The following is a 144,179-nucleotide window of genomic DNA, read 5'->3' on the forward strand; positions in this document are numbered from 1 at the left end:
CATTTATGTTCATCCAGGATATGAGCCTGTGCTTTTCTTTTCTTTAGTGTCTTTGTATAGCTTTGCTATCACTGTGATGCTGGCCTTCTTAAATGTTTCTATATGTCCCCCCTTTTGTTTTTTGGAAGAGTTTAAGAATGTTTGATAGAATTTACCCATGAAGTCCTCTGGTCCTGGACTTTTCTTTGTTGGGAGGTTTTTGACTACTGATTCAGTCTTCTTATTTGTTATTGGTCTGGTTAGGCTTCCTATTTCTTCTTGATTCTGCTTTAGTAGGTTGTATGTTTCTAGAAGTTTATTTTTTCCCAGGTTATCCAATTTGTTGATATATAATTGTTTATAATAGTCCCTTAAGATAATCTTTATTTCTGAAACATTCATTAGAATGTCTCTTATTTGTTTCTGATATTTTGAGTCTTCTCTCTTTTCTTCTCTCTTTTTTTCTTGTACAGGGGAAGCCATGGTGGAGGGGATTCCTCTTGGCATTGAGTTGTACTGGCAAGGGGGATGGAATGATGCAGGTAAAATCTTTCTACTCTTTCTGTGCTGTAAATGAATATCTGAGTATGTGATTCTTGCATTACCATCTGTAGAAGCTGTTCCACTATCTCTTAATTTTCAATGCAGCAGATTAAAATTTGAGATTACATTGATACCTGAAATTTCAATACTGAAGGGTATATACTAGTCTTTTCTGATTCATATGTTTAACTCTCTTTTCCAACAGTGGTAAAAATGGCTCTCATTATTTATGCATTTACTTAAGCAAGTATACACAGAGGTAGTTTCAGATTTGTGAATCCATAACGCTTCAGAAAGAAAATTTATTAACTTAGAATTCAATATTTCTTTTTTTAAATTAAATTTTTAATTGAATTATAGTTGCTGTACAATCTTATATAAGTTACAGGTATACAATATACTGATTCAAAGGGTCTACTCCATCTATAGTTATTATAGTTATTTATAGTTATTATAGTTATTTATAGTTATAGTTATTATTTATAGTTATTATAAAATATTTGCTCTGTTCCCCATGTGGTACAATATATCCTTGTAGCTTATTTTATGCCTAATAGTTTGTACCTCTTAATACCCTACCTCTATATTGCCCCTCCCCCTTTCCTTTCCACACTAGTAACTACAAGTTTGTTCTCTACATCTGTGGGTTTCCTTTTTTGTTATATTCACTAGTTTGTTGTATTTTTTAGATTCCACATATAAGTGATATCATAGTTATTTGTCTTTCTCTGTCTGACTTATTTCACTTAGCATAATACCCTCCAAGTCCATCCATGTTGCTGCAAATGACAAAATTTCATTCTTTTTTATGGCTGAGTATTATTCTATCGTGTGTATACACACACACACACACACCACATTTTTATCCATTCATCTGTTGATGGACACTTAGGTTGGTTTCACATCTTGGCAATTATAAATAATGCTTTTATGAACATCAGGGTGCATGTATGTTTTTGAATTAGTGTTTTTGTTTTTCTCAGCTATGTATCCAGGAGTGGAGTTGCTGGGTCATATGGTAGTTCTAGTTTTAGTTTTTTTGAGAAGCCTTCATACTGTTTTCCACAGTGGCTGCACCAATTTACGTTCCCACCAACAGTGTACAAGGATTCCCTTTTCTCCACATCCTGGCCAACGTTTGTTATTTGTGTTCTTTTTGATGATAGCCATTCTGACATGTGTGAGGTGATATCTCATTGTGCTTTTGTTTTGCATTTCCCTGATGATTAGCAATTTTGAGCATCTTTTCATTTGCCTGTTGGCCATCTGCATTTCCTCTTTGGAAAAACGTCTGTTCAGTTCTTCTCATTTTTTAATTGGGTTGTTTGTGGGTTTTTGATATTGACTTGTATGAGCTGTTTATATATATTGGATATTAACCCCTTATTGGTCATATCATTTGCAAATATTTTCTCCCTTTCATTAGGTTGTCTTTTTATTGATGGTTTCTTTTGCTGTGCAAAAGCTTTGAAGTTTAATTAGGTCCCATTTGTTTATTTTTGCTTGTATTTCCTTTGCTTTATGGGACAGATCTAAAAAATATTGCTATGATTTATGTCAAAGTGTGTTCTGCCTATGTTTTCTTCTAGGAGTTTTATGGTATCTGGTCTTGCATTTAGGTCTTTAATCCATTTTGAATTTATTTTTGTAAATGGTGTTAGAGAATGTTTTAATTTCATTCTTTTACAAGTAGCTGTCCAGTTTTTCCAGTACCAGTTATTGAAGAGGCTGTCTTTTCTCCATTGTATATTCTTGCCTCTTTTATCATATATTAATTCACCATAAGTGCATGGGTTTATTTCTGGACGCTCTATCCTCTTCCATTGATCTATGTGTGTGTTTTTGTGCCAGTACCATACTGTTTTGATGACTGTAGCTTTGTACTATAGTCTGAAGTCAGGGAGGGTGATTCCTCCAGCTCTGTTCTTCTTTCTCAAGATTGTTTTGGCTATTCAGGGTCTTTTGAGATTCCATACAAATTTTGACATTATTTTTTCTAGTTCTGTGAAAAATGCCCTTGGTATTTTGGTACAGATTCCTTTGAATCTGTAGATTGCAATTCAGTATTTTTTATACCCATTTAATAGATAAAATTACCATACAGTGAAATGTTCTCATTCTTAAAGTTCATTTTGATGAGATTGATATATGCTCCAGAAAGTTTCTTCATATCACTTCGCAGTTAATCTACTCCAGAGGAAATCTTGTTCTTTTTTTTTTTTTTTTTACCTTGGATTAATTTTACCTAATCTATAGTTTTAAATAAAATGAATGCTATACTATGAACTCTTTGTGTCTATTTCTGCTCAGCATGTTAGCAGGGAGATTCTTCCCCATTTATGTATCAACATTTTTCCTATGTATTGTCAAGTAGTATTCCACTATATGAATGTTACAATTTGTTTTTCCATTCTCCTGTTGAAGTATATTTGGATTTTGTCTCATTTTTAGCTATTTTGGATAAAACCTCTATGAATATTCTTGTACAAATCTTTTTAGGGAGATATTTTTACATATCTCTTTAGTAAAGTTTCATCTCGTATAAAAAATATAATCCTGATGGAATTATGATGGATATTATTTTGAAACAGTCTGCTCTATTCTGCTCTATTCTCAATCAGACTCTATTTTGATCCACTGACCTATTTATCTTTGTGCCACAACCACACTGTCTTAATTAGTGTTGTTGGAACATAAACTTAAATTCAAGCAGTTTGTCCTCAAAGTGTGTACTTATCTTTCAATATTGTTTTGGCCATTGTAACACTTTTGTATTTCTACATATAATTTAGAGTCAGGTTCCAGAGTAGATGTTTGGATATATTTTGATTTTTACTCTTAAATATTTTACATTATTCAAAATAGAATTTTAATTTCATTTTGTTTGCTGATAGTATGCAGAAATAGAATTTATGTTTTGTATTGACCTTATATTTTTGAATCTTATTAAATTAACTTATAACAGTAGCTTTTAATTTGTTTAGGAACTTATTACATAGAGAGTCATATTTTGTTCCACTAAAAGAACAGTTTTCTTTCATCCTTTTCAATATTTAGGCCTTTTATTTCTATTGTCTTATTGCAATGACTTGGATATCCAATACAGTGTTCAGTAGAAATGGTTAGAGCAGGAGGATCATAGTCCTTTTCTGGATCTTAAAGGGGAAGCATTCAAAATTTTATTATCATTATGTTAGCTCTAGGATTTTCATTGATACTTTTTTCAGATTAAATAATTTCCACTATATTCTTAGTTTGCTGAGAGTTTTTTATCATGGATGACTGTCAAATTTTGTAAAATAATTTTCCTGCATATATTGATATGATCATATGGTTTTTTTTTTTTCCACACACGCTGTATTTTATTTTTACAAGAGATAAATAGACTGACACCAAGCATTGTACATGGATGACCACAACAAAAGCAACAATGATTGCAATTACCAAACATGAAACACACTCATACTATGTCGTAATATTGACATTCAGTCCAGTAATCTTCCACTGTAACAGCTCCTTTACTTTGCAGTGAAAATTGATTTGTATATTCTTTGCCTCTGAGTCCTTGTGGGATTTTTTCTTTTTTTTAAATTCAAACAGAAAGTCACAAAAATTATACTCATCCTCATCAGTTCACTCAGTCCCATGTAATTAATTTTTTTTTTCATCTTGATCTTTTGTTAGCACTTTTATGAGCTCATCAGTTTTTCATTAGAGTTCTGAAAATGCTTGTTCATTCAGTTCAGCAGTACAGTCAGGTACTAGAAACCTGTACTTGTCAGAGTCTTTTCCATGAATTTCCTGAAGATGAAACCCTTTTATAGGAACATATTTACAAAAGCATCAGAGTACACCCAGAACTGTCTGTAAATGACAAAAGACTTAAAAATGACCACAGTTAAAGATTTGATGAAAGTTCATAATAATGCAGTTGACAAGAAAATTAGTTATTTCTGAGATATACATTTTAAAGTAATAACTAGGATTATGACTTATAACATTATACCAGAACATATACGATTTTTAGAAATTTCATGTAATGTCTGAAACATTTATATTAACATATTTCCATACAAATAACCCAATGAAAGTTTAGTATTAGTGGTTTTGTTTGTTTGTTTATACTGCAGGTTCTTATTAGTCATCAATTTTATACACATCAGTGTATACATGTCAATCCCAATCGCCCAATTCAGCACACCACCATCCCCACCCCACCGCAGTTTTCCCCCCTTGGTGTCCATATGTCTGTTCTCTACATCTGTGTCTCAACTTCTGCCCTGCAAACCGGCTCATCTGTACCATTTTTCTAGGTTCCACATACATGCGTTAATATACGATATTTGTTTTTCTCTTTCTGACTTACTTCACTCTGTATGACAGTCTCTAGATCCATCCACGTCTCAACAAATGACTCAATTTCGTTCCTTTTTATGGCTGAGTAATATTCCATTGTATATATGTACCACAACTTCTTTATCCATTCGCCTGTTGATGGGCATTTAGGTTGCTTCCATGACCTGGCTATTGTAAATAGTGCTGCAATGAACATTCGGGTGCATGTGTCTTTTTGAATTACGGTTTTCTCTGGGTATATGCCCAGTAGTGGGATTCCTGGGTCATATGGTAATTCTATTTTTACTTTTTTAAGGAACCTCCATATTGTTCTCCATAGTGGCCGTATCAATTTACATTCCCACCAACAGTGCAAGAGGGTTCCCTTTTCTCCACACCCTCTCCAGCATTTGTTGTTTGTAGATTTTCTGATGATGCCCATTCTAACTGGTGTGAGGTGATACCTCATTGTAGTTTTGATTTGCATTTCTCTAATAATTAGTGATGTTGAGCATCTTTTCATGTGCTTCGTGGCCATCTGTATGTCTTCTTTGGAGAAATGTCTATTTAGGTCTTCTGCCCATTTTTGGATTGGGGTGTTTGTTTCTTTAATATTGAGCTGAATGAGCTGTTTATATATTTTGGAGATTAATCCTTTGTCCGTTGATTCGTTTGCAAATATTTTCTCCCATTCTGAGGGTTGTCTTTTCGTCATGTTTATGGTTTCCTTTGCTGTGCAAAAGCTTTGAAGTTTCATTAGGTCCCATTTGTTTATTTTTGTTTTCATTTCCATTACTCTAGGAGGTGGATCAAAAAAGATCTTGCTGTGATTTATGTCAAAGAGTGTTCTTCCTATGTTTTCCTCTAAGAGATTTATAGTGTCTGGTCTTACATTTAGGTCTCGAATCCATTTTGAGTTTATTTTTGTGTATGGTGTTAGGGAGTATTCTAATTTCATTCTTTTACATGTAGCTGTCCAGTTTTCCCAGCACCACTTATTGAAGAGACTGTCTTTTCTCCATTGTATATCTTTGCCTCCTTTGTCATAGATTAGTTGACCATAGGTGCGTGGGTTTATCTCTGGGCTTTCTATCTTGTTCCATTGATCTATGTTTCTGTTTTTGTGCCAGTACCATATTGTCTTGATTACTGTAGCTTTGTAGTATAGTCTGAAGTCAGGGAGTCTGATTCCTCCAGCTCCGTTTTTTTCCCTCAAGACTGCTTTGGCTATTTGGGGTCTTTTGTGTCTCCATACAAATTTTAAGATGATTTGTTCTAGCTCCGTAAAAAATGCCATTGGTAATTTGATAGGGATTGTATTGAATCTGTAGATTGCTTTGGGTAGTATAGTCATTTTCACAATGTTGATTCTTCCAATCCAAGAACATGGTATATCTCTCCATCTGTTGGTATCATCTTTAATTTCTTTCATCAGTGTCTTATAGTTTTCTGCATACAGGTCTTTTGTCTCCCTAGGTAGGTTTATTCCTAGGTATTTTATTCTTTTTGTTGCAATGGTAAATGGGAGTGTTTCCATAATTTCTCTTTCAGATTTTTCATCATTAGTGTATAGGAATGCAAGAGATTTCTGTGCATTAATTTTGTATCCTGCAACTTTACCATATTCATTAATTAGCTCTAGCAGTTTTCTGGTGGCAGTTTTAGGATTCTCTATGTATAGTATCATGTCATCTGCAAACAGTGACAGTTTTACTTCTTCTTTTCCAATTTGGATTCCTTTTATTTCTTTTTCTTCTCTGATTGCCGTGGCTAGGACTTCCAGAACTATGTTGAATAATAGTGGTGAGAGTGGACATCCTTGTCTCGTTCCTGATCTTAGAGGAAATGCTTTCAGTTTTTCACTGTTGAGAATGATGTTTGCCGTGGGTTTGTCATATATGGCCTTTATTATGTTGAGGTAGGTTCCCTCTATGCCCACTTTCTGGAGAGTTTTTATCATAAATGGGTGTTGAATTTTGTCAAAAGCTTTTTCTGCATCTATTGAGATGATCATATGGTTTTTATTCTTCAATTTGTTAATATGGTGTATCACATTGATTGATTTGTGTATATTGAAGAATCCTTGCATCCCTGGGATAAATCCCACTTGATCGTGGTATATGATCCTTTTAATGTGTTGTTGGATTCTGTTTGCTAGTATTTTGTTGAGGATTTTTGCATCTATATTCATCAGTGATATTGGTCTGTAATTTTCTTTTTTTGTATTGTCTTTGTCTGGTTTTGGTATCAGGGTGATGGTGGCCTCATAGAATGAGTTTGGGAGTGTTCCTTCCTCTGCAATTTTTTGGAAGAGTTTCAGAAGGATAGGTGTTAGCTCTTCTCTAAATGTTTGATAGAATTCACCTGTGAAGCCATCTGGTCCTGGACTTTTGTTTGTTGGAAGATTTTTAATCACAGTTTCAATTTCATTACTTGTGATTGGTCTGTTCATATTTTCTGCTTCTTCCTGGTTCAGTCTTGGAAGGTTATACCTTTCTAAGAATTTGTCCATTTCTTCCAGGTTGTCCATTTTATTGGCATAAAGTTGCTTGTAGTAGTCTCTTAGGATGCTTTGTATTTCTGCGGTGTCTGTTGTAACTTCTCCTTTTTCATTTCTGATTTTATTGATTTGAGTCCTCTCCCTCTTTTTCTTGGTGAGTCTGGCTAATGGCTTATCAATTTTGTTTATCTTCTCAAAGAAGCAGCTTTTAGTTTTATTGATCTTTGCTATTGTTTTCTTTGTTTCTATTTCATTTATTTCCACTCTGATCTTTATGATTTCTTTCCTTCTGCTAACTTTGGGTTTTGTTTGTTCTTCTTTCTCTAGTTTCTTTAGGTGTAAGGTTAGATGGTTTACTTGAGATTTTTCTTGTTTCTTTAGGTAGGCTTGTATAGCTATAAACTTCCCTCTTAGAACTGCTTTTGCTGCATCCCATAGGTTTTGGGTTGTCGTGTTTTCATTGTCATTTGTCTCTAGGTATTTTTTGATTTCCTCTTTGATTTCTTCAGTGATCTCTTGATTATTTAGTAACGTATTGTTTAGCCTCCATGTGTTTGTGTTTTTTACGTTTTTTCCCCTGTAATTCATTTCTAATCTCATAGCGTTGTGGTCAGAAAAGATGCTTGATATGATTTCAATTTTCTTAAATTTACTGAGGCTTGATTTGTGACCCAAGATGTGATCTATCCTGGAGAATGTTCCATGTGCACTTGAGAAGAAAGTGTAATCTGCTGTTTTTGGATGGAATGTCCTATAAATATCAATTAAATCTATCTGGTCTATTGTGTCATTTAAAGCTTCTGTTTCCTTATTTATTTTCATTTTGGATGATCTGTCCATTGGTGTAAGTGAGGTGTTAAAGTCCCCCACTATTATTGTGTTACTGTCAATTTCCTCTTTTATGGCTATTAGCAGTTGCCTTATGTAATGAGGTGCTCCTATGTTGGGTGCATATATATTTATAATTGTTATATCTTCTTCTTGGATTGATCCCTTGATCATTATGTAGTGTCCTTCCTTGTCTCTTGTAACATTCTTTATTCTAAAGTCTATTTTATCTGATATGAGTATAGCTACTCCAGCTTTCTTTTGATTTCCATTTGCATGGAATATCTTTTTCCATCCCCTCACTTTCAGTCTGTATGTGTCCCTAGGTCTAAAGTGGGTCTCTTGTAGACAGCATATATATGGGTCTTGTTTTTGTATCCATTCAGCAAGCCTGTGTCTTTTGGCTGGAGCATTTAATCCATTCACGTTTAAGGTAATTATCGATATGTATGTTCCTATGACCATTTTCTTAATTGTTTTGGGTTTGTTTTTGTAGGTCTTTTTCTTCTCTTGTGTTTCCCACTTAGAGAAGTTCCTTTAACATTTGTTGTAGAGCTGGTTTGGTGGTGCTGAATTCTGTTAGCTTTTGCTTGTCTGTAAAGCTTTTGATTTCTCCATCAAATCTAAATGAGATCCTTGCCGGGTAGAGTAATCTTGGTTGTAGGTTCTTCCCTTTCATCACTTTAAGTATATCATGCCACTCCCTTCTGGCTTGTAGAGTTTCTGCTGAGAAATCAGCTGTTAACCTTATGGGAGTTCCCTTGTATGTTATTTGTCGTTTTTCTCTTGCTGCTTTCAATAAGTTTTCTTTGTCTTTTATTTTTGCCACTTTGATTACTATGTGTCTCGGCATGCTTCTCCTTGGGTTTATCATGTATGGGACTCTCTGCGCTTCCTGGACTTGGGTGGCTATTTCCTTTCCCATGTTAGGGAAGTTTTCTACTATAATCTCTTCAAATATTTTCTCTGGTCCTTTCTCTCTCTCTTCTCCTTCTGGGACCCCTGTAATGCGAATGTTGTTGCGTTTAATGTTGTCCCAGAGGTCTCTTAGGCTGTCTTCATTTCTTTTCATTCTTTTTTCTTTAGTCTGTTCCGCAGCAGTGAATTCCACCATTCTGTCTTCCAGGTCACTTATCCGTTCTTCTGCCTCAGTTATTCTACTATTGATTCCTTCTAGTGTAGTTTTCATTTCAGTTATTGTATTGGTCATCTCTGTTTGTTTGTTCTTTAATTCTTCTAGGTCTTTGTTAATCATTTCTTGCATCTTCTCAATCTTTGCCACCATTCTTATTCCAAGGTCCTGGATCATCTTCACTATCATTATTCTGAATTCTTTTTCTGGAAGGTTGCCTATCTCCACTTCACTTAGTTGTTTTTCTGGGGTTTTTTCTTGTTCCTTCATCTGGTACATAGCCCCCTGCCTTTTCATCTTGTCTATCTTTCTGTAAATGTGGTTTCTGTTCCACGGGCTGCAGGACTGTAGTTTTTCTTGCTCCTGCTGTCTGCCCTCTGGTGGTTGAGGCTATCTAAGAGGCTTGATGGGAGGCTCTGGAGGTGGGTAGAGCTGACTGTTGCTGTGGCAGTCAGAGCTCCGTAAAACTTTAATCCACTTGACTGTTGATGGGTGGGGCTGGGTTCCCTCCCTGTTGGTTGTTTTGCCTGAGGCAACCCAACACTGGAGCCTACCCGGGCTCTTTGGTGGGGCTAATGGCAGACTCTGGGAGGGCTCACACCAAGGAGTACTTCCCAGAACCTCCGCTGCCAGTGTCCTTGTCCCCACGGTGAAACAGAGCCAGCCCCCGCCTCTGCAGGAGACCCCCCAACACCAGCAGTTATGTCTGGTTCAGTCTCCCCCAGGGTCACTGCTCCTTCCCCTGGGTCCCGATACACACACTATTTTGTGTACGCCCTCCAAGAGTGGGGTCTCTGTTTCCCCCAGTCCTGTCGAAGTCCTGCAATCAATTCCCACTAGGCTTCAAAGTCTGATTCTCTATGAATTCCTCCTCCCGTTGCCGGACCCCCAGGTTGGGAAGCCTGACGTGGGGCTCAGAACGTTCACTCCAGTGGGTGGACTTCTGTGGTATAAGTGCTCGCCAGTCTGTGAGTCACCCACCCAGCAGTTATGGGATTTGATTTTACTCTGATTGCGCCCCTCCTACCGTCTCACTGTGGCTTCTCCTCTGTCCTTGGATGTGGGGTATCCTCCTTGGTGAAGTCCAGTGTCTTCCTGTCGATGATTGTCCAGCAGCCAGTTGTGATTCTGGTGCTCTCGCAAGAGGGAGTGAGAGCACGTCCTTCTACTCCGCCATCTTGGTTAATCCTGATCATATGGTTTTATCATTCATTCTGTTAGTGTGGTGAATGACATGGATAGATTTTCAAATGTGAAACCAACCTTGAATTCTTTGAGTAAACTCTACCTAGTAATGTTGTATAATCCTTTTGGCATATTACTAGATTCAATTTATTAATGCTTTGTTAAGTATTTTTTGTCATAGTTCATGAGGATATTGATCATTTGTTTTCTTTTTTTTTTTTTGTCCTAAAATAATGTCTTTATTATATATATCAGGTTCCTAGAGGCATTCCAAATGTTTTTTTCTGCTCAGGGGAAAGTTGACTAGTATGGTAGGATTGAAGCATTTATTCTTGGTTCTATGAGAACCCTTGATATCCACACAATATCATTACCTTGTTACTTTTTTTTTTCACACACACACACTATTTCATTTTTACAAGAGATAAGTAGACTGACACCAAGCATTGTAAATGGATGACCACAACAAAAGCAACAATGATTGCAATTACCAAACACGAAACGCACGCATACTATGTCATAATACTGACATTCAGTCCAGTAATCCTCCACTGTAACAGCTCCTTTACTTTGCAGTGAAAATTGATTTGTATATACTTTGCCTGTGAGTCCTTGTGGGATTTTTTTTTTAATTCAAACAGAAAGTCACAAAAATTGTAATCATCCTCATCAGTTCACTCAGTCCCGTGTAATTATTTATTTTTTTTCATCTTGATCTTTTGTTAGCACTTTTATGAGTTCATCAGTTTTTCTTTAGAATTCTGAAAATGCTTATTCATTCAGTTCAGCAGTACAGTTACCAGAAACTTGTACTTGTCAGAGTCTTTTCCATGAATTCCTTGAAGATGAAACCCTTTTATAGGAACATATTTGCAAAAGCATCAGAGTACACCCAGAACTGTCTGTAAATGACAAAAGACTTAAAAATGACCACGGTTAAAGATTTGATGAAAGTTCATAATAGTGCAATTGACAAGGAAATTTAGTTATCAATGAGATATACATTTTAAAGTAATAACTAGAATTATGACTTATAACATTATACCAGAACATATAAAATTTTTACAAAGTTCACGTAATGTCTGAAACATTTATGTTAACATATTTCCATACAAATAACCCAATGAAACCTTAGTATTAGTTGTTTTCTTTGTTTGTTTTTTTATAATGCAGGTTCTTATTAGTCATCAATTTTATACACATCAGTGTATACATGTCAATCCCAATCGCCCAAATCAGCACACCACCATCCCCACCCCACCGCAGTTTTCCCCCCTTGGTGTCCATACGTCTGTTCTCTACATCTGTATCTCAACTTCTGCCCTGCAAACCGGCTCATCTGTACCATTTTTCTACTTTCCACATACATGCGTTAATATACGATATTTCTTTTTCTCTTTTTGACTTACTTCACTCTGTATGACAGTCTCTAGATCCATCCACGTTTCAACAAATGACTCAATTTCGTTCCTTTTTATGGCTGAGTAATATTCCACTGTATATATGTACCACAACTTCTTTATCCATTTGTCTGTCGATGGGCATTTAGGTTGCTTCCATGACCTGGCTATTGTAAATAGTGCTGCAATGAACATTGGGGTGCATGTGTCTTTTTGAATTATGGTTTTCTCTGGGTATACGCCCAGTAGTGGGATTGCTGGATCATATGGTAAATCTATTCTTAGTTTTTTAAGGAACCTCCATACTGTTCTCCATAGTGGCTGTATCAATTTACATTCCCACCAACAGTGCAAGAGGGTTCCCTTTTCTCCACACCCTCTCCAGCATTTGTTGTTTGTAGATTTTCTGATGATGCCCATTCTAACTGGTGTGAGGTGATACCTCATTGTAGTTTTGATTTGCATTTCTCTAATAATTAGTGATGTTGAGCATCTTTTCATGTGCTTCTTAGCCATCTGTATGTCTTCTTTGGAGAAATGTCTATTTAGGTCTTCTGCCCATTTTTGGATTGGGTTGTTTGTTTCTTTAATATTGAGCTGAATGAGCTGTTTATATATTTTGGAGATTAATCCTTTGTCCGTTGATTCGTTTGCAAATATTTTCTCCCATTCTGAGGGTTGTCTTTTCGTCTTGTTTATGGTTTCCTTTGCTGTGCAAAAGCTTTGAAGTTTCATTAGGTCCCATTTGTTTATTTTTGTTTTTATTTCCATTACTCTAGGAGGTGGATCAAAAAGATCTTGCTGTGATTTATGTCAAAGAGTGTTCTTCCTATGTTTTCCTCTAAGAGTTTTATAGTGTCTGGTCTTACATTTAGGTCTCGAATCCATTTTGAGTTTATTTTTGTGTATGGTGTTAGGGAGTGTTCTAATTTCATTCTTTTACATGTAGCTGTCCAGTTTTCCCAGCACGACTTATTGAAGAGACTGTCTTTTCTCCATTGTATATCTTTGCCTCCTTTGTCATAGATTAGTTGACCATAGGTGCGTGGGTTTATCTCTGGGCTTTCTATCTTGTTCCATTGATCTATGTTTCTGTTTTTGTGCCAGTACCATATTGTCTTGATTACTGTAGCTTTGTAGTATAGTCTGAAGTCAGGGAGTCTGCTTCCTCCAGCTCCGTTTTTTTCCCTCAAGATTGCTTTGGCTATTTGGGGTCTTTTGTGTCTCCATACAAATTTTAAGATGATTTGTTCTAGTTCCGTAAAAAATGGCATTGGTAATTTGATAGGGATTGCATTGAATCTGTAGATTGCTTTGGGTGGTACAGTCATTTTCACAATATTGATTCTTCCAATCCAAGAACATGGTATATCTCTCCATCTGTTGGTATCATCTTTAATTTCTTTCATCAGTGTCTTATAGTTTTTTGCATGCAGGTCTTTTGTCTCCCTAGGTAGGTTTATTCCTAGGTATTTTATTCTTTTTGTTGCAATGGTAAATGTTTCCATAGTTTCTCTTTCAGATTTTTCATCATTAGTGTATAGGAATGCAAGAGATTTCTGTGCATTAATTTTGTATCCTGCAACTTTACCAAATGCATTCATTAGCTCTAGTAGTTTTCTGGTGGCATCTTTAGGATTCCTTATGTATAATATCATGTCATCTGCAAACAGTGACAGTTTTACTTCTTCTTTTCCAATTTGTATTCCTTTTATTTGTTTTCCTTCTCTGATTGCCGTGGCTAGGACTTCCAAAACTATGTTGAATAATAGTGGTGAGAGTGGACATCCTTTTCTCGTTCCTGATCTTAGAGGAAATGCTTCCAGTTTTTCACCGTTGAGAATGATGTTTACCATGGGTTTGTCGTATATGGCCTTTATTATGTTGAGGTAGGTTCCCTCTATGCCCACTTTCTGGAGAGTTTTTATCATAAATGGGTGTTGAATTTTGTCAAAAGCTTTTTCTGCATCTATTGAGATGATCATATGGTTTTTATTCTTCAATTTGTTAATATGGTGTATCACATTGATTTGCGTATATTGAAGAATCCTTGCATCCCTGGGATAAATCCCACTTGATCGTGGTGTATGATCCTTTTAATATGTTGTTGCATTCTGTTTGCTAGTATTTTGTTGAGGATTTTTGCATCTATATTCATCAGTGATATTGGTCTGTAATTTTCTTTTTCTGTAGTATCTTTGTCTGGTTTTGATATCAGGGTGATGGTGGCCTCATAGAATGAGTTTGGGAGTGTTCCTTCCTCTACAATTTTTTGGAAGAGTTTGCGAAGGGTGGGTGTTAGCTCTTCTCTAAATGTTTAATAGAATTCACCTGTGAAGCCACCTGGTCCTGGACTTCTGTTTGTTGGAAGATGTTTAATCACAGTTTCAATTTCATTACTTGTGATTGGTCTGTTCATATCTTCTGTTTCTTCCTGGTTCAGTCTTGGAAGGTTATACCTTTCTAAGAATTTGTCCATTTCTTCCAGGTTGTCCCTTTTATTGGCATAGAGTTGCTTGTACTAGTCTCTTAGGATGCTTTGTATTTCTGCAGTGTCTGTTGTAACTTCTCCTTTTTCATTTCTACTTTTATTGATTTGAGTCCTCTCCCTCTTTTTCTTGATGAGTCTGGCTAATGGCTTATCAATTTTGTTTATCTTCTCAAAGAACCAGCTTTTAGTTTTATTGATCTTTGCTATTGTTTTCTTTGTTTCTATTTCATTTATTTCCACTCTGATCTTTATGATTTCTTTCCTTCTGCTAACTTTGGGTTTTGTTTGTTCTTCTTTCTCTAGTTCCTTTAGGTGTAAGGTTAGATTGTTTACTTGAGATTTTTCTTGTTTCATTAGGTAGGCTTGTATAGCTATAAACTTCCCTCTTAGAACTGCTTTTGCTGCATCCCATAGGTTTTGGATCGTCGTGTTTTCATTGTCATTTGTCTCTAGGTATTTTTTGATTTCCTCTTTGATTTCTTCAGTGATCTCTTGGTTATTTAGTAACGTATTGTTTAGCCTCCATGTGTTTGTGTTTTTTACGTTTTTTTCCCCTGTAATTCATTTCTAATCTCATAGCGTTGTGGTCAGAAAAGATGCTTGATATGATTTCAGTTTTCTTAAATTTACTGAGGCTTGATTTGTGGCCCAAGATGTGATCTATCCTGGAGAATGTTCCGTGTGCACTTGAGAAGAACGTGTAATCTGCTGGTTTTGGATGGAATGTCCTATAAATATCAATTAAATCTATCTGGTCTATTGTGTCATTTAAAGCTTCTGTTTCCTTATTTATTTTCATTTTGGATGATCTGTCCATTGGTGTAAGTGAGGTGTTAAAGTCCCCCACTATTATTGTGTTACTGTCGATTTCCTCTTTTACAGCTGTTAGCAGTTGCCTTATGTAATGAGGTGCTCCTATGTTGGGTGCATATATATTTATAATTGTTATATCTTCCTCTTGGATTGATCCCTTGATCATTATGTAGTGTCCTTCCTTGTCTCTTGTAACATTCTTTATTTTAAAGTCTATTTTATCTGATATGAGTATAGCTTCTCCAGCTTTCTTTTGATTTCCATTTGCATGGAATATCTTTTTCCATTCCCTCACTTTCAGTCTGTATGTGTCCCTAGGTCTGAAGTGGGTCTCTTGTAGACAGCATATATATGGGTCTTGTCTTTGTATCCATTCAGCAAGCCTGTGTCTTTTGGTTGGAGCGTTTAATCCATTCACGTTTAAGGTAATTATCGATATGTATGTTCCTATGACCATTTTCTTAATTGTTTTGGGTTTGTTTTTGTAGGTCCTTTTCTTCTCTTGTGTTTCCCACTTAGAGAAGTTCCTTTAGCATTTGTTGTAGAGCTGGTTTGGTGGTGCTGAATTCTGTTAGCTTTTGCTTGTCTGTAAAGCTTTTGATTTCTCCATCAAATCTAAATGAGATCCTTGCCGGGTAGAGTAATCTTGGTTGTAGGTTCTTCCCTTTCATCACTTTAAGTATATCATGCCACTCCCTTCTGGCTTGTAGAGTTTCTGCTGAGAAATCAGCTGTTAACCTTATGGGAGTTCCCTTGTATGTTATTTGTCATTTTTCCCTTGCTGCTTTCAATCATTTTTCTTTGTCTTCAATTTTTGCCAATTTGATTACTATGTGTCTTGACGTGTTTCTCCTTAGGTTTATCCTGTATGGGACTCACTGTGCTTCCTGGACTTGGGTGGCTATTTCCTTTCCCATGTTAGGGAAGTTTTCGTCTATAATCTCTTCAAATATTTTCTCTGGTCCTTTCTCTCTCTCTTCTCCTTCTGGGACCCCTATAATGCGAATGTTGTTGCGTTTAATGTTGTCCCAGAGGTCTCTTAGGCTGTCTTCATTTCTTTTCATTCTTTTTTCTTTAGTCTGTTCTGCAGCAGTGAATTTCACCATTCTGTCTTCCAGGTCACTTATCCATTCTTCTGCCTCAGTTATTCTGCTTTTGATTCCCTCTAGTGTAGTTTTCATTTCAGTTATTGTATTGTTTGTTTGTTCCTTAATTCTTTTAGGTCTTTGTTAAATATTTCTTGCATCTTCTCGATCTTTTGCCTCCATTCTTATTCCGAGGTCCTGTATCATCTTCACCATCATTTTTCTGAATTCTTTTTCTGGAAGGTTGCCTTTCTCCACTTCATTTAGTTGTTTTTCTGGGGTTTTATCTTTTTCCTTCATCTGGTATATAGCCCTCTGCCTTTTCATCTTGTCTGTCTTTCTGTGAATGTGGTTTATGTTCCACAGGCTGCAGGATTATAGTTTTTCTTGCTTCTGCTGTCTGCCCTCTGGTAGTTGAGGCTATCTAAGAGGCTTGATGGGAGGCTCTGGTGGTGGGTAGAGCTGACTGTTGCTGTGGTGGTCAGAGCTCAGTTGATCATTTGTTTTCTTTTCTTGTAATGTATTTTTCTGATTTTGAGATCAAGATTATGTTGTCTCTTTTGGAAAGCACCTAAGGAGGGGGGTAGTTGTCACAGGAACCAACCTTGATTAGACGGTGGGAACTATCAGTCCCACCCACTGATTTTCAGGGAGGAGAGAAGGGCTAGAGGTTGAATCAGTCACCAATGGTCAATGAGTTAATCAATCTTGCTTGTACAATGAAGCCTCTATAAAAACCAAAAAGATGGGATTTGGAGGGCTTCTGGATATCATGAACATATAGAGGTGCTAGAAGAGTGGGGCACTCACAGAGGGCTTGGAAAATCTGTCCCCCCCTTCTCCATACCTTGCCCTCTGCTTCTAATACATTTGGTTATTCCTGAGTTATATCCACTTATAATAAACCAGCGATGTAGTAAAAAATAAAATAGAGTATGTAATCCTCATAAAATGAGTCAGGAAGTATTTCCTCCCCTATTTTCTAAAATAGTTTTGTAGGATTGGAATTATTTCTTATATACATGTTGGATACAATTCATGTGAAAACATCAAGGTCTTGTTTTCTTTGTTGGTAGATACTTAACTGATGATTTAATGCTTTTAATAAGTAAAGGGTTATTCAGTTTTCTATTTCTGCTTGGGTCCATTTGATAATTTGTGTCTTTAAAGGATTTTGTCCAATTTATCTAAATATTTGAATTTATTGGCTTACAATTGTTAATAATACCATTCATAATTTTAAAGCTTAAATGATTTGCACTAATATTCCCTCTTTTTTCCCCCGATACTGGAAATTTGGTGCTTCATTCATTGTTCTTATCTATCTAAGATTGCATCAATTTTATGGATCTTTTAAAAGGACCAACTGTGCTTTAATTGATTTTCTTCTTTGTCCATTTTCTATGTCATTGATTTCTGCTCTTATCTTTTTTATGTTCTTTCTTGTACTTTGGGCTCAATTTGTTCTTTTTGTACTTGTGTAAGGTAAAAACTTAGATCATTTACTTAAGGTAATTGTTGTTTTCTAATCTAAGCATTTAAAGCATAGCTTTTCACCTAAACACTGTTTTAGCTTTACTCATAGGTTATTTAGAAGTATGTTGTTTAATTTCCAAATAATTGTGAAATTTCTAGATATCTTTTATTGACGCTGGTTCCTAACTTAGTTTCCTTGAGTCAGAGGACATAGCCTGAAAAATTATAAAATTTGAAATTGATTGAGACTTGTTTTATGGCCCAATGTATGGTCTATGATGTTAAACATTACATGTTCACTTGAAAAGAATTTGTTTCATGTAGTTTTGGGGTTAGTGTTTAATATATGAAAGCTAGGTGAATATGTAGTTTTACTATCAATAACTGAGAGAGGAGTGCTATAATTTTGCAGTATGATGATGGATTTTATCTGTTTCTGCTGATTTTTGTCAGTTTTTATGCATTATTAGGCAAATTTAAACTATGGTTATATTTGTTTCTTCATGAAGTGACGGGTTTTGTTATTATGAAATATCTCTGAGGAAGTGCTCTTGTCTTGAGGTATTCTTTATCTGCTATTAGTATAACCCTTCGACCTTTCTTATCTTTGATTCTCACATTCATTAGCTTTCTTTTTTTTTTTCTTTTCTTGTATTTAACGTGAATTTCTTGTAGGCAGCATATATTTAGTCTTTTTTATCCAGACTGGCAATATCTGCCTTTTAAATGGAATGTTTAAACTACTGGCATTTAATCTAATTACCTGTATGGTTGGATTAAGTTTACTGTTTTGCTACTTTTTTATTTGTCCTGTATGTCAGTGTTCTTCTTGTCTTTCTTTACAATCTTTACTTTGGATTTTAAAAATATTTTTTAGTATTCCATTTTAATCCTTCTTGTGACCATTTAGGCACACATCTTTGCCTTAACTTTAAAGTTGCTGCTTAAAAAATTAAAATATACATTCTTTACTTATAGTATACTTAAAGTTAATATTGTTTCACTTCATGGTAAAATATAAAAACCTTGCAATAGTATAATTACATTTCATCCCTTGTTATCTGTGCAATTGTTGTCATATATATTTCATTTACATATTTTTAAACCATACAATGTAGTGTTATTATTTCTGTAAGAGAATTTTTCCCCCATTTTCATAATGAAAAAATGCCAAATAATCTATAAAATCATAACTCTTCTTGACACCACCGGAGAACTGAACTCACAAGGCGAATGCAAAAATCTTATTTCCCCAAAATGACAAGACTCTCTCAAGAGTCTTGTGACAAGAAACATAAACTATTTCATGGGAGGAAGAGGAAGCTGGCATAGACGTGCTTAAGAATAAAACAGCTGTAATTGTAACAAATTCTAAATGGTTGAGTGTGGACTAACATATCAGTTTGGAATAACCTGGAGCCCCCTACACAAGGGAAATGAGATTGACTTAACAGTCTTCTACATGGACCTCCACTGGTTACTCACAAGAAAGATTGGGGGCTGGACAGAAGACAAGAGTGAGAGTAATTGTTGGTGCAGGGGTACAGTCTCCAATGCCAGACCAGTAAAAACCCTATACTCTTTCTTGAATCCTTCTCTTGTGTGAAAAAATTGCCTTAAACCACTGGGGGAGGAAAAAACAAACTGTCTTTCCCCCAATACTCAGGCAAAGATTCAGTTCTTCTGAATGAGGGGTAGAACCACAACTCTTCTGACACAGGGTTCAGGTATAACCCCACATTTTGGGGGAAGGGCACAGGAAAGTCCCATCTACCCTTTGAGAAAGGGTAGGGAAACTTCTCTCTAGCCTGCACAATGCAGACAAAGATTCTCTGCTTCTGGAGGAGGGGGTAAAAGCAAAAGTCATCTGCCAGTGGGGGAGGGACATAAAAATGTCTCTCATAAAAGACCTTACCCAGCTGCAGGGCAGAGTTTGCTCACACAAGGTGAGAGGGATAGGCATGATTAGACCTTATCCACAAAGGCAAAGTGTGCAGGTCCTGCCTAAAACATGAGTTTTGACAAGAAAAACTGAGAATCTCTTTTGCCAGCTCTACAAGCCTAGCACCAAATAACAAACAAGAACACTCTGGGTGTGGCAAGAGTGCATAGGAAGACCTCTCTTGTGACACAAGTGGGAAGGCACTGCTGAAAGCTGAGCAGGAATGCTAAATATTACTCCTCAGTAACCAAGCCTCACACTAAGTACAGAGTGACCACTGCTTACCATGGAGAATAAAATGGAAGACTGCGTTATCCTGAATGTAGCAATACAACAACCCAACTCAATTACTGGCTACATTTACTCAACTCCCTCAACTAGTGGCCAGGCAAAAGAAGTGTAACCATTTGTGGCAACAAGTACCACTTGACTCAGTCTTTGTTGTTTTTCTAGATAGTAATTCTGGTACTCAACTAAAAGACACCTAGCAAATTCAGGAAAAAAACATTCATTTTTATGAGATAAAGCAATATATAGAAACAGACTCAGATGAGCCAGAATTTGGAACTATCAGGCAAGAATTTGAAAATAACTACCATGTGATAGATATGTCACTTAGCTTGATTGTAGTCATCATTTCACAATGTATGTGTATATCAAAACATATTGTGCATCTTAAATATATACAGTTTTATATGTCAGTTATACCTCAATAAAGCTGAAAAAATAAAACAACTACTGTTATATGTAAAAGGATCGAGTGGTAAATGTGGACAGCATGCATGAAGAGATGTGGAATTTTAGCAGAAAGATAGAAGCAATGCATGTGCTACAACAACAACAAACAGAATTTATAATCAAACTGCTCAATAACAAAGGTAAAAATAAATTTGGGGGAAGGCAGGTAGGGAAAGGAAACTCAATATAGAGAAACAACAAAAAAATTTTAACCTACTTCTCATGAGACACTTAGAAAACAAAAAGACAGCGGATTGAAATTGTTAAAATATGGAAGGAAAAAAGTCAGCCAAGAATTGTATACTTTTCAAAAATGAAGGTGAAATGAAACTTTTCCGGTGAAACAAAAGCTGATAGAATTTTTTTTTTTTAACCAGCTTGCCTGCTCTGTGAAAAATTAAAATCACACAAATTAAGTTCTCTTACCATAACAGAATTAAATAAGAAATCAATAACAGAAACAAATTTGAAAAATCCCCAAATATTTGGAAATTAAGCAATATACTCTTAAAAAAACTGATGATATTATATAATAATTTCTATACTCATACAACAAATTCTGTCTGTACATAATTACAATGGGCTGTTGAAACTATATACATGATTATGTTTCTGATACATGTATATATATATATACAGTATCTTAAAATATATTTGTAAGTATCTAAATATATTTTTGTTTAAATAAGTATATATATAAAACATATTTAATTGTATATTTATATAATTTCAACCAAATTTCTGTGAGTCCCATTTGTTTCTTTGTCAGATATGTCTGGTCATTCCTGATAATTTCTTATTGCTTGCTCATCTTTGTGACCCCAATCTTTACTTCTTTAAATGTTTCTTACATATTCTGTATCTAAATCTGTTGTTTATAGTTTCTGCTTATTCTCTATTATGGTGGTTTACCTCCTCATGGTCTTGTTGATCTTTGATTTTGAATTTTTGTCTACTTGGTTTCAATCTGTTGGGAGTCCTTCAGTTTCTAAATTTTGGACATTTTCCTCTAAACAGAATCTGTGTCTACTTCAGCCAGGTGTGAGGTAGAAATAAGTACTTTATTCTTCCTTGAGATTCCTAAATTAATCTAGATGTCTTAAATTTCAGCTTCTCCACCTTTTGATACATCAAGGTTTAGTGTCACAATAGCAGTGCTTCCGTTGGCATTTTCCATCATGGTAATCCAGTTTCCCCCTTCTTGCTAACTGATCACCCCCAGCTCAGATTTATTCTTGTGATTTTTACCTTTTTCAAAGCAGGGTAAATTGTTAGGTTTTTGGAGATCTACCTACATCTTGTAAATCCTGTGATATTTTACTAAGTATCTTCTTTCTAAGATAAAATCGTTTTATAGTAGAATTGTCTTCCAAATGATCTAATCTACCATACTACTGGAAACAGAAGTCTCCATCCTCACCCCTTTTAAAACTTTTGTTGAATATTTGCCTGATCTGTGATCTCTCTGTGATCCTTCGGACCAGTGTACCTTCAGTGTTAGACCTAGGGCTTAGATTAGAGTAATAAAGCAATATCAGTAAGGGCTAGAAGCTAGAGACTAGAAATACCTGCTAAGGTATGGCAGGCTGAGAGCCTGCCTGAGATATCAAGAAACAATTAGCCCAATCAGGTAAGTGTTGGGTCTTTGTCAACATGAAATTGATTGAAATCTTGTTAAGCAGATGGTTAGTGAGGCGGTTAAATGCCACCTGCAGTCATACTGGGGAAAGATAAAGGCAATCTATTTCCGTCAAGGAACTGCAGGAGGATTGGAACTCCTGGGGTACAGGCAGTTCATGACAAATGTTCCCTTTAATGATCCTTATCATTTGGTTTATGCTAATGCAACTACAGTTTCTGCTTTTTCCCTGCCAGACTACAAGCTCCATGAAGGCCAGGACCATATCTGCTTTATTCATTACTATTTTCTCATAAATATTTCCATATTTTTGAATGAATGAATAGTTATCAGAGCACTGACTATGTAGAATGCGTGACCAACAGCTATTTTGATAATATATCCAAAGTGACAGATAATATAATGTTCAAAGTCAATTAATATAGTAAGAAGTTTCTAGAAAATTCTTTATTTGAAGATATAATTCACTCTCTGAAATAGATTACTTATTGTAGAATGAGAAGAGGCCTCATATTTTGAATATTCTTTAAATAGCTCTTTAATTTAGAATAATAATAATAAATAATAAACTCAGTGAGATGGGGATATAATATCCATCCTGCTTACTTTTATTGCTGCTACATCTACAGTCCTACTGTGGTCAGGGAAGATGAATAAGAAATTGACCTACCTATACAGAGGAGGGAGATTTCAGAGGGAGGTATAGATTGGGAGGATCAATATAAGAAAGATCTTACTTGGAGAGTAGTCAGTACTCTAAGCCTCAGAAGCAAAGGTCTGAGTTGGAGAGAAGTCCAGTGTGAAAATTCAGAGAGACTAGATCATGTTTGCATGGGTTTTAAAGCATTGTTAGTTTTCTTCTTGAACTACCTAATCTCATCTATTTTATACCTCACTTCATAATTCGTCCATTGTCTCCCCATCACCAAACAGCAATAAATTTTACTATATCTAGGAACACATTCCTTTCATACAGACCTTGCTGCTTACTGTCATATGGAAGTGACTTGATACCAATTCTTAGGGTTGCTGGAAGAATTGAAAAAATAGATTTATGACTCAAATTTATATTAACTTCAAATTTGCTCAGAATTTGCAAGTACACAAAATATGTGTTGAACTTTATATAAATTAATCTAACCTGGTGTGAGGTGCAATATCTTTTTTTTTCTGGGGGACTATTATAGGCACAGTGTTCTAGTAATAAACAATATGTAGCAACAGTTAAATAAATAAATTATATATGTATATATGTGTGTGTGTATATATATATATATATATATATGATTTTAATATCTGTTAACAGTTGAGAAAACCATTTAATCCCAATTATCCCAAGTAAGAAATGCAAACATAGCTATTTTTCATTATACTTTATTTACTTACTAAACAAAACTACATCTTAATTTGCTCTGAACTTCCGAATCTCCAGTTGAAAAGGTTGAATCTTGGATCCAAAATTTTAATAGCAAAGATGGCTCACCTGAGGATTAACCAAGATGGCGGAGTAGAAGGACGTGCTCTCACTCCCTCTTGCGAGAGCACCAGAATCACAACTGGCTGCTGGACAATCATCGACAGGAAGACACTGGACTTCACCAAGGAAGATACCCCACGTCCAAGGACAGAGGAGAAGCCACAGTGAGACGGTAGGAGGGGCGCAATCAGAGTAAAATCAAATCCCATAACTGCTGGGTGGGTGACTCACAGACTGGCGAGCACTTATACCACAGAAGTCCACCCACTGGAGTGAACGTTCTGAGCCCCACGTCAGGCTTCCCAACATGGGGGTCCGGCAACGGGAGGAGGAATTCATAGAGAATCAGACTTTGAAGCCTAGTGGGAATTGATTGCAGGACTTCGACAGGACTGGGGGAAACAGAGACCCCACTCTTGGAGGGCGTACACAAAATAGTTTGTGCATCGGGACCCAGGGGAAGGAGCAGTGACCCTGGGGGAGACTGAACCAGACATAACTGCTGGTGTTGGGGGGTCTCCTGCAGAGGTGGGGGCTGGCTCTGTTTCACTGTGGGGACAAGGACACTGGCAGCGGAGGTTCTGGGAAGTACTCCTTGGCGTGAGCCCTCCCAGAGTCTGTCATTAGCCCCACCAAAGAGCCCGGGTAGGCTCCAGTGTTGGGTTGCCTCAGGGGAAACAACCAACAGGGAGGGAACCCAGCCCCACCCGTCAACAGTCAAGTGGATTAAAGTTTTACAGAGCTCTGACCGCCACAGCAACAGTCAGCTCTACCCACCTCCAGAGCCTCCCATCAAGCCTCTTAGATAGCCTCAACCATGAGAGGGCAGACAGCAGAAGCAAGAAAAACTACAGTCCTGCAGCCTGTGGAACAGAAACCACATTTACAGAAAGATAGACAAGATGAAAAGGCAGAGGGCTATATACCAGATGAAAGAACAAGAAAAAACCCCAGAAAAACAACTAAATGAAGTGGAGATAGGCAACCTTCCAGAAAAAGAATTCAGAATAATGATAGTGAAGATGATCCAGGACCTTGGAATAAGAATGGAGGCAAAGATTGAGAAGATGCAAGAAATGATTAACAAAGACCTAGAAGAATTAAAGAACAAACAAACAGAGATGACCAATACAATAACTGAAATGAAAACTACACTAGAAGGAATCAATAGTAGAATAACTGAGGCAGAAGAACGGATAAGTGACCTGGAAGACAGAATGGTGGAATTCACTGCTGCAGAACAGACTAAAGAAAAAAGAATGAAAAGAAATGAAGACAGCCTAAGAGACCTCTGGGACAACATTAAACGCAACAACATTCGCATTATAGGGGTCCCAGAAGGAGAAGAGAGAGATAAAGGACCAGAGAAAATATTTGAAGAGATATAGTCGAAAACTTCCCTAACATGGGAAAGGAAATAGCCACCCAAGTCCAGGAAGCGCAGAGAGTCCCATACAGGATAAACCCAAGGAGAAGCACGCCAAGACACATAGTAATCAAAGTGGCAAAAATTAAAGACAAAGAAAAATGATTGAAAGCAGCAAGGGAAAAATGAAAAATAACATACAAGGGAACTCCCATAAGGTTAACAGCTGATTTCTCAGCAGAAACTCTACAAGCCAGAAGGGAGTGGCATGATATACTTAAAGTGATGAAAGGGAAGAACCTACAACCAAGATTACCCTACCCGGCAAGGATCTCATTTAGATTTGATGGAGAAATCAAAAGCTTTACAGACAAGCAAAAGCTAAGCGAATTCAGCACCACCAAACCATCTCTACAACAAATGCTAAAGGAACTTCTCTAAGTGGGAAACACAAGAGAAGAAAAGGACCTACAAAAACAAACCCCAAACAATTAAGAAAATGGTCATAGGAACATACATATCGATAATTACCTTAAATGTGACTGGATTAAATGCTCCAACCAAAAGACACAGGCTTGCTGAATGGATACAAAAACAAGACCCATATATATGTTGTCTACAAGAGACCCACTTCAGACCTAGGGACACATATAGACTGAAAGTGAGGGGATGGAAAAAGATATTCCATGCAAATGGAAATCAAAAGAAAGCTGGAGTAGCTATACTCATATCAGATAAAATAGCCTTTAAAGTAAAGAATGTTACAAGAGACAAGGAAGGACACTACATAATGATGAAGGGATCAATCCAAGAGGAAGATAAAACAATTATAAATATATATGCACCCAACATAGGAGCACCTCATTACATAAGGCAACTGCTAACAGCTGTAAAAGAGGAAATTGACAGTAACACAATAATAGTGGGGGACTTTAAAACCTCACTTACACCAATGGACAGATCATCCAAAATGAAAATAAATAAGGAAACAGAAGCTTTAAATGACACAATAGACCAGATAGATTTAATTGATATTTATAGGACATTCCATCCAAAACCAGCAGATTACACGTTCTTCTCAAGTGCGCACAGAACATTCTCCAGGATAGATCACATCTTGGGTCACAAATCAAGCCTCAGTAAATTTAAGAAAATTGAAATCATATCAAGCATCTTTTCTGGCCACAACGATATGAGATTAGAAATGAATTACAGGGGAAAAAACGTAAAAAACACAAACACATGGAGGCTAAACAATACGTTACTAAATAACCAAGAGATCACTGAAGAAATCAAAGAGCAAATCAAAAAATACCTAGAGACAAATGACAATGAAAACACGACGATCCAAAACCTATGGGATGCAGCAAAAGCAGTTCTAAGAGGGAAGTTTATAGCTATACAAGCCTACCTAAAGAAACAAGAAAAATCTCAAGTAAACAATCTAACCTTACACCTAAAGAAACTAGAGAAAGAAGAACAAACAAAACCCAAAGTTAGCAGAAGGAAAGAAATCATAAAGATCAGAGCAGAAATAAATGAAATAGAAACAAAGAAAACAATAACAAAGATCAATAAAACTAAAAGCTGGTTCTTTGAGAAGATAAACAAAATTGATAAACCATTAGCCAGACTCATCAAGAAAAAGAGGGAGAGGACTCAAATCAATAAAAGTAGAAATGAAAAAGGAGAAGTTACAACAGACACTGCAGAAATACAAAGCATCCTAAGAGACTACTACAAGCAACTCCATGCCAATAAAATGGACAACCTGGAAGAAATGGACAAATTCTTAGAAAGGTGTAACCTTCCAAGACTGAACCAGGAAGAAGCAGAAAATATGAACAGACCAATCACAAGTAATGAAATTGAAACTGTGATTAAAAATCGTCCAACAAACAAAAGTCCAGGACCAGATGGCTTCACAGGTGAATTCTATCAAACATTTAGAGAAGAGCTAACACCTATCCTTCTCAAACTCTTCCAAAAAATTGCAGAGGAAGGAACACTGCCAAACTCATTCTATGAGGCCACCATCACCCTGATAGAAAACCAGACAAAGACACTACAAAAAAAGAAAATTACAGACCAATATCACTGGTGAATATAGATGCAAAAATCCTCAACAAAATACTAGCAAACAGAATCCAACAACACATTAAAAGGATCATACACCACGATCAAGTGGGATTTATCCCAGGGATGCAAGGATTCTTCAATATATGCAAATCAATCAATGTGATACACCATATTAACAAATTGAAGAATAAAAACCATATGATCATCTCAATAGATGCAGAAAAAGCTTTTGACAAAATTCAACACCCATTTATGATAAAAACTCTCCAGAAAGTGGGCATAGAGGGAACCTACCTCAACATAATAAAGGCCATATATGACAAACCCACAGCAAACATCATTCTCAATGGTGAAAAACTGAAAGCATTTCCACTAAGATCAGGAAGAAGACAAGGTTGCCCAGTCTCACTACTATTATTCAACATAGTTTTGGAAATTTTAGCCACAGCAGTCAGAGAAGAAAAAGAAATAAAAGGAATCCATATCGGAAAAGAAGAAGTAAAGCTGTCACTGTTTGCAGATGACATGATACTATACATAGAGAATCCTAAAACTGCCACCAGAAAACTGCTAGAGCTAATTAATGAATATGGTAAAGTTGCAGGATACAAAATTAATGCACAGAAATCTCTTGCATTCCTATACACTAATGATGAAAAATCTGAAAGAGAAATTATGGAAACACTCCCATTTACCATTGCTACAAAAAGAATAAAATACCTAGGAATAAACCTACCTAGGGAGACAAAAGACCTGTATGCAGAAAACTATAAGACACTGATGAAAGAAATTAAAGATGATACCAACAGATGGAGAGATATACCATGTTCTTGGATTGGAAGAATCAACATTGTGAAAATGACTATACTACCCAAAGCAATCTACAGATTCAATGCAATCCCTATCAAATTACCAATGGCATTTTTTACGGAACTAGAACAAATCATCTTAAAATTTGTATGGAGACACAAAAGACCCCAAATAGCCAAAGCAATCTTGAGGGAAAAAAACGGAGCTGGAGGAAGCAGACTCCCTGACTTCAGACTATACTACAAAGCTACAGTAATCAAGACAATATGGTACTGGCACAAAAACAGAAACATAGATCAATGGAACAAGATAGAAAGCCCAGAGATAAACCCACGCACCTATGGTCAACTAATCTATGACAAAGGAGGCAAAGATATACAATGGAGAAAAGACAGTCTCTTCAATAAGTCGTGCTGGGAAAACTGGACAGCTACATGTAAAAGAATGAAATTAGAACACTCCCTAACACCATACACAAAAATAAACTCAAAATGGATTAGAGACCTAAATGTAAGACTGGACACTATAAAACTCTTAGAGGCAAACATAGGAAGAACACTCTTTGACATAAATCACAGCAAGATCTTTTTTGATCCACCTCCTAGAGTAATGGAAATAAAAACAAAAATAAACAAATGGGACCTAATGAAACTTCAAAGCTTTTGCACAGCAAAGGAAACCATAAACAAGACGAAAAGACAACCCTCAGAATGGGAGAAAATATTTGCAAACGAATCAACGGACAAAGGATTAATCTCCAAAATATATAAACAGCTCATTCAGCTCAATATTAAAGAAACAAACACCCCAATCCAAAAATGGGCAGAAGACCTAAATAGACATTTCTCCAAAGAAGACATACAGACGGCTACGAAGCACATGAAAAGATGCTCAACATCACTAATTATTAGAGAAATGCAAATCAAAACTACAATGAGGTATCACCTCACACCAGTTAGAATGGGCATCATCAGAAAATCTACAAACAACAAATGCTGGAGAGGGTGTGGAGAAAAGGGAACCCTCTTGCACTGTTGGTGGGAATGTAAATTGATACAGCCACTATGGAGAACAATATGGAGGTTCCTTAAAAAACTAAAAATAGAATTACCATATGACCCAGCAATCCCACTACTGGGCATATACCCAGAGAAAACCATAATTCAAAAAGACACATGCACCCCAATATTCATTGCAGCACTATTTACAATAGCCAGGTCATGGAAGCAACCTAAATGCCCATCGACAGACGAATGGATAAAGAAGTTGTGGTACATATATACAATGGAATATTACTCAGCCATAAAAAGGAATGAAATTGAGTCATTTGTTGAGACGTGGATGGATCTAGAGACTGTCATACAGAGTGAAGTAAGTCAGAAAGAGAAAAACAAATATCGTATATTAATGCATGTATGTGGAAAGTAGAAAAATGGTACAGATGAGCCGGTTTGCAGGGCAGAAGTTGAGACACAGATGTAGAGAACAGACATATGGACACCAAGGGGGGAAAACTGCGGTGGGGTGGGGATGGTGGTGTGCTGAATTGGGCAATTGGGATTGACATGTATACACTGATGTGTATAAAATTGATGACTAATAAGAACCTGCAGTATAAACAAACAAACAAAACAACTAATACTAAACTTTCATTGGGTTATTTGTATGGAAATATGTTAATATAAATGTTTCAGACATTACATGAAATTTCTAAAAATCTTATGTGTTCTGGTATAATGTTATAAGTCATAATCCTAGTTATTACTTTAAAATGTATATCTCAGCAATTACTAATTTTCTTGTCAACTGCATTATTATGAACTTTCATCAAATCTTTAACCGTGGTCATTTTTAAGTCTTTTGTCATTTACAGACAGTTCTGGGTGTACTCTGATGCTTTTGTAAATATGTTCCTATAAAAGGGTTTCATCTTCAGGAAATTCATGGAAAAGACTCTGACAAGTACAGGTTTCTGGTACCGGACTGTACTGCTGAACTGAATGAATAAGCATTTTCAGAACTCTAATGAAAAACTGATGAGCTCATAAAAGTGCTAACAAAAGATCAAGATGAAAAAAAAAAATTAATTACATGGGACTGAGTGAACTGATGAGGATGAGTATAATTTTTGTGACTTTCTGTTCGAATTTAAAAAAAGAAAAAATCCCACAAGGACTCAGAGGCAAAGAATATACAAATCAATTTTCACTGCAAAGTAAAGGAGCTGTTACAGTGGAGGATTACTGGACTGAATGTCAATATTATGACATAGTATGAGTGTGTTTCATGTTTGTTAATTGCAATCATTGTTGCTTTTGTCGTGGTCATCCATGTACAATGCTTGGTGTCAGTCTATTTATCTCTTGTAAAAATAAAATACAGTGTGTGTGTGTGTGAAAAAATAAAAAAAATAAAAAATAAAAAAAAATAAAAAAAAAAAGATGGCTCACCTGTACAGACATGTATAGAGACCAGAGGAGAAGGATAAGACAAGTTGAGGTCATGGCATTCTTTTAAACTTAATTGCATATGAGAACTAGCCCCCAACTTCATCTCCTTCTTAAAGAACAAAGAGACTGACAGGGATAGCTCTCTAGGGTTATTTCCCAATTATCTTATTTATCAGAAATAAAACACAAGTAGAGAAAACTGCATATTTCCAAAACACAGATGGCAAAGACAGAGAATTTTGTAGAAGTACAGAATAAAGAATGGATATTTATTTCTGCCTTCCAAAGCACACATACAGATCATCCAAGATCTCTTTGCTTCAAATAAAAATTGCATAAAGGCTATTGTATTGTAAATAATGGATTAGGGATAAGGCTCACTGCTTTAAGGTTCATAATAACTTTAAAATAATTTTTAAATGAGTACATATACTTAGTAAGAGATAAACAATGTTAAAATCATCTGGAGATTATGCTCTACCAACCAAGGTAGAGCATAGGGCTGACAGGTTGCTTTCAAGAGAGTGGGAAATAATTATGTTTAGTTTTCATGGTGGAATAGTGGCCAAGGTATCTAGAAAACATAATCAAGACTGGGATTCTGAGTAGATGGTCTTGGTTTGGCTTTCAGAAACTGAAACTGGCTATGGTCAACAGATTTAGATGTGAATTATGTGTAGAGAGGGTGTGTGTGTGTGTGTGTGTGTGAAAGACAGAGGGGGACAGAAGAGAGAATTGGGGTTCAGTGGGGGTGGCAGTAGTCACAGTATACTGAGGTTGCAACCAAGAAGAAATTAGTTACAATAATTCATGATTGTTATCAGGATTCACGACTGTAACCTGGGCAGAAGGTATAGAGTTGAGTTAGGAACTATGGTTTAAGCCAGGCATAAAGATACAGGTAGGGGCAGTTTCAGATCAGGTGACTCAGGGACCAGGAAAGGAGGCATATAAATATATTTGCCAGTCATTATATGCCCACAAAGTTAAGCTCCATGAGGCCAGAACAGGAACCAGGTAGTACTTCACATTGTGGGTAATGTAGGGTGATTATAGCAGAGGATTAAGGCTATACCTGGGCCTTTTAAAGAGGAGTGGGTATTGTTCCTATCTTCATATTGGAAAAGGCCTAACATTCAAAATCATAAATTTTCTAACAATCTATGAGATAATGGTTCCCATCACACAAAGGATTTTTTTCTCTTTTCTTTACAAAATTTACCACAGGATTCATTTGAATATTATATATATTTTTTAGTTTGGCTAAGCAACTTTTCAGCAATAATCCTCTGTTTTGAACTTTGATAGAGCTTTGTAATTTTCTTGTAATACTTGCATTCTGATATGTAATAAAGTTACTTGTTTATCAATTTGGTCTACAAAAAAATTGTTATATGAGCTCCATGAGAATATTAATTTATTTAGTTATTGTAAATGAAATATGTTTGTAAACAGTATATATTAATAAATTTTCATAAAAATTGAGACAGTACTATAAATTAGTAACCATAAATAACTTCACCACCAAGAAAAAACAACTGAAATAAAGGAAGTCTTACATCTGTAGACTGAGATGTCTTACCATATACAAGGAAAAATTAAACAAGAATGATCCTTATATGTCAAAACCTGATGAATTTGTTGGACTACAAATGTAAATAATTCCACTGGCATCCAAAGAGAATAAAAAATAATTTACTAAGTGAGGAGAATCAAGAATATCCCCTAATTTGTATCTTTTGATTTTTTTTTCTCCTGGTTAGACTAGGGTCATTTGTTTCTGTTAGGACTACAGGGATAAGGTACCATTTTACCACATAATATCCAGGGAATTATACAGTCAGTATGACTTATTACTGTTGATGTTCACCTTGATCTCCAGGCTGAGGTAGTATTTGTCAGTTTTCTCCACTGTAAAATTACTCTTTTTCCCCTTTTCTACACTGTACTCTTTAGAAGTAAGTCACTATGTGTAGCCCACACTTAAAGAGGATGGGAGCATAACTATAAAAATTATTTGAAATTCTTCCACATGGGAGATTTATCTCTTCTCTCCAGTTTATTTGTTCAATCCTTGGTTTATATAAGTATGGACTCATGTATATTTATTTTATATTTGGGTTATAATTCTATACTACTTGTTATATTTTGTTGCTCAAATTGTTCCAGCTTGGCCAACTGAGCTCTTTCAGTTGAATCCTGATTCCCTTTAACATATTCACATCATTGTAGGCTTTTTATTTGTTTGTTTGTTTGTTTTTGTTTAGCACTTTCTAACTGTCTAGCACACAAGATATTCCAGATTTATCATGAGTATCTCCTGTCCTAGTCCTAGAGTCAGCTGTTTCTCTAAGGAGTCCTGGTTCCACTGTTGGAAAATAGTATAAGAAATTAAAATTTGGGTGCTAGTTGTGCTCATTACTGTTGTGATATCTAGGTCCTCTCAGCTGATAGAGCGAGGAAATACAAGTGCATTTAGTTACCTGTGTACTAATTACCCACTGTGTACTAGTATACACCTGTGTACTGATTACACTATTATGAATCTATAATATTTCTGTATGTAACTATCTGTTTATATATTAAGCTAAGCCTAAATTCATACCAATGTCTCCTACTCTAATCTATTACATGTAAATGATTCTAGCCTCCTCTCATTACAATATCATACAGAATAGATTCATCACCTTAAAAAATTCACCACATGTTATGACTTTATTAATGTTTGTTAAGTGGATCACAGAGTGCCAGATGATGAGCTGCAGTTCAACAATAGTCCATAAGAGAAATTGAAATAGAGAAGTATATTACTCACAGGTCACTCAGTTTTTGCTTGTCTGAGACAGTCTTTATTTCTCCTTAACATTTAAAGGATAATTTCACTGGACATAGAATTCTAGGTTGGTATGTTTTTTTTTTTTTCTTTCAACACTTTAAGTATTTCATGCCACTTACTCCTTGCTTGAGTGGTGTCTGAAGAGAGGTCAGTTGTAATTCCTATCCTTGTTCCTCTATAGTTATTGTCCCCATCCCCTGCTGTGACTTCTTGCATGATTTTGTCTTTGGTTTTGTGCAGTTTGAATATAATATACAATATGTTGGTCTTTATTCTACTTGTTTTTTTCTGAACTTCTGGATCTGTGGTTTGGTGTTTCTCATCAATTTTAGAAAATTATCAGTTATTATTACTTCAAGTATTTCCTTTCTCTATTTTTTCTTTTCCTTATTTTATTCCAAGTACACATATGTTACACATTTAAAAACTTATCCCACTGATCTTGGATGTTCTGTTCTTTTTTAAATTCTTTTTACTCTTCTTATTTTAGCTTGGGAAGTATCTATCGACCTATATTCAAGCTCACTGATTCCATCCTCAACTATGTCCAGTTTACAGATTAGCTCATCAAAGGAATTCTTCATTTCTGATACAGCGTTTGATTTCTAGCATTTTATTGTGTTTCTTTCCTAGAGTTTCCATCTTCTGCTTACATTACTTACCTGTTCCTGCATGCTGTCTACTTTTTCCTTTAGTGTCTTTAACATATTTATCATCATTAAGTTCCCTATCTGATAATTTAATCATCTGTGTCATATCTGAGCCTAGTTTGATGCTTACTTTATCTTTTCAGACTATATTTTTTCTTGCTCTTTGGAATGCCTTTCAGTTTTCTTGTTGAAAACTGAACATGTTGTATCAAGTAATAGGAATATGCTTTAGTATGAAAATTTATGTTAATCTGGCTAATTATTGGACTTTTTAATATTTTATGTTTAATGTTTTTTGTAGCTCTATGTGCCTAAGGCTTCAAATTCCTCTAGTGTTCTTGTTTTGGTCTCCCTTGTTTATTTTGGAATTCCCCAAGTACTCTTACTCACAGAGAGTCTGTTTGCAATCTTTCATCAGCAATCCCCTATTATTACACTGGAGCCCTCTTGGTGTGGTAAACTGTGAGAGAAGGGAAGTGTTTTGTAAACGTCAGTAATTTGTAGGCCCATGTCTCTGGACTCAAACTTTCAAACTTTCACAAGTGTTTCTTCACTGGTATTGCTTTCTCCCTTTTAGATAACACAGGAAAGTTACAGAGGGCTAGGGCAGGAGGAATGTGCTTTCCCCAACTGGGAAAAGGTTCTGGTAAAGTCTTTTTCCCTGAGAATAGGCATTTGTTACAGAGAAGGCTCTGGATGTATTTCATAATGATTAATCTTCCCCTCTCCATGCCAGAATCATGAGGGGATCTTTCTGGAATTTCACCGTGAGAACCTAGTAGGACTACTGGAAATAAAACCAATGAAACTGTGGGGCTCCTCCTTGAACTGTGGCCCCTGGGAGTTTCTCACTCACACATCAGTCAACTCTCAATTTCCAACAGTTTGTAAAAATTACCATTTAAGTGTTCCTACCAGTTTTGGCTCCAGCAGCTTCTGTGTCAAGCAAGCATATCTTGTTTGTGACTTTCTGGGTCTGCCTGACTCTCCAGATATCTGGATAGAGGTTTCTTCTGCCATTTCAGTTGAAAGTCCAAGATTTTAAGATTTTCAGCTTATTTTTGTAAGGATGAGATCACAACTTCTAAGCTCTATATATTGGCGCTAAAGCTAGGTTTTACCTTTATTTTTAATATAAATTAAATTGTAAGTTCATATAAATAAATGGTTTTTATCATTTGTGAATTTAAAATTATATATATATTATTAAAATATATGCATTTTAATTTTGTTAAAATTATATAATATATATGAATGACATGGAATTTACCATTGTAATCACTTTAAGTGTGCGATTCACTAACATTAATTACATTTACAGTGTTGTTATAACCATCACCACTATCTGAAAAAGTTTCCAAAACTTTTTCATCAACTCAAAGAGAAACTTTTTGTACCCATTAAGCAATAATTCCACATTCCCCCTCCTCCAGCTCCTGATAGCCTCTATTATAATTTCTGTCTTGATTAGTTTGCCTGCTCTAGATATTTAAAATAGGTGGAATCATACAATATTTTCCTTTTGTATCTGGTTTATTTCACATAGTGTATTATTTTTGAGTTTATCCAGACTGTAGCATATATCAAAAGTTCATTCCTTTTTACGGCCAGATAATATTCCAGTGTATGTATATAACAATGTATGTATATCCATTCATCTGTTGATGAACATTTGGATTGTTTTCATCTTTTGGCTATTGTAAACAATGCTGCAATGAACATTGGCGTACAGGTACCTGAATCCCTGTTTTCAGTTCTTTTGGGTATATACCTAGGAGTGGAATTGCTAGGTCTTATTGTAAGTACATGTTTAAGTTTTTTGAGGAAGTGCCAAATTCTTTTCCACAGTGGTTGAAACATTTTGTATTCCAACCAGCAATACATGAGGATTCCAAGTTTTAGGTATCCTTGTCAACACTTGTTATTTCCTGTTTTTTTTTTTTATCATAGCCATCATAGTGTGTGATAAATGTTGTATCATTGTGGTTTTGAATTGCATTTGCCTAGTGTCTAAGGCTGTTAAGAATCTTTTTATATGCTTATTGGCCATTTGTGTATCTCCTTTGGAGAAGTATCCACATCATTTTTCCATTTTTTAATTGTGTTGTGTTTTGTTGTGGAGTTGTAGGAGTTCTTTATATATTCTAGATATTAAACCCTTATAAGATACATGCTTTGAAAATATTTTCTCCCATTCTGTAAGTTGTCTTTTCAACATGGATTATGTTTTTTCCCTTTTGGCAATATGATATTGTTTCTCTTTGTGGATCCCTGAGTTTATCTTACTTGGAGTTTGCTGAGCTTCTTAGATATATAGATATATGTCTTTCATCACATTTGGAAATTTTTCATCCATTACACTTTCAAATATTTTTTCTGCTCCTTTTTCTCTCTCTCTTCTCCTTCTGGGACTCCTATAATGCATATGTTGTTCCATTTGATGATGTTCCATTGTTCTTTTAGGCTCTTTTCACTTTACTTCATTTTTTCTCTTTCTGCTCCTCAGACACAGTAATTTCAACTGCCCTGTCTTCAAGATTGCTGATTCTTTCTTCTGCCTGATTAAATATGCTGTAAACACCTCTAGTATTTTTTTTTTTTCACTTCAGTCATTGTACTTTTCAGCTCGAGAATTTGTTTGGTTACTTTTATAATTTGAATATCTACGGATTTTCCTATTTTGTTTTTACATCATTTTCCTGATTTCATTTAGTTTTTTTCTTTTCATTTGACTATTTGGACGTATTTAAAACAGTTTTTATAAAATCTTTTTCTAGTAATTCCAGTGTGTAGGTTTCCTCAGGGATGGTTTCTGTCAGTTTATTTTGTTCTGTTGAATTGGCTATGTGTTCTTGATTCTTTGTTTGCCTTGTTATTTTTTTGTTGAAAACTGGACATTTGAATATTATAATATGGTAATTCTGAAAATGAAATTCTTTCCCACCCCTCAGGTTCACTGTGTTCTTTAATTGTTGAAGATTGTAGTAGTCTAATTGATTAATAACTTTTCAAGATTATTTTTGAAAAGTCAGTATTCCTTTTTGTGTGTGATTACTGAAGTGTCTGTTCATTTTGGTTGTGTTCAGCTAGTAGTCATAGAAATTTCCTATGGAGCTAAAAAGAGAAAAAAAAGCACCTCGCTCATTCTTTGCAGACTGTCACTTTGAGTTCTCTAATAGTTATTCAGGCTTGTGCTGAGCCTAGGGATTAGCCTGAGGTAAAAGTCTAGGGTCTTCTAAGTTTTTAATGTATGCATGTGTCTTACCCTGTTCTTGCTTGTGGCTTTCTAAATTTCCCAATAAACATGGGTATTTTTGAATGACCTAATTTTTCAAAGAAATTCTCCCTAGCTTTTCCTTCCAGACTTTAGGTGGTCTGTTATATGTCTCAGCTTTAATCTTTCTTTGCAGGCTTCTGAGGGTTCTTTGTTCACCTTGCAAAGCTTTCAAGAAATGACTGCCGGTGTTCTGGCCTGTTAGTTCTGAGTTTGGTGAAACAGAGACAAATGCCTAGTATCAGTACTTCACATAACCCCTAGACAGGTCAAAGCCAACATAAACAATAATTTATGAGTAAGGCCTGATCTGTTCCTTCTGTAACTTGAGAGACGATGCCACACTGGGAATGCAGGCTGTCATCTTCAAGACTGCTGTCAAGCCAGGGAGGGATGGGGAGGAGCAAGTAACATGCTACAAAGATTTCCTACCATTGTTAAGTTGCTTTTTTCTTGATTCAGTGTTTGTTTGATTACTGTAAACCTTTAACTCTTTTCCAGGATTATGACAAAGTTGGCTCTGATGGTGCTTGTATTTTGGTCTTGCTGTGGAGGATGAGAGCTTGGAGCTGTCTACTCTGCCATTTTGCTAATGTAAGTCCTATATAATTTGATTTTAAGTAATGGGAATATGTTCACAAATTTCCTGAAAATTTACCATTAAATTCTCATGACCTGATTTGAACTAGCTCTAACACATTTTTGAGTTTAAATTCTTTTAAAGGTGTATTATCTGTACTTTGAATTACATCATGCTATCCAAGCAAAACCATGACTTTTGCCCTCAGAGAATTTCTACTCTGAAGAAAGTTACTCCAAGTAGGACAGTGTGATACATGCATTGAAGAGAGATTTCCAGGACATTTGGTCTGGTTTTGATATTTTCATAAACCAAAATTCTCATGATGATAGCATTCTGATCCCTGGTCCCATTATTTTATTTTTTATTTTGAAAGGTTTTTTAAAAAATTTATTTATTTTATTTATTTATTTTTGGCTGCGTTGGGTCTTAGTTGCTTTGTGCAGGCTTTCTCTATTTGCAGTGAGCGGGGGCTACTCTTTGTTGTGGTGCACAGACTTCTTATTGCAGTGGCTCCTCTTGTTGTGGAGCACAGGCTCTAGGCGCACAGGCTTCAGTAGTTGTGGCTCGTGGGCTCTAGAATGCAGGCTCAGTAGATGTGGCACATGGGCTTAGTTGCTCCACGGCATGTGGGATCTTCCCAGACCAGGGCTTGAACCCGTTTCCCCTGCAGGTGGATTCTTAACCACTGTGCCACCAGGGAAGCCCCCTGGTCCCATCTTTATTGTGTGTGTGTGTGTGTGTAATGGTTCTGTCATCTCTTCCTAATTATGGCTTTGTCTCTCCACTGTAGAGAATTTAAATGGTTCCCTGGGTTTTGCAATGCTTAGCTAGATGCTGCTAATCCTCTGGTCAAATAACACAATGCTTCTGAGCATAGCATTGAACTTTCTTTCAATTTTTGTACTCTTACTGAAATCCAGTAGCACTGCTTTTATATCATCTCTAAAATTAACCATTCTTAAATGGCTGAAATACACCCTACTGCAATTTTCAGTCAACAAAAAAGTTTAATAAAATCTGTTATATATTTTAAGAATTGCTGTCTCATTATACCAAAATACTAATTGCTCATAGTGGGGGATTTATAAAGTTAATTTATATATTGTTACATTGAAAAATAAGATCCTTTAATTTTTAAAATAAACACTTCCCATATGTTATATGAATTCCTCTGCAACTTACAGGAAAAAGCAAAGCTGTCCCTCCTGTACTGTTCACATTCCAGTGCTACAGTACAGATATGTTAAATAACAGGAGGAAATGATTCTAGAACTGAGTTTGAATCAGATGCAATCAATTATCCATTAAATATGTAAAGCTTGGCTATGTAATAATTTTGGTTTCCTAGTTAATTCGACATTACAATAGAAAAAAAATAAAAGATTATATAAGAGTAAAGCTACTTACCATAGAACCAAGTTTAGGTTCTCATATGATTTCAAAACTTAAATAGGTTGATTTATATAATACATATATAAAAGTCTAAAAATAACTTTAATTATTTCCTTCCATCCTCCAATGACTCCTGTCACTATTCTTTTGATTCAGAGACTTGCCAAAATTTATCCATTGGCACAAGCTTTATTTTTAGGTGTGTTCTTTCTCAACTAAAAGTCATTGATGCATAGAAATTTTGCATTTGTTCACTGATTTGAAAATAATAATACATAGTATTTAGTGGCATGTCAAAGGAGAATACAATGCAGTCATTCTCTAAGCTGTAATTGCAGGCAGTGGCTTAGTGTAAAGTAATTTGCTTTTAAATATGAGAGAACATATGGCCTGAGGAGAGAAAGTCAGTGCTAGAAGGTATTATTTCTATTATTTATTTTGGAATTTCTCCAAAATCTTCTCTATATTGCTTAAAACAAGCAAGACATTGACCACAAAGTTACCATAGATCAATATGTCCAAGTCGACAAGATCACCTCAAAATGCATTGGAAAATAAAAAATATAAAGGGTTTATGATATCAGGTGGTTGTAAAAACAAACACAGGAAGAATATTTTGGGTCATAGGAGCTTGAACACTTGCTCAAATGCCCAAGACACACATAACTACTCCTATTCAGAAATATCCCAAACGGAGGGGAGAACTTCAAGATGGCAGAAGAGTAAGACTTGGAGATCAGCTTCCTCACCACAAATACATCACAAATACATCTACATGTGGAACAACTCCTACAGAACACCTACTGAATGCTGGCAGAAGACCACAGACTTCCCAAAAGGCAAGAAACTCCCCACGTACCTGGGTAGGGCAAAAGAAAAAAGGAAAAACAGAGACTAAAGAATAGGGATGGCACCTGCACCTCTGGGAGAGAGCTGTGAAGGAAGAAAAGTTTCCACACACCAGGAAGCCCCTTCACTGGTGGAAACAGGGGGTGGGAGGGGGAAGCTTCAGAGCCATGGAGGAGAGCACAGCAACAGGAGTGCAGAGGGCAAAGCAGAGAGATTCCCACACAGAGGATCCATGCAACCAGCACTCACCAGCCTAAGACACTTGTCTGCTCACCCGCCGGGGTGGGTGGGGGCTGGGAGCTGAGGCTTGGGCTTCGGAGGTCAGATCCCAGGGAGAGGACTGGGGTTAGCTGTGTGAACACAGCCTGAAGGGGGCTAGTGTGCCACAGCTAGCCGGGAGGGAGTCTGGGAAAAAGTCTGGACCTGCCGAAGAGGCAAGAGACCATTGTATCAGGGTGCGCGAGGAGAGGGGATTCAGAACACCGCTTAAACGAACTCCAGAGATGGGCGTGAGTCGTGGCTATCAGCACGGACACCAGAGATGGGCATGAAATGCTAAGGCTGCTGCTGCAGCCACCAAGAAGCCTGTGTGCAAGCACAGGTCACACTGTCCACACCTCCCCTCCCAGGAGCCTGTGCAACCTGCCACTACCAGGGTCCTGTGATCCAGGGACAACTTCCTCCAGAGAACACACGGCACACCTCACACTGTTTCAATGTCATGCTGGCCTCTGCCGCCACAGGCTCGGCCCACATTCTGTTCCCCTCCCTCCCCCTGGCCTGAGTGAGCCAGAGCCCCCTAATCAGCTGCTTCTTTAACCGCCTCCTGTCTGGGTGAAGAACAGACGCCCTTAGGCAACCTAAATGCAGAGGTGGGTCCAAATCCAAAGCTGAACTGCAGGAACTGTGTGAACAAAGAAGAGAAAGAGAAATTTCTCCCAGCAGCCTCAGGAGCAGCAGATTAAATCTCCACAATCAACTTGATTTACCCTGCATCTCTAGAATACATGAAGAGACAACGAACCATCCCAAAAATGAGGCGGTGGACTTTGGGAGCAAAGATATATTTTTTTTTTCCTTTTTCTCTTTTTGTGAGTATGTATGTGTATGCTTTGTGTGATTTTGTCTGTATAGCTTTGCTTTTAGCACTTGTCCTAGGTTCAGTCTGTTTTTTTTTTTTTTTTTAGTATAGTTCTTAGCACTTGTTATCATTGGTGGATTTGTTTTTTGGTTTGGTTGCCCTCTTTTCTCTTTCTTTCTTTTTTTGTTTTTCTTTTCTTTCATACTTTTTAAATACTTTATTTTTAATAATTATTTTTTATTTTTTATTTTAATAACTTTATTTTATTTTTTTCTTTCTTTCTTTCTTTCTTTTCACTTTTCGTCTGAGCTCTGTGGCTGACAGGGTCTTGGGGCTGCGACTGGGTGTCAGACCTGTGCCTCTGAGGTGGGAGAGCCGAGTTCAGGACATTGGTCCACTAGAGACCTCCCAGCTCCATGTAATATCTAACAGCAAAAGCTCTCCCAGAGATCTCCATCTCAGCGCTAAGACCCAGCTCCACTCAACGACCAGCAATCTACAGTGCTGGACACCCTATGCCAAACAACTAGCCAGACAGGAAAACAAACCCGCCCATTAGCAGAGAGGCTGCATAAAATCATATTAAGGTCACAGACACCCAAAAACACACCGCCAGACGCGGACCTACACACCAGAAAGACAAGATCCAACATCGTCCACCAGAACACAGTCACTAGTCCCCTCCAATAGGAAGCCTACACAGCCCACTGAACCAACCTAAGCCACTGGGGGCAGACACCAAAAACAAGACGAATTACGAACCAGCAGCCTGCAAAAAGGAGACCCCAAACACAGTAAGTTAAGCAAAATGAGAAGACAGGGAAACACACAGCAGATGAAGGAGCAAGGTAAAAACCCACCAGACCAAACAAATGAAGAAGAAATAGGGAGTCTACCTGAAAAAGAATTCAGAGTAATGATTGTAAAGATGATCCAAAGTCTTGGAAATAGAATGGAGAAAATACAAGAAAAGTTTAACAAGGACCGAGAAGAATTAAAGAGAAAACAAACAAAGATGAACAACACAATAAATGAAATTAAAAATTCTCTAGAAGGAATCAATAGCAGAATAACTGAGGCAGAAGAAGAAATAAATGACCTGGAAGATAAAATAGTGGAAATAACTACCACAGAGCAGAATAAAGAAAAAAGAATGAAAAGAATCGAGGACAGTCTCAGAGACCTCTGTGACAACATTAAATGAAGCAACATTCAAATTATAGGGGTCCCAGAAGAAGAAGAGAAAAAGAAAGGGACTGAGAAAACACTTGAAGAGATTATAGTTGACAACTAACCTAATATGGGAAAGGAAATAGTTAATCAATTCCATGAAGTGCAGAGAGTCCCATACAGGATAAATGCAAGGAGAAACATGCCAAGACACATATTAATCAAACTATCAAAAATTAAATGCAAAGAAAAAATATTAAAAGCACCAAGGGAAAAGCAACAAATAACATACAAGGGAATCCGCATAAGGTTAACAACTGATCTTTCAGCAGAAACTCTGCAAGCTGGAAGGGAGTGGCAAGACATATTTAAAGTGATGAAAGGGAAAAACCTACAACCAAGATTACTCTACCCAGCAAGAAACTCATTCAGATTCGACAGAGAAATTAAAACCTTTACAGACAAGCAAAAGCTAAGAGAATTCAGTACCACCATCCAGCTTTGCAACAAATGCTAAAGGAACTTCTCTAGGCAGGAAACACAAGAGAAGGAAAAGAACTGCAATAACAAACACAAAACAATTAAGCAAATGGTAATAGGATCATACATATTGATAATTACCTTAAATGCAAACGGATTAAATGCTCCAACCAAAAGACAGAGACTGGCTGTATGGATACAAAAACATGACCCGTATATATGCTGTCTACAAGAGACCCACTTCAGACCTAGGGACACATACAGGCTGAAAGTGAGGGGATGGAAAAAGATTTTCCATGCAAATGGAAATCAAAAGGAAGCTGGAGTAGCAATTCTCATATCAGAAAAAATAGACTTTAAAATAAAGACCATTACAAGCGACAATGAAGGACACTACATAATGATCAAGGGATCAATCCAAGAAGAAGATATAACAATTGTTAATATTTATGCACCCAACATAGGAGCACCATAATACATAAGGCGAATGCCGATAGCCATAAAAGGGGAAATCAAAAAGGAATAAAATCATAGTAGGAGACTGTAACACCCCACTTTCACCAATGGACAGATCATCCAAAATGAAAATAAATAAGGAAACACAAGCTTTAAATGATACGTTAAACAAGATGGACTTAATATTTATAGGACGTTCCATCCAAAAACAACAGAATACAATTTCTTCTCAAGTGCTCATGGAACATTCTCCAGGATAGATCATATCTTGGGTCACAAATCAAGCCTTTGTAAATTTAAGAAAATTGAAATCATATCAAGTATCCTTTCTGACCCTTAACGCTATGAAATTAGATATCAATTACAGGAAAAAATCTGTGAAAACTACAAACACATGGAGGCTACACAATAAACTACTTAATATCGAGAGATCACTGAAGAAATCAAAGCGGAAACCAAAAAATACCTAGAAACAAAAGATAATGGAAACACGATGACCCAAAACCTATGGGATGCATCAAAAGCAGTTCTAAGAGGGAAGTTTATAGCAATACAATCCTATCTCCAGAAACAAGTAACATCTCAAATAAACAACCTAACCTTGCACCTAAAGCAATTAGAGAAGGAAGAACAAAAAAACCCAACTTTAGAAGAAGGAAAGAAATCATAAAGATCAGAACAGAAATAAATGAAAAAGAAATGAAGGAAACAATAGCAAAGATCAATGAAACTAGAAGCTGGTTCTTTGAGAAGATAAACAAAATTGATAAACGATTAGCCAGACTCAAGAAAAAAAGGGAGAAGACTCAAATCAAGGGAATTAGAAATGGAAAAGAAGTAACAACTGACACTGCAGAAATACAAAGGATCATGAGAGATTACTACAAGCAACTCTATGCCAATAAAATGGACAACCTGGAAGAAATGGACAAATTCTTAGAGAAACACAACCTTCCGAGAATGAACCAGGAAGAAATAGAAAATATAAACAGACTAATCACAAGCACTGAAATTGAGACTGGGATTAAAAATCTTCCAACAAACAAAAGCCCAGGACCAGATGGCTTCACAGGCGAATTCTATCAAACATTTAGAGAAGAGCTAACACCTATCCTTCTCAAACTCTTCCAAAATATAGCAGAGGGAGGAACACTCCCAAACTCATTCTACGAGGCCACCATCACCCTGATACCAAAACCAGGCAAAGATGTCACAAAAAAAGAAAACTATAGGCCAATATCACCGATGAACATAGATGCAAAAATCCTCAACAAAATACTAGCAAACAGAATCCAACAGCATATTAAAGGGATCATACACCATGATCAAATGGAGTTTATCCTAGGATTGCAAGGATTCTTCACTATATGCAAATCAATCAATGTGATAAACCATACTAACAAATTGAAGGAGAAAAACCATATGATCATCTCAATAGATGCAGAAAATGCTTTTGACAAAATTTAACACCCATTTATAATAAAAACCCTCCAGAAAGTAGGCATAGAGGGAACTTACCTCAACATAATAAAGGCCATATATGACAAACCCAGAGCCAACATCGTTCTCAGTGGTGAAGAACTGAAACCATTTCCACTCAGATCAGGAACAAGACAAGGTTGCCCACTCTCACCACTATTATTCAACATAGTTTTGGAAGTTTTAGCCACAGCAATCAGAGGATAAAAAGAAATAAAAGGAATCCAAATCCGAAAAGAAGAAGTAAAGCTGTCACTGTTTGCAGATGACATGATACTATATAGAGAGAATCCTAAAGATGCTACGAGAAAACTACTAGAGCTAATCAATGAATTCGGTGTAGTATCAGGAGACAAAATTAATGCACAGAAATCTCTTGCATTCCTATACGCTAATGATGATAAATGTGAAAAAGAAATTAAGGACACACTCCCATTGCCATTGCAACAAAAAGAATAACGTATCTAGGAATAAACCTACCTAAGGAGACAAAAGACCTGTATGCAGAATACTGTAAGACACTGATGAAAGAAACTGAAGATGATACAAACAGATGGAGAGATATACCATGTACTTGGACTGGAAGGATCAACATTGTGAAAATGACTATACTACCCAAAGCAATCTACAGATTCATTGCAATCCCTATCAAACTACCAATGGCATTTTTCACAGAACTAGAACAAAAAATTGCACAATTTGTATGGAAACACAAAAGACCCCGAATATCCAAAGTGATCTTGAGAAAGAAAAACGGAGCTGGTGGAATCAGGCTCCTGGATTTCATACTATACTACAAAGCTACAGTCATCAAGGCAGTATGGTCTGGCACAAAAACAGAAATATAGATCAATGGAACAGGATAGAAAGCCCAGAGATAAACCCACACACATATGGTCACCTTATGTTTTATAAAGGAGGCAAGAATATACAATGGAGAAAAGACAGCCTCTTCAAAAAGTGGTGCTGGGAAAACTGGACAGCTACATGTAAAAGAATGAAATTAGAACACTCCCTAACACCATATAGAAAAATAAACTCAAAATGGATTAAAGATCTAAATTTAAGACCAGACACTGTAAAACTCTTAGAGGAAAACATAGGCAGAACACTCTATGACGTAAATCACAGCAAGTTCCTTTTTGACCCACCTCCTACAGAAATGGAAATAAAACCAAAAATAAACAAATGGGACCTAATGAAACTTAAAAGCTTTTGCACAGCAAAGGAAACCACAAACAAGACGAAAAGACAACCCTCAGAATGGGAGAAAATATTTGCAAATGAAGCAACTGACAAAGGATTAATCTCCAAAATTTATAAGCAGCTCATGCAGCTCAATATCAAAAAAACAAACAACCCAATCCAAAAATGGGCAGAAGACGTAAATAGACGTTTCTACAAAGAACATATACAGATTGCCAACAAACACGTGAAAGGATGCTCAACATCAGTAATCATTAGAGAAATGCAAATCAAAACTACAATGAGGTATCACCTCACACCAGTCAGAATGGCCATCATCAGAAAAGCTACCGATAATAAATGTTGGAGAGGGTGTGGAGAAAAGGGAACCCTCTTGCACTGTTGGTGGGTATGTAAATTGATACAGACACTATGGAGAACAGTATGGAGGTTCCTTAATAAACTAAAAGTAGAAGTACCATACAACCCAGCAATCCCACTACTGGGCATATACCCTGATTAAACCATAATTCAAAAAGGGTCATGTATCACAATGTTCATTGCAGCTCTATTTACAACAGCCAGGACATGGAAGCAACCTAAGTGTCCATCGACAGATGAATGGATAAAGAAGATAAAAAAAAAAAAAAAGAAGAAGACGATGTGGCACATATATACAATGGAATATTACTCAGCCAGAAAAAGAAACGAAATTGAGTTATTTGTAGTGAGGTGGATGGACCTAGATTCTGTCATACAGAGTGAAGTAAGTCAGAATGAGAAAAACAAATACCGTATGCTACCATATATATGGAATCTAAAAAACAAAAATTGGTTATGAAGAACCTAGGGGCAGGACAGGAATAAAGACGCCGATGTAGAGAATGGTCTTGAGGACACGGGGAGGGGAAGGTTAAGCTGGGACTAAGTGATAGAGTGGCATGGACATATATACACTACCAAATGTAAAATAGATAGCTAGTGGGAAGCAGCCACATAACACAAGGAGATCAGCTTGGTGCTTTGTGACCACCTACAGGGGTGGGATAGGGAGGGTGGTAGGGAGATGCAACAGGGAGGAGATATGGGGATATATGTATATGTATAGCTGATTCACTCTGTTAGAAAGCAGAAACTAACACACCATTGTAAAGCAATTATACTCCAATAAAGATGTTAAGAAAAAAAAAGAGAAATCTCCCAAACGAAATTTGTTCAAAGCTGGAGTTGTCAATGTAATGGTCCTTTTTCCTTGTGGTCTGAGGTTTTATGCAATCATAGAGGATGATCAAGATAAGCCACAGACTATACATAGTCTTCAATTCCTATGGTTTAAAGTGAGTCTAGTAGAGTTTGGCGTAATTCCAGATAGCCAGTTACGTTATAGTCATGAAAATTTAGACCAAAGAGGACATATATGAGCAGTGACGTTTACCCTGTGTAAAGGAAATTTTTATCAAAGCATGTTTTATTTTAATGAGCAAAGAAATATTGACATTGCTTTTCTTTCTATCCCGGTAAGTTTTGGAGTTATCACTTAGATGTCTCCAGCGAAATGAGGAGCAGATTGGGCATACAAAATAATTTTCTGTGAAGAAATTTTCTAAAATAGTTTGTTAATGTCATCACATCTGTCTAACCAAGCTGGAGCTGCATATCTCTTTTTCAACTAGACTCAGAGTAAAACAGGAAGAATCATTTGACTCAAGTAATTAAATTATAAATATCACCCCATTGTGTGAAAATTATCAGATTGCCTGGCTGACTTAGTTTTTTTCTTTTTCTATCACTTGTTAAGCCGTATTAGTGACATTATACAAAACAAACTAGAAGACACGGGCCACAGTTACCCAAAGTGTTGTTTACATGATAGCAGCAAAATGCTTGGCAACTGAATTATTGATGAATTTGTAGTTCATTGGTGGATAGAAAGCCCAAAACATTGGCTCTGAAGATGGAGGTTTCCATAATACAAAAGCACAGGAATGAAAGAGTAGGCAATAAAACTGGCAAAAATAGTTTGATCTGCTGTTTAGAGAATCCTACCACAATGAGTTTGCCCACAGCTGTTGATCAATTCCCAGTATACTCTAAAGGGAATGAATTATGTGGGAATATGATGATGAATCTCAAGCACTCTCTATGTAACTAAAAGTACCTCTGCCTGAGAATGCTCCACTTATGATTTGATCCTAAACAACTAGTTTTCAAACTACAAATGAGCTCATCTATCAAATAGTGTCTTGTTCTTTAGCTTACCTTTCTTGTTACGTTATAGATGGAGGCAAAAATCTGTTTGAATCCTTCAGTTTGAATTGTGGCCTGTATATAGGCAGCTTTACTCTGAAAAGGGGCATTTTCCTCATTGTTAATAAGAAATGCCACAGTTCATACAACTGATGACTAGAAAGCACTTGACCTTTGCTATGATCACAGTTATGTATCTCCAAAGATCTCCCCTAAGGTGTCAAAAAAAATTAGCATTAAATTGCCTAACTTGCTTTCTTTTTCAGCTGGTGTGACATAACCTTTAAATAAAATGGTGTTTGTTTTAGAAATAAATTAATAAATATTTATTTCATTTCTTCACAAAATGCACAATGTTTTATATTTATCAAGCACTATGCTAAGTCCTTTCATATGCATAATGTCCTAATTCTCACAAAATCCTTTTTTAAAGAGGAAACAAAGACATAGAGAGGTTCTATAACCTAATTAAGGTCACATATCTAGTAAACAGGCAAAACAATTATATGACGTATTATCTAAATTTTTAAGTCTGAATATTTGCCACTGTTTTTTCCATTTTTCATCCAAATTTTCAAATTTATTTGCATACCATTATTCATAATAGTCTCTCATTCTATTGTATTACTATTTTATCATGAAAAAATTGCCACTATTTTTTATTATTTTCCTCATTATAAAAATCTATCCCAGTAAAATTACAATATTTTAAATATACTGTTAGTTATGAAGAAGTAAAAGTAATACAGAAACTTCTAAACCAGGGTCTCTCAACCTGGTCACTCTCAACATTTTGTACTAGATACTTTTTTGGCAAGGGAGCATCATCAGGGGAGGACTGTACTGTGCATTGTAAGACGTTTAGCAATATCCCTGGTTCTAACCATTTAGATGCCAGTGGCGAACACTACCTACTCCTAGTTGTGACAACCAAAAGTGTCTCCAGACAGTGTTAAATGTCCTGGTGGAAGGAGGGAAAATAACCCCTCCTTCTGTGAACTGCTGCCCTAGAGAAAACAATGTCATGTTTCCTCTTTCAGTCATTAAACTTATTATCTAGTTTTATAGTTTTTAATAGCCTTGTAGAATCAGAAGTCCATTAAAAAATAGATACACTTATTTTCTTTAATGTTATTTCCATGGAAACTAGGAGAAGGTCGACTGCTATTGCTGTAGTCTCTTGGCTGAAGTTTTAAGCTTAGTCCTGTGTAATTATAATAATTTTTTGAACAAGATAAATTTAATAACTTGTTATTGTGACAAATTCTAAGCTCCTTTTGAAAAAAGTAAATACTGCCATATTCTGGTAGGTTTTCAAGTGTGATCCTGGGCAACAGTTATCACACTGCTGAACTTTTCTTCAAAGGTGGGATCTGAAAGGAAGTCTGTAGAAATCTCAGGCTTTAGAGCATTCTTGAAGTTCATGATACAATCTAAAAGGTAATATTAAAACTCTGCTACATTTAATTTTTTATTCTACAAGCATCATAGTCTTGACTTAACCTTAAAAGATCTCAAATATTTATCTATAAATTATAATAGTATGGGGTTCCATGAGGTAACAATTCATACACATAGAGATATAAGTGAATGTGTATATAAAGAGCTACCTGGGTATTATAATTAGAATAGTTCCTTCTCCCTCAAAATGTGCATATTTCCTTTAGGCGTCGTCAACTGTTAACCTTATGCCAAATCCATAGCGTAGTTTAGCTATTTTCATTATGCACTATCCATTCTATCTTCACTTTGAAAGTTATTCCTTAGTCTCAACACTCATCAGATATCTCTCTGCCCCAAGGAGGTCAGTCTGCTCATGAGTCTCCCAAATGCCTTTATGAAAGCCCCAAAAGGTTTTGAAATGAAACAAATTTCTCGACAAATAACTAAGTGACCATCTCTGGTAAATTATAATATTTGGTATTTATTCAAAGACCACTTGCTCCATTTTTAGTGACATAAGCACAGTCCTAGTATTATGGTACCCAAGGCTGCTTCATTGCTTGGCTAACTTATACATTCAGAATTAAAAAAGGTACAAAGATTGTGTTTCTAAAATAAGATGCCATCAGTAAAACATATTTTTGAGCCATTAGTCTTGTCTAAAAAATTTTAATCTCTACTCAATCCAAATCTACTTCTGTTAACTACTTCTACATGGAAGAAGACTTGTTTATATTTTACAGTAAGAGAAATGTGAACCAAGGAAACTTTCTGGAAATATAAACTTGACCTATGTTTTATTTTTTTTTAATATATATTTTTTAGTTATTTCTGAGATATACATTTTAAAGTAATAACTAGAACTATGATTTATAACATTATACCAAAATATATAAGATTTTTAGAAATTTCATGTAATGTCTGAAACATTTATATTAACATATTTCCATACAAATAACCCAAAGAAAGTTTAGTATTAGTTGTTGTTTTGTTTCTTTGTTTGTTTGTTTATACTGCAGGCTCTTATTAGTCATCAATTCTATACACATTAGTGTATACATGTCAATCCCAATCGCCCAATTCACCACACCACCATCCCACCCCACCGTGATTTTCCCCCCTTGGTGTCCATACGTCTGTTCTCTACATCTGTGTCTCAAGTTCTGCCCTGCAAACCGATTCATCTGTACCATTTTTATAGGTTCCACATACATGCGTTAATATACGATATTTGTTTTTCTCTTTCTGACTTACTTCACTCTGTATGACAGTCTCTAGATCCATCCACGTCTCAACAAATGACTCAATTTCGTTCCTTTTTATGGCTGAGTAATATTCCATTGTATATATGTACCACAACCTCATTATCCATTTGTCTGTCGATGGGCATTTAGGTTGCTTCCATGATGTAAATAGTGCTGCAATGAACATTGGGGTGCATGTGTCTTTTTGAATTATGGTTTTCTCTGGGTATATGCCCAATAGTGGGATTGCTGGATCATATGGTAATTCTATTTTTTTGTTTTCTAAGGAACCTCCATACTATTCTCTGTAGTGGCTATATCAGTTTACATTCCCACCAACAGTGCAAGAGGGTTCCCTTTTCTCCACACCCTCTCCAGCATTTGTTGTTTGTAGATTTTCTGATGATGCCCATTCTAACTGGTGTGAGGTGATACCTCATTGTAGTTTTGATTTGCATTTCTCTAATAAATAATGATGTTGAGCAGCTTGTCATGTGCTTCTTGGCCATCTGTATGTCTTCTTTGTAGAAATGTCTATTTAGGTCTTCTGCCCATTTTTGGATTGGGGTGTTCCTTTAATATTGAGCTGCGTGAGCTCTTTATATATTTTGGAGATTAATCCTTTGTCCGTTGATTCGTTTGCAAATATTTTCTCCCATTCTGAGGGTTGTCTTTTCGTCTTGTTTATGGTTTCCTTTGCTGTGCAAAAGCTTTGAAGTTTCATTAGGACCCATTTGTTTATTTTTGTTTTTATTTCCATTACTCTAGGAGGTGGATCAAAAAAGATCTTGCTGTGATTTATGTCAAAGAGTGTTCTTCCTATGTTTGCCTCTAAGAGTTTTATAGTGTCCGGTCTTACACTTAAGTCTCAAATCCATTTTGAGTTTATTTTTGTGTATGGTGTTAGGGAGTGTTCTAATTTCATTCTTTTACATGTAGCTGTCCAGTTTTCCCAGCACCACTTATTGAAGAGACTGTCTTTTCTCCACTGTATATCTTTGCCTCCTTTGTCATAGATTAGTTGACCATAGGTGCATGGGTTTATCTCTGGGCTTTCTATCTTGTTCCATTGATCTATGTTTCTGTTTTTGTGCCAGTACCATATTGTCTTGATTACTGTAGCTTTGTAGTATAGTCTGAAGTCAGGGAGTCTGCTTCCTCCAGCTCAGTTTTTTTCCCTCAAGACTGCTTTGGCTATTCGGGGTCTTTTGTGTCTCCATACAAATTTTAAGATGATTTGTTCTAGTTCCGTAAAAAATGCCATTGGTAATTTGATAGGGATTGCATTGAACCTGTAGATTGCTTTGGGTAGTATAGTCATTTTCACAATATTGATTCTTCCAATCTAAGAACATGGTATATCTCTCCATCTGTTGGTATCATCTTTAATTTCTTTCATCAGTGTCTTATAGTTTTCTGCATACAGGTCTTTTGTCTACTTAGGTAGGTTTACTCCTAGGTATTTTGTTCTTTTTGTTGCAATGGTAAATGGGAGTGTTTCCATAATTTGTCTTTCAGATTTTTCATCATTAGTTTGTAGGAATGCAAGAGATTTCTGTGCATTAATTTTGTATCCTGCAACTTTACCAAATTCATTGATTAGCTCTGGTAGTTTTCTGGTGATATTTTTAGGATTCTCTATGTATAGTATTATGTCATCAGCAAACAGTGACAGTTTTACTTCTTCTTTTCCAATTTGTATTCCTTTTATTTCTTTTTCTTCTCTGATTGCCGTGGCTAGGATTTCCAAAACTATGTTGAATAACAGTGGTGAGAGTGGACATCCTTGTCTCGTTCATGATCTTAGAGGAAATGCTTTCAGTTTTTCACCATTGAGAATGATGTTTGCTGTGGGTTTGTCGTATATGGCCTTTATTATGTTGAGGTAGGTTCCCTCTATGCCCACTTTCTGGAGACTTTTTATCATAAATGGGTGTTGAATTTTGTCAAAAGCTTTTTCTGCCTCTATTGAGATGATCATATGGTTTTTATTCTTCAATTTGTTAATATGGTGTATCACATTGATTGATTTGCGTATATTGAAGAATCCTTGCATCTCTGGGATAAATCCCACTTGATCATGGTGTATGATCCTTTTAATGTGTTGTTGGATTCTTTTGCTAGTATTTTGTTATGGGTTTTTGCATCTATATTCATCAGTGATATTGGTCTGTAATTTTCTTCTTTTGCAGTATCTTTGTCTGGTTTTGGTATCAGGGTGATGGTGGCCTCATAGAATGAGTTTGGGAGTGTTCCTTCCTTTGCAAATTTTTGGAAGAGTTTGAGAAGGATGGGTGTTAGCTCTTCTCTAAATGTTTGATAGAATTCACCTGTGAAGCCATCTGGTCCTGGACTTTTGTTTGTTGGACGATTTTTAATCACAGTTTCAATTTCATTACTTGTGATTGGTCTGTTCATATTTTCTGTTTCTTCCTGGTTCAGTCTTGGAAGGTTATACCTTTCTAAGAATTTGTCCATTTCTTCCAGGTTGTCCCTTTTATTGGCATGGAGTTGCTTGTAGTAGTCTCTTAGGATGTTTTGTATTTCTGCAGTGTCTGTTGTAACTTCTCCTTTTTCATTTCTACTTTTATTGATTTGAGTCCTCTCCCTCTTTTTCTTGATGAGTCTGGCTAATGGTTTATCAATTTTGTTTATCTTCTCAAAGAACCAGCTTTTAGTTTTATTGATCTTTGCTATTGTTTTCTTTGTTTCTATTTCATTTATTTCCGCTCTGATCTTTATGATTTCTTTCCTTCTGCTAACTTTGGGTTTTGTTTGTTCTTCTTTCTCTAGTTCCTTTAGGTGTAAGGTTAGATTGTTTACTTGAGATTTTTCTTGTTTCTTTAGGTAGGCTTGTATAGCTATAAACTTCCCTCTTAGAACTGCTTTTGCTGCATCCCATAGGTTTTGGATCGTCATGTTTTCATTGTCATTTGTCTCTAGGTATTTTTTGATTTCCTCTTTGATATCTTCAGTGATCTCTTGGTTATTTAGAAACATATTGTTTAGCCTCCATGTGTTTGTGTTTTTACGTTTTTTTCCCTGCAATACATTTCTAATCTCATAGCATTGTGGTCAGAAAAGATGCTTGATATGATTTCAATTTTCTTAAATTTACTGAGGCTTGATATGTGACCCAAGATGTGATCTATCCTGGAGAATGTTCCGTGCGCACTTGAGAAGGATGTTTAATCTGATGTTTTTGCATGGAATGTCCTATAATATCAATTAAATCTATCTGGTCTATTTTGTCATTTAAAGCTTCTGTTTCCTTATTTATTTTCATTTTGGATGATCTGTCCATTTGTGTAAGTGAGGTGTTATTGTCCCCCACTATTATTGTGTTACTGTCGATTTCCTCTTTTATAGCTGTTAGCAGTTGCCTTATGTATTGAGGTGCTCCTATGTTGGGTGCATATATATTTATAATTTTTATATCTTCTTCTTGGATTGATCTCTTGATCATTATGTGGTGTCCTTCCTTGTCTATTGTAACGTTCTTTATTTTGAAGTCTATTTTATCTGATATGAGTATAGCTTCTCCAGCTTTCTTTTGACTTCCATTTACATGGAATATCTTTTTCCATCCCCTCACTTTCAGTCTGTATGTGTCCCTAGGTCTAAAGTGGGTCTCTTGTAGACAGTATATATATGGGTGTTGTTTTTGTATCCATTCAGCAAGCCTGTGTCTTTTGGTTGGAGCATTTAATCCATTCACGTTTAAGGTAATTATCGATATGTATGTTCCTATGACCAATTTCTTAATTGTTTGGGGTTTGTTTTTGTAGATCCTTTTCTTCTCTTGTGTTTCCCACTTAGAGAAGTTCCTGTAGCATTTGTTGTAGAGCTGGTTTGGTGGTGCTGAATTCTCTTAGCTTTTGCTTGTCTGTAAAGCTTTTGATTTCTCCCTCAAATCTGAATGAGATCCTTGCTGGGTAGAGTAATCTTGGTTGTAGGTTCTTCCCTTTCATCACTTTAAGTATATCATACCACTCCCTTCTGGCTTGTAGAGTTTCTGCTGAGAAATCAGCTGTTAACCTTATGGGAGTTCCCTTGTATGTTATTTTTCATTTTTCCCTTGCTGCTTTCAATAATTTTTCTTTGTCTTTAATTTTTGCCAATTTGATCACTATGTGTCTCGGTGTGTTTCTCTTTGTGTTTATCCTGCCTGGGACTCTCTGTGCTTCCTGGACTTGGGTGGCTATTTCCTTTCTCTTGTTAGGGAAGTTTTCGACTATAATCTCTTCAAATATTTTCTCTGGGCCTTTCTCTCTCTCTTCTCCTTCTGAGACCCCTATAATGCGAATGTTGTTGCATTTAATGTTGTCCCAGAGGTCACTTAGGCTGTCTTCATTTCTTTTCATTATTATTTCTTTATTCTCTTCCACAGCAGTGAATTCCACCATTCTGTCTTCCAGGTCACTTATCCATTCTTCTGCCTCAGTTATTCTGCTATTGATTTCTTCTAGTGTAGTTTTCATTTCAGTTATTGTATTGTTCATCTCTGTTTGTTTGTTCTTTAATTCTTCTAGGTCTTTGTTAAACATTTCTTGCATCTTCTCGATCTTTGCCCCCATTCCTTTTCCGAGGTCCTGGATCATCATCACTATCATTATTCTGAATTCTTTTTCTGGAAGGTTGCCTGCCTTCACTTCATTTAGTTGTTTTTCTGGGGTTTTATCTTATTCCTTCGTCTGGTACATAGCCCTCTGCCTTTTCATCTTGTCTATCTTTCTGTGAATGTGGTTTTTGTTCCACAGGCTGCAGGATTTTAGTTCTTCTTGCTTCTGCTGTCTGCCCTCTGGTGGATGAGGCTGCCTAAGAGGCTTAATGGGCGGGACTGGTGGTGGCTAGCACTGTGTGTTTCTCTGGTGGGCGGAGCTCAGTAAAACTTTAATCCACTTGACTGTTGATGGGCGGGGTTGTGTTCCCTCCTTGTTGGTTGTTTGGCCTGAGGCAACCCAACACTGGAGCCTACCTGGGCTCTTTGGTGAGGCTAATGACAGACTCTGGGAGGGCTCATGCCAAGGAGCACTTCCCAGAACTTCTGCTGCCAGTGTCCTTGTCCCCAAGGTGAGTCACAGCCCTCCCCCACCCCCGCCTCTGCAGGAGACCCTCCAACACTTGCAGGTAGGTCTGGTTCAGTCTCCCCTGGAGTCACTGCTCCTGGGTCCCGATGCACACACTACTTTGTATGTGCCCTCCAAGTGTGGAGTCTCTGTTTCCCCCTGTCCTGTCGAAGTCCTGCAATCAATTCCCACTAGGCTTCAATGTCTGATTCTCTAGGAATTCTTCCTCCCCTTGCCGGACCCCCAGTTTGGGAAGTCTGACGTGGGACTCAGAACCTTCACTCCAGTGCGTGGACTTCTGTGGTATAAGTGTTCTCCGGTCTGTGGGTCGCCCACCCACCAGTTATGGGATTTGATTTTACTGTGATTGCGCCCCTCCTACCGTCTCATTGTGGCGTCTCCTTTGTCTTTGGATGTGGGGTATCTTTTTTGGTGAGTTCCAGTGTCTTCCTGTCAATGATTGTCCAGCAGCTAGTTGTGATTCTGCTGTTCTCGCAAGAGGGGATGAGAGCACGTCCTTCTACACTGCCATCTTGGTTCCTCTCTCTCTTTTTAAAAAAAATTTTTTTGGAGTATAGTTGATTTACAATGTTGTGTTAGCTTCAGGTGTACAGCAAAGTGAATCAGTTATACATATACATATATCCACTCTTTTTTAGATTCTATTCCTATATAGGTCATTACAGATAATTGAGTAGAGTTCCCTGTGCTGTACAGTAGGTCCTTGTTAGTTATCTATTTTATATATAGTAGTGTGTATATGTTAATCCCAATCTCAAATTTCTCTCTCCCCGCCCCTTTCCCCACTGGTAACCATATGTTTGTTTTCTACATCTGTGACTCTATTTCTGTTTTGTAAATAAGTGCATTTGTGCCATCCTTTTAGATTCCACATATTAGCAATATCATATGATATTTGTCTTTCTCTGTCTGACTTACTTCCCTCAGTATGACAATCTCTAGTTCCATCTATGTACAACCCTCAGAATGGGAGAAGATACTTGCAAATGAAACAACTGACAAGGGATTGAACTATCTTTTATTTTTTATTTTTTAATGTATTTATTTTATTTTACTTATTTTATTTTTTCCTGCCTTGGGTCTTTATTGCTGCCCACGGGGCTTTCTCTAGTTGCGAGCGGGGGCTACTCTTTGTTGCGGTGCATGTGTTTCTCATTGTGGTGGCTTCTCTTGTTGTGGAGCATGGGTTCTAGGCACGCAGGCTTAAGTAGTTATGGCACATTGGCTCAGTAGTTGCGGCTCGCGGGCTCTAGAGCTCAGACTCAGTAGTTGTGGCACGCAGGCCTAGTTGCTCCACGGCATGTGGGATCTTCCTAGACCATGGATCAAACCCGTGTCCCCTGCATTGGCGGGCAGATTCTTAACCACTGCACCATCAGGGAAGTCCTGACATATCTTTTAAAATGGACAGTTTCCAAGAGGTGGCTGGGCATTAGTGATGAATTGCTCTCACATGACTGATTCCTTATTCCCTTTGATTGAAATTTAAACTTAAATGCTACAATGTAGCCGTACCCTTCCTTACCAGCCCTTCTCAGGAAGGCTCCATTTTATTTTGCTAGCAGTGCTAATTGCTCCCTATTACTCTGCCATTATGCTCCCCTTCCAAAATAAATAATATTTATGAAACATTGGAACAATAAATAACCTGTGTGTTTATTGTGTTTATTCAACACTGAGGCTTCTGTTCCAAATTGCATGGCTCAGCTCTGACTACTGTTCAAGTAGAGCCATCATGCTTTCCAAACTGCCCTGCCAACTTGTTTTTGCATACAAATTTTTTTCTTTGAGACTTGGAGAATAGCAATTAGGCAATTCCAGGTGGTGTGGTTACCAGAAGATAATCACATTTTAGAGCCATCAGATGCTTCACACACACTGAGACTTTGTAACTCTCAGCGGTATGATTATCTCATCCCTGCTCTCCTTCATGCCATGTCAGTATCCCCTTCTGTTTTCACAGTACTAACTTACAGATTCTTCAATCCCTTCCTCCCAATTATGTCCTTTCAACCATATAATCATAATAAGAACAGTGTCAGAAAAAAACAACCATCACAAAAACTAACACAACACTGTACTAAGCCAACATTCTGGGGTTTTTTTCAACATTTAATTGCAGTATGTGTCATATTTTTCCAGTAATTCATTGTTTTTGGAAAACAGGGAAATTTGTAGACATCCAGAATCTAGAGGGATCAGATTTTGACATCCAGCTTTAACCATATCTCATTTTTTCTCCATACTCACAACTCATCCTATTCCATACTTCCCCTAACATTTAGCACAGAGCATGGGCTAGAGTAGGTACACAGTAATTGCTTTGTCTTGCAAGTGTTTCCAGTCACTTAATGTAATACAGCAATGCTTAAAATAGTAACTCTAAGCCTAAATGTCAATTATTTTCAGAAATATTTTCAAATGAGTCTCCATTTTATAACTGTTTCCTAAACTATATTCCATTATACCATAGTGTGCCATAAAATGTTAATAGATAGACTGTACAAAATAAAGTTCCATGGTTACTCAAGTTTTAAAATGTCTGGATTAAATGAATTCCATTAATCTGTTAAAGGTTCTGAGACATTCTACAGTCCTGCATGTTGGGACTTCCAAGATTGATTTTTTTTTCTATGAAGGGTTTCTAAAATGTATTTAGCTACAGAATCCTTTTTACTTTACATGTGCATTATAGGAATAGGCCTAAAATATTGTAAAACCCAATGAAATTTAATAGCTGAAATAAAATTGCTTAGTTTAGAGATTTATAGCCTGAGGTCCATACATTGGCTTCAGGGGATCAATGTTAGTATCTGTATTTTTCTGGGCTGAAACTTAAACTATTGATTTTTTGTGTTTGTACTCCTATAGGATATATAACACAGATTAGTAAGAAATTAACTTCAGCTGGATGAGGGAAACCTGGGAAGGCCTAATTGGAGAAGGTGTCATTTATGTTTGGCTTTGAGGATTTCAGAAGTCAGAGATGATAAAGAACATGACAGCAACAGTAGACAACTTAAGTGTATCAGAACAGTAAAATGCTGGATATATTTGGAATATAGTGAGAGATCCCATTAGGTTTGAGGTTAGGATGCATTACGTTGGAGCTTAGGATGCATGAGTGGTATAATGGGAAATAATGTTGAAAAACCACATTGGATCAGATTAAGAAGTCTTTGAATCCTATAAACAAGATTTTGGATTTTGATATTTCCATTTACTCGTCTATAACCTTCAGTGGTCTCCCATTTTCTATATAATTTCCCATTTTAGAAAGTAATCTGGTAGTGATATGATAGATTAGGGGAAGAAGAAAATGATGACAGTAGTATCAATTCAATGAACTCAGAAGTTTAGATGTAACGTGATAAGGGCTCTAAATTTGGTAGTGGCAGTAAAACCAGAAAAGAATGGCTTTAGCTTTTGTAATGGCAAGTATAATTGACTATTGAGGATCCAGTACCATTCACTTTCCCTATCTTAACACACACTATCTAGACTTGTGCTGTGTAATATGTGACAATGTATATTTAAATTTAATTACAATTAAGAAAAATTAGAAATTCAGTTCCTCAGAACTAGTCATATTTCAGGTGCTCAAATATCTTCATGTTACCATATTGGAAAGTACAGATAAAAACCATTTCTATATCTGGAGACTGTTCTATCAGAAAACTCCAATCTAGTCTATAAAACCTATGCAGAAATTTAGCAGCCTGAAATGAGTGATTTTTGGATAGCATAATTTCTGCCAATATTGGCCCTCATTGAATTCTGAAGCAGGAAAACCTGGTATTTAGTATCTCCAGCCCGCACTTTCTGCCAAGTCAGTGCTTGCTTTCTCACTCCTGCTCTCATGCTACATGTCCCTTTCCTCTGTGTTCCCACAGCACTCTGTGCTCATCTCTTGGAGCACTTTTGACACAGCTGAAACATTGATTTACTTGTCCTTCTCCTCCATGGTATTGTATCCCCAGCATCTAGCACAGTGGGTGACCCAAAACTTACAGAGGAGTTGCTCCATGAATTTCTGTGGATGAATGAATGAGATCTCAAAGCAGCATCATAATACATCATTAACAGGGGCATGGCATAAGATATTTTTAATTAGGGTGGTCTGTTAATTCTGCTTCTTAACATATTTCATGAACAACTTCTTATACCTAAGTTTTGTTTGCTATAAGTACTAAGTACCTTCAGAATTGGGTTTGAGGGCTTCCCTGATGGCCCAGTGGTTAAGAATCCGCCTGCCAATGCAGGGGACACGGGTTCGAGCCCTGGTCTGGGAAGATCCCACATGCCAAGGAGCAACGAAGCCCGTGCACCACAACTACTGAGCCCGCATGCCACAACTACTGAAGCCTGTGTGCCTAGAGCCCATGCTCCGCAACAAGAGAAGCCACCGCAATGAGAAGCCCGCGCACTGCAAGGAAGAGTAGCCCCCACTTGCCGCAACTAGAGAAAGCCCGCGCGCAGCAACAAAGACCCAACACAGCCAAAAATAAATAAATTAAAAAAAAAAAAAGAATTGGGTTTGAGTGGAGCGGCAGTATGGAGTAGGTATAGTGTCCTTCCATAGGAAGGAGTTTACAGTCATAACCATTTAGAGATGAAGCTTTCCTGGAAGTCTGACAGACACGTACGGAAGCGGGAAAGTGCAACTGATTTAGCATCTGGAAAGGCATGATCCATTCTTTTCCTACAGGCTATGAAGATGTATCAGATTCAGTTTACTAGATGGGACAGAAGCAGGGCTTGCAAAGCAATGCATTGTAGCTAAACATCCATATGGCTTTGTATTAATTAATTTCCTAGGATTATCATTTTGATTCTCCTTATAATGAAATAACAAATGTACAGAGATCAACTGAGTTGGGAAATAAAGAGATCACAAGCTTGGTTCCATAAAAGTGGAACTGGCTGACAAATGGAGAGGCTTTGGCACCTGGGATTACAGGTTAAACAGCAGAGCAAGTATGTGGACAAGGTCGCTGTTTTTGGTAATTAAAGCGGGCCTGTTTAGTACTGGGCGGAACAAAGATGCCCTGCTTAGTTCTTTCATGTTTCCCTGAAACATAAAAAGCTCTCAACTTTTTTTCTCCCTGTAATCTGGTAGGCTAGCAATGCTTTCCCTGACAAATGAGGCTGTGTCTCTAGGTAAGCCTGAGTGTGGCTTCAGAATCTGATAGAATAATGGTTCTCCTCTTTGCTGGTCTGTTTCCTGAAATGCTTCCTCATTTTAAATCTCCAATTCTTGCATTTCCGTTCCCCCTGTGAGAGCTCTATTCTCACTGTTGTCAGCAGAAGCAGTTGCTCAGTGTGGTGCAGCGAGCCTGACGGATGGCTTTAATTCACTGGTCCCAGACTGCCTTTATGATTGCTCAGGTCCTGGAGAGAGCTGGCCACTCAAGGCAGCAATCACTGCCTCTGTGTTTCAACACCTGCCTCGACAGCCAGAGGGCATGGAGATTGGAGGCATGGAGGAGGAATAGAAACAGATATTTCTCATGATTTCTGCAACGCTGGGGGCTGGCAGAGTGGGAGAGAAGGTCTTAATGTTATATCGTAACTGACCACAATCTCCCATTTGACATCATTTCAAGATCAGGATGAAACAGGGGTGGTCCCCTTGTCATGAAGTGACAGCAGACAGAAAACACAGACAACTCTTCTCCAAATTTAAGTTTAGGAGAAAGTTTAATTTGGATATATAGAGTGGGATATCTCCTTGAAATAAAGGTCTCTGTCAGTTATAATTTCTTTACTATCCTGAGTCTAGGTTAAATTCTCCTCATTTTTATTTCCTTTTATTAATTAATTTTACTTACTTGTGTTACATTATTTACTGCTATACACACCCTTATTGCTACACACAAATATGCCAGGAAAATGACCAACTGGCTGTAACTGGGCCAACTGTATAATACTGGGCAGGACCCTCTACTCACTTAGCTTGTATTTGAAGTGACTGAATTAGTAAGAGTGACAACTTACTCTTTAGGATGAGTTTATTAAACTACCTCCTTGTTGTCTAATTGCATATTACAGTTTAGCTTAGTGACAGCTTAGACATTTGTTATTTAAGAAGAATGTGGAGATGAGAGCAATTCATGACTAAACCAGAGTAGTGTTTATCATAAATTGGATCATCATAACCAGGCTATGGAGAGCACTTCATAGTTTACAAAGAATGTTCTCATCTCTGATTTTCATTGATTCCTCATGAGAGCACTATGGGAAAGATTGGTCTCAGGATTAATATTATCCTCATTTTACAGTGCAAGACTTGTGATTAAAAAAGTAGATCCCAGGATTTGGATTCAGTATTTCTACAATTTTAGTCCTTGTAGCATTTCCAGCAGTTACACTGTGCTTTCCTAAGGGACAAACTTATAAATGTGGCTATATTGGCACTAGGCAAAATCTGGACAAAGAGCAAATTGAAGAATTCAGAGAGCTATCTCAGGCTCTTTCTAGCAGACCTTGTCTGGCTCAAAGTGTTTGCTTCTTCCTTGTCAATTGCTGTGACTCATGGCTCTGCAGAACTGCAGGCTCAGCATTGCCCCAAACTCTGGAACTCATCTGACCACAGGACAGAGGAGTTTCCATAGCTACAGGCAAACATTCTGGGACAATCATATTGCCCTTCTTGCTGTGCCAGCCTTGATCTCATGCCACACTTACAATAACTAGGCCTTGTTTCTGAAACAGCTACTCCCACCATTCTCCAGTTTTGTTTCAGAGCCTTATCTTCTTATTTTTAAGTTCCTGTTGTATAACCTGCCAAGCACTTCCAAGACCTCTAGTGGTCAACTCCTTTTTTGAATAAAGTTCTTTTGGGGAACACAACTCTGCCCATTCATTTATGTATTGTCTATGACTGCTTTAATGCCACAAAAAGCACAATTGAGTAGTTGCAACAGAAACCATATGGCCTGGAAAGCCTAAAGTATTTACTGTCTGGCCCATTAGAGAAAATGTTTGCTCACCTTTGCCCTAGGACTGTACTATGCTTTGCTCTTCCAGTTTACATTCTCTGGTACTTGAGTCTTATCTTAAGCCTAGCACAGTGGCTGGGATGCTGAAGCCCAAAAGAGATTTCCCTTATGTCTGTTTGTATGCTGGCTTGCCTGCTCTAACCTACACGTACCATCTATCCCTGGATTCCCACTAACTGTATTTGGCCCTGCTCTAGGCAGGACCCCATCACCTTATGTTTGTTTCCCTCTTCCCATGCTCACTGCTTGCCTGGGACACCATTTACATTTTTAACTGCCATTTAATAAAACAAGTTCTACTTGTGGAATTAGGCTTCCTCCCCTACTCTGCATCTGTGTCTATTCTATCCTCTCAGAGCCTACTATTCAGTGTCCTGCAAGTCTCAATGGATAGATCGGTTTCCAAGTCCTGTCTCCTTCTGGTATGCTCATTCCAAATGAAGTCAGCTATATTCAAATTTCTCTGGGTCACTCTTCCTACTCATTTCTGGGAGAGAGCAGGACAGATTGAAGTTAGTTTAGACAAATTTCTCTTAGAGCCGGTACACCAGTATCTCCAATATATATAGGTCCAGGGCTTCCCTGGTGGCGCAGTGGTTGAGAGTCTGCCTGCCAATGCAGGGGACACGGGTTCAAGCCCGGGTCTGGGAAGATCCCACATGCCACGGAGCAACTAGGCCCGTGAGCCACAATTACTGAGCCTGCGCATCTGGAGCCTGTGCTCCGCAACAGGAGAGGCCGCGATAGTGAGAGGCCCGCACACCGCGATGAAGAGTGGCCCCCGCGCGCCGCAACTAGAGAAAGCCCTCGCACAGAAACGAAGACCCAACACAGCCATAAATAAATAAATAAATAAAATAAAATATATATATATATATATATATATATATATATATATATATATATATATATAGCTCCAATACGGCAGGTTCTTGGGACCATAGGAGACGTAGAGTCACATGTGCCTTAAAAAATCCAGTTAAATTGAGATCTAAAAACATAAGGACCTGACCATCATAGGTGCTAGGCATACATGTACTTCCTTTTGGCCTTTTCTCATGGATGAGTATCATTCTCCACCTTCTATCCTCCCCGTCCTTATTCCTGGGAATGGAACTTGATACTTATTGCACAGGATCACCAAAGCTCCTCACTGAAAACAAACAGAAGCACAAAAGTTTATAATTCAAAGCATGATTTGAGTTTTACAAGTAGTTTTCTACAACCTCACGCATCTTCATAATTGTGTGATGAAGCACATTTGTATCCTAGTAGAAATTCTAACAATGAGCTGATTGTATAAAGTTTCCATGGTAGACAATCTTGAATTCATCAGAAGTAAATAATGTTCCCAGTGCCCTTAAATCAATGGAGTTGATTTAAAAACAAGTGTGTTTGCCCCATCATCCCATTAAAGATGACTATATAGGTGACCACCATCTCCCCAAATCTGACACCGTACTGATTTTCCCTCCTGTTGGCTGCACACATGAATAGATGACATGTTTGCTCAGTGTGAAAATTAAGTTTCACTAAGGTAACCATAGTTTCATTGTCTCTTTTGTGCATTTAATAACTTGGTGACCTGGTAAAGAGATTCAGATCACTGGCCTTTGTTCTCCTTATCACTGGGCTATATATCTCAATCTAACAGTATTTCTGAACACCTTTATTTTCAACACATTTAGAATTTAAAAACACCCTCTCCCCCACATATAACTTTTCTAGTTTGGTTTGGTAAGAAAAAAAAAATTGTAGCTCCATAAAGCAGAATAATATGTTATCTAAGTAAGAATGATATATTTTTTCTATTTCCCAATTTTGTGGAAAATTTAGGCAAATCAAAAGTAGGCTAAAACATCATTTGTGAACCAGAATGTTTGGCACCTTTAAGATTGCTGAAGGTTTCTCTGAACTTAGAAATCATACTGAGGTGGACCAAGGCTTTGTAAAATCTTAAACAAAATCCCTGAATATTTGTATTATGTACAGATCTTTCTGAACTACTTGGCATACATTTCTTCTTCCTATAGCAGATTTTGGGAATATTGAGCAAAGATCAGGGTTGGCTACTTATCAAACACTTCTATATAACTGTCTCTGAGTTGTAATGAGAACACAGAATTTGATTTGTGGGGTTGTGCCCACAGTGAGGTGTTTTGCCGCAGGCCATTTAACATATGAAGAAGATTATTTTACAATCAGGCTTTTAGTTCTGATAAATACTGTGTTTGTTTGGAGATAGCTAGATGGAGAGACTTAGTAGCACACACTCAAGTCCTTTTCCTTTCTTGGATTGTAGATGTATTAGATATGGGAAGGGATTTGGAGATTTTGCAGATGAGGGAACTGAGGCCCAGAGACAGAAAATCACTTGCCTAAGACAATCATTTGGTAGACAGCCAAGAATTGAACCCAATTTAGTAGTTTTTCATTAGTACCATTTTACTTCCCTTCTTTTTTGTCCACTAGATTTTATTTTGATAAGGTGATATGGCAAGTAAGAAATCTCTAAAGACTGTGTACTCTATCTGAATATTTACCACAGGATGTGGATGAAATTACCTCATTCTACAGACAGATATTTGCCAGATCTCTTTCTATGGACTGGCTATTCTGGCCTTCCAATAACTTCTTTGATCCAGTCCAGAAAGTATTAAACATTGGAATTCTTATAAGTATTCTGAACCAAGATGCACTTTGTAAGTTCACCTTTGCTAGAATGCAAATCAGTGCAAAATGGCTCACTTAATTTATGTTTCTGTCAACAGTGTGTTTCTCCTGATTACCTGCCCAGACTATGTGAGGAGACAGTTGAGATTCTGAGTAGTCTCTATTTGTGTTGAAGAGGCCACTGGTAATTGCATACGTGCCTCCCTCTATCAACAGTCTTACTTAGTACATCACCTAAGAGAAGGTCCAAGATTATGGTTTGTGAATTTCAAGCACAATCATTTTTCTGTTTTATTGGGCTGGCCAAAAAGTTCATTCGGGCTTTTCCATAACATAAAAAACCCAAGCAAACTTTTTGACCAACCCAATATTTGGAGAGAGGGCACCAGGAACATTTTGCTTTCTTTCTATTTTGTGTCTAAAATATGTATCTGCATGGAGCTGTACACTAATTTGTTTATTAAATATTTGCAATAGGAATTACAGAAGTAGAAAGGAACATTTAGATGGCTGGTTTTCAAAAACATTTATTTCACCAGTAGCCCTTTTCTTACATACAGTGATAATGTGCAATATAGATTACTTGAAACATGGGTTGGGAATCTGGATTTCTGCCTGCTTGCTCTCCTAATGTAAACATAATTTGTAAGTTTTACTGAGCTTTGAGATTTCTATGAAGAATGATTTTACAAATCTTTGTCTTATAGATTGGAATACTAAGGAACAAACTGGTCTAAGGCCTACCATGGGGTTAAGAGCACATTTGACACTGGGACCCAGGTATGAATTGATAACAATTCAGAGCTCTTTATTCTACTTCTGAACAAGAGAGTGGGATGCCAGTGAAGGAAAACTGAGATATCACATTTTGAATAATTGAGCAACTCAGTGCATAAATTGCTCATTGTTAAATTATTATGTAAAATTAAATAAATGCTGAGCCCATGACAATTACCACTTTCTACCACTATAAAAGCACATATGATGAAACTTTAAATACTTGGTGTCAATGACTTCTTATCTCCTAAAGGAAAAGATGTATGTAACAATACAGAAAGTGGCACGAAACAGATTGTAAAACTACCAAAAGTAAAACTAAATTTTTTCCACATTTGAAAGATTATGGAAATAATTTCAATTTGCTTATATTCAGCCTCATAAAAATTTTACTTATACACTGACTTTCTCCACATCACCAAAATGAGCAGTACAGATTCATTACCATCTTTAATTAATATGTACTTCTTTTAAAATTAATTTTTATTGGAGTGTAGTCGCTTTACAATGTTGTGTTAGCTTCTACTGCACAGCAGAATGAATCAGCCATATATAAACATATATGCCCTCCCTTTTGGATTTCCCTCCCATTTAGGACACCACAGTGCATTAAGTAGAGTTCCCTGTGCTATACAGTATGTTCTCATCAGTTGTCTGTTTTATACATAGTATCAATAATGCATAGTGTCAATCCCAATCTCCCAATTCCTCCCACGCCACCCCTTTCCCCCTTGGTATCCATACATTTGTTCTCTACCTCTGTGTCTCTATCTCTGCTTGGCAAATAAGATCATCTATACCACTTTTCTAGATTCCACATATATGCATTAATATACACTATTTGTTTTTCTCTTGACTTATTTCACTCTGTATGACACTCTCTAGGTCCATCCACATCTCTACAAATGACCCAATTTCGTTCCTTTTTATGGCTGAGTAATATTCCATTGTATATATGTACCACATCTTCTTCATCCATTCCTCTGTTGATGGACATTTAGGTTGCTTCCATGTCCTGGCTATAGTAAATACTGCTGCTATGGACATTGGGGTACATGACTCTTTTTGAATTATGGTTTTCTCAGGGTATATGCCCAGTAGTGGGATTGCTGGGTCATATGGTAGCTCTATTTTTAGTTTTTTGAGGAACCTCCATACCGTTTTCCATAATGGCTGTATCAATTTACGTTCCCATCAACAGTGCAAGAGGGTCCCCTTTTCTCCACACCCTCTCCAGCATTTATTGTTGGTAGATTTTTTGATGATAGCCAATCTGACCGGTGTGAGGTGATACCTCATTGTAGTTTTGATTTGTAGTTCTCTAATAATAAGTGATGTTGAGCATCTTTTCATGTGTTTGTTGGCCATCTTTATGTTTTCTTTGGAAAAATGTCTATTTAGCTCTTCCACCCATTTTTTGATTGGGTTGTTTGTTTTTTTTGATAGTGAGCTGCATGAGCTGTTTGTATATTTTGGAGATTAATCCTTTGTCCGTTGCTTGGTTTGCAAATATTTTCTCCCATTCTGAGGGTTGTCTTTTTTGTATTGTTTATGGTTTCCTTTGCTGTACAAAAGCTTTCAAGTTTCATTAGGTCCCATTTGTTTATTTTTGTTTTTATTTTCATTACTCTAAGAGGTGGGTCAAAAAAGATCTTGCTGTGATTTATGTCAGAGTGTTCTACCTATGTTTTCCTCTAAGAGTTTTGTAGTGTCCAGTCTTACAATTAGGTCCTTAATCCATTTTGAGTTTACTTTTGTGTATGGTGTTAGGGAGTGTTCTAATTTCATTCTTTTACATGTAGCGGTCCAGCTTTCCCAGCACCACTTATTGAAGAGACTGTCTTTTCTCCATTTTATATCCTTGCCTCCTTTGTCATAGATTAGTTGACCATAGGTGTGTGAGTTAATCTCGAGGCTTTCTGTCTTGTTCCATTGATCTATATTTCTGTTTTTGTGCCAGTACCATACTGTCTTGATGACTGTAGCTTTGTAGTATAGTCTGAAGTCAGGGAGCCTGATTCCTCCAACTCCATTTTTCTTTCTCAAGATTGCTTTGGCTATTCGGGGTCTTTTGTGTTTCCATACAAATTGTGAAATTTTTTGCTCTATTTCTGTGAAAAATGCCCTTAGTAGCTTGATAGGGATTGCATTGAATCTGTAGATTGCTTTGGGTAGTATAGTCATTTTCACGATATTGATTCTTCCAATCCAAGAACATGGTATATCTCTCCATCTGTTTGTATCATCTTTAATTTCTTTCATCAGTGTCATATTGTTTTCTGCATACAGGTCCTTTGTCTCCTTAGGTAGGTTTATTCCTAGGTATTTTATTCTTTTTGTAGCAATGGTAAATGGGAGTGTTTCCATAATTTCTCTTTCAGATTTTTCATCATTAGTGTATAGGAATGCAAGAGATTTCTGTGCATTAATTTTGTATCCTGCTACTTTACCAATTTCATTGATTAACTCTAGTAGTTTTCTGGTAGCATCTTTAGGATTCTGTATGTCTAGTATCATGTCATCTGCAAACAGTGACAGCTATACTTCTTCTTTTCCAATTTGGATTCTATTTATTGCTTTTTCTTCTCTGATTGCTGTGGCTAAAACTTCCAAAACTATGTTGAATAATAGTGGTGAGAGTGGGCATCTTTGTTTTGTTCCTGATTTCAGAGGAAATAGTTTCAGTTTTTCACCATGAGAACGATGTTGTCTGTGGTTTTGTCATATATGGCCTTTATTATATTGAGGTAAGTTCCCTCTATGCCTACTTTCTGGAGACTTTTTATCATAAATGGGTGTTGAATTTTGTCAAATGCTCTTTCTGCATCTATTGAGATGATCATATGGTTTTTATTCTTCAATTTGTTAATATGGTGTATCACATTGATTGTTAATATGGTAAATCACATTGATTGTTAATATGGTGTATCACATTGATTGTTAATATGGTGAATCACATTGACTGATTTGTGAATCACATTGATTGATTTGAAGAATCCTTGCATCATGGGATAAATCCCAATTGATCATGGTGTATGATCCTTTTAATGTGTTGTTGGATTCTGTTTGCTAGTATTTTGTTGAAGATTTTTGTATCTATATTCATCAGTCATATTGGTGTGTAATTTTCTTTTTTTGTAGTATCTTTGTCTGGTTTTGGTATCATGGTGATGGTGGCCTCGTAGAATGAGTTTGGGAGTGTTCCTTCCTCTGCAGTTTTTTGGAAGAGTTTGAGAAGGATGGGTGTTAGCTCTTCTCTCAATGTTTGATAGAATTCATCTGTGAAGCCATCTGGACCTGGACTTTTGTTTGTGGGAAAATTTTTAATCACAGTTTCAATTTCATTACTTGTGATTGGTCTGTTCATATTTTCTGTTTCTTCCTGGTTCAGTCTTGGAAGGTTATACCTTTCTAAGAATTTGTCCATTTCTTCCAGGTTGTCCATTTTATTGGCATGGAGTTGCTTGTAGTAGTCTCTTATGATGCTTTGTATTTCTGCTGTGTCCATTGTAACTTCTCCTTTTTCATTTCTAATTTTATTGATTTGAGTCCTCTCCCTCTTTTTCTTGATGAGTCTGGCTAAAGGTTTATCAATTTTGTTTATCTTCTCAAAGAACCAGCTTTTAGTTTTATTAAACTTTGCTATTGTTTTCTTTGCTTCTATTTCAATTACTTCTGCTGTGATCTTTATGATTTCTATCCTTCTACTAACTTTGGGTTTTGTTTGTTCTTCTTTCTCTAGTTCCTTTAGTTGTAAGGTTAGATTGTTTATTTGAGATTTTTTTGTTTCTTGAGGTAGGCTTGTATAGCTATAAACTTCCCTCTTAGAACTGCTTTTGCTGCATCCCATACGTTTTGGATTGTAGTGTTTTCATTGTCATTTGTCTCTAGGTATGTTTTGATTTCCTCAGTGATCTCTTGGTTATTTAGTAACATATTGCTTAACCTCCCTGTGTTTGTGTTTTTTACATTTTTTCCCGTATAATTGATTTCTAATCTCATAGCATGTGGTCAGAAAAGATGCTTCATATGATTTCAATTTTCTTAAATTTACTGAGACTTGATTTGTGACTCAAGATGTGATCTATCCTGGAGAATGTTCCATGTGCACTTGAGAAGAAAGTGTAACCTGCTGTTTTCAGATGGAATGTCCTATAAATATCAGTTAAATCTATCTGGCCTATTGTGTCACTTAAAGCTTGTGTTTCCTTATTAATTTTCTGTCTGCATGATCTGTCCATTGGTGTAAGTGAGGTGTTAAAGTCCCCCACTATTATTGTGTTACTGTTGATTTTCTCCTTTATAGCTGTAAGCATTTGCCTTATGTATTGAGGCGCTCCAGGTTGGGTGCATATATGTTTATAATTGTTATATCTTCATCTTGGATTGATCACTTGATCATTATGTTGTGTCCTTCCATGTCTCTTGTAACAATCTTTATTTTAAAGTCTATTTTATCTGATATCAGGATTGCTACTCCAGCTTTCTTTTGATTTCCATTTGCATGGAATATCTTTTTCCATCCCCTCACTTTCAGTCTGTATGTGTCCCTAGGTCTGAAGTGCGTCTCTTGTAGACAGCATATACATGGGTCTTGTTTTTGTATCCATTCAGCGAGCCTGTGTCTTTTGGTTGGAGCATTTAATCCATTCTCATTTAAGGTAATTATTGATGTATATGTTCCTATTGCCATTTTCTTAATTGTTTTGGGTTCGTTTTTGTAGGTCATTTTCCTCTCTTGTGTTTCCCACTTAGAGACATTCCTTTAGCATTTGTTGTAGAGCTGGTTTGGTGGTGCTGGGTTCTCTTAGCTTTTGCTTGTCTGTAAAGCTTTTGATTTCTCCATCGAATCTGAATGAGATCCTTGCTGGGTAGAGTAATCTTGGTTGTAGGTTTTTCCCTTTCATCACTTTAAGTATATCATGCCACTCCCTTCTGGCTTGTAGAGTTTCTGCTGAGAAATCAGCTGTTAACCTTATGGGAGTTCCCCTATTTGTCATTTTTCCCTTGTTGCTTTTACTAATTTTTTCTTTAATTTTAGTCAATTTGATTACTATGTGTCTCGGTGTGTTTCTCCTTGGGTTTATCCTGACTGGGACTCTCTGTGCTTCCTGGACTTGGGTGGCTCTTTCCTTTCCCATGTTAGGGATGTTTTCGACTATAATCTCTTCAAATATTTTCTTGGGTCCTTTCTCTCTCTCTTCTTCTTCTGGGACCCGTATAATGCGAATGTTGGTGCATTTAATGTTGTCCCAGAGGTCTCTTAGGCTGTCTTAATTTCTTTTCATTCTTTTTTCTTTATTCTGTTCCACAGCAGTGATTTCCACCATTCAGTCTTCCAGGTCACTTATCCATTCTTCTGCCTCAGTTATTCTGCTATTGATTCCTTCTAGTGTATTTTTCATTTTAGTTATTGTATTGTTCATCTCTGTTTGTTTGTTCTTTAATTCTTCTAGGTGTTTGTTCTTTAATCCTTCTAGGTCTTTGTTAAACATTTCTTGCATCTTCTTGATCTTTGCCTCCATTCTTTTTCTGAGGTCCTGGATCATCTTGAGTATCATTATTCTGAATCCTTTCTGGAAGGTTGCCTATCTCTACTTCATTTAGTTGTTTTTTTGAGATTTTATCTTGTTCCTTCATGTGGTACATAGTCCTCTGCCTTTTCATTTTGTCTGTCTTTCTGTGAATGTGGTTTTCATTCCACAGGCTGCAGGATTGTAGTTCTTCTTGCTTCTGCTGGCTGCCCTCTGGTGGATGAGTCATCTAAGAGGCTTGTGCAAGGTTCTTGATGGGAGGGACTGGTGGTGGCTAGAGCTGGGTGTTTCTCTGGTGGTCAGAGCTCAGTAAAACTTTATTCCACTTGTCTGCTGTTGGGTGGGGCTGAGTTCCTTCTCTTTTGGTTTTTTGGCCTCAGGCGACCCAGCACTGGAGCCTACAGGCTCTTTGGTGGGGCTAATGGCAGACTCCAGGAGGGCTTATGCCAGTGAGTACTTCCCAGAGCTTCTGCTGCCAGTGTCCTTGTCCCTGCGGTGAGCCACAACCACCCCCTGCCTCTTCTGGAGACCGTCCAACACTAGCTTGTAGGTCTGATTCAGGCTCCTATGGGGTCACTGCTCCTTCCCCCGGGTCTTGATGTGCACTACTACTTTGTGTGTGCCCTCCAAGAGTGAAGTCTCTGTTTCCCCCCAGTCCTGTCAAAGATCTGCAGTCAAATCCCACTAGCCTTCCAAGTCTGATTCTCTGGGAATCCTGGGAGGAGGTATCTTGAAGAAGATAGAACTAAAATAGGGGTCTCCATATTCTGTGTATGAATTAATCAAGTCCGAGGCACATCCCCAATGTTCCCCTATGCATACATAGAACAGACCCAAAGAAACATAACAAAGCCTTTAAGGATGGAACTGCAATACACAGTGCCACCCAAGTTCCAGACTAACCACTGAGATGTTCTTGTGCAGGATAGATCTGAAGTGTATAACAAAGGCTTTGAAAACCAAACAGACATTGGAACCATTGCCTACATAAAATGAGAAACAACTTACAATGTAAACATAACCAGCTTGATTGCCAGCTAAAACAAAAACAAAACCAAAATCAAGAGTCTCCAGAAATCTTTAACAGGACCCAGAGTCTTACAACATAATATTCAAAATCTAAGTTATAGTCCCAAATTACTTGCCATAAACAGCCAGGACAAGGTGGCCAGTTCTGAAGGGAAAAGAAAACAGATGCTAATCCTAAAATGACCCAGATGATGGAATTATAAAATAAAGCCTTCAAAGCAGCTATTATAAGCATGCTCCATGAGGAAAAGGTGAATACTCTTAAAATGAATGGGAAGAGAGTAGTTCTCAGCAGAGAATTATAAACTATGAAAAAAATGGAAATTTCACAGCTGAAAACGGATCTGTTACTTACTAGGAAAAAAATGAGTTTCTTGGCAGTATGCTTAGAAAGTTATTTTATGGTAAATTCCACTTTCAAAATTTTCAGTTTGTAAAAGAATATTATAGTAAGTTAGTCATCAACACTATGGAGGTGAACAGTGAGGAGAAAGATAATGCAGCCTTGAGAGAATTGCCCTGGGTTAGGCTTCTGTTTTGGACAAATTAACTTGCAGTGGCCTATTAGCCATAAACTAGAGATGTCAAGCATGAAGTTTTATGTAAAAGTATGGTGTTCAGAAATGAAGATATAAAAAGAAGAGTCCTTGGTATGTAGTGCTATTTAGAGCCATTGGGTTTGTTGAAATCACATAGTATGAAAGTATAGACATAAATGAGCCAGCATTCTAGGAATGAGTGCGGGGCACTCAATTAGAGGAGGCAGAACAAGGAAAGGAATCTGAGGAGAAGCTGGAGAACTAGGAAGGAAGCCAAGAGTGAGGTGTCATGGAGAACAAATGAAGACTGACTTTCAAGGACGAGATAGTGATCAACTGTTTAATGCTGCTGAGAGGTATAGAAGATGAGGACAGAGAGGTAGCCATTGGTTTTCATAAAACGTAGGTCATTGTTTCACCTTGACAAGAGTAGATTCAGTGGAATGGTGGGAAGAAAACCTCAACCGAAGTGGGTTTGGTGAAAGACTGGGAGGTGAAGAATATTAGCTACTATTTTAAGAAAATAGTGAATATTAGCCCAGTTTCGAGAAAAGTTGCTGAGAAGCAAAGAAATGAGGAAGTAGCTTGAGAAAAACTTGCAGTCAAGGGAGGGAATCACATATTGCTGGATATGGAAGGACCCAAGTGGAAAAACTGAGGTCAAGATAGGGAAAGTGACTGGTTCAAAATTGGATGGTGGCAGTTGACTTTATAACTTACTGTTGATTTCCTTCCTAATTATTTCTTTTTTTTTTCTAATTATTTCTTAAACAAGAATTGAAAAGTTAATATATTTACTTGTATATTTTTCTGCACACTCAAATAAACAAACTCAGAAAATTTAAGTTACACCACAGATTGTAGCATCCCTATAAAGAACAAAACAGCCTTCTGTGGTGTTTTCAAGAGCACACAATTAGAGTGCAGTTTACAATTCAATGGATATTTATTAACAGCCCGTTATGTGAAAGGCACTGTTGGAAATCCAAAATAAGTATAATACCCATCTTTTGGCCTCAAAGGGTGTAAAATGTAGTTCTGAGTGGGGTTAATAAGATATACATAGATAACTCTACCATAAAAAAAGACGTTTATTCCATGTCATGTTTCGTATTCTCGTTTACAGCATTTCTTTCATTGTGCTTTCTGTAACAATGAGTTGAATGTCTCTTCCAATAGACTGTGAGCTCCTGGAGGGCAAAAACTATGTCTTGCCATCTCTATGCATTTTCTTTCACTCACCCTCAGTACTCAGTACATATTTGTACATAATAGGAACTTACTGCATTCTTATTGACTTGAGTTCATCGATGAATTAAAATTACAATAAACATACAATGAAACTGTGTTGATGGCCAGATTAAATAACGCTCTTCCACAAACACTTTTCATTATAAGTATAGAATTTACCAATAAATAATTTTTTAACACACTAACAAGTAATATATTTTTTCTAGTAAGTGCCAGACCTGTAACTAAAATCCAACACTTTTGACTCCAGTGAAAGATGAGACTTAAAATATGGTTTAAGAACTTTCATCATTTAGATGTCTACCCACCACGATCAGTAGACCTATTCAAAAGTCTCTACATAGATTCACATACCTACCCCATCCTTATGACATAGGTGGATGATATGTTCACAGTTCCCCTCACTCACTGTAGTATGTTTCTTTAATTAAGAATCTCAGTTAGATAATTATACTATGTTATACACTTTAAAATCTAGTAAGAGGGTAGATCTCATGTTATGTGTTCTTAACCACAATAAAATTTTTACAAATTTAAATAAACTGTTACTCGGCAGATTGGTTGGAAAAGTAGGTATTCCTTTTGCTTTTTTCAAACCATTCCTCCAAACTTTCACCTGCTTCCAATCAGTCATCTCACATTTCTCACATATCTGTTTCCTAAAACACAGAGATTCATGTCACTCATTATTTTCTATCTGATTTACTGGGATATTGTATGTATAAAGCAATCGGTGAATGTATTGATTTTTTTTTTCCAATTTTGGCCAGTTGAAGTGGTGTCACATGAAAATAGCCTACAACCCACCTCTGAGTTTAGTGAAAGTTATTGGTTCAGGAAGAAATTGGAAATTTATAATGAGGCTCTCTCTTAGTGAATAAAGACAGAACTTATTAAAATGTCCTTATTCTGAGCTATGCATTAAGGAAATTATATGAAATGGGATAAAATACAATGATATAAATAAAATAAACATTATTTAACTATTGTTGACATGAATTGGTAAAGAGGCAAAAAGCGAATTTATTTGAAGAATTGAGGCAAATCTTCCCTGTTACTTTTAACTGCTCTGAGACAAAATACGAAGATTTCTTAATCCTCTTACACAAATTTATCTGTGAAACAGCATGCTTACTCATGGTGCTCTCAGATAAGTGAATTTAAAGACATATGTTAGGAAGTGGGCAGGAGAATGGATTTGGAATCAAAAGAATTCTGTTTCAGGATGGAATCTGACGAGTTGCTATTTACATAAGTGCTTCCTGGTGCTTATTTGAGTCTTTAGTGGGGGAGGGGTGGGAATGTAAGGAGAAACTCCAAGTGCATGAGAGCTAGAAACTCTTCTGCAGGATGCTAGCGGGAGGATTGGGACTGGAGGCAAAGGTAGTTTCCAGATGGGATTACTCAGTATGAATGAATCTGCTGCCTTTATCAAGCAAAACCAGGTTGGGGATTTCATATGTCTTTCTGGGGGACTAGTGAATAGAGATGACTAGGAAGATTCCCACTCTCCATATAACAACTTTTATATTTAAACGTTCACAGAGAGTTGTGTTTCGTATCCTTGGAGTTTTCCATGACTTGAACTTTACTAAGGTCAGAAAGAGCTTTTAGGTCAATTTTTTAAAAAAGGAGCCCTTGTAGCAAAACCATTTCCCCTTTTCTGTTACCCAGAGGTGAGTACTTCTTCTTTATTCAAATACCCTAAATTATTCTCTGCTCAGAAATTTAAACTATGGCAAAGAAATACAGCATATGAAAGGAATAAGTATGGAAACATTTTATCAAAATAGCTGAGTGGGAAATGGTTGTAACATTCATTGATAGCAAAGTTTCTTCCTTCTGAATAAATCAGTTTAATCTTGGCCTTGCAAAGATAGTAAAATTCTAATTAATTAGAGAGCATTTAATAGAATATGTTAGTTAACTAAGTTTGAGAGAATTTTAAGCTTTGAAAGGAAGAGGCAAAGCATAATAAAACAAGCTCATGGTAGACTGTTCCAGAACACTATTGAGCATTTTCCCAGGCTTAGTGGTAACATGTACTTTTACAAAAATATAGTCAAAGTAGAAATAGTGATATTTAACTTTTTCAAAGATCAAAATGGTGACATTTTGCATGAACAAGCATTTAATACCTAACTTACAAATTACTTGTGCTCCAGAATTTCATTTATAATGGAATGGTTTGTTTCTATGGCAAAATGAGTTCTGAGTTCCAATGTTCTAAGTGCTTGGTGTTTAAGTTTTAAAGATTTAACCAACAATATACTCAATATATCTAGTTAGAGCAATATTTCACCAATACACTGCCAGTGTGATTTATTTCTATGGTAAAGCCAGTTTGAGTTACAATTCAGGATATCACAAATGCCTGTGGCCAATTCTGAGAATAACAAATAGCCCAGCCTGACTAATGCCATGGCTTGTGTAGGATGGTGTTGGAAAAAACATTTTGGACATGTAGAATTGGGTGAAGTTTTAAAGAGTCTTGGAGCTGTGATCAAGAGATTTGCTGGTAAATTCATCTTTTAAAAAATTCCAAACTCTACCCTGTATTGTCTGTCAAAACCTTCTCCAAGTTTCTGTAATATATTGGTTAATCAAGAGACTGTATGGAGGGCACAAAAGTGTCTATACTAGAATGATGGTAGAGAGTATAACTCTAGAGACAGGATGACAGCACTAGTCTGTAAACTTAAGGAGACCAGAATTTTATGTATCTTGTACACTACTAAAAACCCAGCATCCAGCACGGTGTTCAGCAAATAATCTATGAAAAAATGAACTTGAAGACTGACTAGATTTGAGACTTGTCCAATGAAGAGGTGGAGAAAAGAGTATCAAAGGGAGATTCCAGAGTTCTGAGCCAGGATGGCTTTAAGTCAGTTGACAATCTGGGTCTAATTTCTGAGAATCCCTCCTACTGGGGAATATAGAATGATCTAACTGAGGCCCTTGGCTGAGAGTGGAACCCACACCTAATCCCCATGAAAAAAATTAGGTGAATGTCTTGAGCTGTCATTTGAGGAAGCTGGCACTCTCTGTTCATAACTCATGATGTTCTTATCTGGTGACATAATATATTACTGTTTTTAGTTTCTGTGAATTAAATATAAGATGATACAAAGTACTTTGGAGCTGTGTCTCTATGATAAATTATACAGAACTCCAAAATAGCTGGTCATTTTAGTAAATTGCATATAAAATTCAATAATGCTGAATATGTGGGATGGTATAGAGAAAACATTCAAGCAAATAATTAAAATTTGGTTAAAAGTTAACAGGTGCTTCAGCGTCAAACACAATGCAGATATCTCTATTTGGAACTATCAACATAAATAAGTAAATTAGAAACTTTTAGTGTCCTTTATATGCTATAATAGGAAAGAAAGCAAGATTCCCAAACTTTCAAGTAGAAATGTATCATTTTGAGAGCAGAGGCTATAATATATTCTATTTGTTTATTTGATATCTTCTTTTACTTAAATATATTTATCAGGATGCTTGTAGCTGCATTTATAAAAAATACTGTAAGCAGCTAAAACAGTAAGGACATTTTACTATCTCACTTAAGAAATATGAAGCTATGAGCTGCCAAGGATTTGTTAATTAAGAGACTCTATAATGTCAGTAAGAACCCAAGTTCATTCCTTCTATTCTGCCATCCTTAGCAATTTGGTTACTGGTATTTGCAAAATGGTTGTAGTATTTTGTGATCCAGGAATCGCATTCTCACATATTTGTTTTGCAAATCCTTTTTTGTAAGTAAACCTATCCCAGAACACCTACCCTTACATTTCTCTGAGAAGAGAAATAGGATTACCTTGATTGGCTTAGACTAATCACAGTGTACCCCCTTGAGAGTGGAGAGGGCAATCCCTGAAGCATTTGGCCACCCAATAGCTGAAAAAATTGGGAATGGGTAACAAGAAGTAAGAAGAGAATAATTGCTGGGTAGGCAAAACATAGATTACTAGTAATACATGAGATTGCATATTGTGTTAAGTACTCGGATGTTTTGTATAGGCATTGGTTCTGTTTTTAAAGAAAGGCCTGAGGCTAGCATAGTATTTATATTTGGTGGTTATGCCTGAAAATCTTTTAAGTCACAAATCCATCAGTTATTAAGCAAGAGTACCTATGCCAAAGAAAAAATAGTTAGATTTCTTTAAATATCTTAAGAGGAATCCTCCATTTAATGAATATAAATGCTGGTATTTAGAATTGATGCATGATGAAATTGAATGGTTTATATGACTTAACCTTAGTGATGTCTGTCAGCTCCAGTGGACATTTGTTTTGTTCTTTTTTGACACACTGATCAATTTATTGATAGGACTGAAATTAGTCTGGATTTGCTTTTTAGCATATATGAAATCAGTGTGACGATAAATTTTTAAATGTGAGCAGTGGATTTGGCATTATGTCAAGAGCATGGTTTATGCTCAAGCAAATGGAAATAGAAATATAGAAAAAAGACAAAAACTGCTGTATCACTGTTTATTCTTTTATTGTTCTTTCTTGTTGTCACCAATACCAAATCATTTTTGAAAAGAATAAATTACCTATCTAGCAGTAATGTAGTCACTCAATACTGATTTTGAATGTTAAACATATAGGCTGTGAGAGGAGAAATTGAAATGTCCCTTGTTTCCAGAAAGTTGGCACAGGCTCCATTCAGGATGGCCTTACATAGAAATAGCAAAAAATTTTCATATATATTTGACCTCTGTAAATCCCTATATTCCTCAAAATACCGTCCTTCACAGAGCTTCTACGGCATTACTCTTCTCTCTTCCTTTGTCTTAATTTTTCGCAACTAGAGAATTCTTTATTCATATGTCTATTATATATTGTTTCCTCAGAACATAAGGAAGAATATAAAAATGAGTAGAGAAGGAATGAGTCAAAAAGAGATGAAGATTGAAAGTATTTGAGCCCAAGGAACAGAGAAGATAATCCTAGTGTCATAAAGAGAAGTAGTAGGAATGATGTACTTGAATCCACATCTTTTAGTTTACAGGTGAGGAGAGTGATTATTTAGAAGGGACGAATGACTTAGTAAGGCTCACACATCTAATTTGCAAAAGATCTAGTACAAGAACTCAGGTCAACCTGACTCTGAGGCGTTTATTTCACTTTTTTCACTGTTCTACCAAGGACTTTCTGAGTATCTAATACATATTGCTACTGCAGTAGCATCTCAGCTTTTATAGAGGCAGCCCCTCTGCATGAAAAAGCAACAGCTGCAGGAATCTAACACCAGCAAGCAAAAACGCACTGCAGTAACCAAGCCCAGAAGGAGTCCTTTCTCCAGCAAAGTTCCTTGGCAGGCTGCAGAATTAGCTAGTGGGAATGAGTCATCAATTGACATTGGTGAATAAATTGCCACCTATAGATTTTCTTTTCTCTTCCCCCCCCTTTTTTTTTTCTTTTAGCAGATTCACTCATTATCTTTTCATACGCGTAGTGGGGCAGTGACAGTAATATCTACCTTATTAGTGTCTTTTTCACACCTGAAGTGTCAAGATGATCACAAATAAATTTGTTATTCCCAGAGAAGATTTAGAAAAAAATAGAAAGCAAAGATTTCAAATGAAAGTTTGAATGACGTGGAGATTTATGCTTTCCTTTTATTCTTAAACAACATGTGATTATTATAAGTAGCACAACTCATGTATTTAAAATTGTCAGGTACAGGAGAAAAAAGAAAGTCATATACATTTTAAAGCAACAATAATAAAAATGTGTTTCATTTTCATTTTTTCTGTAAGAAGACTTATCATTGAGTTTTTTTAAAATTTGTTTACTATAATTATAAATAAAACTCCACTTCATTAATAGCTCTTAGGTCTAAATTTCAGTTTTATTTTATACATTGTCTAGCATCATTTGCCAAGTCAAAGAAGCTGGCCGGTTTATAGAGGAGCATGCATTCTCCTTAGGGTTTTAACAGCCCTTAAAACTCTCAACCCCTGAAGCTTCTATGGGAGTGATGCTTATTTGTAGATCCAGATCCAAAATTTGCAGCATAAGTTCTCACATCCTAGAGCAACCAAAGCTCAAAATTATGCAGAGTGTCTGAGAATTACTTTTTTCATACCTCTATCAACTAGCTGAAAATTTCCTAGCTAGTTTCAGTGGGCTAGCCAATATTGTAGGAGCTAATCTCCCATTACTTAAGCAAGATTTCTGAGAAGCCATGCTTTTTAGAGGAAAGAAGAAAAGAATATAATAACTAACTAAAGGCAAGGCAAAAAAATTGATGAACATAATTGAATTCTTTAAGTATAAATTATTAGAACTAGTTTAGACATGAAACATGTTGGCAAGATCTCTATCTCACATTAAATGTATGAAACAGCAAATTTATTGAAACCTATTTTATTAAAAAATTGAGTCTACACTTGAATAACAAGTAATTTCAGGACAAATAAGTAAGTATAGGGCGTTATGGGTTGAAACTTAATTAATGCATGTCTCTCAAGAAACGGTACTAGCTGAAAATACACATTGTCCATTTTGGTAATATTCCTAACCTTGAGATTTATATTATTGATAAAGGCTACAAACTACCACATATCTTTTAGAACAACTGTGTATAAAAAAGGAATCTGAGTTGAGTGAACCATGACTTATAGTTAATACCACAAGCAAGACCTCTATTTCATATGTTAAGTCACACATGTAGAAATCTATACATTGTCAAATAGCTATGCCCTGCCTTAAATGACTGGATGGCTTCTGCCCGAATTCAAAGAATAATTCATTATCACTCAAATGCTAATTTACCTTAATTTTGATCACAGAAAAATAAAGCAGTGAATCCATTAGAAGGATTACAGTGGATTGTGAACTTCCGCAGAGTTGATTTTGAAAGGCAGAAGAACTGGTTTTCATTTGGCTATGAGTTTTTGTATTCTGCTTGGCTTGAGCCTGAGGTTAATTGTTAATCCCTTTACTATTAGCTCTCTTTTATAATATGTTCAACACTTTGGTTCATTTTGAATGGGTTTAAATGATATTCTACAGTTATACTAACTCTTTCTGGTAATTTGTAGGAAGAAGCACCTATTTGCTTGCAAAGATGCAGTGTTTATAGATGGGTCATGAAGAATAACTTTTCAATACATAGTGAAAAGCATAGAGATACAAATTAAATGATAGTCTCTTATATGGGTGAAAACAGTCACAAACAACAACTAGAAGGATCAGCACTTTTTAATGGGTTCCCTTTCTTTGGCTCCATGGAGAGAGAGAATTTCAGTCAGATATTACCAGCATTAAAATCATTACCCAGTGTAAGGGCAGATGGCCAGCCGATAATTGTTTATAGGGACAGATGGCAGTTCCTTGTACTCTTTCTAGTTTCTGTGTTTTTAAAACTCAGCAGTTGCAATGTGAAGCCTTCATAGGACCATAAAATACAAACCACTTTAAATAACTCTGAACCAGAATTTTGACTGATGTGCTTAAAAGAAAACTGTCACAGTTTGAAACTCAATCTGCAGAGAAATGCTAGGTATATGGCCCTGAAGGTTATAATATATAGGAATAGCAGGCTAATTTGGGCTAGGTCTATACACAGACACACAAACTGGCATCAGTAAAATAAAGAATTGAATCCAATCAAGAATTTTACCCTAAACCAGACAAAGACAAAATTTTGGTAAATCAAACACCAGCACGTGTTGAGTACTTGGCTAGTGTTCACATGGGCTACCAAAGAAGTGCCAGTCCTTTTCCTGACCTTAGTTAGCTGACAATCTAAATGGGGAGTGAAATGATACCCCGAGAGAGATCATTTCAATATAAGGCAGAGGATGCTAATTGCAAGTAACACAGAAGATAGCACTACAGAAGACCAAATAGAGTGATCACTGTGGACATGAGCACTGGGATGGGTAGGCATACGCAGAGCAAGGAAAGGATCAATGATGGTTTTGCAGGTGGAAAAAATGATATAAGCAAAGACATAGGCAGAGAGGCACTAGCCTGAAAATCCTATATTCTTGTTTATTGCATAATATTTTTATTTCTTTATCCTATTTCAGTCTCCTCTTATAGTGTGATAAGGGATGGTAAACAATATGCCTCTTTGATTAATGTAAAAGAGTAATTTAAAAGAATAATAGCTGAGCCTGAATTTGTGGGAACTTGATTTCTGGGTTATAGGTTTCAGTCACTGTTCTTAAAATAATTGGGAGTGCCATTGAAGGTTTTCAAGAAAATATGATGTGTGCAAATATTATTTTCACTAGAATTTGTCTGGTAGTGTTTTGTGAAGTAGGTTTGAAAGGGAGAGTTTGGATAGAGCCCATTTAGGAGCTTCTTGCCATACTTCAGGCTAAAGATGATAAATCTCTAAAACAGAGTAGAAACCATGAGCAAGAGAAGGAAGATGATAGCCATGGTGAAGAGAGTCAACATCATGAAATGACTGGCTACATGTGAACGACCAAAATGAAGGGCAAGAGATCAAATGTTTACAACTTGCGTGAGTAGGAAAGCAGTTTTCCTTTACAGTAGTAGAAATAAGGAAGACTTAGAGGAGAGGGAGGAGTCCTACATTTGAACTTATTTTTGATATGCTATTGAGACATCAGGGTAGAGACTGCAGAAGTCAGGTAGAGATGATTTGTAGAAAAGACACATATAGGGGAGTAATGGTTGAAATGGTAAAAGTGGATGATATCACTAAGGGAGAAGTCTGTAAAGGAAATAATAGTGTAATGAGGACCAAAGCTTGGGAGCAATATCCAGATTTTAAAACTAGATGTTAAATATCTGTTTTCAAAACATTTTAACTGTTTTTCTCTCCATGCACATGTGTGTGTGTGCACATATGCAAATCTTGTGGTATCTGTGGGTGAAAGGTTATATTTCTGTGTGCTTAGTGAATATAGAATCTTTTTTTTTCTTTTTCTTATTTTATTATCCTTGGAAAAAATGGCATAAAGTCTGCAGGAAAAGCATTCCCTTGACTAGATGTTACATTAAGAAAAAGCTGCCAAAAAGAAATAAACAACAACAATCCACAGCAAAGAAAAATACATAACTGTATGCTTGCAACAGCAGACAAATGTAGTTTTGATTCAACTGAAAATTTTTTCTGCATTTCAAATGAAGCAAATGCAGAAGTAGTAATGTTACGTCAAGGAGTTTATTTTCCCTAAAAGGTTCTTGTCAGGGTCTAAAATAATAAATTTTATAGTGATTTTGTATGACTCTTATTTGTTTTCAAAATAGTTTAATTCTGTTCCAAATCCCCAGAATCATTGCCAGATATCAAATTTAGGGTATAAGAACAACCCCCCCCCCCAAAAAATCACAGAGACATTTGGTATATTTTAAGCTTTGGAACTGAACACATTGGAGGAGAAGGAGCCTAACAGCACTGTAGACTTCTTGACATGGAGGACGATGCTACTATTTGTTCAATGGGCCCTGACCCAAAGCGATATGCAGTGCTCAAACTGGACGGGGCAGGGGGGAGATAGAATGGGCTCTGTTATTTTATTTAAATATAGTCATTTTATAGAGTTTGAAAGGGCATTAGACATCATGTCATCCAATCTCCACCTTGTTTAGGCTCTAAGCAAACAAACACACACTTATATTTGATTATTCAAAGTGATAGAGAATCACTCTATACTTATAGCCCATTCTATTTTCAGAAAACTGAGCAGGAGAAAGTTCTTGACTATGTTGAGCTGAAATCAGTACTTCAGCTATGAGTGATGGTTTGACTTTACAGAGAGACAAAAGATATCAGATCGTTTTGTGCTTTTTAAGTTGTCTTTTAAATTTGGGTTATGTGTCACTTATCCGTGCCCTCTTACCAACCAGTGCTTACTGCTATAATACACTTGCCTAACAATCAGTTAATAGCGATGCTGAGGAGGTGTGTAGACAATAGACTGTGACCTCTTTGAATGCAGGGATTATAAATTACTCTTCATTGTATCCCCTGTAGATAGCAGCTAGCACAGTGCCTGGCACATAGCAAGTGCTCAGTAAATGTTTAATAAAGGCAGAAGGGAGGAAGAAAGGAGAGGAGGGAAAAAGGAAGAAATATATAGAAGGAGAATGATTCATATTATCTTTCCCAATTCTTACCTTTAATATGGCAGAATCATTGATTGAGTGCAGTGTGTCTTGGTTGACACACTTTACATATTTATATAAGTATTGGGTTGGCCAAAAAATTTCATTTGAGTTTTTTGGTAAGACACTGGAATGAACTTTTTGGCCACCCCAATTTATGTATATATTTATATATATATAAATTTGTTGGAATTATTCTTACAGGATTTCTAATCTAAACTTATCTTGATCTTTTGTACACAGGGATGCATTTTTCTTTGAATGGCAGGTCTTTGTGTGAACAAAACAATCTCTGGAAATGCTTCAAACTCACCTTTAGGGTCCTATCACCAAATCTGACTACCATTATTCCACCTAAACACATCTGATCCTAAGTGTAGTGACCTGAGAGAGTTGTAAGAAATCCTAAGAATTCATCATGATGCCATGAGTCTTGAAGGGATTACTCTGATGTTAACAAACACATTGGTGCCCTCTGTTACAATGTAGCTACATTATTTAAAAGGGAAATGTGAAGAAGATTTAATCAATCAGTAATGACCAAGTTAAAAAAATTGGATCCTTATTTTCAGTCTCCTAAAAACAATCTGAAGGAATATGGGGATGCTTTCCTGGGTTGGTAGAACTTTGACATATCTTTGTACAAGTGGGGAGGACTATGGTAAGGAAGGGTAAGGAAGCTAACTCCTATATAATTATCATGACTGCCTTGATTTTCATTTTGACCTAGGGTTTCACTGTCATATATCAATTCCAAGATGGTGGAAATGCTTATTAGATTTATATCTTGATCCCATTTGAAGTCCTGATAAACAGAGAAAGTAACTTTAAGCCTGATGCAGAATCAGATTGGCTGGCAAGATAAGGTATTAAAGTCTCTCTTTGCTATGTGTCAGCCAGCACAGTAGAAAGAGGTTATCTTCAGGACATTGTACTGGTGAGAAAAATCAACCAGGAAGCCATCCACTTTTAGGAGGTTTAAAAATTTAGTACATAGGGAATAGTGCAGGCAGTCTCTTTTATAGCAAATACTTTAAGGTTACATAAAATGATAAGGATATTAGGCTATTGCAAAGAGTATTAGGAATAGTAATCAAGGTGGTAGAATATAGATGGCAGCTGGACACTCAGGTAAAGAGTTTGCAAAAAAAGAAGAGCTCTGTTAAAGCAGAATACGCAAAATTGTGCCATGTAGTATTCAATCATGTCCAAGTACAATGTGATTTTGTACCAAGTACATACATATTCCCTCCTATACATAGCCCTCTCCCTGCCCATGTATACGCATGTGCACCTAAACTCCCACCAACTCAGCCGTACTGTAGTCTTCATGTGTACATGAATATGCAAATGTGTATTACAAATATGTTTGAAATCACTTTTGAGAAGAAAGCCATGGAAAAAATGGCCTGATTCAGTCTTCAACTGGTAGGATTCCTTTTCCCTCTTTTTTTAAATTGTTGTTACACAAACAATTATAGTGCTTATTGGGTATCAGGTACGCTTTCATATATGAATTTGTTTCATTCTCACATCAGTCTGTGAAGTAGGTAGTATTAATATGATTTTCCATTTAAGAGATGAACAAACACCATTCCATCTCCATGTTTATCTCTGAGGTGCTATTCTGCCATCCTACTTAGGTTACTGTGATATCAACTCTTGGGATGTTTAGGATGCCCTTTGGAGCCTTCCATGGGAAAGAGACCTACTCAATTAAGACAGATGGAGTGAAACTAGTCATTAGCTAAGCTTGTGTCTTCTTCTTGCCTTTCACAAGTACTGTTTAATTTCCCATCAAGTAATCTCAAAAGTCAAGTTGGCTTCCTCCTTTAGAACCTGCCTCTTTTTTGTCTTTCTTCTTTCTCCTCTCAGAGTCCAGAGCATATGCTCTCTCCTCTATTTTCCTGTGCAGGTTGGTGTAGTATACATTTTTGTACATTGAAGCACCTAATTAAGGAATATTTCACCACAGTTTAACCTATTCTTCTGCCTGGCATATCTCCAAATGTCACCTTAGTAATAGTCCTTGCTTAGAATAGTTCCACAGGTTTTAAGAAGATAGCAAACCCTAATAACAACAGTGTTCATATTAAGATAGAAGATGACCTTTCTGATTTTGAACGACTCATCCTGTATCTCAGCTGAAACAGTGCAGGGCAGGAGAGGTGCCTACAGGAGCCCAAATTTGGGAAATGGCTAACTCTGCTGCCTTTCCCATTACATTTCAGAAGTGTTGGATCATTGGGAATAATAAGAAAACCCACCCAAACTGCTGCAACCCCTAAATACTAAATTTGAAGCTTATAATAATTAAAATACATGAAACATAGGACATGGTCAATGAAGATTTTTTTGGATTGGAAAGAGCCTTAGAGATGCCATAGTCCAATGGCTTCAATTTTCTTCTTTGTATAAGAGAAAGAAAAGGACCATGTCTTATTTATCTTTGTCACTGGAATACCTGGCATAATGCCTTCCACAGTTGGTGTTCATTACATGTCTGTGGGGCTGTTTTATACTGAGAATTGTGAGTGACCTGCCCAAGAATACATAGCCAGTAATGGGGAAGACCAGATTAGAACTCTCATTTTATGCCTGTGACCTATGTTTCTAGCCACTTACAAGACAGGGCCTATTCTAAAGGTCACATTTTGAACCCTTAGAACATTACCCTACACAGCAAGAGTCTGCTCAGATGGCTATTAAGGTGGATATTAGTCGTGCCCTCTGAAAAACTGCAGTGGTAAGAGAAGTTGGGGCATTTACTTCTAGCCACTCCTCTTAGCCTTTGTTTTCAAAATGGAAAGGCCTCATGACTCTCCAATCCATAGCTGTGAGACTTAATTTCTTTTCTTCAGGGATAAGCAGTTTTAAAAATGTATAAACATAAGCAAGTTTGTCCAGAGAGGACAATGTCCTCATATTCGCATTCTCTAGGAGTTCAGGCTGGGAAAATACAGCTCTTCATTTTAACCATAATTAATTACTTTGAGGTATTACCTATTTTACCTGAGGGACCACAAAGAAAGAGTAGAAAGCAGGCCAAGTTATAACAAGGCATCGTTCCCAGCATATCGCAGGCAGCAAGTGACACATAGGGAATAGCCACACAGCCTCAGTCAAACAGTGCATTCTCTCAGGTTAATATTATTGGAATTATTAACTTCTGAATTGCTTCTAGGAGGAGCTACTTTGTATATGACAGGACCCCTGTGTTTAAGTGAAAAGAGATGCCAATAAATTACCAAGCAGCATACATGATTAAGGAGTGGAGCAGGGAAAGAAAAGGTTTGAGGTGTTTTGAATGTGTGGTCAGCACAGGGATAAACTAAGCAATATAAAAAGATAACCAAAAGCCCATGTGTACCAGTCTTTGCCTGCCCCAAGCCCAGTCAGCTGCAGTACTGAGAATTTTCCACTAACATCAGGATCAGCAGTGTCCTCAGCGCTTGAGACAGTTCTGACAAAAGCAGCCAGAAAGTCATTAATAACAGAGACTTAGGTGCCCAGTATTGTTCAAAACGCTTGTAAAGATGAACTCTTTTAATCCTCACAACCCTTTGAGGGAGAGACTACTAACCATTTTACAGAGGAGTAAATCGAAACACACAAAGATGTTAAATAATTTACCCAAATGTCTTAGTTAAGATAATTCTAGCTGCTGTAACAGCAGTCCCCAACCTTTTTGGCACCAGGGACCGGTTCTGTGGAGGACAATTTTTCCACGGACTGGGGGTGGGGTATGGTTTCGGGATGATTCAGGCGCATTACATTTATTGTGCACTTTATTTCTATTATTATTACATTGTAATATATAATGAAATAATTATACAGCTCACCATAATGCTTACAGGAAGCAGAGCTCAGGTGGTAATGCGAGCGAGGGGGAGTGGCTGTCAATATAGATGAAGCTTCGCTTGCTCACCCACCACTCGCCTCCTGCTGTGCGGCCCGGTTCCTAACAGGCCACAGACCATTACTGGTCCATGGCACGGGGGTTGGGGACCCCTGTGCTATAATATTAATAAGTCCTCCCCAAACTCAGGACTTAACCAAATAGAAGTTTATTTCTTGCACACAAAATTTTGCACAGCTTGTAAATGGCAAAGTACCTTACTCAAAATCAGTTGCCTCATAATTGAATTAATTTTCCAATTCACCATTATTATTCCAAAACAGACACTTTAACATATTAGGGCAATGGCTAGTTACATCCCTGAAACAAAGAATGAATACATCACCTCTATGGTTGTCGTAAGGGTGAGTTAACAAATGTGTTTGAATTGGTATTGTAACTGTGTAGATTTATACATTAATTTTAGGATCAGAAATAGAACATGCCCTGATAGTAAGAACTTTAGACATACCAGGCACGTCTAAGTGCTTCGTATATACTTTTCACTTAACTCTTACAATCTTCCATTTAAGGTACTACTAATATTGCCATTTTAAAAATTTTGTGAATGCACTTCTCTCCTTAATTAGTTAATTTTTAATGTTCTTATTGTAAAATAAAACATAGATTATGAAAACACACTGAACAAATATATAGCATGAGGAGTTACTATAAGGTAAACACATGTGTACCCAGCTCAGGTCAAGAAACAGAAATTGTACCTGCCACCCTGAAGCCCTTCCATTTTCCCTGTCAAGTCAAAAACCTCTCCCTTTCCCCTCTAAAATAACTTCTATCTTGGTTTTATAGTTATCCTTTCCTTGTATTTATTTACAGTTTTTGTCTATTTTTATGAAACTTGTTATATCTAAAAATTTTATTTTAATCTACAGATTCCCCTTCCAACTGTTTGCTTTATTAATATTTATCTGACAAAGAACCCAAAGAATATGTTGCATGCTCATGGTGTAATTAAGCATGTTCCTCTGTCCTAGTATTTCCTGCAAATTGGCAGGGGGATCTGAAGCCTGCAGCAGACTCAAATTTGTTCTCTTTAGTGAACTACAGTCAGAGTTGTGTTCTTTAATCATGAGACACATAATTGTTTGGTTCTATCTCTTTTTGTGATGTTAGCAGCTGTTACTGTTCAATGCGTAGATCAAGTAATTAATTAGGGATTGAAAATGGTAAAAATTCTACTTTTATTATTACTTATAGATAATATACTTACAAACAGATGTATCTTCTCATCTACTAATTGACTGAGGGGTAAAATTTACATAGAAGAGGCAGGATAAATGCATTATCTTTCCTTTTATTTACCCAGTTCAGTATAAAGAAAGGTTAACTTCCAAAGGTGAACATATCATTTATTGGTTAATATCATTATGTACTCATGGATTTGACATATTTAATAGATTTCAATCCACTGTATCTTTTTGAAATTTTAAATATATATATATTTCACATAGGATTTGCAATTTTAAACATTTTTAAGTGTACAATTCAATTCAGTGGCATTATATTCACGGTGTTGTGTAACCATCATCACTATCTACTTTCTAGTTATATGTATGTTTTTATCCTGACAGAGTGTTGCTTTGTGTCAAATGTCTTTTTTTCATCAATTGAAAAAATAATGTGTTTTTTTCCTCATTCTATAATGTAGTATACTACATTGATTTCCTTATGTTGAACCACCCTTTTCTTCCTGTGAGAAATACCACTTCATAATGGTGTGCAATCATTTAAATATACTGTTGGAATCAGTTTGCTAGTATTTTGTTAAGAATTTTTGCTTCTATATTCATAAGGAATATTGGTCTGTAATTTTCTTTTGTTGTGATGTCTTATTCTGGCTTTGGTCTCATAAAATGAATAAGCTATTGGTTCCTTCTCTTTTACATTTTGGAAGAGTTTGAGAAGAATTGGGTTATTTCTTCTTTAAATATTTGGTGAGAATTACATGTGAAGCCATCTGGTCCAGTTCTTTTCTTTGCTGAGATATGTTTGATTACTGACTTATCACTTTACTTGTTAAAGAACTGTGAGTTTTTCTACTTCTTCTTGAGTCAGTGTAGGTAATTTTTGTGTTTTTAGAAATATGTCCATTTCATCCAGGATATCTAATTTTGGTGTACAATTGTTCATAGTATTTTTCTTACAATCCTTTTTATTTTGTATGGTTGTAAATAATGTTCCTTCTACTTTCACGTCTGATTTTAGTTATATGTGTCATCTCCCTTTTGTCTTTGTTAGTTTAGCTGAAGGTTTGTCAATTTTGTTGATCTTTCAAAGAACCAACTTTTAAAACAATCTATATTTTTCTATTCTCTATTTTATTTATTTCTACGGCAGTCTTTATTATTCTCTTCCTTCTGCTAGCTTTAGTTTTAAACTACTCTACTTTTTCTAGTTCCTTAAGGTATAAAGTTAATTTTATCTATGTTAGATCTTTCTTCTTTTTTCATGAAGACATTTACAGCTATGAATTTCCCTCTGAATACTGCCCTTGCTTCATCCCATAATTTTTTTTAACTACTTTATTGGAGTATAACTGCTTTACAAAGGTGTGTTAGTTTCTGCTTTATAAGGTGAATCAGATATACATATACATATATCCCCATATCTCCTCCCTCTTGCATCTCCCTCCCACCCTCCCTATCCCACCCCTCTAGGTGGTCACAAAGCACAAAGCTAATCCACCTGTGCTATGCGGCTACATCCCACTACCTATCTATTTTACATTTGGTAGCATATATAAGTCCACCCCTCTAGGTGGTCACAAAGCACAAAGCTAATCGACCTGTGCTATGCGGCTACATCCCACTACCTATCTATTTTACATTTGGTAGCATATATAAGTCCATGCAAATCTCTCACTTCGTCCCAGCTTACCCTTCCCCCTCCCCGTGTCCTCAAGTCCATTCTCTACATCTGTGTCTATTCCTGTCCTGCCCCTAGATTCTTCAGAACGATTTTTTTAGATTCCATATATATGTGTTACCATATGGTATTTGTTTTTCTCTTTCTGACTTACTTCACTCTGTATGACAGACTCTAGGTCCATCCACCTCACTACAAATAACTCAATTTCATTTCCTTTTATGGCTGAGTAATATTCCATTGTATATATGTGCCACATCTTCTTTATCCATTCATCTGTCGATGGACACTTACGTTGCTTCCATGTCCTGGCTATTGTAAATAGAGCTGCAATGAACATTGTGGTACATGACTCTTTTTGAATTATGGTTTTCTCAGGGTATATGCCCATTAGTGGGATTTCTGGGTCGTATGGTAGTTCTATATTTGTTTTTTAAGGAACCTCCATACTGTTCTCCATCATGTGTGTATCAATTTACATTCCCACCAACAGTGCAAGAGGGTTCCCTTTTCTCTGTACCCTCTCCAGAATTTATTGTTTGTAGATTTTTAGATGATGGCCATTCTGACTGGTGTGAAGTGATAACCTCATTGTAGTTTTGATTTGCATTTCTCTAATGATTAGTGATGAGCATTCTTTCATGTGTTTGTTGGCAATCTGTATATGTTCTTTGGAGAAATGTCTGTTTAGGTTTTCTGCCCATTTTTGGATTGGGTTGTTTGTTTTTTTGATATTGAGCTGCATGAGCTGCTTGTAAATTTTGGAGATTAATCCTTTGTCAGTTGCTTCATTTGCCAATATGTTCTCCCATTCTGAGGGGTGTTTTTATGTCTTGTTTATGGTTTCCCTTGCTGTGCAAAAGCTTTGAAGTTTCATTAGGTCCCATTTGTTTATTTTTCGATTTATTTCCATTTCTCTAGGAGGTGGGTCAAAAAGGATCTTGCTGTGATGTATGTCATACAGTGTTCTCCCTAGGTTTTCCTCTAAGACTTTTTTTTATAGTGTCTGGCCTTACATTTAGGTCTTTAATCCATTTTGAGTTTATTTTTGTGTATGGTGTTAGGGAGTGTTCTAATTTCATTCTTTTACATGTAGCTGTCCAGTTTTCCCAGCACCACTTATTGAAGAGGCTGTCTTTTCTCCATTGTGTATTCTTGCATCCTTTATCAAAGATAAGGTGACCATATGTGTGTGGGTTTATCTTTGGGCTTTCTATCCTGTTCCACTGATCTATATTTCTTTTTTTGTGCCAGTGCCATACTGTCTTGATGACTGTACCTTTGTAGCATAGACTGAAGTCAGGGAGCCTGATTCCTCCAGCTCCATTTTTCTTTCTCAAGATTTCTTTGGCTATTCAGGGTCTTTTGTGTTTCCATACAAATGGTGAAATTTTTTTTTCTAGTTCTGTGAAAAATGCCAGTGGTAGTTTGATAGGGATTGCATTGAATCTGTAGATTGCTTTGGGTACTATAGTCATTTTCACAATGTTGATTCTTTCAATACAAGAACATGGTATATCTCTCCATCTGTTTGTATCATGTTTAATTTCCTTCATCAGTGTCTTAGAGTTTTCTGCATACAGGTCTTTTGTCTCCTTAGGTAGGTTTATTCCTAGGTATTTTATTCTTTTTGTTGCAATGATAAATGGGAGTGTTTCCTCAATTTCTCTTTCTGATTTTTCATCATTAGTGTGTAGGAATGCAAGAGATTTCTGTGCATTAAATTGTATCCTGCCACTCTACCAAATTCATTGATTAGCTCTAGTAACATCTTTAGAGAAAGACTGCAGGCAACAATGAAGACCCAATGCAGCCATAAATAAATAAATGAATAAATGAATAAATAAATAAAAGATGTTGGCTGTGGGTTTGTCATATATGGCCTTTCTTATGTTGAGTAAGTTCCCTGTATGCCTACTTTCTGGAGGGTTTTTATCATAAATGGGTGTTGAAGTTTGTCAAAAGCTTTTTCTGCATCAATTGAGATGATTATATGGTTTTTCTCTTTCAATTTGTTAATATGGTGTATCACATTGATTGATTTGCATATATTGAAGAATCCTTGCATTCCTGGGATAAACCCCACTTGATATAATGTATGATCCTTTTAATGTGCTGTTGAATTCTGTTTCCTAGTGTTTTGTTGAGGATTTTTGCATCTATGTTCATCAGTGATATTGGCCTGTAGTTTTCTTTCTTTGTGACATCTTTCTCTGGTTTTGGTATCAGGGTGATGGTGGCCTCGTAGAATGAGGTTGGGAGTGTTCCTCCCTCTGCTATATTTTGGAAGAGTTTGAGAAGGATAGGTGTTAGCTATTCTCTGAATGTTTGATAGAATTCGCCTGCGAATCTGTCTGGTCCTGGGCTTTTGTTTGTTGGAAGATTTTTAATCACAGTTTCGATTTCAGTGCTTATGATTGGTGTGTTTATATTTTCTATTTCCTCCTGGTTCAGTCTCAGAAGGTTGTGCTTTTCTAAGAATTTGTCCATTTCTTTCAGGTTGTCCATTTTATTGGCATATAGTTGCTTGTAGTAGTCTCTCATGATCCTTTGTATTTCTGCTGTGTCAGTTGTTACTTCTTTTCCATTTCTAATCCTACTGATTTGAGTCTTCTCACTTTTTTTCTTGATGAGTCTGGCTAATGGTTGATCAATTTTGTTTATCTTCTCAAAGAACCAGCTTTTAGTTTTATTGATCTTTGCTATTGTTTCCTTCATTTCTTTTTCATTTATTTCTGTTCTGATCTTTATGATTTCTTTCCTTCCGCTAACCTTAGGGTTTTTTGTTCTTCTTTCTCTAATTTCTTTAGGTGTAAGGTTAGGTTGTCTACTTGAGATGTTTCTCGTTTCTTGAGATAGGATTGTATTGCTATAAAATTCCCTCTTAGAACTGCTTTTGCTGCATCCCATAGGTTTTGGGTCATCGTGTTTTCATTGTCATTTGATTCTAGGTATTTTTTAATTTCCTGCTTGATTTCCTCAGTGATCTCTGGATTATTTGTAGTGTATTGCTTAGTCTCCACGTGTTTGTATTTTTTACAGACTTTTTCCTGTAATTGATATCTAGTCTCATAGTGTTTTGGTCAGAAAAGATACTTAATATAATTTCAATTTTCTTAAATTTACCAAGGCTTGATTTATGACCCAAGATATGATCTATCCTGGAGAATGTTCCATGAGCACTTGAGAAGAAAGTGTATTCTGTTGTTTTTCGATGGAATGTCCTATAAATACCAATTAAGTCCATCTCGTTTAATGTATTATTTAAAGCTTGTGTTTCCTTATTTATTTTCATTTTGGATGATCTATCCATTGGTGAAAGTGGGGTGTTAATGTCCCCTACTATGATTGTGTTACTGTCAATTTCCCCTTCTATGGCTGTTAGCATTTTCCTTATGTATTGAGGTGCTCCTATGTTGGGTGCATAAATTCTTACAATTGCTGTATCTTCTTCTTGGATCGATCCTTTGATCATTATGTAGTGTCCTTCTTTGTCTCTTGTAACAGTCTTTATTTTACAGTCTATTTTGTCTGGTATGAGAATTGCTACTCCAGCTTTCTTTTGATTTCCATTTGCATGGAATATCTTTTTCCATGCCCTCACTTTCAGTCTGCATGTGTCCCTAGGTCTGAAGTGGGTCTCTTGTAGACAGCATATATATGGGTCTTGTTTTTGTATCCATTCAGCCAGTCTTCGTCTTTTGGTTGGAGCATTTAATCCATTTACATTTAAGGTAATTATCGATATGTATGTTCCTATTACTATTTTCTTAATTGTATGGGGTTTGTTATTGTAGGTATTTTCGTTCTCTTGTGTTTCCTGCCTAGAGAGGTTCCTTGTAACATTTGTTGCCAAGCTGGATGGTGGTGCTGAATTTTCTTAGCTTTTGCTTGTCTGTAAATGTTTTAATTTCTCCATCAAATCTGAATGAGATCCTAACTGGGTAGAGTGATCTTGGTTGTAGGTTTTTCCTTTTCATCTCTTTAAATATCTTGCCACTCCCTCTGGCTTGCAGAGTTTCTGCTGAAAGATCAGTTGTTAACCTTATGGGGATTCCCTTGTATATTATTTGTTGTTTTTCCCTTGCTGCTTTTAATATTTTTTCTTTGTATTTAGTTTTTGATAGTTTGATTAATATGTATCTTGACATGTTTCTCTTTGGATTGATCCTGTATGGGACTCTCTGCTCTTCCTCGACTTGATTGACTGTTTCCTTTCCCATATTAGGGAAGTTTTCAACAATAATCTCTTCAAATATTTTCTCAGTCCCTTTCTTTTTCTCTTCTTCTTCTGGGACTCCTATAATTCGAATGTTGATGCGTTTAATGTTGTCCCAGAGGTCTCTGAGACTGTCCTCAATTCTTTTCATTCTTTTTTCTTTATTCTGCTCTGCAGTAGTTATTTCCACTCTTTTATCTTCCAGGTCACTTATCCGTTTTTCTGCCTCAGTTATTCTACAATTGATTCCTTCTAGAGAATTTTTAAATTCATTTATTGTATTGTTCATCTTTGTTTGTTTGCTCTTTAGTTCTTCTAGGTCCTTGTTAAACACTTCTTGTATTTTCTCCATTCTATTTCCAAGATTTTGGATCATCATTACTATCGTTATTCTGAATACTTTTTCAGGTAGACTGCCTATTTCCTCTACATTTGTTAGGTCTGGTGGGTTTTTACCTTGCTCCTTCATCTGCTGTGTGTTTCTCTGTCTTCTCATTTTGTTTAACTTACTGTGTTTGGGGTCTCCGTTTCGCAGGCTGCATGTTCGTAGTTCCCGTTGTTTTTGGTGTCTGCTGCCAGTGGCTAAGGTTGGTTCAGTGAGTTGTGTAGGCTTCCTGGTGAAGGGGACTAGTGCCTATGTTCTGGTGGATGAGGCTGGATCTTGTCTGTGAACTTATTATGATTTTAGGCAGCCTCTCTTCTAATGGGTGGGGTTGTGTTCCTGTCTTGCTGGTTGTTTGGCACAGGGTGTCCAACACTGTAGCTTGCTGGTTGTTGAGTGGAGCTGGTTCTTAGCATTGAGATGGAGATCTCTGGGACAGCTTTTGCCGTTTGATATTATGTAGAGCTGGGAGATCTTTGGTGGACCAATGTTCTGAACTTGGCTCTCCCACCTCAGAGGCACAGGCGTGACACCCCTCTGGAGCACCAAGACCCTGTCAGCCACACGGCTCAAAAGAAAAGGTAGAAAAAAAGAAAGAAAGAAATAAAAAGAAATAAACTTACTAAAATAAAAAATAAAAAAAAGTAAAAATAAAATTTTAAAAATTAAAAAGTAATTAAAAAAAGAAAGAAAGAAGAGAGCAACCAAACCAAAAAACAAATCCACTAGTGGTAACAAGTGCTAAAAACTATATTAAGAAAAAAATAAAATAAAATGGACAGACAAAACCCTAGGGCAAATGGTAAAAGCAAAGCTATACAGACAAAATCACACAAAGAAGCATACACATACACACTCACAAAAAGAGAAAAAGGAAAAAACAATATATATATTAAAAAAAAGGAAGAGAGCAACCAAATCAATAAACAAATCTACCAATGATAATAAGCTCTAAATACTAAACTAATGTAAATGTAAAACCAGAAATCAGTCAGTCGCATACAGCAAACCCCAAGTCTACAGGTTCTCCCAACGTCCTCTGCCTCAATTTTGGGATGGCTCATTGTCTATTCAGATATTCCACAGATGCAGGGTACATCAGGTTGATTGTGGAGGTTTAATCCTCTGCTCCTGAGTCTGCTGGGAGAAATTTCCCTTTCTCTTCTTTGTTTGCACAGCTCCTGGGATTCAGTTTTGGATTGGCCCCACCTCTGCGTATAGGTTGCCTGAGGGCTTCTGTTCCCTCCCAGACAGGAGGGGGTTAAAATAGCAGCTGATTAGGGGGCTCTGGCTCACTCAGGCCGGGGGGAGGGCTGGTTACGGAATGCCGGGTGAGCCTGTGATGGCAGAGGCCCTCGTGACCTTGCAACAGCCTGAGGCCTGCTGTGTGTTCTCCCAGGGAAGTTGTCCCTGGATCACGGGACCCTGGCAGTGGAGGGCTGCACAGGCTCCCAGGAGGGGAGGTGTGGATAGTGACCTGTGCTTGCACACAGGCTTCTTGGTGGCTGCAGCAGCAACCTTAGCATTTCATGCCCCTCTCTGGTGTCTGCACTGATAGCTGCAGCTCGCGCCCTTCTCTGGAGCTCATTTAGGCAGTGCTCTAAATCCCGTCTCCTCGCTCACCCCGAAACAATGGTCTCTTGCCTCTTAGGCAGTTCCAGACATTTTCCCAGACTGCCTCCTGGCTAGCTGTGGCTCACTAGCCCCCTTCAGGCTGTGTTCACACAGCCAACCCCAGTCCTCTCCCTGGGATCTGACCTCTGAAGCCCAAGCCTCAGCTCCCAGCCCCCACCCGCCCCGGCGGGTGAGCAACAAGCCTCTCAGGCTGGTGAGTGCTGGTCGGCAGGGATCCTCTTTGCAGGAATCTCTCCACTTTGCCCTCTGCACCCCTGTTGCTGCACTCTCCTCCGTGGCTCTGAAGCTTCCCCCCCGCCACTCCCCATCTCCACCAGTGAAGGGGCTTCCTAGTGTGTGGAAACTTTTCTTCCTTCACAGCTCCCTCCCAGAGGTGCAGGTCCTGTCCCTATTCTTTTCTCTGTGTTTTTTCTTTTTTCTTTTGACCTACACAGGTACGTGGGGAATTTCTTGCCTTTTGGGAAGTCTGAGGTCTTCTGCCAGTGTTCAGTAGGTGTTCTGTAGGAGTTGTTCCACATGTAGATGTATTTCTGATGTATTTGTGGGGAGGAAGGTGATCTCCACATCTTACTCCTCTGCCATCTTGAAGGTCTCTCCCATAACTGTTGATATATTATGTTCTCATGTTTATTTGGCTCTTAGTATGATCAAATACCCCTTGTGATTTCTTCTTTGATCATTGATTGTTTAGGTATGTGTTATTTTCCATATATCTGTGAATTTTCCAGTTTTCCTTCGTTATTGACCTGTTTTCATTCCACTGTGGTCAGAAAAGATACTTTGTATGATTTCCATCTTTTAAATTTATTGAAACTTGCTTTGTAACTTACCATAGGGTCTATCCTATAGAATGTTTTATGTGAACTTGAGAAGAATGTGTATTCTGCTGCTGTTGGGTAGAATGTTTTACATATGATTTTTTTTTTTTTTTTTAAACATCTTTATTGAAGTACAATTGCCCCACAATGGTGTGCCAGCCTCTGCTCTACAACAAAGTGAATCAGCTACACACAAACATATGTTGCCATATCTCTTCCCTCCTGCATTTCCCTCCCTCCCACCCTCCCCATCCCACCCCCCCAGGCGGTCACAAAGCACCGAGCTGATCTCCCTGCGCTATGCGGCTGCCTCCCACTAGCTATCTATTTTACATTTGGTAGTGTATACATGTCCATGACACTCTCTCACCCTGTCACATCTCACCCCTCCCCCTCCCCATATCCTCAAGTCCATTCTCTAGTAGGTCTGTGTCTTTATTCCCATCCCGCCACCAGGTTCTTCATGACCTCTTTTTTTTTTTTTTTTTTTCCCTTAGATTCCATATATATGCGTTAGCATACTGTATTTGTCTTTCTCCTTCTGACTTACTTCACTCTGTATGACAGACTCTAACTCCATCCACCTCATTACAAACACCTCCATTTCATTTCTTTTTATGGCTGAGTAATATTCCATTGTATATATGTGCCACATCTTCTTTATCCATTCATCCGATGATGGACACCTAGGTTGCTTCCATGTCCTGGCTATTGTAAACAGAGCTGCAATGAATATTTTGGTACATGACTCTTTCTGAATTATGGTTTTCTCAGGGTATATGCCCAGTAGTGGGATTGCTGGGTCATATGGTAGTTCTATTTTTAGTTTTTTAAGGAACCTCCATACTGTTCTCCATAGTGGCTGTATCAATTTATATTCCCACCAACAGTGCAAGAGTGTTCCCTTTTCTCCACACCCTCTCCAGCATTTATTGTTTCTAGATTTTTTGATGATGGCCATTCTGACCGGTGTGAGATGATACCTCATTGTAGTTTTGATTTGCATTTCTCTAATGATTAATGATGTTGAGCATTCTTTCATGTGTCTGTTGGCAATCTGTATCTCTTCTTTGGAGAAATGTCTATTTAGGTCTTCTGCCCATTTTTGGATTGGGTTGTTTGTTTTTTTGTTATTGAGCTGCATGAGCTGCTTGTAAATCTTGGAGATTAATCCTTTGTCCGTTGCTTCATTTGCAAATATTTTCTCCCATTCTGAGGGTTGTCTTTTGGTCTTGTTTATGGTTTCCTTTGCTGTGCAAAAGCTTTTAAGTTTCATTAGGTCCCATTTGTTTATTTGTGTTTTTATTTCCATTTCTCTAGGACCTGGGTCAAAAAGGATCTTGCTGTGACTTATGTCATACAGTGTTCTGCCTATGTTTTCCTCTAAGAGTTTGATAGTGTCTGGCCTTACACTTAGGTCTTTAATCCATTTTGAGTTTATTTTTGTGTATGGTGTTAGGGAGTGTTCTAATTTCATACTTTTACATGTACCTGTCCAATTTTCCCAGCACCACTTATTGAAGAGGCTGTCTTTTCTCCACTGTATATGCTTGCCTCCTTTATCAAAGATAAGGTGACCATATGTGCGTGGGCTTATCTCTGGGCTTTCTATCCTGTTCCATTGATCTATATTTCTGTTTTTGTGCCAGTACCAAACTGTCTTGATTACTGTAGCTTTGTAATATAGTCTGAAGTCAGGGAGCCTGATTCCTCCAGCTCCATTTTTCGTTCTCAAGATTGCTTTGGCTATTCGGGGTCTTTTGTGTTTCCATACAAATTGTGAAATTTTTTGTTCTAGTTCTGTGAAAAATGCCAGTGGTAGTTTGATAGGGATTGCATTGAATCTGTAGATTGCTTTGGGTTGCAGAGTCATTTTCACAATGTTTATTCTTCCAATCCAAGAACATGGTATATCTCTCCATCTATTTGTATCATCTTTAATTTCTTTCATCAGTGTCCTATAATTTTCTGCATACAGGTCTTTTGTCTCCTTAGGTAGGTTTATTCCTAGGTATTTTATTCTTTTTGTTGCAATGGTAAACGGGAGTGTTTTCTTAATTTCACTTTCAGATTTTTCATCATTAGTATACAGGAATGCAAGAGATTTCTGTGCATTAATTTTGTATCCTGCTACTTTACCAAATTCATTGATTAGCTCTAGTAGTTTTCTGGTAGCATCTTTAGGATTCTCTATGTATAGTATCATGTCATCTGCAAACAGTGACAGCTTTACTTCTTCTTTTCCGATTTGGATTCCTTTTATTTCTTTTTCGTCTCTGATTGCTGTGGCTAACACTTCCAAAACTATGTTGAATAATAGTGGTGAGAGTGGGCAACCTTGTCTTGTTCCTGATCTTAGTGGAAATGGTTTCAGTTTTTCACCATTGAGGACAATGTTGGCTGTGGGTTTGTCATATACGGCCTTTATTATGTTGAGGAAAGTTCCCTCTATGCCTACTTTCTGCAGGACTTTTATCATAAATGGGTGTTGAATTTTGTCGAAAGCTTTCTCTGCATCTATTGAGATGATCATATGGTTTTTCTCCTTCAATTTGTTAATATGATGTATCACGTTGATTGATTTGCGTATATTGAAGAATCCTTGCATTCCTGGAATAAACCCCACTTGATCATGGTGTATGATCCTTTTAATGTGCTGTTGGATTCTGTTTGCTAGTATTTTGTTGAGGATTTTTGCATCTATGTTCATCAGTGATATTGGCCTGTAGTTTTCTTTCTTTGTGACATCTTTGCCTGGTTTTGGTATCAGGGTGATGGTGGCCTCGTAGAATGAGTTGGGGAGTGTTCCTCCCTCTGCAATATTTTGGAAGAGTTTGAGAAGGATAGGTGTTAGCTCTTCTCTAAATGTTTGATAGAATTCGCCTGTGAAGCCATCTGGTCCTGGGCTTTTGTGTGTTGGAAGATTTTTAATCACGGTTTCAATTTCAGTGCTTGTGATTGGTCTGTTCATATTTTCTATTTCTTCCTGGTTCAGTCTCGGCAGGTTGTGCATTTCTAAGAATCTGTCCATTTCTTCCAGGTTGTCCATTTTATTAGCATAGAGTTGCTTGTAGTAATCTCTTATGATCGTTTGTATTTCTGCAGTGTCAGTGGTTACTTCTCCTTTTTCATTTCTAATTCTATTAATTTGAGTCTTCTCCTTTTTTCTCTTGATGAGTCTGGCTAATGGTTTATCAATTTTGTTTATCTTCTCAAAGAACCAGCTTTTAGTTTCATTGATTTTTGCTATTGTTTCCTTCATTTCTTTTTCATTTATTTCTGATCTGATCTTTATGATTTCTTTCCTTCTGCTAGCTTTGGGGTTTTTTTGTTCTTCTTTCTCTAATTGCTTTAGGTGCAAGGTTAGGTTGTTTATTCGAGATGTTTCCTGTTTCTTGATGTAGGCTTGTATTGCTATAAACTTCCCTCTTAGAACTGCTTTTGCTGCATCCCATAGGTTTTGGATCGTCGTGTCTCCATTGTCATTTGTTTCTAGGTATTTTTTGATTTCCCCTTTGATTTCTTCAGTGATCACTTCGTTATTAAGTAGTGTATTGTGTAGCCTCCATGTGTTTGTATTTTTTACAGATCTTTTCCTGTAATTGATATCTAGTCTCATAGCGTTGTGGTCGGAAAAGATACTTGATACGATTTCAATTTTTTTAAATTTACCAAGGCTTGATTTGTGACCCAAGATATGATCTATCCTGGAGAATGTTCCATGAGCACTTGAGAAAAATGTGTATTCTGTTGTTTTTGGGTGGAATGTCCTATAAATATCAATTAAGTCCATCTTGTTTAATGTATCATTTAAAGCTTGTGTTTCCTTATTTATTTTCATTTTGGATGATCTGTCCATTGGTGAAAGTGGGGTGTTAAAGTCCCCTACTATGATTGTGTTCCTGTCGATTTCCCCTTTTATGGCTGTTAGTATTTGCCTTATGTATTGAGGTGCTCCTATGTTGGGTGCATAAATATTTACAATTGTTATACCTTCCTCTTGGATCGATCCCTTGATCATTATATAGTGTCCGTCTTTGTCTCTTGTAATTGTCTTTATTTTAAAGTCTATTTTGTCTGATATGAGAATTGCTACTCCAGCTTTCTTTTGATTTCCATTTGCATGGAATATCTTTTTCCATCCCCTCACTTTCAGTCTGTATGTGTCTCTAGGTCTGAAGTGGGTCTCTTGTAGACAGCATATATATGGGTCTTGTTTTTGTATCCATTCAGCCAGTCTGTGTCTTTTGGTGGGAGCATTTAATCCATTTACATTTAAGGTAATTATCGATATGTATGTTCCTATTCCCATTTTCTTAAATGTTTTGGGTTTGTTATTGTAGGTGTTTTCCTTCTCTTGTGTTTCTTGCCTAGAGAAGTTCCTTTAGCATTTGTTGTAAAGCTGGTTTGGTGGTGCTGAACTCTCTCAGCTTTTGCTTGTCTGTAAAGGTTTTAATTTCTCCATCAAATCTGACTGAGATCCTTGCTGGGTAGAGTAATCTTGGTTGTAGGTTTTTCTCCTTCATCACTTTAAGTATATCCTGCCACTCCCTTCTGGCTTGCAGCGTTTCTGCTGAAAGATCAGCTGTTAACCTTATGGGGATGCCCTTGTGTGTTATCTGTTGTTTTTCCCTTGCTGCTTTTAATATGTTTTCTTTATATTTAATTTTTGATAGTTTGATTAATATGTGTCTTGGTGTGTTTCTCCTTGGATTTATCCTGTATGGGACTCTCTGTGCTTCCAGGACTTGATTAACTATTTCCTTTCCCATATTAGGGAAGTTTTCAACTATAATCTCTTCAAATATTTTCTCAGTCCCTTTGTTTTTCTCTTCTTCTTCTGGGACCCCTATAATTCGAATGTTGGTGCGTTTAATGTTGTCCCAGAGGTCTCTGAGACTGTCCTCAGTTCTTTTCATTCTTTTTTCTTTATTCTGGTCTGCAGTAGTTATTTCCACCATTTTATCTTCCAGGTCACTTATCCGTTCTTCTGCCTCAGTTATTCTGCTATTGATCCCATCTAGAGTATTTTTAATTTCATTTATTGTGCTTGTCATCGTTTCTTGGTTCCTCTTTAGTTCTTCTACGTCCTTGTTAAATGTTTCTTGCATTTTGTCTATTCTATTTCCAAGACTTTGGATCATCCTTACTATCATTATTCTGAATTCTTTTTCAGGTAGACTACCTATTTCCTCTTCATTTGTTAGGTCTGGTGTGTTTTGACCCTGCTCCTTCATCTGCTGTGTGTTTTTCTGTCTTCTCATTTTGCTTATCTTACTGTGTTTGGGGTCTCCTTTTCACAGGCTGCAGGTTCGTAGTTCCCGTTGTTTTTGGTATCTGTCCCCAGTGGCTAAGGTTGGTTCAGTGGGTTGTGTAGGTTTCCTGGTGGAGGGAACTAGTGCCTGTGTTCTGGTGGATGAGGCTGGATGTTGTCTTTCTGGTGGGTTCGTCCACGTCTGGTGGTGTGTTTTGGGGTGTCTGTGGCCTTATTATGATTTTAGGCAGCCTCTCTGTTAATGGATGGGGCTGTGTTCCTCTCTTGCTAGTTGTTTGGCATAGGGTGTCCAGCACTGTAGCTTGCTGGTCGTTGAGTGAAGCTGGGTCTTGATGTTGAGATGGAGATCTGTGAGAGATTTTCGCCGTTTGGTATTATGTGGAGCTGGGAGGTCTCTTGTGGACCAGTGTCCTGAAGTTGGCTCTCCCACCTCAGAGGCACAGCCCTGATGCCTGGCTGGAGCACCAAGAGCCTTTCATCCACACGGCTCAGAATAAAAGGGAGAAAAAATGGAAAGAAAGAAAAAAAGAGGATAAAATAAAATAAAATAAAGCAATTATAATAAAAAATAAGAAAAAAAATTATTAAGAGTAAATTTATTAAGAAAAAAAATATTGTTTAATTTTTAAAAATAGATTTATTAATTTTTTATACTAAAAATAAGAAAAAATTTATTTAGAAAAAATTTATTAAGAAAAAAAATTTTTTAATTTTTTAAAATAAAAAACATGAAAAAACTTATTAAAATTTTTTTTAAAAATAGAAAATAAGGAAAAAATTATTAAGAAAACATTTATTAGGGAAAAAAAAAATTTTTAAGCCAAAAAAAAAAAAAAAAAAAACGGACGGACCTAACCCTAGGACTAACGGTGAGAGCAAAGCTATACAGACAAAATCTCACCCAGAAGCATACACATCTACACTCACAAAAAAAAGGAAAAGGGGAAAAGTTAATATATCCTGCTCCCAAAGTCCATCTCCTAAATTTGGGATGATTCGTTGTCTATTCAGGTATTCAACAGATGCAGGCACATCAAGTTGTTTGTGGAGCTTTAATCCGCTGCTTCTGAGGCTGCTGGGAGAGATTTCCCTTTCTCTTCTTTGTTCGTACAGCTCCCGGGGTTCAGCTTTGGATTTGGACCCGCCTCTGCATGTAGGTCGCCTGAGGGCGTCTGTTCCCCGCCCAGACAGAACGGGGTTAAAGGAGCAGCTGATTCGGGGGCTCTGGCTCAGTCAGGCCGGGGGGAGGGAGCGGTACGGAGGAGGCGGGGCGAGCCTGCGGCGGCAGAAGCCGGCGTGACGTTGCAGCAGCCTGAGGCGCGCCGTGCGCTCTCCCGGGGAAGTTGTCCCCGGATTACGGGAGCCTGGCCGTGGCGGGCTGCACAGGCTCCCGGGAGGGGCGGTATGGAGAATGACCTGTGCTCGCCCACAGGCTGTTTGGTGGCGGCAGCAGCAGCCTTAGCGTCTCATGCCCGTCTCTGGGGTCCGCGCTGATAGCCGCGGCTCGCGCCCGTCTCTGGAGCTCGTTTAGGCGGCGCTCTGAATCCCCTCTCCTTGCGCGCCGCGAAACAAAGAGGCAAGAAAAAGTCTCTTGCCTCTTTGGCAGCTGCAGTCTTTTTCCCGGACTCCCTCCCGGCTAGCACCGAAGCCCGAGCCCCAGCTCCCAGCCCCCGCCCGCCCCGGCGGCTGAGCAGACAAGCCTCTCGGGCTGGTGAGTGCTGGTCGGCACCGCTACTCTGTGCGGGAATCTCCGCTTTGCCCTCCGCACCACTGTGGCTGCGCTCTCCTCCGTGGCTCCGAAGCTTCCCCCCTCTGCTACCCGCAGTCTCTGCCCACGAAGGGGCTTCCTAGTGTGTGGAAACCTTTCCTCCTTCACAGCTCCCTCCCACTGGTGCAGGTCCCGTCCCTATTCTTTTGTCTCTGTTATTTCTTTTTTCTTTTGCCCTACCCAAGTACGTGGGGATTTTCTTGCCTTTTGGGAGGTCTGACGTCTTCTGCCAGCGTTCAGTGGGTGTTCTGTAGGAGCAGTTCCACGTGTAGATGTATTTCTCATGTATCTGTGGGGAGGAAGGTGATCTCCGCGTCTTACTCTTCCGCCATCTTGCCCCTCCTCCACATATGATTATTATGTGTCATGGGTTTATATTGGTTTTCAAGTCCTCTATTCCCTTACTAATCTGTCTAGTCATTCTGTCCATTATTATTTGTGGTGTATTGGAGCCTCCAACTATTATTTTAGACCTATCTATTTCTCTCTTCTATTTTTTAAATATTTGCTTCATTTGGGGCTCTTGTTTGGTTTATCATTGTTTATTAACTATATATTTTTATAATTGTTATATCTTATCAATGAAGTGAGTCTTTTATAAATATATAATGTCCTTTTTTCTCTTGTAACAGTTTTGGACTTGACGTCTATTTGTCTGATGTTTGTATAGGCACCCTAGCTCTCTTTAGGTTACTATTTGCATAGAAAGTCTTTTTTCATTCTTCCACTTTCAAGATATTTGTGTATTTGGGTCTCTTGTAGATAGCATATAGTTGGATCATGTTTTTTTTTTTTTTTCATTCTGCTAACCTTTGCCTTTTTTTTAAAAAAATAGTTTAAGCTGTTTACATTTAGAGCAATTACTGGTAAGAATAGACTTACTTCTGCCATTTTACTATTTATTTTCTGCATGTCTCATTCTTTTTTTTTTGTCACTCATATCTTCCCTTATTGCTTTTGTGTTTAGTTGATATTTTGGTTGTTGTTTACTCTTTTTATTCTCTTCTTGTATCCTTTTGTGTATATTTTTTATCATACTTTCTTTGTGGTTACTAATGGGATTTATGTTGAACATCCTAAATTTTAGTAATGTAGTTTGAATTGATACTAACCTGCCTTCAGAAGCATAGAAGGAGTTTGTTCCTATATAGCTTCATCTTCTCCCACTTTATGTTGTCACAAGTTACATCTTTATATGTTATATGCCCAATAATATAGATTTATAATTATTTTATGCCTTTGTCTTTAAATCCTCTAGGATATAATAAGTGAAATTATAACCCCCAAATACAAAAATACTGGCTTTTGTGTTTACCTATGTTTTTACCTTACCCTAGCTCTATTTCTTCATACAGCTTTGAGTTACTGTATAGTATCTCTTCAACCTGAAGGAATCCCTTTAGTATTTCTTGTATAGCATGTCTAGTAGTAGGAAATTCCCCCAGCTTTTGTTTATCTTGATATATCTTAATTTCTTCCTCATTTTTGAAGGACAATTTTGTGAGATATATAATCCTTGGTTGACATTTTTTTTTCTTTCAATACATTAAATATGTTATCCTCTGACTTCTGGCCTTTATAGTTCATATACGAAATACACTGTTCTCTTACTAAGAATCCCTTCTGTGTGATGAGTCACTTTTCTCTTGCTGCTTTCAAGATTCTCTCTTTTCTTTGGTGTTCAACAGTTTGATTATAATATATTGGTCTGGGTCTCTGAGTTTATCCTATGTGAAGTCCATTGACATTCTTGGATTTATAGATTCATATCTCTCATGAAATTTGGGAAGTTTTTGGCCATTATTTCTTCATATGTTCTTTCTTCCCTTTTCTTTCTTTCTTCTTCTGGGACTCACATGATGTGTATGTTGTTCTGTTTGATGGTGTTCCACAGGTGTTTTAGGTTTGGTTCATTTCTCTTCATTCTTTTATCATTCCCCTCCTCAGATTCTATAATTTCAATTGTCCTATCTTCAAGTTCTCTGATTCTTTTTTCTGCCTGCTCAAATCTGCTCTTGAGCCCCTCTAGTGAATTTTTCATTGCAGTCATTGTACTTCTCTACTCCAGAATTTCTGTTTGATTCATTTTTGTAATTTCTGTTCCTTTATAGATGCTTTCATTTTGCTCATATATTGCTTTCCTCATTTCCTTTAGTTCTTTGTCCATGTTTTATTTATTTTGTTCTTTGAGCATATTTTTTTCAAGTGTAAATAATACTTTGTATTTCATTTTGTGTGATTGCTGCAATCATTTCAAAGCAATAATAACTCGCTACAAATGCAGTATCATTCCAAACAGTCAAGTGTGTTCCAGAATGTCTGACAGCTCTATGACATAAAAACATTGATGTAGAATTGCCATTTTATTTATTTTTTAAAATTTTTATTGGAGTAGAGTTGATTTACAATGTTGTGTTACCTTCTGCTGTACAGCAAAGTGAATCTGTTATATGTATACATATATCTACTGTTTTTTAGATTCTTTTCCCATATAGGTCATTACAGAGTATTGAGTAGAGTTCCCTGTGCTATACACTAGGTCCTTATTAGTTATCTCTTTGAGCATATTTAAGATAGTTGTTTTAAAGTCTTTTTCTAGTAAGTCTTATGTCTGGACTTCCTCAGGTATGGTTTCTATCACTTTATTTTGTTTCTCTGAATGGGCCATACTTTCCTACTTCTTTGTACACCTTTTGATATTTTTTAATTGTTGAAAATGGGAAATTTCAATATTATAGTGTGATAACTCTTGAAATCAGATTCTCTCCCTTCCCTAGGGTTTGCTTTTTGTTGTTGTCATTATTGAAGGCTACAGTAGTTATTTTGTTTAATGACTTTCTCAACTATTTTTATGTACTATATTCATTGTTTTGTGTGGTCATTGAAGTCTCTCTTCCTTAGGATGTGTTCAGTTAATATTTTGACAGAGATTTTCTTGAATGCCAGGAGCTAAAAAATATAAAGAACAAAAAACATACAAAAAATCCTCAAAACACAAAATACTTCTAGTTCTTGCAGATTTGCTCTGTGCAGGGACATTCCTTCCACACTTAGCCAGGCTTGAACTGAGCTTGGGGATCAGCCTTAGTTGAAAGCTTTATCTTCTTCAGTCTTTACTGAGCATGCATACAGCTTTCTAAATTTCCCTGTATATACAGGTCCTTTTGAGTGTACTAATTCCCCAAAGAAACTCCACAGTTTTGTCTCCTGGGCCCTAGGTGGACTATTTTATATTTTGTCCCCAGGCATCTGTGGGCTGTTATTTCAGCTTGTAGCATTTTTGAGCAAAGCCTACCACTTTTCTAGCCTGACTTCTGAGTTATTTGAAACAGAGCTAATTGCCTTTCCTTTGTCCTTCAGGTATCCTCCAAATGAGTTAGAACAGACATACACAATAATTTGTGAATAAGGCCTATTCTGCTCCCTTTGGATCTAGGGACCAGGATCCTACACTAGGAATTCAGATTTCCATCTTTAAGACTGCCACCATGCTGGGAAGGTAGTGGGTCAAGGGCTAGTAAAAATTCCATAAGCTTTCCTATTGTATCAAAGTTGCCTTTTTTCTTGATTCAGTGTTTACTTGATGGCTCTAATGCTTTGACTGTTTTCCAGAGTTCTGACAAATTTGGTTCTGACAATTTCTGGTTATTTTGTGATGTTTCTTTGGTGAAATGAAAGCTTGGATCTGCCTACTGTGCCATTTTGCTGACATTACTCCCCTAATGTAGTCCTTTCTGAATCTCAGACTTTCCTGTATTTGTTCAATAAGGTCCCTTTCAAACTGGCCCATGAGTTCTTTTAACATGACCCTAATAGTTTTTGATAGCATGTATATTATCTTGTATGATAAAACATGGCTGACCTAGAATCAGCTATTTCTCTAAGATGCCCTAATGTCTTTTGATAGAACACAATATTTCAAGTCCACAATTTGTGTGTTACTATTTGTTTGGCCAGTGTTTCTAGGCCTTTCCCATGTGTAGAGATGGCGAAGATAGATGGCTAGGTAGAAAGAAAGAAGGAAGAGAGGGAGGAAGGGAGGGGGAAAGAAAGGAAGGAAGGGAGGGAGGGAGGGAGGGAGGAAAGAAACCTCATGAGTTCATATGTATACTTCCAATTCCAATTCAGGGCTACAGGGTTTTTACTTAACCTCTTCTGCTTATCTCCTTTCTTCTATTCCACATACAGTTTCAGTTGCTATTCTCAATTTACTCTGCTGTATTTCCAGTAAACCATTTTAGGCTATGTTGGGGCTTTTCTGTTCTAAGGTCCATGAGATGCCCTGTTTCTTCCCTCTACTTTATTCTACACGTCCCCTGATATCATGCTAGTTCTGCATGTTGATATCTGTCCTGCTCATCTGCTGGTATTTTGAGGTTGTGAGGGTATCTTATCACCTGTGTTGCTCATGAGTTTTTAATTTTGATATCTAGTTGTTCTGTCTGCTTTTATTGTAGGATTCAGGGAGATTCAAAAGGTATGCTGCTGTTTCCACTATCTCCCCAAAATCCTTTCCTTTTATTACCATTTTAGATGTTGCCAAATTGACCTACAGAGACATTAAGTGACTTTGTTAATGTTACAGAGTAATTAGCAAAGCCATAATTAAGCCCCTGCAACTTAAGTAGAACCTAGAAGTTTAACCTCTACTCCATGCTGTCAAATCAAGAAAATACATGTTTATCATTACCTGGAGAGAGGGTACTTTTTTACCTGTCCCATGATTCCTGCCTAGGACTTTATATAAGGGGACTTCTGCTTCTCTTTTGTGTAGTAAGGGGGATATGGAGAGTTATTTTGGAGAGAATATTTCCAGTTTATCTTCTAAATCCTACACACTCCTTCCCAAGAACTTTGTTTTAACCAGAATACAGAATAAATGTATTGAAAAGACAATGCAGGCTTACCTCAATCTCTCTCTCTCCTCTCTCCTATCTCTCTTGGACCTCTGTACTCAGACAAGGTGAATTTCATATGTGCTTGCAGTCTTTATGGGATAAGCAGATCAGTTCTAGTGGCTGCCAACTACTATTCTACTCTTTTATGATTTATTTACCTGGCTTGATAAATCATGCCTGCCCTTTAGTGGGGTGCATTATCTTAAAATTCGGGGTGATGAGGGAGTAGGAAGCCCAATTTTAGCTTTCAAATCAAATCCAGTTTTCAAATCTAGATTTACTATGGATAAAGCTAATTATTTGAACCCCATTTGGCTTCTTGTGCCCATTCTCAATCCAGAATAGTGGTAAATATTTGTCACCTGAAATGTAACCATTACCAAATACAGCATCATAGAGTCTTAGTTATTGAGACAATCTTCACTCTTGTCCAACCAATTTTTTGATAATCATGTGCCTGTACACCAAATTCAGGGTAACTATCTAACTTCTCATGATCACCCCTGATTATATGGCTGTATCTTAGATCAAAACGACTAGCTTTAACTTGCCAAGTCCTTATTCCTTTGGCCTATTTTCTTAATAAGTGTAGAAGTAGTATAATGTGATGGTTAAGAACCTGAACGTTGTGTCAGACACATTTGGAACCTTGGGCAAGGTATTAACCTTGTGTCTTTATCGTGAAAATGAGGCTAATAGCTTCCTAATGATGTTCTTATGAGGTTTAAATTAGATCACGTATGAAAATCTCATAGTAGTTTTCAAAGTAAGGACTCAAATATGTTGATTCCCTTCATCCTTACTAGGCACTTTCACTTGGTTGGTTTACTTAATACACAACTCTGTATGTTAGGTATTAATCTTCCTGTGGACCAGGATCATCAGCATTATCTATGAGCGTATTAGAAATGCAGACTCTCAGGCCCCACCCAGACCTACTGTATTAAAATCTGCATGTTAAGAAGATCTCCAGGTGATACTTATGCACATTAAACTGCTAGAAGCACTGCTCTAATTGACTATGATATGCTGCCTCACCCTTTAAGGAGATACCAATCTTAAAAAGAATTAACTGCATTTGTGGAAGAGTAAAGGGGCCAGAGGCTGATGGAAATATGTAACACCTGTAGGAAGCTTGTAGCCAAGAAAGAAACTAGATTGAAACTGAAATCGACAAGCAACACCAAAGAAGAGAATAGAGTAGGCTTCATTTCTGAAAGTGGTGATGGCCATGCCATGGACATGGAGGTAGAATCAACAGCAGCTCCAGGTCCAAGCTAGACCAGAACACAGGTGGGGTAAGGAAAGCGATATATCAAGTTACCCAGAGCAACTGAGTGCTCTGTTGCCTTGAGGGGCACCTGGATATCTCAGCTGGAAATTGACTACCTCGATGGATATCTCTCAGAAACTCCAGGACAAGGCAGAGGCTGTTCTGTGGTTGTATATTCATTTCCTTCTCACTGTGAGCATGGGACTTATCACCAGGCAGCAGAGGAGAGAAGAAGAAGGAGGTCTGATAAAGTAAGAAACCCGAAGACCAAAATGTAGAAAGCTTAATCCTAATAGACGGTTCACTGTTACCCTGGCTTTTGGTTTCTAGGTGGCAGAAAATGAAGGTTATATAAATGTAAATTGCTTGAAGTAAATGGGCCATCACTCAAGGCTTGGAAATCTTTGTTAAATGGAAATTTCCATCACAATATTATTCAAGTTATGGTTACTGTGACATAAGAGCTCTAATGGCTATAGTTTATGGTGATGGGCAGCACTGATGTATGGAGTATACGGTATATGGGCAGCTATAATTGAATCACAGTAGGCTGTGGTCTTTTAGTCTATACTTGTAAATGTTTGCAACAGACAAGGCTTCCATGTAGCCTAAGCAGTCAGTTGTGAATATGCTGAGGTTGCAGCTGTGCTTGGAAGGGCCCCTTATACCAAAAGATGTTTTTTCAATCTGCTTGCTGATGACACAGTTCTTTAGCTGGAGAGAAAGCTTCTTGTTCCTCGATTTGAAAAATGCTATGAAATGAAATAAAAAAAAAAAACAAGGAGGAAGAAAAGAAGAAGTAGGGGAAGAGAAAGTCAGAGAGCCCAAGATATGGGTGTTCAATGATGGGCAAGGGATTGAGTGTTACAATTTAGTTGGAAATAAGAGGGAGGGCCAGGGTGTGCACATGTACACACGTGCACGTCCGCACACACACACATACACAGAGGCTTCATCTTTTGACCTTGAGATGGACCTTTGTGTTGTTTTATTCGTATGTCAAGACAGAGTTCACTGTAATTGATGAGTAAACAAGCATTGGGCACCCACTGAGCCAAGATCTATAGTACAAATGTTTTCCAACTTCCAAACACAAGTTGCCCTACGGACAAACCTCAACCTGGCACACAACCTATGTTCTGACACTTTAAGTGATGTCTGGCTTCCCAGGCCTTCAACAAGAGCTGATTTGATTGCTAAGCAGTAAAACTAATAGCATAAGCTTGAGAGCTGAAATCCAAGGGCAATGGACCATTTAGAGTGGAGGAGAGGAAGGCAAGGAAAAAGAGTAAGCAGAAAAGTAGGGAGTATGGAAAAGGAGAAAAGATGAATAAAAGTGAGGAGAGTCAGAAACTATTCCAAGAGCCCCCTAAAACTTTGTCCATGAAAACTATTACCTCCCACTCTTTTCATCTATTCCCTACCTTCTTCCTGGAGTGATGGAACAAAACTGTAAGTGGAATCATGATGCCCCATTGCTTATAAATTGTGTTTCATTGTAATTGTAATAAAATTCTAGAGCATTCAATGTCCAGTGTGATTTGAACTCTATGTATTCAACCTAATGTTCTATTTCTTTCACTCTTGCTAAGGAATATGGTTTTCTTTCAAGTCTTTGAAGATGCCAAGTTCCTACCCCAGGCAAGAATAGAAATAGGAGAAAGAGCTGTTCATATAAACTGCTATCCACCCTTCAGGTCTTAGGTTAAATTCTCTTTATCAATGTTGCTGTTATTGTAACACTATCCCCACCTCTCCAATCTAGATTTGGACTTCTTGTTATATAGTCTTAGAGCATCCTATAGCTTTCCTTTGTGGTACTTATCAGAATTATGAATTCTGCGAGCATATCTTTAATTCCTCTTTTCCCCACTAAACTCTAGGCCCCATGAGAAGAGGAAACAAGCTCTGATTATTCACTGTTACATTCTCAGCATCCAGTCTAGTACCTGGCTCAAAACTTTGAATGAATGAATGAGTATAGGGACTAGAGAAGAATAATTTACTTCCTATTTGCTGTGTATGAGTTAGGAAGTTTGTAGTAAAGAATATAAAAATAAATAGGCACTAGGAAACTGTCATGCTCAAAAAAAAATCCTCTCTCCCGAGGTCCTAAGTACCTTTATGCTAACTTACACCCTCCTAAATTTGCCCTCTTCTTAGTTCAGCCCTACCACTTTAAGTGTTCAGTATTCTGAAGGTTTTATCCCACTCTATCCTTTTTTCCATTTACTGAAATCATAAGTTCCCTAAAGAGCTCTACATTACTTTTTATAGGGCATTTTCCTTCTGGGATCTCCAGTGAAGCTGGAGAGAGAACAACAGGAAAATAGAGGGCAGCAGAAGGTACCTGAGGGGCATTTGTTTGTATGGGTTGATTTTGTGTTCATTGACAGTTTCCAAGTCAACTGTTGCCATAGACCAGGGTTACAAACTTTTTCTGTAAAGAACCAGATAGTAAACGTTTTCAGCTTTGTGGGCTATGTGTTTGTTCTCTGGTACAAGTACTCAGTTCTGCTGTTGTAATGGCAAAGCAGTCATAGACAATACCTAAATGAATAGGTGTGGCTGTGTTCCAATAAAACTTTATTTACAAAAACAGACAACAGTCTGGATTTGGCCCACAGGCCATGGTTTATTCACTCCTGCATCTAGAGAGCTATTGGTCAGAGGCAGGGTGCCTTGCCTTATCACCTAGTACCTGTTTTAGACACTCCTCAGGTTAGAGGGTATCCCCTAAGGAAGAATTCCTTAGTGGAAGGGTCTAATGGGAAATAGCGCACTTAGAACACAGCTGTCAGGCCTTTCTTCCCTTCTGACACCAGTATTATAGATGAGTAGTGTGTGAGTAGGAGGAGTCGTTAATCTATTGGTACCATTTGAAACCCTGTCCTTTCTACAGCTAGTGTAATTACAGGTAACATGGTGCTACATTAATATAGCAAGGGATTTGATCTTTTTTATCTCATTTTTTTGTGAATTGGATTTCTAGAGAACCAAGCAATACTTGAAACCCCTCAGGTATATCACAAGCTTGAGAACAAATATATGCAATTTACTACTGCCTTTCTTTCCTGAAGGAGAGGAAAGGATATGGAATTGTTTGGTTAGGGTGGAGCTCCATGAGGAATGAAAGCACATTCTAGGGGAGGTTACAGAAGATGAACCAGTTCAGAAGAAGCTGGTGAGTTTGTCTGGGGCCATATGGCATAAATTGACATAATTGAATCTATATATTACTCTCAGCTCTGAACCAGATATTGCCCCTTAAAAACAAGCACTAGATAATGCAGGAGATAGCCCTTTCCCAAGTAGCATTATCCATGAACAAAATTCTCTCTACTCCTCTTTGCTAGGTACTGCAATATCTTCTAACAGATTGTTTGGGGCAAAACCAATACAACAAATTTAAAATATGAATTCAACTTCCTAATTGGGTATTTACATCCTAGTTGGATGAAGAACTCTGGGCATTCTGACTATGAGTGGCAAAAATCAGGTTGGGATATATATGGTCTGCTTCTAGTCAAATATAGCACAGTTCTTAAGAAAGTAGACTCTGAAATCAGAGTCTAGGTTCAAATTCTGGTTTCCCTCATTTAGTATGTGACTTTAGACATGTTATCTAAGCTCTCTGGACCTCAGTTTCTAAAACTTTAAGATGAGATAATGTGTGGGAAGTGCTTGGTTCCCTACCTGACACACAGCACTCAACATATTAGCTATTATTATTTTCCTCTTTACTTTCCTGACCTATTGCCAAAATGAATGTGAGAGTGTATAGAATGGTGAAAAGCGAGCAGTTTCAGAATCAGACAAATCTGAGTTTAAATACTGATTCAAAGACTTATTAGCTGTGTGAGTATGGATAGATTACGTACATTAGTTTAGCTAATCTCAGTGAACTTCAAGTTTCCCTGTCTGTAAAATGGGGATAATTTCACAAACATAATATATGAATAATAATTGTTTGTGAAGATTCAATCTTACTAATGTTAGTTCTCTCCCCAACACTCTCTGGACCTCAAAATTGTTTTAACAGTAGAATCTATTTTGTCTCTGTATTCTGAGTTCTCCATACCATCCTGCATATACTGTAATGCCTCCTTGTCCCTCTGGATTCCTGCTATGGTGTCCTACCTTAATTCTTCCACCTTCAGAACTCTGGAGATCTGAAACCTAAGGGAACAGACTCCAGGGATGGTGCACTCTGAGAGGCTAGACTAGGGACGTAGAGGCAATCATTGTGAATAAACAAAGAGCTATAGAATGTACCTACTATGACTTAGGACTGAAGCAGTATCTTCCTTGGGCACTGTAATGAGGAATACACAGTCCTACATCCATGCCCAGCACAGGAGACATTCTCCTTTTCCAAATCTGTGCAACTGTTGGCAGGATGTTCTTCAAAGTTTTCCCAATACCCCATTATACTTTTTTCCCATACTGGTTTAGAGTATCACCTTACAAGAAATTATTTTCTTCAGCACCCCCGACTGGACACTTCCAGGCTCAGCATTTCTGAACACATAAGAAAATGTTTCTATAGATGACCCTGTAAGATCCGAAAGAGCTTTCTGAACCATCAAAGAAAGATAAACTGAAATGAACTGAAAGGTTAATTTAAGCACATGGATTTTGAATTCTTAATCTGTATTAAGTGACTTGAGCTGCACTCAGATTTTGTAAATGTTGCTAAACCCTCTGTATTTGCATGACAAATGTACACAATATTCATTTAACTGAAGCAGTCCATTACTGCTGGACTGCTGGAAGACCAAGAATGGGCTGAATTAGATTGTTCTACTGTAACAATCTCTTACTAAATAATATTGAGCTTGATAGCAACCTGCTCTTACAATATATACTAAACAGAAGAACGCTTTCCCTGGAACAGAAGGTGGACCACTTTTACATGTGCTATTAAAGGGATATATTTACTCAGTGGCTTTTAATATCTCTGTGAATTAAATTTAGGTTTTTAAATATTCTACTGAAGCTTCCCTTATAATGGAAGCTTCCTACATAAGTATATACACATGCACCTCTTTTGTATTGCACCATAGCTAAAATCTTTGCTTTCCATACCATTATCTGATCCCATCCTATTTCTCCAACTTTATTTCCCATGGCTACCCAGCAAAGAATCTAGATTTCATTAAAGTTCACTGACCCCAACATGTTGTGTTCATTCCTATTTTTACTCATATTGTTCTTTCTGCCTGCAATGTCCTTTCTTCTTTTTCCCTCTGCCCAGCCAAATCTTAGTAATCTTTTAAGGCCCATTTCAAGATGCCTCCTCCAAGAAGCCTTCCCTGATTTCTATAACCTTCAGACATATTATTCCCTCTGTATGGAACATACCCTTCTTCTCAGATTCCTATGTCTTGTCATACATTTTTCTACCTCAGGGTGGCCTTCCCTGCCACACCGGACAACATCAGTTTTTCTTAAAAGTGGAACTGTGGGTTATTTAGAAGTATAGTATTTAGTATATGAACATTTGTGTATTTCCCTGGATATCATTTTGTTATTAAATTCTAGTTTAATTTCACTATGGTCAACGAACATATTCAGTATGATTTTAATCATTTAAAATTTGTTGAGACTTGTTTTATGGCCCAGTATATGGTTTATTTTGACACATGTTCCATGTGCACTTGGAAATAATGTGTATACTACAGTTTTTCTATAACGTGCAGTGTTCTATAAATGTCAGTTAGGTCATTTTTGTTAATTGTTGTAGCAGATGCTGTCAGTGCCTCACTCATATCCTTAGGACGCTACCATGTGCTTTGACTTACTTCATATTGCCCACGACTTACAACTCTATGACTGAAGGCTTTTCCAGAAAGGTGGAAGGTCATGCTGGCCATGTGTACATTGTAGACCAGAAGTGCTAGAGAACCTAGTCCCCTAGAGAGTAGCCCTGTAACTGATGACTCTTGGGAGTAGGTGTATGTGTATAAATTATCTAGGTCTATTACTCCTTGGGTGGGATAATACAGAGGAAGTGTTTGTTCGTTTCTTTTAACTTTGTCTCAAAGATGACTGACAAGAATAAGCTCCAGTGTCCACAGCAGCACATAGCAGTAGTTGGCTCTTCTTTCCTTTAACAATTCCCCAGTCCACTACCAGTATTCCCTGGACCTCCCAATAACTAGCATTTAAATCCTTGTCTCCAAATCTGCTTCTCCAAACTAAGACAATTTATTTATATCTTCTATATCCTCACTAATTTTTTATTCAGTTGTTTTATTACTTAGTGAGACAGGTGTGTTAATGTCTCCTAATCTGATTGCAGGTCTGTACATTCTTTCCCTTCTGCCAATGTGTGCTTTATATATTTTTAACCTATATTATTGGGTGCATGCAAATTTAGAATTATCCCTTCCTGTTGAGTTGACATTTTATCATTATTAAGTTTGTCTCTTTATCTCTTACCCTCTTATTTTCTTTTTTTAAAAATTTTACTGAAGTATAATTGATTTGCAATGTTGTGTTAATTTCTGCTGTATAGCAAAGTGATTCAGTTATACATACATATGTTCTTTTTCATATTCTTTTCCATTATGGTTTATCACAGGATATTGAGTACAGTTCCCTGTGCTATACAGTAGGACCTTGTTGTTTATCTATTCTATATATAATAGTTTGCATCTGCTAATCCCAAACTCTCAATCCATCCCTCCCCCACCCCACTCCCCCTTGGCAACCACAAGTCTGTTCTCTATGTCTGTGAGTCTGTTTCTGTTTCATAGATAAGTGCATTTGTGTCACATTTTAGATTCCACATATAAGTGATTTGTGGAATCTAAAGTATTTGTCTCAAATATTTGTCATATTTGTTTTTCTCTTTCTGACTTCACTTAGTATGATAATCTCTAGGTCCATCCATGTTGCTACAAATAGCATTATTTCATTCTTTTGTATGGCTGAGTAATATTCCATAATATTCCATAGTATGTGTGTTTGTATACATATATATGTGTGTGTGTGTGTGTGTGTATATATATATATATATATATATCACATCTTTATCCATTCATCTGTTGATGGACATGTAAGTTGTTTCCATGTCTTGGTTATTGTAAATAGTGCTGCTATGAACATAGGGGTGCATGTATTGATATCTTTTCAAATTATACTTTTGTCTGGATATATGCCCAGAAGTGGGATTGCTGGATCATATGACAACTCTATTTTTAGATTTTGAGGAACCTCGATACTGTTCTCCATAGTGGATGTACCAATTTACATTCCTACCAACAGTGCAGGAGGGTTCCCTTTTCTCCACACCCTCTCCAGCATTTGTTATTTGTAGACATTTTAATGATGGACATTCTGAGCAGTGTCCTCTTATTTTCTTAACTTACCTTCCTTTGGGTTAGTTGTATGCATGGTGTATTTTTTTGACTCTTTACTTTCATGTTTTATATTTCCTTATATTTAAGGTATGTCTCTGGTAAGCAGCATGTTATTTGAGTTTTATTTTCATTTTTAGAGTGACAATATTTGTCCTTTATTTGGAGTCTTTAGTCATTTATATCTAATGTAGTTACCAATGTATGTGGGTTTATATCTACCAATTTACCATGTACTTTCTTTTTGGCCTATCTTGGTTGTTTCTCTCTTTCTCCTTTTTTGGATTCTTTTGAATTAATCAAATATTTAAAAAATTCTATTATTTCCTTTATTGCCCTGTTAGTAATAAATACTTCATATCGTTTAATGGTTGCCCTAGAGACTGCAACATGCATCCTTGTCTCATTAAAATGTGATCTAAATTAGTGCTTTTATTACTTCCCAAACATGCAAGGACCTTTTAATATTTTACCTCTATTCACACTCCTCCTACATTTTGTGATATGTTGCCAAAAATTTTGATTCTACACATATTTAAAACCATACAATTTAGCATTATTATTGCTTTAAATGCTCAATATCCATTTAAATTTACCCTTTCTGGAGTTCATCATTCTTTTCTGCATTACTGTACTTCTACCTTAGATCATTTTCCTCTCATAAACATTTCCTTTTTAGTATGTTTTAGTGCAAATTTGATAGTAATTCATTATTTTAGCTTTTGTTTGTCTGAAGATGTTTTATTTTGCCTGCATATATAAAGACATTTTCACTATAAATTGTATCGTGAGTTTGCATTATTTCCTTTCAGTCCTTTAAAGAACTCCTATTTTATTCTTCCTTTAGTCTTTTCTGTAAGAAAATTAGCTATTAGCCGTATTAGTGCTTTTTGGAAGGTAATGGAACTTTAAAAATTCCTTTGTCTGATTTTAGCATTATCTTTTTTGTCTTTGATTTTCAGAAGCTTTACCATGATGTGCTTTGTGTGGATATATATATACATACACACACACTACACACACACTACACACACACTACACACACACACACACACACACACACACACAACACATACGTACACATGGCTTGGGATTCATAGATATTATCTTATCTATAGTTGATGGTGTTCATCACTTTTGGAAAACTACTGGTTGATATTGTTCCAAATATTCTTCTGCTCCATTTTCTATCTTTTCTTCTTAGATTCCATTTACACATATAATAGACCTTTTATATTTTTCTTTCTCTCTCTATACTTCATTCTGTACATTTTCTACTGACCTACCTTCAAGTTCACTATTCATCTACTCTATTCTGTATGATTCACTGTTAAACCTATCTATCAAATTATTAATTTGGGTTACTTAAAATTTTTAATTGTTAATTCATTTTAATTTATATTTCTAAGATTTCAATTTGATTATTTTTATTATTTATTTCTGTGAAATTTTCTATATTTTTGCCTATATATATATTTTTTAATCCTTAATCTGTAGCTTTTTTTTTTTAAACACCTTTATTGGAGTATAATTGCTTTACAATGGTGTGTTAGTTTCTGCTTTATAACAAAGTGAATCAGTTATACATATACATATGTTCCCATATCTCTTCCCTCTTGCATCTCCCTCCCTCCCACCCTCCCTATCCCACCCCTCTAGGTGGTCACAAAGCACAGAGCTGATCTCCCTGTGCTATGTGGTTGCTTCCCACTAGCTATCTATTTTACGTTCGGTAGTGTATATATGTCCATGCCACTCACTCACTTTGTCACATCTTACCCTTCCCCCTCCCCATATCTTCAAGTCAATTCTCTAGTAGGTCTGTGTCTTTATTCCCGTTTTGCCACTAGGTTCTTCATGACCTTTTCTTTTTTTCCCCTTAGATTCCATATATATGTGTTAGCGTACTGTATTTGTTTTTATCTTTCTGACTTACTTCACTCTGTATGACAGACTCTAACTCCATCCACCTCACTACAAATAACACCATTTCGTTTCTTTTTATGGCTGAGTAATATTCCATTGTATATATGTGCCACATCTTCTTTATCCATTCATCTGATGATGGACATTTAGGTTGCTTCCATGTCCTGGCTATTGTAAATAGAGCTGCAATAAACATTTTGGTACATGACTCTTTTTGAATTATGGTTTTCTCAGGGTATATGCCCAGTAGTGGGATTGCTGGGTCGTATGGTAGTTCTATTTTTAGTTTTTTAAGGAACCTCCATACTGTTCTCCATAGTGGCTGTATCAATTTACATTCCCACCAACAGTGCAAGAGGGTTCCCTTTTCTCCACACCCTCTCCAGCATTTATTGTTTCTAGATTTTTTGATGATGGCCATTCTGACCGGTGTGAGATGATATCTCATTGTAGTTTTGATTTGCATTTCTCTAATGAATAATGATGTTGAGCATTCTTTCATGTGTTTCATGGCAATCTGTATAGCTTCTTGGGAGAAATGTCTATTTAGGTCTTCTGCCCATTTTTGGATTGGGTTGTTTATTTTTTTGATATTGAGCTGCATGAGCTGCTTGTAAATTTTGGAGATTAATCCTCTGTCAGTTGCTTCATTTGCAAATATTTTCTCCCATTCTGAGGGTTGTCTTTTCACCTTGTTTATGGTTTCCTTTGCTGTGCAAAAGCTTTTAAGTTTCATTAGGTCCCATTTGTTTATTTTTGTTTTATTTCCATTTCTCTAGGAGGTGGGTCAAAAAAGATCTTGCTGTGATTTATGTCATAGAGTGTTCTGCCTATGTTTTCCTCTAAGAGTTTGATAGTGTCTGGCCTTACATTTAGGTCTTTAATCCACTTTGAGTTTATTTTTGTGTATGGTGTTAGGGAGTGTTCTAATTTCATACTTTTACATGTACCTGTCCAGTTTTCCAAGCACCACTTATTGAAGAGGCTGTCTTTTCTCCATTGTATATTCTTGCCTCCTTTATCAAAGATAAGGTAACCATATGTGCGTGGGTTTATCTCTGGGCTTTCTATCCTGTTCCATTGACCTATATTTCTGTTTTTGTGCCAGTACCATGCTGTCTTGATTACTGTAGCTTTGTAGTATAGTCTGAAGTCAGGGAGCCTGATTCCTCCAGCTCCATTTTTCGTTCTCAAGATTGCTTTGGCTATTCGGGGTCTTTTGTGTTTCCATACAAATTGTGAAATTTTTTGTTCTAGTTCTGCGAAAAATGCCAGTGGTAGTTTGATAGGGATTGCATTGACTCTGTAGATTGCTTTGGGTAGTAGAGTCATTTTCACAATGTTGATTCTTCCAATCCAAGAACATGGTATATCTCTCCCTCTATTTGTATCATCTTTAATTTCTTTCATCAGTGTCTTATAATTTTCTGCATACAGGTCTTTTGTCTCCTTAAGTAGGTTTATTCCTAGATATTTTATTCTTTTTGTTGCAGTGGTAAATGGGAGTGTTTTCTTAATTTCTCTTTCAGATTTTTCATCATTAGTATATAGGAATGCAAGAGATTTCTGTGCATTAATTTTGTATCCTATTACTTTACCAAATTCATTGATTAGCTCTAGTAGTTTTCTGGTAGCATCTTTAGGTTTCTCTATGTATAGTATCATGTCATCTGCAAACAGTGACAGCTTTACTTCTTTTCCGATTTGGATTCCTTTTATTTCTTTTTATCCTCTGATTGCTGTGGCTAAAACTTCCAAAACTATGTTGAATAATAGTGGTGAGAGTGGGCAACCTTGTCTTGTTCCTGGTCTTAGTGGAAATGGTTTCAGTTTTTCACCATTGAGGATGATGTTGGCTGTGGGTTTGTCATATTATGTTTATTTATTATGGTGAGGAAAGTTCCCTCTATGCCTACTTTCTGCAGGGCTTTTATCATAAATCGGTGTTGAATTTTTTCAAAAGCTTTCTCTGCATCTATTGAGATGATCATATGGTTTGTCTCCTTCAATTTGTTAATATGGTGTATCACGTTGATTGATTTGCGTATATTGAAGAATCCTTGCATTCCTGGAATAAACCCCACTTGATCATGGTGTATGATCCTTTTAATGTGCTGTTGGATTCTGTTTGCTAGTATTTTGTTGAGGATTTTTGCATCTCTGTTCATCAGTGATATTGGCCTGTAGTTTTCTTTCTTTGTGACATCTTTGTCTGGTTTTGGTATTAGGGTGATGGTGGCCTCGTAGAATGAGTTGGGGAGTGTTCCTCCCTCTGCAATATTTTGGAAGAGTTTGAGAAGGATAGGTGTTAGCGCTTCTCTAAATGTTTGATAGAATTCGCCTGTGAAGCCATCTGGTCCTGGGCTTTTGTTTGTTGGAAGATTTTTAATCACAGTTTCAATTTCAGTGCTTGTGATTGGTCTGTTCATATTTTCTATTTCTTCCTGGTTCAGTCTCGGCAGGTTGTGCATTTCTAAGAGTTTGTCCATTTCTTCCAGGTTGTCCATTTTATTGGCATAGCGTTGCTTGTAGTAATCTCTCATGATCCTTTGTATTTCTGCAGTGTCAGTTGTTACTTCTCCTTTTTCATTTCTAATTCTATTGATTTGAGTCTTCTCCCTTTTTTTCTTGATGAGTCTGGATAATGGTTTATCACTTTTGTTTATCTTCTCAAAGAACCCGCTTTTAGTTTTCTTGATCTTTGCTATTGTTTCCTTCATTTCTTTTTCATTATTTCTGATGTGATCTTTGTGATTTCTTTCCTTCTGCTAACTTTGGGGTTTTTTTGTTCTTGTTTCTCTAATTGTTTCAGGTGCAAGGTTAGGTTGTTTATTCGAGATGTTTCCTGTTTCTTGAGGTAGGCTTGTATTGCTATAAACTTCCCTCTTAGAACTGCTTTTGCTGCATCCCATAGGTTTTGGGTCGTCGTGTCTCCATTGTCATTTGTTTCTAGGTATTTTTTGATTTCCCCTTTGATTTCTTCAGTGATCACTTCGTTATTAAGTAGTGTATTGTGTAGCCTCCATGTGTTTGTATTTTTTACAGATCTTTTCCTGTAATTGATATCTAGTCTCATAGCATTGTGGTCAGGAAAGATACTTGATATGATTTCAATTTTCTTAAATTTACCAAGGCTTGATTTGTGACCCAAGATATGATCTATCCTGGAGAATGTTCCATGAGCACTTGAGAAGAATGTGTATTCTGTTGTTTTTGAGTGGAATGTCCTATAAATATCAATTAAGTCCATCTTGTTTAATGTATCATTTAAAGCTTGTGTTTCCTTATTTATTTTCTTTTTGGATGATCTGTCCATTGGTGAAAGTGGGGTGTTAAAGTCCCCTACTATGATTGTGTTACTGTTGATTTCCCCTTTTATGGCTATTAGTATTTGCCTTATGTATTGAGGTGCTCCTATGTTGGGTGCATAAATATTCACAATTGTTATATCTTCTTCTTGAATCAATCCCTTGCCTATATTGTTGAAAATATTCATCACAGTTCTTTATAAGTTTGTGTCTTATAACTTCAATATCTGGATCACCATTGGGTCTGTTTCTGTTGACTGCCTTTTCTCTTGGATTTAAGTCGGTTGGTCCTGTTTCATGCCATGCCTGTTAATTTTATACTGAATACTAGTCATTATGCAAGAAAAATTTAGAGGCTCTGGATCTCATTATTTTCCTTTAGAGAGAATATACTTTCCTTCTTACAGGAAGATAGAGTATGGCCAAATTGCCTTGATCCTATTGAGGCTGGTCTATTTACATTTTGTCCTTTCTCTGGGACTCATCCCTTTCAGAGTCTTACCAGAAAGCCTTGATCATTTACCAGGGTGCTTCTTCCTTTGTAGGCTCTAACGTCTATTTCTTGTCTCCTTAGTGCCATGACACTGCTGGAATCTCTGCTTAGCCTTTTCACCTCTTACAGCTACTTTTAGTTTTGTTTCTCAGAATAATACTCCATACAAGTAAAGCTTGGAGCTTATAAAACTGCTTCAAGGGAAAATTGTGTGTAGAATGTTAGACTCACTTTGCTGTGGTTCCCTTTTCTCTGAAATATTGGCCCTTAGATTATGGCTTTTTTGGTAGCCCTAAATGCTAACATTTGTTTTCTAAGCCCAGTGAGACTACTGCAAGCTCAAGAAATCTGCTTTCTGTTAGCCTTCATGCTCCTTGCAAGAATTGTAGAATGCCTTAAAAGGGAAAAGAGCCACAATTTTAGGGTTTACTTCAGTGTGCCTTCATTCTCACTTGACCTTGATATATCAAGTCTGGCTGCCTTGGGTATACTCTGATGTCTTTGAACAGCTCTCTGTGTTTTATATACATACTCCAATTTGTCTCCGTTCTCTCTGTGAGCTTGACTCAAGTCTTGGCTACCTTGGGTGTGCTTTTATGCCTTCAAATCACTCTTTTTATTTTTAAATAGCATTATAATTTTTCTTGGTGAAAGGGGTTGTCTGATACCTACATCTAAGTCAGAAATAGACTTCTGGTACCTTCATTTTGAAGTCCCTTCTTGCTATTTATAGAAGTATATGTTAACTAATTTCTTTTAGAACTTTGAAAATCTCATTACACTGTTTCTGTTGACAAGTTATCCATATTGTTGCTCCTTTGATGCTAATATGGCTTTTTTTCTGGCTGGATTTAATATTTTTCCTTTGTCTTTGGTTATTAGTAATTCTCTTATGACATGTCTAGGTGTTGTCTTAATTGTATTCTTATTCCTGGCATTTATAGTGGTTCTTGAATCTGTGGCTTAATGTCTTTTATCAGTTTGGAATATTTTCAGACATTACTTCTTCAGTATTATTTCTGACCAATTGTCTTTCTCCTCTCTAATCATGCATTCATATATATATATATATATAGCATATATATGTATACAACATATATAACATTATATATAGTTATATTTATATATGTATTGTTATATATATTGGGTATATATATCATATATATGTTATATATTATTATATATCATATTATTCATATCATATAATAATATATACATGTATAAACAACCATATATATGATTATTCCATCATATTCAATATTTTGATTGTGTATTTTCTGTATTTCCATTTGTACCAACATAATTGTGGATACAGGTTAAAAAACAAAAAATCCAGTAGATATAGCACCTTCACCCTATCAGGGAGCCCAAGAGATATGCAAGTATATACAGAATTGGTTGGTCTGTCATGCACCTAGGGCATTTACAGCTTCCAAAGATAAGTGCCAAGATGTGTGTAAATCCCTTTGACACAAAGATATTATTGCCTTTGTTTTTAACTGCTGAATATCATTCTATTCATGTAGGCCCAAGTCCCAAATGCCAGCTCACATCTCTTCCAATCCAAGTGCATTCTCACATAGTGAACAAGGCAGATATAGACACAATATTTACACAGCTCTATAATTTCCAAGATCCAGGCCTGATGTGTTAAGCCTTTACTCACATTCATTTCTTTTTGTTTCTCTGTGCTTTGGGATGAACATTTTTCTGACTAACCTCCAATTAACTATGTCTTTCTTCAGTTTTGTCTACTGTGCAAAGTAGAGAAAAAAACAATTTTTTTGAGTTCTTTCAATTAGTGTATCTCTAAATTCTAGAATTTCTATATGGTTTTTGTGGGGAGTTTTTGGGTTTTTTTGGATTTTTTTGGCCATGCTGCATGACATGCGGGATCTTAGTTCCCTGACCAGGGATTGGCGCCCCCTGCAGTGGGAGCACAGAGTCTTAACCACTGGACCATCAGGGAAGTCCCATATGGTTCTTAATTTTTAGTTTCTAGCTTTCTGACAAGTTTTGTTATTTTTTTGAAATTCTTCAACTATAATAGTCAGAATTATTCTATAGCCCTTGTATGATAACTTCAACATATGAATCTCCTGTTTGTCTATTTGTAGTGTGTATTTTTTCTTTAATTTCTCACATCCTTTATTTGTGCAAGGTTGGGTATATTTTATTCAAGGCCAAAGAATTGTGTATAAGATTTTAGATAAATTTGATGTTCTAGATGATGTTCTCTTCCTCCAGAGATGATTTAATTTTCATTCTGGCAAATAGTTGGGTGAAGGCATTAGCAATTCCAGATTTCCTTAATCCATGAAGGTTTGAGTGTCTTTGTAATGGTTTGTCTATTCTAGTAGTGTAGTAGTGGAATCTAGACCTTCAAATTCCCAACTGAAAACTTCAGATGTTTAACAGGAATCCTCTTTTTTGTTACTCCTGAACTACAATTTATAGTTTTTATAGTATATAATAATTATGAAGAAATATATATATACACACATGTTATATAGAATATATACTCTTTGTGTGTAATTTATATTATATTATATTATTTTATATAAAATTTTTATTTTTATGTTTTATTCAGATTATTTTTGGTGTCCTCAGTAGATGGATTGGTCTGAAAGTACCTGGTCTGCCACCATCAGAAACATAAGTCTACCAAAGACTAATGAAGTAAAGCTGTATAAGGGTTGCATAACTACAAACAAACCTGGAATTCAAGAAAATTTCAGGGTGAGTAAAAAAATAAATTTCACAAAGCCCTACTTATATTACAGTTATTTAAAATAGTCAACTGTTTACAAATAAGGTATTTCATTGTATGAAAGTGTTTATATTTTGAAAATATTGGTTGATGAATGGTACATACTTTTTAAAAACAATTTTTAAAATGTTTCCATTTGGCTCTTTTTATATAATTACATTTTAATTTTCTCTGTGCATATGTGAGTGAGAAAATATGCTTATTCATCAGTGAATTCTGGAGCACTTCTCATATGCAATGTGTAATGCTAACTGTGCCTATAAACTGACTATTCCTATAGGACATCCTGCTATTTAGGGCATAAGCCCAAAGGCTGGTAGCCACTGCATACCTACTGGCCAACAATTAAAATAAGTTGCTAAGTACCTAGGAGGGAATAAAGAGACTTACACTTACTAATATTATAGAATCTAATCATAAAAGTAATAGTAAGTGGCATAGCTGATCACAGATTAGGATATTATTTTATTTTCATGTAGTAGTTCAAAGCAAGCCTGGTTCACCTGAGGATTTGACTAATTACTACAGCCTCATTAGACCAGTGATATACCACCTAGCCCTTTCAGATATGCTATTTATAACTCCATTATGAAAATTCAAAGGAGAAAATTTAACATAGAACAGGTAATACCCCCATTATAATTTCTTTATTCAACATACATTTGTTGAGTACCCGTTATAACCAAGGTTTTTATGTGAAGTGCTATGGCTACAAACATATGACTCTGTTTTCATGTTATTTGAATATAAAAAAAATAAAAATCATAGGAATAGATGAGATTTTCATGGAGTCCAGGCTGAGTAGAAAGGAAAGTGAAGCCAGAAATAGTTTGATTATCTGGCAGAAAACATGGGGGTTAACAAACAGTAACTATAAATGAGACTGAAGGAAGTTGGTTAGGCAGGAATGATGGTAGAAAAGCTGGAATAAAAGGAAGTTTTGGTTTACGTGTGGTATTGGAGTTTTAGTTTTTAAGAAGTGGCATAGTTCCTGATAATCATTTGGTATCCAATAAATGGTCATGGGAATAGGTGTCACATGTCAATTGATTGTGATTTTAAGGAGTCAAGAAAGCCTAAGGCCAGGGTTTTGGATTCATGATCAATGAAAATATTGAGTTTCTACAGTCCTAAGTTGAAAATGTGTGGTAGTAGCTGTGATACAGGTAGGAAAGAACAGATGAGGATGATCGACCAGGTATCAGGCCACAAAGGGACAAGAGTGCTTACATAAGGATGAATGAGTAATCGTGTGGAAGTGGTAGTGTTAGCAATGGACTTTCAGAAGATAGCAATTCATGTCTGTCATATTCTCACCACAGAATATCCAATTTAAGACCACGTTCAAAAGAGCACAGGAAATCAGCATACCATTATTTTCATCTCAGGTCTGCCATCTACTACTGTGAGGTGACCATATAATTGATAATCAAAACTGAGGAAATTTGGAGAGTGAAAAAGAATGCTGTTAAAAATTACACCAAAACAACATACGTAAACTGGGACTGGCCAGGGCAAAAAGGTACATATGGTTACCCTATGGGCAGTTCATATTGCTTCACTTGTAAAATGTGGACAATATCCACTCTAAGACAAGTGTGTGAAAGTACTGAACCCCATTAGTGAGTGCTCAAGTAACATTTGTCAAATTGAAATATTTTGTCCTGTCTTGCCCCAGGAACTGTAAGTTCATTGAAGTCAGAGGATACAGCTATTTTTTCTTTGCAGCCCCGTAATAATTAGTACAAAACTATGCATTCAGTGAGAATCCAATAAGTTTAACTGTGATTCTGTTTCTGTAACTTTATTTGGATCCCACTGCAATTTACTCTCATGCCTCGATTATTTTGAAGACAAAACTCATCCTTAATATAGGTAAGAAAATAGGGGTGGGAAAGTTTTGCAAATTAGCAAATTCGGGTAGACTGTGTTATGAAAACAAGGTTCTGAAAATGAAATTCAGGTTTGTATTAGTGCCTCAGGATCTGGAGTTCAGCCAATTCTTTTTCATTCAATCTTGTGAAGGGCTCTTCTGCCCTGTGGGCACTAAAACTGGTTGGTCTCAAACAGATGGAAGTACTTTGGGCATGACTCTGACTTCCATTTTGCCAGTTCCTGGTGCTACTTAACCCAAATGCAAGAAGTCAAGGACAGGCTTAAAGTTTCTCTCTTAGATGATACAGAAATTTGGTGCAGGCAAACTTAGGGTTAATACTTGGCACCGATCTTATCTAGATACTTGGCATTTCAGTTACCCTGGTGACTTAAACACTTTTCTTGAGACACAGAGGGGTAGGCATATTTTTCATCATCCCTTTGGTAAACATATAAGAATTAATTTAATGCTTGAATTACTTTACCATTCTCAGTGACTGTTTCTCATTCTCTTCTAAAATGGTCTTTCTTCATCCATGGCTGATCTCTTATCTGAGGCTGCCTGCTTCAAGTGACTTGACAGCTTACATCACTTGTTACACTAACCTCAGATTAATTTTGTTTTCTCTCCTGCCCTATGGTTCTCCTTATTTTGCTCTTTCAGAATTCTTCCATTACTTTTTTGATAATGAATGTAAAATTTTCAAACTTATATTGGTTGTCTTACTTAAAATATCCTATAATCATAATAGAATCATGGAGGTTGTAAACAGAATTGGAAGGAACTGTAAAGGCCATATAATCCAAACCCCTTCTCCTCCTCCAAAAAGTTGAATCCTCTCTGCAACATTCCTGATATATCTTTACATCAAAGGCTTCCCATTACTTGAGAATTTTCATCAACATCTACTTCTTGATGTATCTCATTTCATCTTTAGGCTGGTATGACTGTAAATAGTTTTTTTCTTTTACTGAACCAAAATCTGTAACTTTACCTATTGATCCTTGTAACCTCTTGGGGCTATATAGAAGAAAATAATAGTGGTCTTTAAGTATACACAGAAGAATTTATCATGCCTTCTCTCAGGTAAATGTACTGAAACCCTTAGCATTTCTTTCTACAGCATGGATTCAAGGTCTCCGTAGGGTGACCAACTTGGTTTGTTTTCCTAGTTTTAGCACTGAAAACCCTGCATCCTGTGAACTCCCTCAATCCCCAGCAAACTGGGATAATAAGTCTTTTAGTTTTAATTATCCTGGTCACTCTGCTCTGAATATACTCTAGTGTAGTGCTGCTCTTTTCAAATGCAGTGCCCAGAAGTAGACACAATACAACTCAACATGGAACAGAATTTCGTATTATCCAAGACACTTGTCCAGTGGATTGCCAAAAGGACCTTATTATTTTTTAGTCCAAGTCTGACAATTGATGTGTAAATTATCTTTTTTTTTGAGTATACCATAGTATGAAATGGCTAAATCTATCTAAGCAGTGGAATTTACATTTCTTCAAGCCATTTTTACTAACCCTCCTATGTCTCTACTATCTTCACAGTCTTTTTATTTCCTCATAATACTGGGGAAAATAAATCTAAGAGTTTCAATGAAACACTGACTATTTTTAGCTAGATATTTGGTGCTACTAGTAGAGTTACTTTGACTGAACTTCCTAATTTGTGTCTTCAGCATCAAGCTTAGCCTTTACTTTAATAACTTCTTTCAAAGCATTGTATGTATGCATATTTAGGGAAAACCCTAGATTTCCATGGATATCAACATGTATGGGAAATACTAGAAAGAAAAATCAGGTCTTATGCCAGATTCTCATTAAGCCTATACCAGTTTGAATTGGGCTTTGACTGGGTTGAACCTTTATAAACTGTTTATTTGCATGGTCATCATGAAAGCAAAAAAAAAAAAATTTAGATGCAAATGTAATATCATTGAAAGGTAGAAAGTACTGGATTATGTGCTAATTTCCAACTCACATCCAGACTAGATTTATTTGTGATGTATTGAATTTGAAATTAAAAACCATCTATCATCTATACTCCCATGTTCATAGCAGCATTATTCACAAATAGCCAAGTTATGGAAACAACTTAAGTGTCCACTGACAGATGAATGGATAAAGAAAATGTGAACCTGGAGAGCATTATGCTAAGTGGAATAAGCCAGCCAGACAGAGACAAATACCACATGGTACCACTTGTATGTGGAATCTGAAAAAAAAAAAGAAAAAGGAAAAAAAAGTCAAAATCATAGGGAAAAAAGAGTAGAAAAGTGGTTGACAGGGGCTGGGAGTGGGGAAAATAGGGAAAGATTGGTAAAAGGGTATCAACTTTTAGTTATAAGATGAATAAGGCCTGAGGATCTAAAGTATAACATGGTGATTATAGTTGATAACTCTTTTGTATAATTTAAATTTGCTAAGAGAGTAGAACTCAAATGTTCTCAATACATAGAAAAAGATAAATATGTGAGGTGATGGATGTGTTAACTAACTCGATGGGAGGAATCATTTCACAATGTTTACATATATCCAATCATTGCATTGTACACTTTAAATATCTTACAATTTTATGTGTTAATTATATTTCAGTAAAGCTGGACAAAAGTTAAGAACCATCTATCTACAAAGATCTAAAGCACAGGTTACAAACTGGCAACCTATGGCCCAGATCCAGCTTGCAGTTGTGGACATTTTTTTGTGAAACCATCTAGTAATGGTCTACTCAATGTTTTAGTTTTTATTTTTCATTGAATTAGTTACCAATAATAAAAAGCAGGACATTTCACATCAAAAAAAATCTGAATTTCCAGGTTATTTTGAAAAATTGTAGTATCTGGCAACACTTTGCCCATATTTAGGACAATGATCTGTTGGAAGTGAATAGTAGCTGCTGCTTTTATATGGGGCTTTACAGTTCACCATAATCCCTGCCACAGCCCATTTTTTCCTGTCCCCACTGGCTTCATTAATTACACTACCTTTCAGACCCCTGTAGACATTGGATATTGAAAATCCTCATCTAAATCCACATGTCTTTGAACTATTACTCTATTTTCCATATCTTCTATTTCACAAAATATGTGTTTTCTTAGCAATTCTTAGAGAAAACAAAAAAGGCATAGCAATTCCTTTTCTTGGAGATGTCTGTCATCTTATTGGGATGAAAAAGTGTTCACACATTTGAGGCAATTATATAATGTGCTTTAGATTGATTGAATTAATGGCCCTGATTTTTCATGTCTCCTTGTGTCAACATCATTTGGCAGTGTCTTCTCATATTGACTTGAGTTGACCATGAAACTTGTTTTGGCCAATGAAACATTAGAAAATTTGATGCAGTCAGTAGCTTGAAAAAGTACTTGGTGTTTCCACTTTTCTTTTTTCTTTGCCTTCACCATGATAAAATTCCCACGATAGACTGCTGGATGATGTGGAACACACAGCTGGCCCAGTAATGGCTATTACCCTGGTTGACAGCCAGCCAACCTCCAAACATGTGAGGAAGCTCAGCTCAGACTAGAAGAATGTTCCAGATAAGTTCATTCTAAATCACTAACCCACAGACTTGTGAGCTAACAAATGCTTAGTGATTTAAATCCCTGAGTTGGATTTGTTTTGTTATATAGCATTATTGTAGCAATAGATAATAAACAGAGAAATTTGTTCTTAGAACTATTGTAATAAAAATCTAAAATATGTGTCATTGGCTTTGGGAAAGGCAGTGGGTAGAGACTGGAAAAACAGTGTTGAAAGAATGGAGGCTGAAAAATGGTGAGGAAGCTGCTGTAGCAGCCTGGATAAATGGCAAACCATGTTATTGAGTGAAACATTTGGTAAAATGTGGTAACTTAGAATACAGAAAATATACCAAATTAGCATTTATACTTGAGTTAAGATATTGCCAGACAGAATGTTGAAAATGTCACCTGGCTCTTACTAGCTATGCATAATAAGATACAACAAGAAAGAGATGAGTTAAAGAACTGGACAGTTTTTAAGTAAAATTTAGAGACTAACAGAACTCACTGGATTAGAAAAAAAATTTTTTTCTCATCTCTAGCCTCTCGTGCTAGTAACAGATTAAATCCAGGGAGCTGCCAGAAACATGTGGTCTTAATACTAAAGACCAAAACAGTTTTGTAAGACTGTGTTAAGATATTTGATAGAATTAAGGAATTTCTAAGTAGACCCTCTCAACTAGACAAAAGTATTTCTAGAAATCTTAAGGGTGTTGCCTTGCAACAGCCTGACATGTCTGAAGAAACACTAATAAAATTTAGACAAAGAGGCCTATCTCAAAAAAAATTATAACTGTGGCTTTTGCCAATGGAGTGGACTTGAACAATATTCATATGAAGCCCAAAAAGTTTTAAGTTAGTTGTATGGGCAAAAGTGCAACCAGCCTGGATTAAAAGAGAATGAGATTGTATAAAACTCAGAAAAGCACTGGGCCTTCAATATTCTGTGAGCAGGAGGCAGGATAAAATGTTGCTCAGAAATTATATTTATAAATCCCCTCTTCAGAAGCGACCAAGCAGAATGGAAAAAGAATAGTATTTCAGAGAATAAAGTTAAAAGCCATGGAAATCAATGGGCAGGTGAGTCATTCTCATGAATCGTAATGGGACATAGTTAAGAAACATTGCCCACCCCTACTTTGTAGGGTTCTGGCTACATTTGTCCAGTGGGAAATGCTATATATGTATACCAGGGCTAGCTGCTTCCCACATTTTTTTTCCCTTTCTGAAATAGAGTATTTTTGTATCCAGTCCCTTTATCATCACTGAATGTTGGGTATGTGGGTGGCCAGTAAATTTTCGTTTAGTCTTTGGATCCTCATCAGAGGAGCCTTATCAGCACCTGATCATCGATCATGAGATACTGGATTCTAGGCCTGATGATATGACTGAATGAGACTTTTGAGATCCTGCATTGGAGGAAAGCATATTTTGCATGTAGGAATGTTATGAATAATTATTATAAGAGTGGAATATGATATATGGATTGCACTAATCACCATCTATATCAAGCCTCCCCATATCATTGATCTTTGTAGACGCTGGGCTTGGCCTTGTGACTTTCTTTGGCTAATTGGAAAGCAGAAAATTTAATGCAAGCAAGGGCTTTAAAAAGTGCTTGCCTGTTCCTGCCTCTTTTCTTGCTACTCTCCCTTTAACATGATGACATGCATAGTTTCGACTGCTGCATGATGAAAGACATGTATCCCTGACATCCCTATGACCCAACTATCAATCACCAACCACCAGACATGTGAGTAAGCCCACCAAAGACCAGAAGAACCATCCATCTGAGTACAGCTTAAATTCTCAACCCACAGACTCCTGACCTAAATAAAGGCTTAGTACTTTAAAGCCCCTGAGTTTTGGGGTGATTTGTTACACAGCATTATTGTGGCAATAAATAACAGATAGAAACAAGTTAGTGTATAATCAAGGGAGGGATAGAAGGAGAAATCTGTATCCTTTGGCAATTGATGTCCATAGATAATGAAGAGCCCTCCTTTTTCTGAGCTACTGTATCTGATATGGACACAATTCAGTAAGCCAGCTATTGGCAAATAAAGCCAAGTATGGCTTGATACTTTTAAAATATTAAAATAATTGTTTGATTTGGTTCATTTGATAAAAATTAAATTTGGCACACCCAAGGTCTGACCAAAGGCAGGATTTCAAAATTCTGCCTTTACTCTAATAATTCTGAAAAGAGTTTTACAAAATAGTCTTTTATCCTATTTAATTTTAATTAAAAATTTATTTATGACATTATGCTTCAGAAGAGGAGATGGCTGGGGAAGAGGGCATCAGCACCAAAATGCCTCCAATTGCTAAAACACCAAAGTAGGCGTTAAGACTCTTTGGAATATAGGAACTCAGGTTCTAGCTCTGTAACCACTTTTATGAGCTTTAGTTTTCTCATATGTTAAATGACAATGATACTAATAACTTGAAGGACTGTCCTGAAAATAAGAAGTAATATATGTAAAGTACTTGACATATAGCAGGCACAAATCAATTATTAATATCTTCTCAGGATTCTGTAACTTTGCACCATTTTCTCTTGAAACCCCGAAAGCAAAAGATGTCTAGATAAAATATAGCAGATATAAAATGTCAGAAAACACTGCTTTCTTCACCATATAAATGCAGAACTCAGCTTACTTACTTTGAGGGTCCATCACATTTATGCTTGTTTTAAGGGTTAGGCTCTATTACTGGAAGGGACTCAAATGAATTGGGGTGGTGGGAGAAACAGACACTTGGGTTCGAATCCCATCTTGGCCAGCTTATTAATTGGGTAACCATGGGCAAATTACCTAACCTCCCTGAGCTTCAGTTCCTACATTTATACAGAATATAAATGCTGTGAATATTAATTGAGAAAATCAATGTAAAGCATTAGCAAAAGGTAGGAAGCAATGCATGACAGCAAATATTGTTAATAATTACTCTTTGTCATCTTATAATAATACTGTTAACTCAATATTATGGTTTGAGTGATATTTTCAGTTTTGTTGTTGTATTAACTATGACCCAGCCTGTGTTCTTTAATGGCTTTCTGAGAATTGGAACTCCTACTGGGAAATTTTCTAGCTTTCAAAAATCTTTCCACCTTCTGAATGCTAGTTCCTGTGAGCGTTTCCAAAGGCAAAAATGGCAATTCAAGAGCAATGATAAGTGTACTTCTAAAATAGAATACACACCAGGCAGTTTCCTAGGACAGAACAGTATCCTGGTGAGAGCAGCTGGGCTGGTTAGGGGAACAAATGGTCAAATGCAACTCCTGAGGAAGTTCTGTAAGGCTGAGGGCAATAGCGACCACATGAGCTTTGTTCCTTGATATTTTTTTTTAGTTTCCCAAAGTACTTGGCCCCTTTCTCTTGAATGTGGAAACTTTGTGCTTAAAAGTGAAGACCATCCTTGCCAAGATTATTAGCAATATTTTATGATTATTTAGCAGCAATGTTCCACTACTTCTACTGTTTGGGAAGGGTCTACAGAAATTTGAAAGAGACATTCTCTCACAATTAATTCCTCTGTTTTTGTTTTTGTGTGGTGAACTCACTGTGCTTTCTTCCCTGTCAGCTTTATATCCCCATGTTGCTCAGCAAAAGGATATTCATTACAAATACAATTATAATCTATTATCAGTCTATACGAATCATTCAGGACATTTGCCCAGAGCCTTTCTACTCATTGGTTGGGGCAAGTAGCCAGAAATTGAGAAAAAATATTTTACTTTCAATTGGTTCCACCCTGGAACTGTGTGCACAACAAAGTTGTGAGCATAAGAACTGCTGAGTTGGGAACCTGGAACTAGTGCTTCCTCTATGTGTTCATGGGAGCTTTGCTTCAGGTATTCACCTTCTCTCCCCAACTGTAACATAGGTCTCTAAAAGGTAGGGAAAAAAAGGTATAAAACATACATGTGTTTATTGTTCTGTAACCACCCCTCACAACTTAGAGCCTGACACATATCAATACGTATTCATTAATTGATAGCTTATAAAGACCCAGAGCATTTATTATTAAAAAATACACTTTCCTCTTATGTGAAAAATGAGCTATTTTGTCCTCCAAAATCATGACATCTCTAATTTGTCAACACTATTGTTATATAATAGCCATAATTAAATGTACCTATTATGTTCCAGGCACTATACGAGATAATTTATCTCACTGAATTCTCCAAACAACTCACCAACTAGTTATTATTATTCTCATTTTACTAATGTGGAAACAAATTCAAAGAAGTCAAGAGACAGAAGAAAGGTTTTAACCTATTTTTTTTCTGACTCCAGACCAATGGTCAGAGCCTGAAATGACATCTTATTCAGCTATATGCTAGTGCTCCCATGAAACTAAGGAGCCTGCATAAACCTTCTTTCATGCCACTTGCAAAGCTTCAGTTAGTGAGTGAACTTAATAAATATTTTACTTGTTACCACCTTTCTTAGTGTTGCTGCTGTGGTATAAGTGACTCCTCAGTGATAATAGGTTTTCCAGGATATAAGAAGTTAGAGAATATGATGAGCTTCTGCCACTCTAGTTCTGCCCCAAGGCAACTGTGATGCTTGTCCCAAAGTAATTGTTTGAGTGTACAACTCTAAAGCATACAGTTCTGACCGTGAGTATTCAGGTACAGAACATAGGTGCTCTGTATCTGAATAGTGTGTGGTGTGTGGTGAGTGCTGGTAGATGAAGCCAAACACGTAGGCAGGCAGCACATCATGAAGGACTTACTTTACCATGCTAAAGACTTTGAAGTTTGTCTTGTAGATAATGGGAAGCCATTGAACAATTATAAGTAAAGTAGTAACTTGGTCAGAAAAATGTGCTAGAAAGATCACTGTCTCTAGAAGCAGTGACAGAAATAGATTTAAAATGGAAGTTCCTATAGCCATATAATTCAGAGGAAAACTGTTGTAATAGTCAAGGTGAGAAATTAATAGGGGGCTCTGGGGGTGGAACATATGGATGGGGCCAGCAACCAAGGTTTTTATGATGTTGAGCTGAATAAAGTTAGTGATCCACTGGCTTTAGGTGAAAAAAGAGAGAGGAATGTAGGATAAACATTAGATTCTTACATGGATTCTGAGTAGGTGTTGGTACATTCATCATGATTATAAATACAGGAGGAGCCAATTAAGCTAATTGCGGATGGAGGAAATGATTATGAATTTAGTTTTAAACATGTTGAACTTGAGTTAGGTATGGGGCATACTGAAATTGTTGTTACATAGTACGCTGTAAAAATGTATTTTTGGGAAGTTGGCTAGACTGGAGATGAAGTTCTCAGAATCATCAGTGTATAGGTGATAATAGAATTCTAAGGGATGAATGAAATGGTTGAGGAAGAAAGTGAGGAGCGAGAAGGGAAAAAAGCCAAGGAGAGAACTCTGGACAAAAGCAATGGTTAAAGTGTGAGTACTCTAGTCAATTAGTCAGTGGCATTTCCATGAGCAAACAGCATGTTAACACAGTGCTAGGCATAGTAAGGGTGGAGGAGGAATAATAAGGTAATAAAAGATGTAGCTGTGATCATGAACTGTCTTGGTATGTACTTTTATAATCACGAACTGTCTTGGTATGTACTTTTATGTTAGATACTCTATGTCCTACAAGAAAAGAAGTGTTACCATGGAAACTAAGAGAGCAACACTATTAAGAAAGAGTGGTGAACATTACGCAATGTCAAAGAGAGAGATGAAGGTAGAACATCCACTGGAATAGATCTTAGGTGTTTTGTGGGAAAGCTTGGTTCTAGTTACTTTAAGAAGGTGTGAGGAATGTAGCAGGATTGGTTTATTGCTTAACAGTCATCCTAGAGTTTATACTGAAACGAGCTGGGAGTCAAGTGGGCAGAGAGAAAATGAGTAGTATGAGGAAAACTGTATGAGAGTAGAAAGCTGGGTGAAATCCCATTTTACCTAATATGCTATTTTTATAGGTGTATAAACTCATGTCTGTAGTAAGATAAGGTGGGGGAGTAAAATTTCGGGCATTAGTGAGACTGCTGATCTAGCGTAGGGGTATAATATAAGGCAGAGAAATAGGTTTTCTCTGTGTGAAGTTAACTGACCCACATGAAGCTTGAATCTGTCATGTTTTTCATCCAGGATTACCTAAATTTGATAGCCCAAAGTATTTGTTATACGATAGTCAACACCATTACTTGAACACACACCATGTTGAACTCAAAATTAGCTAAAGTGATGTGGTAGAGAGAGCTTTAAAAAAAAAAAAAGGCCTGCAATATATCATTGAATCCATTGGTGTGTACATTTATGTTAGATACCTCATGTTCAACAGGATGTTATGCCCATATGTACAGAGAGTATATAAGTTTGAATTGAAGAAAGTTTGAAACTAGAATAGAAAATTGGCATTAGATGATTCAAGGTGTCCTAATTTAGAGTAAAAGGGGAAGGATCCAGGAAGACTGATTCAAGAGAAGCAGGATTTTAACATGGAAGAAACAGAAAGAGGCAAAAGAAATAAAGTAAAACTTACTGAGATAGACCTAGAAAGAGTGAGAGAAAAGAATCAACTCAGTGAGTTTGAATAAGAGATTTATCTATCCTTGTGTTTGCTGAAATTTAGGCATAGTCAACAGTTGCAGGGCATCTGCTACACACAGGACTATCACTTTTAGCTAAGTGTAAAAAGTAATTATGATTTTAAAATTAAAAAATAATATTTAAGGGCTTCCCTGGTGGCGCAGTGGTTGAGAATCTGCCTGCTAATGCAGAGGACACGGGTTCGAGCCCTGGTCTGGGAAGATCCCACATGCCGCGGAGCAACTGGGCCCGTGAGCCACAATTACTGAGCCTGCGCGTCTGGAGCCTGTGCTCCGCAACAAGAGAGGCCACGATAGTGAGAGAGGCCCGCGCACTGCGATGAAGAGTGGCCCCCGCTTGCCACAACTAGAGAAAGCCCTCGCACAGAAATGAAGCCCCAACACAGCCATAAATAAATAAATAAATAAATAAATTTGAAAAAAAAAGATAGCATCATAAAAAAAATAAAATAATAATATTTAAAATTAATTTATTGTTTGCAAAGTTTCACATATGCATCTGTAGCCTGCTCAGTTATAGCTTGACCAATAGGTCAGGTTTTATATTGAGTCATCTTTTCTTAGACTTTAATTTTATGAAGTTTAAAAGTTTTAACTTTCTTGCTTCTATTCCTTATGAAGTATAATTGTGTCATGACTCCATCAAATGTTGGTAATTATTCGTGTCTAACTTAGACCCCAAAATTATTAAAAAGATATTTCTCATTTAAGAATGCTTTCAGCACTTGGCAATAGCTAAGTTCATGAGCATATCATATGCAAAAGTTGGATGGGTGCATGTTCACACTGACTTATAGATATAAATGGATTGTCAATCTATTCTCTGGTTTCTTTCAGTAATATGCCCAAAGAAATGTCATTTATTTTTTTCTCTGATGAGTAAAGAATATTACCAATTGTTCCAAAATAGTCAAACTCTTGGTAATCAAGCTGTTTTCATCACAGCTGAATATTCTTATACAATTCTGCCATTTTATGTTCAACATAAAAAGAAAGCCAGATATCTTATCCTTGAAATTATAGGTTATATATCCCTGAAATGATAGCTTATATATAAGAAATTTGTGGTAATGGGTAACTGCTGAGGTATGCCAATTGAGCAAATTCATCTCCAGCCACCCCATCATTTTTGCCTATTTCATTAAAATCATCATCACACTTGCAAAGTCATATGCTACTATCATATACTATCAAATATATAATCTAATTATATATACATATATATTTATATATATATATAACCATGATTTGCATTTGTGATTGTTCTGAGCTGTAACATTTATATCACTATCTTTACCTTTACTTCATGTTTTGATATACAGGTTTTGCACCATTGATCCACTTTTGTTATTTGGGGATCTAACAAAATAATAAGAATTCAAAAGGAAATATAATAAAGGTAAATAGTAATAAATTATTTGAGTATACATTAGTGTATATGAACTGAACCATATTAAATGTTAGCCAAAACATTAATTTATATATAATTTTAACACATGTCCAACCTTTAAGAATGCAAGAATTACTAATACTGTAATAGGATTTCTCTGAAAAAATCACCCCTATCTCACATTTTATATTTGCAAAATGTATACAAAATTATAGGGACTTCCCTGGTGGCACAGTGGTTAAGAATCCATCTGCCAATGCAGGAGACATGGTTCGATCCCTGGCCCGGGAAGATCCCACATGCTGCGGAGCAACTAAGCCCGCGTGCCACAACTACTGAAGCCCGCACGCCTAGAGCCCGTGCTCCGCAACGAGAGAAGCCACCACAATGAGGAGCCTGAGGAGCCTGCACACTGCAGTGAAGAGTAGCCCCTGCTCGCCGCAACTAGAAAAAGCCAGTGCGCAGCAATGAAGACCCAACAAAGCCAAAAAATATATATAAGAAACTAGTTAATTTACTCATTTATATAAATTCACTGTACTTAAATATTTCATGTTATGGTAGTAAGAAAAGCAGTGAAAGCAAGAAAGCACAACAGTGATTGCCTTCAAGGACAGGCAGTCCTCTGAGTAAGATATACCTTCCATATGAAATGAGTCACATTCAGCAATTGAATCTTTTGTGACCTCCCTTTACCATCTTTGCAATTTGGTGAACTTGAATTGGATCACTTTTTCTAAGAGGAATAAAACCAGACATATGAGGATCTACAAGGGAAATTATAATTCCCCCTTCCTCTTTCCATGCCTTTCAGTAGGGAAAACAAAGCATTAAGGTAAAGTGGAAAGAAGACTAAACTAGAAATCACTTGGGATTTTTGGCCTGACTTTCTCACTTAGTGGCTGTGCACTTCAGGACAAGCCCCTTCACTTTTGGGGGATTATTGTCCTTATGTGTGAAATGAAGTAGGTGGATTTGACCAGATGCAATGTCTATAATTCTGTGATCCATGAATCCCTGATCTATTCTGTATGGAAGTTCTTTGTGAAAATCTCCACCTATAGTAACTTTTTTTGCAATGAGAGTTGTTCTTGGAAAAAATAGATTCTTCTGTTTCTCTTGTGTAAACAGAAATTGATTTCCATCCTTTGAACTAGGGGATGTAAAATTTTAACCTCTTCCTCCATTAGCTTCAGGGGTTAGTTTTTCCTCTTCTTTAGGAAGCAACCTCATTACTTCATTGCCAGCTGTGGAGGCCTTTCTGTTCTCTAGCCTTTCATTTTGTTTGACATATGTCAGCTTGTTTTTCTTTTCTAAGACACATGATAAATAATAAGAATTATTTCTTATTTCTGAAAGTCGTGATCTAAACGCTTTCCCATTCATTTCATCAGAGACTTTACCTAGTTTGTAATGGGTCCCTGCATTAAGGCTAGCAACAATGTCAATGAATGAAAATGAAACAATCAGGAAATGACAGCTGAACGGATGTCAGCTAATAAACATCCATAATGGGCCAGACCCCAAATCCCTACCTTGCTCTGGAGCACTACCAACTACCATTGGCTCAATATTTGGCCTGCCCTGAGATTCACCAAATCTCCATTTCCAAAAGTGTAACTCAAGAAGTATTCCCCTGAGGTGAGAATTGAAGAAAGAAATGCCCAGGTATATTCCATCTGTCAGCTCATCAACGTGCAGAAATGGTTGAATTTTGCCTCACCTCACCGTCTGGATTTTTCCTGTTCTGTTCTGAATTCCGCCCAAAGATCAAATCTACAAACCCTGGCATCTCTATTGGAGATGTGGCAAAGAAGCTGGGCGAGATGTGGAATAACTTAAGTGACAGCGAGAAGCAGCCATACATCAACAAGGCAGCAAAGCTGAAGGAGAAATATGAGAAGGATGTCGCAGACTATAAGTCTAAAGGGAAGTTTGATGGCGCCAAGGGTCCTGCTAAAGTTGCCCGGAAAAAGGTGGAAGAGGAAGATGAAGAAGACGAGGACGAAGAAGAGGAGGAGGAGGAGGAGGAGGAGGATGAATAAAAAAAAACTGTTGATCTGTCTCCTTGTGAATACCTTAGAGTAGGGAGCGCCGTGATTGACACACCTCTCGCCCGAGACGTGTCTGTTGCCCTCATTAGGTTGAATTACCCAGTTGGATCATGATCATATCGTAGTCTCAGAGTGCTCTAGCAATTGTCAGTGGTTTACATGAAGCGGCCATGGGTGTCTGGAGCACCCGGAAACTGTATCAAAGTTGTACATATTTCCAAACATTTTTAAAATGAAAAGGCTCTCGTGTTCTCCTCACTCTGTGCAGAGGTGAGGCAAAAAATCCACCTCATCCCCGGGCATACCCAGAAACAGCTGAAAGGAAAATGTAGGGAAAGAACAAGCTGCTTCTTAGAAATAAACATAACTGGAGTGGAAGGCAAAGCATAGTCTTTCTAAGTTCTTTTATGTGATTGACAAACAAAGATCATAAGGGAAAAAAGCTGTCTAGTCTATTCTTTGTATTTTTCAGGGTAATAACTCTTTAGAGACATGGAACATGTATAGAAACTGAATTTCAAGCAAGGTTGAAGTGACTTGCTCAATGTCCATTAGGATATAAGTAACTAAGTTAGGTTTATAACTCAAGCGCCCGAATTCCAGTCCAGGGCTTTTCATTAGACTTCACTCATGCATTGATGTTTTCTTTTTGCTAAAGCCCAGGAAACCTTATTTTGATTGCAACACACAACTGCTACCATCTGCCCATTACAAACTGTTAGCATTGATCTATAAGCTACCACAACTTTCCTACAGCCCAGGTAGACAGAGCTGCTAAGCAATATATTTTAAGCACGTGGAAAAACCCACAACAAAAAGACACAGTTTGCCTAAGAAGGAAAAACTTTATCTGACCCCATCTTCAGTGAGGCAGGAAAATGATTTGAACAAATCCTGGAATCATGCTTATTACTTTAGACTTCATAGTTACAAAGTTAAAGATTAGAATGCTAACTCTGCCACATGCTGTGAAACTTTGGGCAGATTACTTTGCCTCTCTGAACATCAATTTATTCATCTGTAAAATAGGGATGAATAACATGCCCTTTGAAGAGTTATTTATAAGGACTGAATAAATGAGATAATGAATGTTAAGCATTTAGCAAGTGTCTGGCATACAGTGTTCAAGATATGCTAGTTACTATTATTATCATCCCCTTTATTCAAGTCTTTGTGTGTGTAAAACTTGTTACTT

General features: G+C 36.8%; 1 protein-coding gene across 1 annotated transcript; it reads left to right on the forward strand.

Moving 5' to 3' along the window:
* The first annotated feature begins 142,633 nt into the window (after positions 1-142,633).
* Positions 142,634-143,244, forward strand: LOC133081890 (high mobility group protein B3-like). The gene has a single exon (XM_061178213.1). The coding sequence runs from the start codon at positions 142,634-142,636 to the stop codon at positions 142,973-142,975; it is 342 nt and encodes a 113-aa protein (XP_061034196.1). The 3' UTR covers positions 142,976-143,244.
* The last annotated feature ends 935 nt before the right edge of the window (positions 143,245-144,179 follow it).

Source organism: Eubalaena glacialis, chromosome X, assembly GCF_028564815.1.
Source record: "Eubalaena glacialis isolate mEubGla1 chromosome X, mEubGla1.1.hap2.+ XY, whole genome shotgun sequence".
In the NCBI taxonomy this organism is placed as follows: Eukaryota; Metazoa; Chordata; class Mammalia; order Artiodactyla; family Balaenidae; genus Eubalaena; species Eubalaena glacialis.

Excerpts from the sequence above, each read along its gene's own strand:
- LOC133081890 (XM_061178213.1), top strand. The coding sequence starts at position 142,634 with ATGGTTGAATTTTGCCTCACCTCACCGTCTGGATTTTTCCTGTTCTGT.